Source organism: Schistocerca piceifrons, chromosome 3 (genome assembly GCF_021461385.2).
Source record: "Schistocerca piceifrons isolate TAMUIC-IGC-003096 chromosome 3, iqSchPice1.1, whole genome shotgun sequence".
In the NCBI taxonomy this organism is placed as follows: domain Eukaryota; kingdom Metazoa; phylum Arthropoda; class Insecta; order Orthoptera; family Acrididae; genus Schistocerca; species Schistocerca piceifrons.
Genome location: NC_060140.1, coordinates 847,823,145 through 847,967,323, shown reverse-complemented (window position 1 = coordinate 847,967,323; position 144,179 = coordinate 847,823,145). Strand labels below are relative to the sequence as shown.

Below are 144,179 nucleotides of genomic sequence, written 5' to 3'. Positions count from 1 at the left end.
TGAGATTGTACAGTATATGCATTGAGTGGTTGTGCCCATCGGGCCTGCAGTGACTGGGTGATGTGTAGCTGTGCTTGGATGAATAGACACTGATGAAAGACTGTTGTTCATAATATGTTGATTAAACGATGCTTAGTTGGTGTGATTTAATTATATGTTTTTTTGCTTTTTAGTCCTTCAGTGATGATGTGAATGTAAAAGTAATGCCTAATTTTTCATACTGAATGAGCTGAAACTTTAATAGATTCAGAAAGGCAGAACAAAGCTGCTAAGTGTACTAAAATGGTAGATTTCTAGACTGACCATAATATCATTTTGGCCAATAAAATATTGCTGCATATTTTTAATGCTTATGTATTTTTTTCTTTTAATAAAAATGTATTTGTTGACAGGGCCTTGAGAGGTTGGTGGTATCCAGAGCAGTGACAGGGAAAATAAGTGAACAAGTAACAAAATTAGCTGTGGAGAGGCTGCATCACTCCAATCCCAGCATTTCTCTGCCAGCTTTGCAGCTTCTACTGTCCTGCATGTATACATGTAAGAGAAATTATAAATTATTCCTTTGTAACACACTTATCAGCTACACAAATACTGTTAAAGTAAAAATATCATCATATAAAAATGGAAACTCCAGGTAAGAATATCAGCAGTGTAGAAAAAGCAGATTGCTACTACTCCTTGAAAGGGTAGATATATAAAAAAATCTACGACACAGATATGGACACCCGTGTGGCACCCTTGTGTGCCAACCTTTGTATGGATCATCTAAAGGAGACCTTCCTAGCCTACCAAAACGTGAAACCCCTAGTTTGGTTCAGGTTCATGATCTGGACTCATGACCAATACAACCTAGCTCCATTCCTTCACAGTCTCAACCCCTTCTCTCTCAGCTGCTTCGCATGGTCCCCCCCCCCCCCCCCCCCCCCCCATACAGCCAGGCCATCTAGAGATGATGTGACAAAAACTCCCTTGTGTAGTATACTGTGGGTCTTGCGAAGGCCTTCACAGACAGGCACTATCTCCCAGACCTCGTCCACAAACAGATCTCCCGTGTCATTTCTCCTCACACCCCTAATCCTCCCACCAAACCCAAGAATCAGCCACAAAGTAGTGTCCTGTTTGTCACTCAGTACCACCCTAGACTGGAACAACTGAACCACACAGAAAAAAATAATAAAGCAAATAATTAAATCTAATAACAATAGGCTGCTCCTTATGTTAGAACTTCAAGTTTAACACATATATTTCGGAACGACACAACAACACATATAAGTCACACAGTAAGTTGACAAGTAAGACATGTGTACACGTTAGCATTCGAATGAGCACTGAGTCCCAGTCTAGCGGACGCTGCTCGGCTGGCCGCTTAGGTGGCGCAGCTGCTGCATGGCTGGCAGACAGCGCCGCACGTAGAGGACGCGCGTAATTGCGCGGCAGCACTTTGAATGATCGGCGAGTCACAACACTTTTCCCCCCTTTGAAATTGTTGCACTGGTCTTGATGGAGGTGTCCTGGAGATGGCTAATGTCCATAGGCGTTGTTTGACCCTCCGTTAAGTCTCGAGGAGGAGGCTTCCCGTATGGACGGAAGTGTCCCCGATGATAATGGGTCGAGATGACAGGAGACGTAGGGGTCGAATCTGCTGGGGCCCCATGCACCAATCTGCCCATTGTGGCAAGTCCAGTTGATATGACAGGAGACATGGGCGATGTGTCGGCGTCCATTGGAGGAGGAGGCGAGTAGATTTGCTCTGACAGAGGATGGTCCTCCGGTTCCTGCATGGGCACGTCTCCTGGTGGCGTCCGTTCTGGTGCTGGCATCGCGATGACGGTGAGAGGGCTGTGTTGTGAGTATTGAGAGATGCCAAGATCCCGAGCGTCAGGTAGAGCCAAAGGTGGTGTGGCGGCATTCGGAACAGGCGTTGCTGGCACCCGAGGCCGAAGCTGGTCCGAATGACGCACTGCAACACCCGTGTCCGTCTGGATTTCATACAGGCGTCTGCCACGGTGTCTTAAGATGTGGCCCGGGCTCCATTTTGGCCACCTGCCATATCCCCGTACCCAGATGAGGTCGTCGGCGGTGAACCGGCCAAGTGAAGGCACCCGCGGACATGAGGTGGGAGGCCGCAGAAGATGAAGTAGCGTGCGGGGCTGTCGGCCGTGTAAGAGCTCAGCCGGGCTGTGGTCGCCCATTGGGGTGAAACGGTAAGACGCCAGAAACTGGAGAAGCGCATCATCAGCAGCAGAAGAAGTCAGAAGTTTCCACATCTGAGCCTTAAATGTGCGGACCAGTCGTTCAGCCTCACCGTAGGATTGTGGATGGAACAGCGGGGCCGTGACATGCATAACGCCGTGACGAGCACAAAAATCTGCAAATTCGGAAGAGGCAAATTGCGGACCATTATCAGTAACAAGAGTGGAGGGGAGGCCTTCCAAAGAAAAAATGCGGGCAAGAGCACTGGTGGTTACCGCGGTGGTAGGCGACGTGCAACGGACAATGAAAGGAAAGTTAGAGTAGCAGTCAATTATGAGGAGCCAATAAGTACCTAAAAAAAGTCCCGCAAAGTCAGCATGAATGCGCTCCCAGGGCTTCTCAGGCGAAGGCCACGGTGACAAAGATGACTTCGGGACAGCGGCCTGTGACACACAAGGGCTGCAGGCAGCGACCATGTGTGCTATTTCAGAGTCGATGCCAGGCCAGTACACATGACGGCACGCCAGAGATTTTGTGCGAGACACACCCCAGTGCCCTTGGTGAAGAAGGCGCAAGACCGAAGCACCCAAAGACGCAGGTACCACAACATGCGGCGAAGCATTGTCAGTGGAGAGGAGGATAACACCATCCCTAGCCGTGAGGCGATAGCGCAAAGTGTAGTAGTTCCGCAACGGATCAGAAGTCTTAGCGGACGGGCGATCTGGCCAACCCTTCTGAATACAGCGTAAAACCCGGGAGAGGGTAGGGTTAGAACCCGTAGCAGCTGCCAGCCTGTCCCCAGTGATGGGGAACCCATCCACAACCCGCTGCTCGGCAACATCCAGGTGGAAACACAAAAGTTCGTCCCTATCGAATGCCTGATCAGGACCCATGGGAAGGCGAGACAGAGCATCAGCATTCGCATTTTGAGCCGTTGGCCGGAAATGAATCTCATAATTGAAAAGAGACAAGTAAAGAGCCCAACGCTGGAGGCGGTGTGCAGCCTTGTCGGGAAGTGACGTTGATGGATGAAACAAGGAAACAAGTGGTTTGTGATCCGTAACAAGATGAAATTTTGAGCCATTGAGAAAAACATCGAACTTACGAAGAGCATAAATGATGGCCAAAGCGTCTTTCTCAGTTTGAGAATACTTTTGTTGGGCATCCATGAGCGTTTTGGAGGCATAAGCAATGGGTTGTTCCGAACCGTCAGAAAAACGGTGCGCAAGGACTGCACCAACCCCGTATTGAGAGGCGTCTGTGGCAAGAACAAGGTGTTGGCCAGGTCGATAAGTAGCCAGGCACGGGGCCTGTTTCAGCATAGTCTTCAGCTTCTGGAAAGCCGCTTCACATGACGCGGACCAGTGAAAAGGCACATGTAGGGCGAGGAAGGGCATCGATCACAGCGACAGTTTGCTGAAGCGGACGAATACCATCCCGAGAGAGTTGAAACCCCAAGCACGTGGTAGATGCCTGAAAAGATTGTGATTTCTGAAGATTACACTTAAGACCGGCAGTCTGTAAGACATGAAAAAGTGTGCGGAGATTTTGAAGATGTTCTTCAGTGGTGGAGCCAGTGACAACAATGTCGTCCATGTAATTGATACACCCAGGGACAGGGAGCAATATTTGTTCCAAGAATCGCTGAAAGAGAGCAGGGGCACTAGCAACCCCGAATGGCAAGCGTTGGTATTGATAGAGGCCGAAAGGCGTGTTAAGGACCAGAAACTGCCGGGAAGCAGTGTCGAGAGGAAGTTGATGATAAGCTTCTGACAGGTCAATTTTAGAAAAATACTGGCCTCCAGCGAGTTTAGTGAACAGTTCTTCAGGACGGGGCATAGGGTAAGTGTCGATGAGGCATTGAGCATTTACAGTGGCTTTGAAATCGCCACAGAGACGAATATCACCATTTGGCTTAGCAACTACAACGACAGGAGAGGACCACTCAGTGGAAGTGACAGGAAGCAAGACCCCTGAAGCAGTGAGACGATCCAACTCCCGTTTTACCCGATCAAGAAGGGCCACAGGAATGGGTCGATCCCGAAAAAAACTTAGGCCGAGCAGTGGGTTTGAGCGTGATACGAGCTTCAAAGTCGTTTGCACGGCCTAACCCAGGAGAAAAAAGGGACGAAAATGTCGTCGACAAGGAATCCAGTTGAGCATAAGGAATAGCATCAGAGACAATATTGACAGAGTCATCTATGGAGAACCCAAAAACGCGAAAGGCATCGAAACCAGAAAGATTTTCTGCGTTGCTCTGGTCGACCATAAATATGGGAACAGTGCGAACAACGGATTTGTAAGATACCTCAGCATTAAACTGTCCCAAGAGAGAAATCTTCTGTTTATTGTACGTCCGTAATTGCCGAGTGACAGGGGACAGGAGCGGAGAACCCAGCTGAAGATACGTCTGAGAATTGATAATAGTGGCAGCAGAACTGGTATCCACTTGCATGCGAACATCTCGACGAAGGATTTGGACAGTGAGGAATAACTTCCCTGAAAGGGAAGAAGTGCAATTGACAGACAACACAGAATCAGAATCAGCGTCATGTTCATGAACGTCATGTATGCGGTCGGATTTGCAAACGGAAGACACATGACCTTTCTTTTTGCAAGTGTGACACACAGCCCAACGTTGGGGACAATCCTCGCGTGAATGTTTCGTAAAACACCGCGGACATGAAGGAAGTTGCCGGGGGTTTTGCTGCAGTTTCTTAGCGGGTTGTTTACGGCTAGGCTGAGGCTGCGCGTGGGAGCGCACTGTGGCCACGTTGGTCGGCGGGGACGTGCCGCATGCATCGTCAACAGCGCACAGAGGTTGTATTTCCCCAACATCACCCCACGCCTCTATTTGTGCCCCAGCAGCGCGAGAAATTTCAAAAGACTGCGCAATGGAGAGAACTTCATCTAGAGTCGGATTCGCCAACTGAAGGGCACATTGCCAAACTTCTTTGTCGGGCGCCGACCGGATAATAGCATCCCGTACCATGGAATCGGCATAGGATTCTTTGTGAACGTCAGTAACAAATTTACACTTTCGACTGAGGCCGTGAAGTTCAGCAGCCCAAGCACGATAGGATTGATTTGGTTGTTTTTGACAATGATAAAAGGCAACACGAGAGGCTACCACATGCGTTTGCTTTTGAAAATAGACAGACAGAAGTGAGCACATTTCAGCAAAGGACAAAGATGCAGGATCCTTCAAAGGAGCCAATTGCGACAACAACCGATACATTTGAGGTGAAATCCAGGAAAGGAACAGAGACTTACATGGTTGTTCGTCCTTGACATGAAATGCCAAGAAGTGCTGTTGAAGACGTTTTTCATAATCAGACCAGTCTTCCGCCGTCTCGTCGTAAGGAGGAAAAGGAGGTATAGCCAATGACGAGAAACACCCCGCATTTGACGCCACGACGAAATCACGAATCGCCGCTGTTAGAAGCGTTTGCTGTTCAAGGAGATTTTGCAATAGTTGCTCGACAGTAGCCATGGAACCCTGTGAGTCAACGGTGAAAAGGATAAATCCCATCCTCATTGCCAATTGTTAGAACTTCAAGTTTAACACATATATATCGGAACGACACAACAACACATATAAGTCACAGAGTAAGTTGACAAGTAAGACATGTGTACACATTAGCATTCGAATGAGCACTGAGTCCCAGTCTAGCGGCCGCAGCTCGGCTGGCCGCTTAGGTGGCGCAGCTGCTGCATGGCTGGCAGACAGCGCCGCACGTAGAGGACGCGCATAATTGCGCGGTGGCACTTTGAATGATCGGCGAGTCACAACACCTTACAAATTAACTTAATATCATCTAAAAATGACCTTCATTGAACATATTACATAGGATAGAGTTAAACTACCTCCCTTAGTATCAAAAACTCGTGTGCATCATACACCTTAACGTAAAAAGGTAAGCTAAGCAAGCTAATGGGTTCATACCCCATTTATACAGATATCAATCCTCTCCTTTTTCAAGACCAACAACTCACAAAACTTCTCTTCGTATCAACATTAATGATAGGAACAATCCTGTCCATTTTGTCAAATTCCTGGTTTGGAGTTTGAATAGGACTAGAGATTAACTTACTTTCAGGTAAAATTTTTCAATTATCTACATCTAATAACCAGAACCCATCATTTTCTAGATCTTGTTCTGGGGTTGTGTAGGTGTCAAATTCTATATCTAACCAAATTCCCTCTTGATTTTGCTGAAGGTGAATCTGAATTAGTTTCAGGATTTAATATTGAGTATGGTGTAGACTGAAACTTCCTGGCAGATTAAAACTGTGTGCCCGACCGAGACTCAAACTCGGGACCTTTGCCTTCGCGGGCAAGTGCTCTACCAACTGAGCTACCGAAGCACGACTCACGCCCGGTACTCACAGCTTTACTTCTGCCAGTACCTCGTCTCCTACCTTCCAAACTTTACAGAAGCTCTCCTGCGAACCTTGCAGAACTAGCACTCCTGAAAGAAAGGATATTGCGGAGACATGGCTTAGCCACAGCCTGGGGGATGTTTCCAGAATGAGATTTTCACTCTGCAGCGGAGTGTGCGCTGATATGAAACTTCCTGGCAGATTAAAACTGTGTGCCCGACCTTGGTAGAGCACTTGCCCGCGTAAGGCAAAGGTCCCGAGTTCGAGTCTCGGTCGGGCACACAGTTTTAATCTGCCAGGAAGTTTCATATCAGCGCACACTCCGCTGCAGAGTGAAAATCTCATTCTGGAAACATCCCCCAGGCTGTGGCTAAGCCATGTCTCCGCAATATCCTTTCTTTCAGGAGTGCTAGTTCTGCAAGGTTCGCAGGAGAGCTTCTGTAAAGTTTGGAAGGTAGGAGACGAGGTACTGGCAGAAGTAAAGCTGTGAGTACCGGGCGTGAGTCGTACTTGGGTAGCTCAGTTGGTAGAGCACTTGCCCGCGAAAGGCAAAGGTCCCGAGTTCGAGTCTCGGTCGGGCACACAGTTTTAATCTGCCAGGAAGTTTCATATCAGCGCACACTCCGCTGCAGAGTGAAAATCTCATTATGGTGTAGACTGTTTTATGAAGGACCATGAAGGACCTGAACATAATGAAATGAAGATTGGATCTGGTTGTGAATATAGAAATATATATTGCTGATGCAACTATGACTTTTTTAGGTACATAAAACTTCCGTGTTACTTTGTACTTCAATACTTGAAATATAAACACAATGTATTCTGGTCTCTGATGCTCCGGTAGTGTCTTACATATTTTGTAATACAACAGCAGTAAACAAGATCAGCAACCATTGCCATTTGACTGATGCCCACTATGCTGAGACACCTATAAATACATCACATGTAATTTTTAATTAATATTAATATCATCAGTATAAAGAGCAACAACAGTATGTAATAATAAAACTATGTGGACTAGAACTGATTGTGCTGGTGCAGTCAAGCAGTATGAATGCCAAAGCCTTGTTTCAAAACAAATTTGTTACTTATTGTTCACTGTGAGGTGAAGGCACTTGGTATTGAGCAGTTTATACTGCTCTTATGATTGAGAAATTCATTTTTATGTGCTCCATGGTCTGACATTAGCTTTTTGATTGTCACTTTACTGTGAGAGGATTAAATTTTCTTAATTTAATCAAATGTGTAGATATAACAGTTTAAATACATTTAATAATTGTTATGTAATTTTTTTATATCTTTTCTACTTTACAAAAAATCTAGATAAGTATGATCGCCAGGAACTGGGAAAGGATACAACCTCAAACCAAACTAATAAGGACAGTGATCCAGAATTGTTAATTCAAGCAATGGAGAAAACATCAGCCCTCTTTGACAGGTGAGAGTCAAACAACAAACATTTAATGTTTTTTTGTATTTGTTAATCTCCACCAAAAATGACAACTAGAATGAGCAGCCATTTACCTACAGGTCAGAAATATGTTGTCCGTAGACCACACTCTCTCTCACATGCGTGCGCGCACACACACACACACACACACACACACACACACACACACACACACACACTTGAATAAATAGAGCAATCTCTGGCTTATGCAAAGCAAACATAATCTGGTGATGCAATGCCAAAGTAAATAAATAAATAAAAAGCTAGAATCTGAAGAACGGGGCAGGAAGGTACAGGTGTAGATAGGTAAAAGTAGGTAAATAAATAGATACAGCATATTTAGTTATCCATATTTTCATTTTTGTTCATTGTTTTTATATCGGAATTTTCATTATCATGATGTGGATATATGAGAGAGTTGGAATATACCTCAGACGTCAAGACCAAAGAAGGCAGTTGTTGACAGCAGTTAGTATCATTGAACCATCAGTTCACAAAGTCATGGCTGAAAGATAATAACATGAGTTATTTATAAAAGAATGGAGTGTCTAATAGGAGTCAAAGTGATGTGAAAGGCAACCAGAGCATCAAAATAAAAACTAAAAATTATTAGTAATTGCTTTTCAAGATGTTTCTTCCCCTTTCCAAATTTTCAAAATACTACAAAAACTGTGTAATATCCATTAAAATCCACCCTTATTCACCTTTTATTTTACCCTCAAATTGCTGCAGCTTCGTTTTTCAACATTTTCAGTATTAAAATCAACATGAATAGTTGTTTAGTGAATAATATATCAATGGATAATAAATCTACTCACCGAATGGCAGCAGGAGAAAACACATATAAAGGAATTCAAATCTGGAACCTTTCAAAACCGGTGATTCCTTCTTCTGACAGATTGTATTAAAGTTTGGGAAAGTCACCCAAAATCCCAATTCAGGGGAGACTTACTGTACAGGAAGAGAAGTAAGGACTGACCAATGTAATGAGATTTGAAAACCTGGGAGCTTAAAGATTCAAGGTAGGGTAATAGACAAGACAGAAATTATTGAGAAAACATCGGGTATGAATTAATAAGAATGGAAAGCTAAGTGCACATTGTATGTGGTAGTATGTGGTAGAGGTTGGGGGAGGAGGGGGGGGGGGGGGGGTGGTAAGCTGATCAAAAGCTAAAAGGGAGTGAAGAAAGGAATAGTTACTGAGAACGAGAATAAATGTTGACACAAAAGAAACTAAGTCACAAGAACCAAGGGAGCAGATGGGGAAGGCAAAGTTACATAAACTCTGTAGGGTTGTTCTCATTGGAACGTTGAGACATCTGCTAGAAAAAGGATCCAATGCTTATGAAAGAATGTAAATGTGTTTTCCCTTGTCGCTGCTTAATGGTATACCTTTTACCTATCCAGTCCAGTTTAGTGAATAAGATATTTCTTCTATTTCTGAATTTTGATAAACACCTGCTGTGACGTGGGGATTCCTGCTGTTGGACTCCATCTGCCGCATGTTGTCCAAGGAGCACCTCAGACAAATAACAAAAATACAAAAAAGATATTTGAACATCTATAGGATACCATCTACATATAAATGACCTCTAGTTATTATTAAAATTACAATAAAATTAGTTGTGCATACACTTGCTTATCTATACATTCCCCTAAAACTTGTGAGAAAATTACTGAATTTAATTCATCTTAATTCAGACCCTCTCAGGGGAAAAATAAGTTTTGGTCCAGAAAAATATAGGAACACACAGGGCAATACTGACCCTACAACTTATTGTAGAAACAGATAGAAAAACAAACATACAATTGTAGCATTTGTAGAATGAATGGGAAAAAAGTGTCAGTGTTGACTGGAACATATTATTTGAAATTCTGAAGTTATCATAGATAAAATACTGGGAGTGAAACATTATCTAAAACTTGTACACAAATCAGACTGTCTTTATAAGATTCAAAGAACTCAAAAGGGAGCCAGTGATTGAGAAGGGAGTGAGACAAGGTTATAGTCTAACCCCCCATGATATTCAATTTTCAATTGAGCAAAGGGAACCAAGAAAAAATATGGAATGGGAATTAAAGGTCAGAGAGAAGAAATCAAGTCTTTCAGTTTTGATGATGACATTGTAATTCTGTCAAAGATGACAAATCACTTGGAACAAGAGTTGAATGAAATGGAACTCTGATTGGTGTGTAAAGATTCCAGCTGAGTTGGTGATCCTTCGCTCACAGCTCTATGCTGTGTTGGCTTCCGTCACGCAGCTTGAGGCTGCTGCCAAGGGGCATCACTCTGGGAGGGGTCGGACATGGAGATGCAAGGGACATCGAGCACATCCCACGTGTACCCCGATTGGTCCACTGCTGTGGCCGCCCCGGGTACTGCCTGCACTGAGGTTGACCCCTCACGCGCGGTTGAGTGGAAGATCATCCCAAAGTTTGACATACAGCGAAAAACTTTCTGAGGGGCCTATCGTATGGCCTCCCTGATTCATTTGACGAACACGTTTCAGGCGTTATCTGTGGCTGACCATGTCTCTGAGCTGGATGCAGTCATCCACCCTATTCTACATCTACATCCATACTCCGCAAGCCGCCTGACAGTGTGTAGCGGAGGGCACCTTGAGTACCTCTATCAGTTCTTCCTTCTATTCCAGTCTCGTATTGTTCGTGGAAAGAAGGATTGTCGGTATGCCTCTGTGTGGGCTCTAATCTCTCTGATTTTATCCTCGGTCTCTTCGCGAGACATACATAGGAGGGAGCAATATACTGCTTGACTCCTCGGTGAAGGTATGTTCTCGAAACTTCAACAAAGCCCGTGCCGAGCTACTGAGCATCTCTCCTGCAGAGTCTTCCACTGGAGTTTATCTATCATCTCCGTAACGCTTTCGCGATTACTAAATGATGCTGTAACGAAGTGCGCTGCTCTCTGTTGGATTTTCTCTATCTCTTCTATCAACCCTATCTGGTACAGATCCCACACTGGTGAGCAGTATTCAAGCAGTGGGTGAACAAGTGTACTGTAACTTACTTCCTTTGTTTTCAGATTGCTTTGCCTTAGGATTCTTCCAATGAATCTCAGTCTGGCATCTGCTTTACCGACGATCAACTTTATATGATCATTCTATTTTAAATTACTCCTAATGCCTACTCCCAGATAATTTATGAAATTAACTGCTTCCAGTTGCTGACCTGCTATATTGTAACTAAATGATAAGGGATCTTTCTTTCTGTGCATTCGCAGCACATTTCACTTGTCTACATTGAGATTCAGTTACCATTCCCTGCACCATGCGTCAATTCGCTGCAGATCCTCCTGCATTTCGGTACAATTTTCCATTGTTACAACCTTTCAATATACCACAGCATCATCTGCAAAAAGCCTCAGTGAACTTCCGATGTTATCCACAAGGTCATTTATGTATATTGTGAATAGCAATGGTCCTACGACACTCCCCTGTGGCAGACCTGAAATCACTCTTACTTATTCCAGAGGAGGCTTCTTGGCCTGCAAGATTTTGGCATTCACAGAGGGTGAATTTGCTGGTAGTTGGGAGCACCAACGTTAGGCGCATATTGGAGCCCTTAGGAACATGGGTGCCAAGGAGGGGAAGGAAGCCATTGTGCACTCTATGTACATACCGGGGGGAGCCATTTCGGATGTGGAAAGGGTGCTTCTGATTGTCATGAAGAGTACATGGTGCAGCCAACTGCAGGATTTGGCTCATGTCGGTACCAATGACGTGTGTTGCTTTGGATCAAAGGAGATTCTCTCTGGTTTCAGGCGGCTAGTGGAAATGGTAAAGACTGCCAGTCTTGCTTGTGAGATTAAGGCAGAGCATCATCGATAGAACTGACTGTGGTCCTTTGGTGCAGAGCCAAGTGGAGGGTCTGAATCAGAGGCTCAGGCAGTTCTGTGACCATGTAGGCTGCAGATTCCTTGACTTGCCCCACCAGGTGGTGGGTTTCCGGGTTCTGATTAATAGGTCAGGAGTCCACTACACACAGGAAGTGGCTACACAGGTAGTGGGGGCTGTGTGCAAGAGACTGGTCAGTTTCTTTAGGTTAGAGGGTGTCAGGGAACCACAGAAAGGGCATCCATCTATAAGGGGACAGGACAACACAGTAAGCTAGTTGTAGAAGCAATTGGTATAAACCGTCGTAGCTGTGTTGGGAAAGAACCAGAGCTCCAAACCCTAATAGAAAACACTGAAACTTAAATAGTTATAAGTACAGAAAGCTGGCTAAAGTGGAAAATAAGTTCAACCAAAATTTTTTCAATCTATCTAACAGTATTCAGAAAGGATAGATTAAATACAGTCGAGTATTTATTGCTGTCAGAAGTAGTTTGCTTTGTAGTGAAATTGAAGTAATTATTTCCTGCGAAATAGTATGAGTAGAAGTTATACTGGACAACCAGACTAAACTATCAATTGGATCGTTTTACTGCCCCCGACTCAGAAGATATAGTTGCTGAACAGTTCAAAGAAAACTTGAGTCTTATTTCAAATAGGTACTCCACTCATTCAGTTATAGTTGATGGTGACTTCAATCTACCCTCGATATGCTGGAAAAATTATACGTTTAAAGCTGGCGGCAGGCATGAAACATCATCCGAAATAGTACTGAATGCTTTCTCAGAATATTATTTTGAACAATTAGTTCATGAGCCCACTCGAAGCGTAAATGGTTGCAAAATCATACTTGACCTCTTAGCAACAAATAATCCAGGACTAATAGTGGGTATCATGATGAATGCAGGGATTAGCAACCATAAGGCAGTTGCTACTGTAACACCTACAACCATCAAAACGAAACACAATGTTTATCTATTTAAAAAAATCTGATAAAAATGCTCTTAACACCATTTTAAGAGAGAGTCTTCACTCCTTTCAGTCTGATCATGTAAGCGTAGAAAAGTTGTGGAATGATTTCAAAGAGATACTATCGACAGCAATTGAGAGATATATATACCACATAAATTAATAAGTGATGATACTGATCCTCCATGGTACACAAAACGGGTCAGATTGCTCTTGCAGAAGCAGCGAAAAAAGATGCCAAATTTAAAATAACGCAAAATCACCAACACTGGCAAAGTTTTACAGAAGTCGTCCATATTCCACTTCTGTACACTCCACACAAATACTTTCAGAAAGGCTTTCCTGACACTTAAATCTATACCCCACGTTAAAAAATTTCTCTTCCTCAGAAACACTTTTGTTGCCATTGCCAGTCTACATTTTATATCCTCTCTACTTTGACCATCATCAGTTATTTTGCTTCCCAAATAGCAAAACTCATCTACTACATTAAGTGTCTCATTTCCTAATCTAATTCCCTCAGCATCATCTGATTTAATTTGTCTACATTCCATTATCCTTGTTTTGCTTTTGTCAATTTTCGTCTTATATTCCACTCTCAAGACACTGTCCATTCTGTTCAGCTGCTCTTCCATGTCCTTTGCTCTCTCTGACAGAATTACAATGTCATCGGCAAACCTCAAAGTTTTTATTTCTTCTCCCTGGATTTTAATTACTACTCCAAATTTTTATTTTGTTTCCTTTACTGCTTGCTCAATATACAGATTGAATAATATCGGGAATAGGCTACAACCTTGTCTCTCTTCCTTTTGAGCCACTGCTTCCCTTTCATGCCCCTCAACTCTTATAACCACTGTCTGGTTTCTGTACAAATTATAAATAGCCTTTCTCTCCCTGCGTTTTACCTGTGCCTTCTTTAGAATTTGAAAGACATATTCAGCAAAATGTGTCATTATTATGTCTCTTAACTTCAATAGTTGCTACTGCTGGATATACGTAAAACGGATTGGTTTTGAATGATACATGATTAATAATAATAATAATAATAATAGTAATAATAATAATACTTATTTGTTATGTAAATGCACCTATGAAGATTACTACTTGCATTTAAAGAAAGAGAACAGTGGAATAAATTAAGACTTCAAGTTTGTTTCCAGTAGGAGCAGCAAGCTCCACAACCATATTAATGAGATTCAAGATTAAAGATTGGTGGAAGGGCACCATCAGTCATAAAATTTTAACCTGTTTATTGCATACTGATTTCAGCTACTGTGTACTATCTTCAGTGCAATTATAGCCAAGTCATGATGACTCATTGTAAATATAATAGCACATAGCACCACTTGACAAAACAGATTACAACCATCAATAAAGTTTAACTGATGTTTGTTATCTGTAATACTAAGTGGTACCATGTGCTATTATATATACAACGAGTCATCATGACTTGGATATAGCTCCATGGAAGATAGGCACACAGCAACTGAAATCGCCCTTCAATAAACAAATTAAAAATTTATGACCAGTGCTGCCTTCCCTCCTACCTTGAAAAAAAGTAAGACTCTTGTAAACTGTACGTGTATTCAGCTGACATTGTATTTAATTGTTTAGAATCTTTTCTTCACAGAGGCTTAAGTTTGCAGTAGATGACTGGAGACACCTGTGATTTATTTAATTAGATTGGTGTTCCATTTTTACTCTAGAAAGTTCAATGATTATATTATGTTCTCTCTTGAGAATGTTGAATCTGGAATCTCCTCTTCACATATTTAAATAGCATTTTTGTTTATTAATATAGTTTCGTCATGATTATGTATTTCCCAGATAGACTTCTAATACATTCAACCTGTTTCCGCATTGCATGCCAAAGCACTTGCTCTAGGATATACACGTTTGTAATGGTTCTGTCACAGACCACCAATGTACTCATCTTGTTTTGAGTGAAAGCCCATGCATTGATTTGATGGCTTACATTAGACACCCTGCACATACCTTATTAATAGTAAGTTACATATAGTTAAATTTTTTACCTTGCTCAAAATGTTTCCACACTTCCGCCATTTTAACTGAATTGGCACTTTTTCATGATTTTTCTTCCTAGGAGATGGATTAATTAGAAGCAAAATAATGTTATCTTTCAGACTGTCTGTACAAAATTGGTGGTTTAATGACAGTACTATGTAATGGATACATTACTACTCGCCATGTAGTGACGATAATGAGTCGCAGAGACACACAACAAAAGAACTGCTAACAAGTAAACTTTTGGCCAAAAGGCCTTCTTCAGTATTAGGCAACACACACATGTTCACACAAGTGGAATTGAAAAACTCAAGAGCAGTACCTCTGGCTGCTGAGGCCAGACTGTGAGCAGCAGGTCATGATGGGAGAAGCAGCCAGATAGTGGGGATAATCATCCCCTGTTAACTTTCCAGAATTTCTTAAACTCGAATATTGCCTCACCATCATTCCCAAAATCCCTCAACAAGCAAACTACCCTTACATCTGCAGAAAGAACCACAGTCCACAATCTAAAAACTGATTCCAACCTTATAATCCTACCTGCAGGCAAAAGCTCCACAACTGTTGTTTTGAACCAGAAGGATTGCCTGACAGAAGGACTCTCCCAGCTTTCAGATACTTCCACCTACAAACCTTGCCACAGTGACCCCATTCCAGAAATCCAACAGAATCTCCATTCGCTCCTCAAATCCTTAAGCCCTTACCAGAACCTCTCCCCAGAGTCCATCTCTCTGCCCATGCCTAACACTCCCCGTACACCTACCTTCTACAGGCTTCCTAAAGTCCATAATCGCAACCACCCAGGATGCCCCAATGTGGTTAGTTACTGTGCCCCACTGAGAGAACCTCTGCTTTCATAGATCAACACCTTCAACCTATTACTCAGAGCCTACCCTCCTATATAAAAAATACCAACCATTTCCTCCACCGGATCTCCACAGTTCCTGTCCCTTTATCACACAGTACCCTGCTTGTCACTATTTATGCCACCTCCCTTTACACTAACGTCCCCAATGCCCATGGTCTTAACACTATTGAACACTACCTTTCCCAATGCCCAATCGATTCCAAACCAACAACGTCCTTCCTAGTCGCCACGACCAATTGTATCCTAACCCACAATTACTTGTCCTTTGAAGGCATTACGTACAAACAAATCTGGGCTATGGCTATGGGTATATGGCACCATCCTATGCCAACACATTCATGGGACATCTGGAGTAATCCTTCCTAAACACCAAGGATCCTAAACCCATCACCTGGTTCAGATTCATTGATGACCTTTCAAATCTGGACCAAGGGTGAGAACATCCTGTCCACATTCCTCCAGAACCTCAACAACTTCTCCCCCATTTGCTTCACTGGTCCTACTCAACCCAGCAAACTACCTTCCTAGATGTTGACCTCCACCTCAGAGATGGCTACATCAGTACCCCAATCCATATCAAACCTACTAACTACCAGCAATACCTCCATTTCGACAGCTGCCACCCATTCCATATCAAGAAGTCCCTTTCATACAGCCTACGCACCCATGACTGTCATATCTGCAGTAATCAGCAGTCCCTCTCGAAATATACTGAGGGTCTCACTGAAGCCTTCACAGACCGTAATTACCCTCCCAACTTGTACAAAAGCAAATCTCCTGTGCCTTATCTTTCCAGTTTGCCACCACCTCCCAAAGTCCCAATGTGCGGCCACAGAGGAGCATTCCCCTCATAACTCAGTACCACCCAGGGCTGGAGCAACTGAATTACATTCTCCGCCAGGGTTTCAACTACCTCTTGTTGTGCCCTGAAATGAGAAATTTCCTGCCCACTATCCTTCCCACCGCTCCCACACTGGTATTCTGCCATCCACCGAAAGTACCCAATATACTTGTCCATCCCTCTGCAACCCCTGCTCCCAACCCCTTACCTCATGGCTCATACTCCTGTAATAGATATAGATGCAAGGCTTGTCCCATACATCCTCCCACCATCTGCTCCAGTCCGGTCACAAACATCAGCTATCCCATCAAACCCGTGATGTGATCTACAAACTAAGCTGAAACACAGTGCTGCATTCTACGTGTGCATGACAACCAACAAGCTGTGTGTCCACATGAATGGCCACCGACAAATTGTGGCTAAGAAACAAGTGGAGCACCCTATTGCTGAGCACGCTGCCAAACATGATATCCTTCATTTCAATGACTGCTTCACAGCCTGTGCCATATGGATCCTTCCCATCAACACAAGCTTTTCTGACTTGCACAGATGGGCGGAACTTTCCCTTCAATATATCCAGCGTTCCTGTAACCCTCCTGGCGTCTACCTTGCCCTCACCCATCCAGCCCCTTCCCTGTTCCCATTCCAGCACCTCACAGCTGTCATTCCACCATTGCACAGAGTCACTTTACTTCTCTCCTTTTCCACTACTGCCCCCCACCTCTTGCCTGCTCTCTGTTAAGCCTGCAGCATTTCACTGTTCACCACCCCTACCCTACCATCCGTATCCCTCCTCCTCCCTGTCCCAGCCTCCTCCTTACCCCCACCCAGTCACCACTCTCATTATGCACTGGTGCTGCTGCTCGCAGTGTGGCCTCAGTTGCCTGAGACTGCGACTGCGGCTGCGACTGCGACTGCATTCATGTGTGGGTGAGTTGAATTTTCACGTGTGTGTGTGTGTGTGTTTTTTGTCCATTTTTGGGATAAGGCCTTACTGGCCAAAAGCTTTATTTGTGACAGTCTTTTTGTTGTGTCTATCTGCAACTCAGCATCTCCGCTATATGGTGAGTGGCAACTTTCCTTTGCATAAGACTGATACTGCTTGAGTTGTTTTGATGATGGCTAGTGATGGCCATAACCACTGTTTCTTGAGATGATGTCATTACATATATTCCAGCTCTGCGATTGTCAGTTGTACAGTTTTTCCAAACAAAAATTCTAGAATTGCAATTGTGAATTACGTAGTTCATCATAAATTCACTCTAGTTCTTATTCACCAGTATGATTAGGAAGTATACATATCAGCATGTATTTGTAAGAATCCCTAGGTCCCTGAAAGGGCTTTTGAGAAATTTTCAGTTATCAACTTTACTCAAATTTGTTTAGCCTAGCTGCACTACTACTGAAGATTATACCGTAAGACAATGTTCAGTCATGGTATGCAAAGTATGCTAGTAATCCCATCTGCAATTCAACAAAATGAGAGATATTTCTTAGAACAACTTTCCAATGTATGATCACTAAAGTACAAGTTGCAGCTCAAAAGGGATAAACATTCCACTATTTGTATAGGTAAGGAAGCTATGGAGCATTTGACATCATTATGGCATGAGCATTGACAGTCACTGGACATTTACCACTTCACAAATGTTTTTTGTCATCCTTTCCCTGCATTGCAATCTTCATCTATACACAGCGCTATTAATCGTCTCTTTTAGTAATGTCATTTACCCACCTTCCATTTGGCCATCATCTCAATCTTTTCTTATCTTTTCAAATCCAGCAACGGCCTCCTTGTTGCACCTGTCATCCATACCCAGCTAAACATATGCAACCCATGTAATGAATGTCATTTTTGCTTCTGGTATTGTAATTATGTACATCATTGTTCCTTTTAAGCTGTAGTGGATTATTTACATTATTTTCCTGTCTCTTCCAGTAGCTCCAGTAAGCATTCTTACATCAGTTACTGAGCAACCATCACTCATATTATTAATGATTTTTATGCCTACTTTAAAGTTATCCTGTAAAGCTCTTACTTACTTTTATTGTTGAAGCTTAACTGCATTTACTGAAAACTATACAGTATCTGATCTTCTGGCCATATGAATTGACAGAATCTTTTGGGTTTTCAGCTGTGTCAAGTGATGAAATTCCTGTGAGCTTTCAGATATGTTCAATTGCTAACTGACTGCAGTTCATTAATGGTCTTATACTTGTTTAGTCAAGATACTGACTGTAACATCAAATGTGCATAGTCCATCACCAATCAAAGCAGTATTTAGGTTCCACATCGCCTGTGTCCACTTTAACCTCATGATGGCCGAATCCTTGCTATATGGAGCTGCAAACCACATTTTCTATTGAGTAGTTTTCAATATTTTAATTTCATGTGTTTCTTTTATTTCACTCTCCCAGAAACCATAGATCCATGTAATGTCAGATGACACATCTGACACAACATCTGATACCAGTTGAGTTGCAGTGCTAAACAGTGTATTCAGTGAGGAAAGTGTAGCTTTGCATGTATATGTATGTTCTGTATTACTTAGCTCGAACACGGCTGTGTTTTTGGTCTTTTTTATATGCCTGTTGACTGCTGAGTGACTTATTTATACAGTGAAATGAGACAGTGGAAACTCCAGGTAGGTATATCAACAATGTAGGAAAAGATAGCCTGCTACTTACCATAAAGATGATACATTAAGTTGCAAACAGGCACATTTAAAAGACACTTACGCAAAGCTTTTGGCCACAGCCGTTTTCAGAAAAAGAGAAACACACACACACATGATCGTCAACTCAGCCAGTTCGGGCCAGAACACAGTTATCATGTGGGATGGACGCAGCATGTTTGCAATGAGTGGTTGTTTTTACTCCTCCAATTGATTGGCTGATGATACACTCCTGGAAATTGAAATAAGAACACCGTGAATTCATTGTCCCAGGAAGGGGAAACTTTATTGACACATTCCTGGGGTCAGATACATCACATGATCACACTGACAGAACCACAGGCACATAGACACAGGCAACAGAGCATGCACAATGTCGGCACTAGTACAGTGTATATCCACCTTTCGCAGCAATGCAGGCTGCTATTCTCCCATGGAGACGATCGTAGAGATGCTGGATGTAGTCCTGTGGAACGGCTTGCCATGCCATTTCCACCTGGCGCCTCAGTTGGACCAGCGTTCGTGCTGGACGTGCAGACCGCGTGAGACGACGCTTCATCCACTCCCAAACATGCTCAATGGGGGACAGATCCGGAGATCTTGCTGGCCAGGGTAGTTGACTTACACCTTCTAGAGCACGTTGGGTGGCACGGGATACATGCGGACGTGCATTGTCCTGTTGGAACAGCAAGTTCCCTTGCCGGTCTAGGAATGGTAGAACGATGGGTTCGATGACGGTTTGGATGTACCGTGCACTATTCAGTGTGCCCTCGACGATCACCAGTGGTGTACGGCCAGTGTAGGAGATCGCTCCCCACACCATGAAGCCGGGTGTTGGCCCTGTGTGCCTCGGTCGTATGCAGTCCTGATTGTGGCGCTCACCTGCACGGCGCCAAACACGCATACGACCATCATTGGCACCAAGGCAGAAGCGACTCTCATCGCTGAAGACGACACATCTCCATTCGTCCCTCCATTCACGCCTGTCGCGACACCACTGGAGGCGGGCTGCACGATGTTGGGGGCGTGAGCGGAAGACGGCCTAACGGTGTGCGGGACCGTAGCCCAGCTTCATGGAGACGGTTGCGAATGGTCCTCACCGATACCCCAGGAGCAACAGTGTACCTAATTTGCTGGGAAGTGGCGGTGCGGTCCCCTACGGCACTGCGTAGGATCCTACGGTCTTGGCGTGCATCCGTGCGTCGCTGCGGTCTGGTCCCAGGTCGACGGGCACGTGCACCTTCCGCCGACCACTGGCGACAACATCGATGTACTGTGGAGACTTCACGCCCCACGTGTTGAGCAATTCGGCGGTACGTCCACACGGCCTCCCGCATGCCCACTATACGCCCTCGCTCAAAGTCCGTCAACTGCACATACGGTTCACGTCCACGCTGTCGCGGCATGCTACCAGTGTTAAAGACTGCGATGGAGCTCCGTATGCCACGGCAAACTGGCTGACACTGACGGCGGCGGTGCACAAATGCTGCGCAGCTAGCGCCATTCGACGGCCTACACCGCGGTTCCTGGTGTGTCCGCTGTGCCGTGCGTGTGATCATTGCTTGTACAGCCCTCTTGCAGTGTCCGGAGCAAGTATGGTGGGTCTGACACACCGGTGTCAATGTGTTCTTTTTTCCATTTCCAGGAGTGTATTTTTTCCAGCTTTTCATCAAGTTTTACTTATCTACTGAAATCATCTTGTGGTGGGATTTACTATCATTCATCAGTTTCTGTATCTCTTTTAGAGGTTCTCTACCTATTTATCACTTGTGAACATGTTGATGTGTACACTTTAATGATTTCTGTGGAATATCTTTTGTCTATTTGTTAAAACAACTTTTGCTGTTTTGTCTTAGATCCCCTCTACGCATATAATATTGTTTTTAATTTTCTATTTTAAGGTAAGGCTATATCTGAATTTCTTCCCTGCCCTCTACTTGATTTTAATTGGGTATCTACTCTCTGTTTTTCATATTTATTTATTTGTTATGTATTTGATAGCCTTAATATATTCTGTTTGAAGTTATTTAAGTAATGTTTCAACTCTGAACTTTCTTTTTATTACATAGCAGTGCAGTTTCTAGTTTCAAAATAAAATATAGTATAAGAAGTTGGACTTCCAAAGTCCATATTACTTATAAGTAGCTGGACTTCAAAAGTCCATGTTACTTTTTGTTTATCTGTGTTTAACGTGTAAGGTGCTAATACTGCAAAAGCAGCTGGGCATACCACGTTGTCTGAATTTTCCAAGCAACTGATTTCAATATGTTTTCACCCAAGTTGGAATAAAAACATCCTGGAAATAGGGATGGCATAAACCTCACATGTCAGTCATCCTGCTAAGGCCAGAAGCGCTTGACGAGACATACAGACAGTGATAAACCTGAATTAACACCTACAATCTCAGGAAAATGTACTTACCAAATGTTAAGAAACTGTTTTCAGCGATATTCCGCTGCCTGTATAAAATATTCTCATGATCACAATTTTCTTATTCAGTTTATTATTTGTACAGAATTCACCTTTATCTCTCCCCATACATTTTTATTTTCACTTTATCCTCATGTTACACTTTCCACCTTCTAATACCATGTCACCCTCACAACATCCCCACAACGACCCCATTAAGCTTTATTTACATTCCCTCCGCAAGCATGCCTTCGCCCTAGCTAGATTACGCTCCCATATTTTATTTACTCAGGCTTGTCTGACATTTGGCATTACCCCCAAAGGCCTCACACTTAAAGTTCCCATCTCTGGCTGTAACCCTTCTTTTCATCAGTCCCTATACCAGTTCCAAACTGAACAATCCATTGTCCTCACCCACCTAATCCTTCACCTACCCATCAACTCCTATCCCTAATCAAAGACCTCAATCTTTCCTCTCCCACATCCACACCGGCTGTTCAGAGCATCCTCCTACAGGCCAACCACAAATTAGAACAGCATGCCACACTCCACCTCAAAAAACTGTCCAATCTCCTGGTTTCACACCTCCAGAATGGCAACTCACTCACCCTCCACAACCTTTCCAACAAACCTCAACCTCCTCTCATTGCACTCAGACCCAGTCTCTCCCATCTACTCAATCTCCCACTTCCAGCTCCACACTCCCCAAAACCTCAAAATTCTAGTCAACACAATCTGGAACCACAACACCCCAATTCAGTAGTTAACCTTTCCTCCAAACCTCTCTCCCAATCTGAAACCTCTGTCCTATTCAAAGGCCTCACCTTCAGCCCCACTCCCAAATTCAACCAAACAGCCCTCGTCAAAGATTTACTGTCCTACACTCGTAGTCTCTGCTGGAAATAACACTTTGTCACGAAGAAAAATATTCCTAATCCTACTCCTAATGATCCAACTCCCCAAGACACTATCCAAATTTAACCCTGCCTGGAACAGTACTGTCCTCCACCACAGCGGGACCCACCTCCTCTTCCTCAAAATCACCCTCTCCAAACTTTCCAGGAATTTCTCACTTCCAGCCTTGCCTCTCCATCTTTCTTGCAAAACCTTAATCCTACTCCCAACATCACCACAGCTGGAGCCCAGGCTATCTGTGATCTGAAGGCTAACTGATCCATTGTCATTCTTCTGGCTGACAAGGGTTCCACAAACGTGGTACTTGATCGTTGGGAGTATGTGGCTGATGGACTGCGTCAGCTTTCAGACAACACTACATACAAAGTTTGCCAAGGTAATCCTATTCCTGATGTCCAGGCGGAGCTTCAAGGAATCCTCAGAATCTTAGGCCCCCTGCAAAACCTTTCACCTGATTCCATCAACCTCCTGACCCCATCGACACCCCGCACCCCTACCTTCTACCTACTTCCTAAAATTCACAAACCCAAACATCCCAGCCGCCCCATTGTAGCTGGTTACCATGCCCCCACAGATCGTATCTCTGCCTACGTAGATCAACACCTTCAACCCATTACATGCAGTCTCCCATCCTTCATCAAAGACACCAACCACTTTCTCGAACGCCTGGAATCCTTACCCAGTCTGTTACCCCGGAAACCATCATTGTAACCATTGATGCCACTTCCTTATACACAAATATCTCACACGTCCAGGGCCTCGCTGCGATGGAGCACTTCCTTTCACGCCGATCACCTGCCACCCTACCTAAAACCTCCATTTCCTCATCCCCTCAAACCCAGAACCTCCCACAGAAGAACCCCAAAAGTGCCTCACTTGTGACAGGATACTTTCTGGGACTGGATCAGATTCTGAATGTAGCTCTCCAGCAGGGATATGACTTCCTCAAATCCTGCCCTGAAATCAGAACCATCCTTCATGAAATCCTCCCCACTCTGCCAAGAGTGTCTTTCCACCGTCCACCTAACCTTCGTAACCTCTTGGTTCATCCCTATGAAATCCCCAAACCACCTTCCCTACCCTCTGGCTCCTACCCTTGTAACTGCCCCTGGTGTAAAACCTGTCCCATGCACCCTCCCACTACCACCTACTCCAGTCCCGTAACCCGTAAGGTGTACACGATCAAAGGCAGAGCCACATGTGAAAGCACCCACATGATTTACCAACTGACCTGCCTACACTGTGAAGCCTTCTATGGGGGAATGACCAGCGACAAACTGTCCATTCGCATGAACGGGCACAGGCAGACAGTGTTTGTTGGTAATGAGGATCACCCTGTGGCTAAACATGCCTTGGTGCATGGCCAGCACATCTTGGCACAGTGTTTGACCGTCCAGGTTATCTGGATATTTCCCACTGACGCCAACCTATCAGAACTCCAGAGATGGGAACTTGCCCTTCAGTATGTCCTCTCTTCCCATTACCCACCAGGCCTCAACCTCCGCTAATTTCAATTTGCCACCCCTCGTACATCACTTGTCATTCAACAACATCTTTGCCTCTGTACTTCCGCCTCGACTGACATCTCTGCCCAACCTCTTTGCCTTTACATATGTCTGCCTGTGTCTGTGTATGTGTGGATGGATATGTGTGTGTGTGTGCGCGAGTGTATACCTGTCCTTTTTTCCCCCTAAGGTAAGTCTTTCCGCTCCCGTGATTGGAATGACTCCTTACCCTCTCCCTTAAAACTCACATCCTTTCATCTTTCCCTCTCCTTCACTCTTTCCAGATGAAGCAACCTTGGGTTGCGATAGCTTGAAATTTGTGTGTGTGTGTTTGTGTGTTTTTTATTGTGTCTATCTACCAGCACTTTCTCGTTTGGCAAATCACAGCATCTTTGTTTTTTAATATATTGAATCACATAAATAATTATTCTTGTGATGTGAGTGGAAAAGAAATGAATGAAATATAAGATACAGTGAAAATTACTCTCGGCCACACCATTTAAAATGACTCGTGTGTGTGTGTGTGTGTGTGTGTGTGTGTGTGTGTGTGTGTGTGTGTGTGTGTGTGTGTGGGGCGGGGGGGGGGGGGGGGGGGGGGGGGGGGAATGCTTAGCACTGGTTTTGTATCCACAGAAGTGACTGTCCCCAGATCCTCACAACAAATGCCCCCCCCCCCCCCCCCCATATCCTGGAGTCTTTTTAACCTTCTCAGATGTATCCATTTTTCCTGCCTAAGAAAGGAACCAGTTTTCCCAAAAGCTAGATACACCGTGTACTTCTATATACATTATTAAATATTTTGTTTCCCTGCATGTAAGTACTGGACAGAAAATCTGCCTCATAATTTTATGTTAACAATAATATAGATGTAACTGAAGCTCTCGAGCATTGCATTGGGTAGTGTCAAAATAATATGTCCTCGTATTTCAACCAATCTCCCACATGTTGTCATTACGTAGTGCAGGTGACTGTTGATGGATCGCCACAGCAATTAGAATATTACATAGGCACTGAATAAGGGTCCTGAGCACTGTTTTCAAATTGCTGTGAGTTGGATATTCAAGATTAAATGATTCTTAAAAGCAGTGGTGCTTTGCCATTATTCCAACTTATTTTCTATGACCTGACATCATGAAGTTGTTGGTAAACTAGTATGACTGAAGTATGATTGGTAATTAGAATAATAATGTAGGTGAATGACAAGATTTTTAGTAACTTAACCATATATTTTTCACTGCACTTTTTACAGTATAGAGAACCAATTATCGGGCATTACAGACCACATCTAGTTATTGGCTTACATGCACTAAATTATAGAGTAAACTGGACTACTCCCTGTCATTTATGAGGGTATGCTACATCCTATATACACTTGACATTATTCCATGATGTTACGGCAGACACCCTGATGACAGTGCAAGCTGTATAAAAGTAATTAAAGTAGGTCACAGCGTGGGCTGTCAAATCGCAAGGCACAAAGGAGAGGACTTTCGTGTCTCTCGTTGTGTTATTGTGGTTTGGGCACACCATTTATTGTGACTTAGATGATTGAAACAGTACTGGTGATTTATTTTCCAAGATTATGTTTTTGGAATTTGGTCTATATATCTGCATTATGTATTCACTGTAGACCCTGAAATGAGCAGAGATTCTGTTGTTTTCAAGCCTTTCTCTGTGTTTTTGAAGTGGAAGATCAGGATCAGTAACACAGAGAGGATGTTAAACAATGGTACTATTGTAGAGTTCTCACTAATGTTGTTCATATTCTGTTATGGATCTACAGAATATTTCACACTCTCTTCATGAGATACGTAAAAGTTGCGGGGGAAAAGTATATTTTATGGTACCATTCAGTGAATTAGATATGAGCACCAATAGCAAGCTATACCAAGAAATATTATGTTGCTTGTTGAAATATTATGTTGCTTGTTGAACATATTGTGAAACTTAATCTTTGCTTACTATTACAGAATTTGTTTTGTTATTTCAGGATTAAAAAGGGTTATCCATTTGAAGTTGAGCTTCTCTGTGGTGTTCTTCCAAATTTACTTACAGACTTCTTCCCACCATCAGAAATATTGACAAAAGTTGTTGGTGAATTTCTGTCACCTCAGCAACCTCATCCACAGCTTCTTGCTGCAGTTGTCTTCCAGGTAAGCAGTTAATATCGCAATAGAAGCACTTTTTTTTAATTCCTGCACTACCTTGAAATGTAAACAATCCTTTATTTGAGAAATATTGTATACTTCTATGCATATGTAATAAGATTGTGAAATAATATGGAAAGGATAGATTGCTATTCAAACAAAGGATAATCCAGGATGGAATGTAACAATATTAGAGAAGGAAAGTTGCTACTCACCATATAGTGGAGATGCTGAGTTGCGATAGGTACAACAAAAAGATTCACACAATTATTGCTTTCGGCCATTAAGGCCTTTGTCAGCAACAGGCACACACACACAAACGCAACTTGCACACACGTCTGCAGTCTCAGATAACTGAAACCACACTGTGAGCAGCAGCACCAGTGCATGATGGGAGTGGCGACTGGGTGGGGGTAAGGAAGAGGCTGGGGCGGGGAGGGGGAAGGATAGTATTGTGGGGGTGGTGGACAGTGAAGTGCTGCAGTCTAGGCGGAGGGCAGGAGAGAAGATGGGGTGGGGGGGGGGGGGGGGAGGAGTAGCGGGAAGGAGAGAAATAAAAATAAATTAAAAGACTGGGTGTGGAGGTGAAATGACGGCTGTGTAGTGCTGGAATGGGAACAGGTAGGGGCTGGATTGGTGAGGATAGTGACTTACAAAGGTTGAGACCAGGAGGGTTACGGGAACGTAGGATGTATTGCAGAGAAAGTTTCCACCTGCGCAATTCAGAAAAGCTGGTTTTGGTGGGAAGGATCCATATGGCACAGGCTGTGAGGCAGTCATTGAGATGAGGGACATCATGTTTAGCAGTGTGTTCAGCAACAGGGTGGTCCACTTGTTTTTTGGCCACAAACTGTGGCTGACAAAGGCCTTAATGGCTGAAAGCTATAATTGTGTGAATCTTTTTGTTGTGCCTATCGTGACTCAGCATCTCTTCTATATAGATTGCTATCTGCCATATAGGGATGTTGAACACAGACAGGCACAACAAAAAGACTGCAAAACATGTCAGTTTGTGGCCAAAAGGCCTTTTTCTAAAGTAGGCAACACACCCACCCACACACACACAATCACTGTGTCTTGCAACCAAGGCCAGACGGAGACAGTGTGTGTGTGTGTGTGTGTGTGGGTGTGTGTGTGTGTGCACCCGTGCATGTGTGTGCGTGTGTGTGTGTGTGTGTGTGTGTGTGTGTGTGTGTGTTTTGTCTACTTCATAGGAAAGTCATTTGGCCGAAAATACTTGTTTAACAGTCTTTTTTGTTGTGACTGTCTGCGACTCAACATCTCCTCTATATAATCAGTAGCAATCTATCTTTTTTTCTATTGTCATTATTACATTCTGGATTTTCCATTGTTTGTGGTAAGATTGTGCAAGGCATTAAATTATGTTTTCAGATTAGTTAAATTCACATGACCATTCAAAGATACAGTAAAGGGAAATTTACAGAGGAGGAGTTACAATGACTCACACACAGCCAGAGGATCAAATTTCAGTAATGTATCTTTCGTCACTTGCTGTGGCTTTTAGGCAGACATTTCAGGTGCCTAATACTGTACCAAGTAACAGATTTCCTGTGTCATCTTACAGGTGTCTAGCGTGTATATGCACTATTTCCCTTTCTTTATGTTTAGCAAGAGCTAAGAGCAGATTTAGTTCTGTCACGTAATGTGCGTCATGGTCTACGTGTCATTGTTATTTGCCCAGAGTGTTCAGAACAAGCACACAGTTTGTCAACTTCTTGCACTGTTGGTTATATTCGAAACACCACTGTTCAACCAAGAATTTGGGCCATCTCTAGCATGGGGTGATCTGGAAATATGCAATTTCTCACAGGCTGTGTAAACAAAAATCAGATATTTGTTTCAGAGTTTTCATTGAGAAATGGCTGTACATAGTTGTGTTTAGAAACTTCTGTACTATGCCTAACTCTGTTGCAATGAAATCCTCCAAAATTTCATGTAGAAATCTACTGTAGTAACACTTCAGATTGCATGACACCAGATACGGCACAGGATTTTATGACTGGTTGCTACTTGATACTGAGTATTTCTCAATGTGTGCTCTTGCAGCAATTTGGGTGACTGGTATTTCAAACATGTGTATCATTAAGCTGGAAAACTGGGGGAGGTGAAGGGAGAATGTGCAGTCACTTAATAGTGAATTATGGAATCAATCAGGTTTTCTTCCCCTGCATATAAGTGAGACATAACTTCCAAAAAATTGTTAATGGATTTCTTTTACTTTGGATATAATACTTATAAATAGGAATTAAATTTTAATTGTTGTGTAGTTCCATTAGAAAGTGAATTATTAATGGAAGATCTTAATTTTTACAGGTGTTTGAAAGTGCATGTCAGCAGTCACAACTGCCATTACTGCAAGAGTGGGTCGTGCTCAGTTTGTCTAATTTTACTCAGTGTTCACTAGTAGGTATGGCAACATGGTGCCTCACATGTTTCTTCATCAGCGCTTCAACAAATCCGTGGCTCCGAGCTCTGTATCCTTCTTATACTTACTCTCAGTGAAATTTGTTTTTAGTCCTACATCATTTCCATTAATAATTCAGCATCACCATTATAATTTTATTGTTGTGTGCGTGAGTTTTTGTAATTAGATGAGTATTGGACAACAATTGGAGAGAGGAATACAACAGAAATCGTTCATATTCTGGAAAATATAAAAATGTTCAAAGAGAGAAAAACATGTATCGTAAAACCCGGTTTTTATATTCCCACATTTTTATGTTGATTTTTGTCAGACCCAACGGAAGTCCTATTCTTTCAGTACAATGCTTTCATGTCAGTAACAAGTCCATGTTACAACATTTTCCACATTTCAAATTTTTTTAACATTATCATGACCGTTAACATTGATTTTTGACAGATTTCTGAAAAAAATGCATTGTTTTACTACTCTAACTCACTCCTGGAACAAAGCAGAAAATGCAGACTATATGCAAAGTTATTCATCATTTAACATAGCGTTAGCTCAGTAAGCAAGATTTTCATTGTCAATGTGTTGGATCATGGCCACCTATATTATAGGTTCACAGTGTTTGGAAGTGTGAGAAAGTATGGGAGTCACTGTCTTCATGTTAGTCACAATCTGATGATAGTGACTAAAGTGCGCGTCATTTATGACGGCGGCTGAGTTTAGGTTCGTTCTGCGCATGTGACGTCACAATACACAGTCAGCCAATGAACAGAGAACGACGTTGCCAGAGCTCGACTGCAGTGCAGAGCACGGACAAGTGTCTTCAGTTTTAGAAACGTTCAGTCATAAATAAAGTAATTGAACAAAAGCAATGTCTTGATAGCAGACTTTCTTTTATAGGAAGTTCGGAAAAAGCATTCTTTATACCAATTGCTTCATATTCTATTAATTAATGAAACCAAAAAATTAATAAGCCTCCTAATTCAGGCGATAGCAAGGAAAGGTGTTTGTATCATTCTCACTAACCGCTTTTTCGCAATTAAGAAGAGCGGTAATTGTTTATTTCCTATTGTACTTCTACGAAACGTGAGTAATTCATAATCATACCAACAGTGTTTGTCGGTATTTTGCGTGATATTTTACAGTCCTCCAGGAGACGTAAAGAATGATGAGCTGCATTAGCGTAATGGTTAAAGTGTATGGCTGCTACGCGAAAGTTTCTGAGTTCGAACCTTGATCGGTGCTTAAAATTTTCTTTATTTAAAAACAATATCGAAGTGTGTTACTTCATGAATTTTATTCGTTTCAACTATTCGTGACAACTAAAATTGACCATATGGAAAGAATATGCTATGGACTTTTACCTCTGCAAACTCTTCAAAATTTCGTGCAATGGCTTACTACATCTAATGCTGCACAATAACTGCGTTGAACATCGAAACAAAATTAAGTCATTTATTGGGGGAAGGTATCAGTCAAGAAGATGTGTAAAAATCAAATTTTTTGGCCAAATAGTTTTTGTGAAATCGAATGATAAAGTGTGTCAAAGCAGTCAAAACACCGTGTGTCTGCACAAGCGAGCAGTGCAATGATGACAAAATTGCGCACATCGCGAAATGTGGGGAGCACGTCTCTGTAGCAGTGAAAGGGTTAATGCGGCCGTGGTGGCTTTACTTCATAAACTGCGCGCTCCCCCCTAAACGTAAGTTTTCGAACTATACTATGGCGCTGCTTCTCTTGGCGCGTACAACTGGCAACGCAGCAATCTCCCGCATCTGGGCGGGCATGCGTGAACTGCCAAGATAAAAGAATTGAACTATAGTAGCAGCCTTCGTTCTGCTCATTCTGTTGTATTACAAGGGCTTTAATTTCGGAGTTATTTCTGCAAATAAGTACCACTTTGGAAGGTAGATGTCTCTATAACGGGTTTTCATGAATCACTGTTTCCTCCACATGAAATATGGTAATTTGTATTATGCGTTCAGTCTTAATTTGGTATGACGTGATGTCAGATGAAGCATTCCTCCTCAAGATGCTCCATAACATGATGATAATTTCTTCCCTCTTTTTCATCAGTGACGTCCCTGAACCGAGGGACCTCCTTGTTACCAACAAAAAATCTCATATTAAAACACGAATCTCTTTTAAATGTGGTTTCATAAAAGACTTTTGCTTCCATGTTTTATTTACACCATCAGACACAATCAGAATGAAGAGGGAAACCCCCATACACATTTGTGTGTCAGCACTTGGCGACAGCCTTTGAGGTTGTCGCTTTGTATACTGTGGAGAAATAAGTAGAGCTAATTGCTGTTAGGAAAAAAAAACAAAAACAATTATTTCAATTTTTTTAAATAACCAAAATTTACATTGTTTTAATTTCATATTTTGAACAACATAATTGGGAATGCCAGTAATATTAATTTAGCGGAGATGCTGAGTTGCAGATAGGCACAACAAAAAGATTTTCACACTTAAAGCTTTTGTCCAATGGCCTTTGTCAACAATAGACACAAATAAGAACACACCCTCACACAAACGCAACCCACACACATGACTGCAGTCTCGGACAATTGAAACCACACAGCGACAACATGAAATGGGAGATATGATATTGCATGAAGATGAACATCAACAAAAACAAACCAAAGATAATGGAATGTAGTCGAATTAAATCAGGTGATGCTGAGGGAATTAGATTAGGAAATGACACACTTAAAGTAGTAGATGAGTTTTGCTATTTGGGGAGCAAATTAACTGATGGTGGTTGAAATAGAAAGGATATAAAATGTAGACTGGGAATGACAAGGAAAACGTTTCTGAAGAAGAGAAATTTGTTAACATCGAGTATAGATTTAATTGTCAGGAAGTCGTTTAGTAAGCAGATTCAGAAGGATGTAGGTTGCAGTTGGTACTTCAAGATGAAGAAGCTTGCACAGGATAGAGTAGCATGGAGAGCTACATCAAACCAGCCCCTGCACTGAAGTCCACAACAACAACAAATAACTAATTTAAATTCTTTAGAACATAGTATGTGGCCTGTTTCATTTATTTTTATATTTTTAAACAATTCATTTCCTTAGCTATGTCTCAGGTTTCCACATGTTCAGTCACGCATTGGAAAATGTGAATACGAAGACAGGAAGTTACTGTGTGTAGCAGCTGTAGATTTTTATCGGCAGGTAAATGTTCTACTATTATCTCTCTCCCTCCCACCTTCCCCCCCCCCCCCCCCCCCCTCTCTCTCTCTCTCTCTCTCTCTCTCTCTCTCTCTCTCTCATTCATGTGTTAAGTTTTTGGTTGTGTTTATGTGTCTGTCGATGACTCAGTCCCTCTACTACTTGATAAGTTGTTACTTCTACTCCAAAATTATTTACATTCTACGATAACTTCCTATACCAAGTTGATATTAGTCATTTGCAAAAGTTATTTTAATGCTTTATTATATTCATTTGACTGGCAATCTATCATCCATTACCCCCTTTCTAAGTGGATTTGGCCAGCAAAACTTTAGTGCTCATTTCAGTTATTCCCCAAGCTTAAAACATTTTTAAGGGAAAAAGGTTTTCACCAGTTTTTAAGCTGCCAGGAAGTTTCAAATCAGTGGACACTTCACAGCAGGTAAGGGTTCATTCTTTAAAGAATCCCGTAAGCTATGACCAATCCATTTCTCTGCATTATCCTTTCTTCCAATAGTGCTAGCCCAGCAAGGTGTGTAGGAGAGCTTCTCTAAAGTTTGGGAAAGTAGGAGAGAGGTACCGGAAGAAGTGAAGTTGTGAGAGTGGTTCGTGAGTAGCTTTTCAACAGCTCTGATAATAGCATTGCTTGAAAGGCAAAATTCCAGGTTTGAGACCAGCTCCAGTACACAGTTTTAACCTGCCAGGAAGTTTCAGCTGATAACAAGTAAGCTGTATTAATGATGAAAATATAAAGTAAAAGTTTAACTTCAGTCAGAAATTGTGATTTTATTCAAAATTCCGGCTGTGTTAAGTTTGTACATTAATTTTTCACCAATGTTTTTGTGCATCAGTTTTCACAGATCTTGTTAAATGTGCACACTCTAACAATCACTAAATAGCTTTTTTAATATAGAAAAGCTACTTTCTGATAAAGTAGTGGTTGCACAGAATTGAGGCAGTTATGATTTAAATCACATAATAATATCTTCACCATTAATGCAATTTTGTTTTACAACTGTCAACATTATGCCCCGATGAACAGATCAAATATGCCGACGTGTAATATACTAAGAACTTGCATACTACAGGTGACAGCTTTCAATAGATGCCGAGGTGACCCACATGCCATATTTGGTTATAATTATGAGATTTTAGCTATTTTTAAATGGGGGGCGGGGGCAACAGGGATATAACTGTGGTGGACATATTTTCTTTGTTTGTTTGACATTTCTGGCAATTTTATTTTGGTAAAATATTTTGATTGTTCCTATATAAAGTTCTGTGAAGGTGTTGTGGATGCCATTCATTGTTTGCACCACATTTCTGGACAAGATATACTAGAGTTAGTAAGTGTCTCTTCCGGTTGTTTTATTATTAAAAACTTTTTATGGAGAATTATCATTACATTGTTTTGTAGCTAATCTATGTACATGTAATAAGGACCAACAAGAACTGCAATATTATTAAAAAAACTTAATGTTAGCACCTGAAATGAACAATCAGGGCTCTAAATACATTTGTGCATTTTGTATAAAATTATGATGTGTGAAGCAAAGTGCTTATCTTATACAAATAATAGATTTAACATCATTAGAGAAGGAAAGTTGCTACTCACCGTATAGTGGAGATGCTGAGTCGCAATAGGCACAACAAAAAGATTCACACAATTATAGCTTTCGGCCATTAAGGCCTTTGTCAGCAATAGACACACATACACACACGCCCACACACACACTCACACAAATGCAACTTGCACACACATCTGCAGTCTCAGACAACTGAAACCATACTGCAAGCAGAAGCACCAGTGCATGATGGGAGTGGCAACTGGGTGGGGGTAAGGAGGAGGCTGGGGCGGGGAGGAGAGGGGGAGGGATAGTATGGTGGGGATGGCGGACAGTGAAGTGCTGCTATTTAGGCGGAGGGCAGGAGAGAAGGGTGAGTAGCAACTTTCCTTCTCTAATATTGTTTCATTCCATCCTGGATTTTCCATTGATAGATTTAACATCAGCTTTTTGATGAAGTTTACTTGCAGTAAGTGGGGACACATCTTACTGTCCTCAGAACGACTGATACAGCTCTGTGATTTTCCACTGCAGTGTGTGCCTGCACAGTCTGTACTAGATCTGTATATATGGGAAAAGTGGATCCCATCTTGAATCGAACGTGCCATATAGCAGCTGGCTGTGTGAGGGCTACATCCCTATATAGAGCAGCTGGTTTCCCTGCAGCACATATTTGATGAGCCACAACAGAATACACAGAAAAATTCAAACAGACTTTTGATGAAAAACATGCAGTGTACCGTGCAGAAAGCAAATTTCCAGGAAGATAAAAATCCAGAAAAAGCTTCATGAACATTTTGGACGTAGAACCTCTCGAGTGGTACCCACCCCAAGAAACTGAGGCAACAGGTACCTAACTGCAGTGGAAAACTGGAAGACCCTCAGCAGCTTACATTTTGGTGTTGCTCCAATTATAAAAAACTATCTCAGTGGGAGCTGTAATATGATAGTGACAGTTTCTGCAGTTGTGGTGAGGTGCCAGTTATGACACACACATTAGATTGTCCTATTAATCCTATAAAATGCACCCCTGAAGATCTATGGCTGGGAAACAGTGCAGCTATTGACACTGACCAATACTGGGCTGAAAATTTTACAAGAAATGACAACAAACAGAGACTGTGGCTGAAAACTTGACTGGACATGAAGAGGTAAAATATGAGAATTGGTTTTATATATGATCTACATGCATTGTAACAGTACATTACAGTTAAATATCATCTCCATTGTGGTCAAGTAAGAGCTGGTTTGTATTTGTAACCTTTTATGAACCCTAAGAGCAGACTTTATTATGTCAACTACTGTATACTCTTTTATTACATTAAATCTGTACTCCGTTAGCCACCTTCAAGCATGTGGTGGAAGTTACTTGTATTACTATTATTGTTGCCCGCTTTCCTGAAGAGCAACTCCACATGTGATCTAATTTCCCTTGTTTTTCTCATAGTAGCCATTTAGTGTGATGTATGTGAAAGGAAGTAATATGTTGCATGATTGTTCTTGGATGAAATGTTCTTGAAAATTTAATAGTAATTCTCTCTTTATGTGCAATATGTCACTTGTAATGTTTATTGCTGGAACTTGATTGTCAGCTCTGTGATGCATTTGCCCGGACTAAACAAACCAGTGAGGGAATATGCTGCTCCTCTTTGGGTCTTTTGTATGTGCTCTATTAATGCTACATGGTAAAGATCCTAGACTGATGGTCAGTGTTCAACAATTGCATGAACGGGTGTTTCGTAAGCCATTTCTTTTGTGGGTGAATTAACTCCCTTAGGATTTCTGCAATAAATCTCAGCCTGGTATATGCTTTTCCTACAAGAAGTTTTATGTGGTTGCCTCACTTTAGATTGCTCTGAATCACTTACATGTTACGGAAGTAATTGTCATGGCTGTAATCGGGATTGCGAACATAATTTAATTTTTTGTAACTTCAGTAGTTAGCGGTAGTAGTCAATAAGTGATTTGCCTACAAAAGGTGTGAGTATGAATCACAGTTCTGGTATTGTGCACAGCTATAATCTAACAGTAAGCTTCAGTGATAAGTTTCATTGTGTTGCCATAATCACATTTGAAGATGCTACAGAACACAGGTGATAGTCTAGCTAATAGAATTGATTAGTGCTACCTCTCATGTTAGGCAAGCATTGTCAACTGTGTGTTGTTTTTCCATGACATTTGTCACCTCAGTGTGCATCTCGGAGCTTCGGCTCTGATGCACGATGCTTTCTCCTGTGTACAGTGCTTATAATTTTCTGCAAGCATGTATCTTTTAAGAATGAAAGTTAAACATTATTCCAGTTATTGAATGTTGTTCATGTCTTTGTATGTTTCAGCTTAAGGACGATAAACAGAAGGAGACATTTGTTTCGACATTCCAGGCTGCAGCGCCACAGTCCCAGGCACCATTTTCAGATATTATAGCATGTTTATAATCGGAATCCTGCTTAACAGTAGAGATGTATTTCATTTTATTGTGTTTCTCAAGAAAAACATGTGAGGTGCATTGCAGCTGCTTACTCCCTATGTAGTGCATTTAGTCAAATTCAAATGCAGTCAGTTGCATTACATTGGTATGTGCAATACTTGTCAATAATTTTTACTGTTACAAAAGTCATATGTGTACTAATGATCTCTGTTAGAATGGCTGTGTGTGTTTGTTCAGGTGGGCTTAAATATTTAGAGAAGGGTAATCTTTAGTACCTGTTACTTTTTTATTTTGTTTTTAATAATAATCAAACTCTGAGGGGAAATAAACAGATACCAATGTGCAGTTTAATACTGTTGAAGTTTGCCAGAGTCTCTTCAAAATGTATTGAGATAGCCTTCTCTAACTTTTATTTCTTTTGGACATGTTTGTAAAGAATTGTTAAATACAAATCAGGTGAACTCATTTAGAGACCACTTTATATTACTGAGAATTATGTGTATGTGTTACTTGAATAACAGAGTATGTGTATGTCTGTAAATAATGAGATTTATGAATTCAGGTCGTGAAATAATTTATGGTACAAATGCTGAATCCATACTTGTTATAAATTATACCAAACTGATTTGTTGATATTAAAAAAGATTTTTAAATAAATGTTGGTAGTAAGTCAACCTTGTACAGTTCACAATTATTTATTTATTGGAAACAATGTTCCTTGGATGATATTTGTGGTAAATCATAAAAATATTTTATTTAAGGTACTGGTACTGCTGCATGCCGTGTTAATGTAGTCTTATCCCATTATACAGTTACTGATGTAAATAAAATAAATTATGTATTAATGTTGGATCTTCTATCTTCAATTAATTAGAAGCCAACTGTTCACTTAAAATTCACTAAGCATACTTAAAATAAAGTAAATACAGTAAAAAGAATTATGTAAGTCTGTTTTACAATACATCAGTGCTTCTATTTACTTCATATTCAAAACTATGTGGCTTAATTTTTATTCAGGGAAACGAGTAATGTTCTTAACTGAATGAGATTTTCACTCTGCAGCGGAGTGTGCGCTGATATGAAACTTCCTGGCAGATTAAAACTGTGTGCCGGACCGAGACTCAAACTTGGGACCTTTGCCTTTCGCGGGCAAGTGCTCTAGCACTGAGCTACCGAAGCACGACTCACGCCCTGTCCTCACAGCTTTACTTCTGCCAGTACCACATCTCCTACCTTCCGAGCTTTACAGAAGCTCTCCTGCGAACCTTGCAGAACTAGGTCCCGAGTTCGAGTCTCGGTCAGGCACACAGTTTAAATCTGCCAGGAAGTTTCAATGTTCTGAACTGTTTGCATAGCTTCAGATAGTACAGTCCCAGTTTACTAATTGTGGTAAACATAATATATTTCAATATGACCACTGTGTTAAGTGCACTAGTCTCATTTGAATGTGAAAGTGTGTTATTTATCAATGAAAACAGCTTGATTTAATTGTATTTCATGTTGTACACACAATAATATCAGTTCTTGTTGAATTTTTTTTTTTGTACTTTCTGAAACTTTGTTGGAAATATCTCACAAAGCCTAAAACTATGATAGATACTATTTTAGGCCTAATGTTATGATGCTTCAACTCAGTAAATTCATGCTGCTGTGGCCTGCAGGCATAAACCCCTTAAAAATAAAATAGTAAGCAATTCAATTTTGCTGGAGATTTGGCTCTTAATTGATGAAGTAGTTGGTACAGTCAAATCTTGGAGATTTGAATATCAAAGAACCTCAGAAATTTGGTATATAATGTAACTGTATAGAAATTTAAAGTACTTACTAGGTGGCAGCCAGAGAACATACACATATAAAGGTTAAAGAAATTTGCAAGCTTTTGGAGCCAGTGACCTTCTTCCAGTAGCAGGATTGAAGGAGAAGGAAGAGAAATGAAGAAAAATGACAGGCAAAGTTTAGGAAATGGGGAGCATTCAGAAAAGTCACCCAGAACCCTGGGTACGGGAAGATTTACCGGCCAGGATGAGGAGGAAAGATTGATTTTTGGAATCCTGTTGAGATAACATTCTTCTGTACTTTTTAAATCACAGTTATGGCTTCCAAAACTGTTGGGTTTCTGGCCACCTGCAGTGCCATCTAACACCACTGTCAAAATTTCTTTGTGGTACACAGTTTTAAGACTCTGAATTATTCCCTGTTCAAGTGGATATAATTTCAAAGTTGGTGGGCTATTATGAACTGCGCATTTATGCAGAAAAACCAGGATGTTTTGCCTCTGGTGTTTTTTTTTTTTTTTGTCCAGGCTCAGCAGCCATTCATTGAAGTTTTCTGTTATAAACCACGCCATTTTGTTGTAGCAGTAGGACACAGGAAATTATATGATAACATTTAGACACCTAACATTAGCAGGTTTTGTTATCAAAGTAGGTTTCAGTTTCTGAGACCTGCCCATGTTCATAGCTAGCAACATCATTACTCTTTCTGCGCTCTGTTTTCTGCCAGACATTTTTTTATCTTTAAAGATCGGTGTGTGGTCAGAAAGACACTTGGGGAGCGAGGAGGGGGGACTCTAGCTCCTGCACTACTGAACATATGCATATATCATAATTTGCTAGCAGGCTATGTAGTTCCTTTTTTCACGTGGAAAAACTGTGTTATCAGTGCTCACACTGTCTCTAAAGATCTTCTAAATAATTTTTGAAGTTAGTGAGCTACGTGCCATTAGCAGCAAACACTTCAGTGCCAAGACTAACAGTGAGTGACTTGACCTTTTCTTTAATTATGTAATCTCCGGCAGGTCCATTTTGTTCTCTACTTTGATTGAGTCATTTCAATAAGCGTTCTTCAAGATATGAAATGAACTCACCTTGCCTGATTCTTTTCCTCCAACTATGATATATTTTCGGCAATCTAATCTTTCTACTTCAGGACTGTCAACAATGAGGATGGTGGAAAGTCAAAAACTGGTGCTTCTTTGAAGTTATTTTTCCAGCTGATTTGTAAATTTCTGTAGTACATTGTGCATCGTTGACTAGAAAATAGAGTTATCACAAAGAGTTGAATGGTGAAATAAGTGTGGTGTAGAGATGGAGTTTTGTACAACCACATGAGGTGTGACAAGCTAGTCTGAGAAATGTGTATGTTCAGCTTGCAAGCGCTGTTATCCTTAAATTCTGAATAACTGCATCTGGAATACATGTTCAGATGAACCATATAGATTGCATTAATTTGGAGGGTTGTGGAGCTGTTCTGCTGTTGTCTGGGTGGAACGGCTGCTCCCGAGCCAGGCATTCCACATTTGAATTGTGGTCGTGGAGGACAGGAATCAAAACAACAAGACGCCAACAGTTCAATAGCGCTCTCTCTTAACCAAAGGATTGCAGGTATATTGCCAGAGACAGGTAGGCATCCATACTCGGTGTGTTTGGTCAGGCATTTATCTCTGTTTACACACCATCCAAGCCAATAATTTGGCTTAAATTGGTATGTACACAAAAGCATGTTCTACCTAATATGTTCCAAAATGCCACGCATAAGAACAGGATTCTTCCATAAGGACAGGATTCGTCCAGGGCTCATACTTTAGGTTCGATTGGTGATAAAGAAATGTAGGGTCAAGGCTTTTGGATAACCTTGGGCTGGAGACCATTTGTATACTGAACAGAAGGATCGTCCTGTTGTCACTATCCCATAGTAAAGGGTTAAAGTGTGAGTATTACACACCTCCTTCTGCTTAGGGAAATGGAACAAATCGGTAGGTTCTTTTCTCATTTGATGTGAACTATGGTGGATCATAAGGGGCTTATGGAGGCACCACGAGCCCATAAACTATTTTCTTTACCATTTTTTTTGTACCAAAACTGAGCTGGGGATTTCATAATGGCTGTGCTCAGCAGACGGCTGAAATTTTAACGATATATATATAGCTCTATTTCGAACAACCTTGTAAATTTTCTTGTTATCTTTATGTGTTTCAAGAGATACAAGATGTTATCCTACTTCTACCCATAAAATACACACATAAAATCTGGTATGAGGCAAAATCTAACTGCACAAAATTGCTCAAGTTTAACAGTATAGTCTCTAGGCATTTATCTAGATGCACCATTGTCCCTTTTTCAGAAATCTTCATCTGTTATCAAGAATTGATCGATTGATTGCAAGACAGCTGTGCACAACAAATGGGGTTAATTTTTACAATATATTCCTAAGATTCTGGTCTCAAACAGTTTTGAAAATTTTCTTGATATATTTATCCATTTTTGAGAAACAGAGGTTCAAAGTTACCCTGCGTGCACACGTAAAATATGCATACAAAATCCAGTGTGAGGTGAAAACACAGCCTATAAAGTAATTTAGCATGAAGAAATATGCTGTAAAGTGCATTTTCAACTTCTCGTGGCGTAATGAATAGTCTTAAATTTCGGGCATGCAGCCATGCAAATAAAATTTCTTTCACTGATATTTCGGCCGCATATTGTCCGGACATCCTCAGAGTGAGTTTGCAAGGTATCAAGTGTGGCCTTATATGCACTACCATGGCAGTACTGTGCATGCGGGTCACAGATGCTGGTTGGCGGCAAAGAGATACACTTACAGTTTAATTACTGCAGAGATCACGTGACATGAGCAATGACTGGCTTACAAAAGCGCATCGCAATTTCTATTTCAGTGCTTCGTAAAGTAACATGCGGTGTTTGGTGGAGTTCGAATTTATACTTTCGTAATGCGAAAATATGCAGTGCATATGTTTCTGCACATCAAACATTTTCCCAAAACGTGTTTTTTTCCCCTGAGTTTCGTTTTCTAAAGTGCCAGGAAATTCTACACCAAACTATAACCACTCAGAGGATTGATAGTTTTACAGTTCCGAGGAAAAGTAAACTGTCACTTAACTAGGAAAAAGTGTATTTTCACCCTGAAAAAACCATATTTTTGACCGGGAAATCTGGGAACATTTCGGGAATTTTTTTCCTTGTCCACATATACACCCTGTATGTGCCAACTTTAGCATGATGTTTAATTAGAAAGTTCAGTCCAAGTATGACATTATAGGTGCTTCCAACTTGAAGCAGCACCTCTGACCAACACTGTAAATCTTTGTCTCCCAATCAGAAGTTCAGTAATACCGAATCGAGGAAGTGCACATAACTGACTATTCCTCTAAGTCTGCAATGAGATGCATCCAAATTTCTTACTCCAATTACATCTTGACTTGCTACAAATACCTGGGCCCTGTGTCCAACAGGAACTTATTTCATGTTTCCTTTTACAGAGCCGGTCATAGAATAGATTCTACACATGGGTTTACTGTGCTTACTTTTACAGAGAACATCGGACACTGGTCACATTTTCATTTAATGGCGGAGCGTGAAGTACACCTCATGTCCACCTGTCTTCCCCATGCATGGGCCTCCATGAGATTTCCTGTCTGACTGGCCAATTTGTCTAGAGTTAGAACACCAGAGTTCCTTGGGATCACACCAAACATGACCAGACTAACCACACCAATAACATGTTACCTCAGGCTAAACATCACTTTTCTCTCTTTAAGTCTAGTCTCTGCCTCTTTTTCTGATAAAGCCATTGCAAGTGCCGCAGCTTCCTTCAGTGCTTTCAAAATCTCTGCTTGTCCTTCGGGAAACATTAGCAGGAAAGCCCTGCAAGAATGCCTCAAACACAGTTTGTTCTGTTTCATGTAGAAGATCCATATTATCGCTGTCATGGTCCATTACTTCATAGGTATTGATATTCATTTTCCTGATACTGTCTACAAAATTTTCTCTGGACTTCTCTTGTCTTGTGCTATTTCACTGTTCCCAATAGTAACTATATGTACTAATGCTCCAGTGGTGAACCAATAATCCTCCCAGCAAATCCTGGAAGAGGAGAGCACCCGGCAACTTTCCTTCACACAGACCACACACAAGCCCTTGCATCCCCCATTAGTCTTAATAAGCCATGTGTGACAATTGATCACAGTTCCATCCTCTTTACTTTGTAGCTGTATGTATTGCTCGACAAATGCGAAAAGTCTTTCCATGACTTTCCAGAAAAAGAGTTACTAATGTGTCAGTGCTAGAATGTAGGATGAGTAGTGAAGCATTAGAAAAAGAGTGTTCCCTTCTCTCTTCCCACAACCTTTCTAACTCCTTGTGGAACTTGATATTGTCTGTTCACATTTGAGCAACTGGATTGCCTGCTGGGTAGTCTCCTTCTCACCTCCAATACCTGTCACCATTTAGCTTACATTCCACCAGCATTGGAAAAAAGGGAATATAAAAAGAGGGGCACAGTAAAAGTCGAAAAAAAATGACCTTAAAAGTCCATGTAACATTCGCGGTTGCCACCAGCTTGCATCCTCCTGATGGATACTACCATAGAACAGTCGCTGCTGGCACTGTCTTTGCTTTACCCAATTATTAGTGTTGCAGTACCTCCACACATATGCTGCACGATTCTGACACTGGATGTGGAGAAGCCTGTACATGGTCATTCCACTTAAGCCAGCAAGTGTAGGGGTTGGATTCACTTTGACCGCTACTGCAGTGGTGTGAAGCCATTCTTCTGTTCTCAGGATGGTGTGGGTGCTCCCTACCTGGATGTACCAGGTTTTTGGAGAACAGGGACCAGACATCAAGACTCTAACAGTTGAGCAGTAATCTATATTAACCACAGGATTTCTAATACATTGCCGGAGACAGATAAGCATCCATTGCTGGAAACAGGTAAGCATCCATAGACCAAGGGCACGGTCAGACATCGATCTGTAGCTCGTGTGAAGCAAAGCAGCACTGTGCCTTAGTGCTCAGTCAGGGTGACAGTGCAAGGCTTGCAATGCTACGGCCGATGCTGCATGTGCTGACTTTACGGAGACAGCTGGCACTCACAGTTATCACACGCTCTCACCAGTATGCTTTGCAGTTGGCAACTAGCATGGATGGCTCTGAATCCTGAATCCCAACATACGAGTGGCAGTTACTGACGAACAATGACTGTTCGGAGGGTGACGGAACAGTCTGAGGATACTGCTGCATTGCAGCCGCTCTGTTACAGTGACCATCAGCTGGACTGATGCTGCTGTAGGCAGCACGGCTGCCATCTGATTACAGTGGCCACTGGCTCACTGCCCTGGTGACTGTAGTGTAGTATATCACTTTAGTGAAGTGACGTGTTGCACAGGCATCTATCAAACAGACAAATATGATCACCACCAATAGGTAAGTAATGAATTAGTGTAGCCTGCTGTTTGGAAGTGTATTTTATTTATGCACATGTATTCTGGAGTGTATGGACGCAGCGTAACTACAAGCTGGGACAGTGATAGAGTCTTATTGTGTTTGCGGTGCGTGCAGGTTTGGTGCTTTATTCTGTGTCATCGTGTCATGCCTTGGAGATATGTTATTTTGATGTTCTGAATAATGAGCAAACTTTGTTACGCATGGTCACAGTAAATGACAGTACAATATATGACTTAGTGATTAAAATTCTTCTGAGTATTATGCCGCATCATTGCTAAAACACTAACAATGATAAACTAAAACTGACATTTCAGCCGAAGTGCAACGGCCTTCCTCGGGGCACGACTGGTTTTACATGAGGATAGGTGCTTCTATTTAGACTATCGATGTAAAACTTTTAATTGGCCCTCTAATATGATTGGCTAGTCATGACGTAAAGGAAGACGGAAGGAAAGAGGCTATTCGTGGATGTCCATGTTGTCAACGATTGGTAGCTGTCCGCCAATCAGCGTTCGGCTTCTGGTCGGCAAGTTTTCCTCGTGGTGTGCGCGGAAGTGGACTGACAGTTGCTCTACAGCTGTTTGTGCAGATACGTCTGTGTCCTGTGTAGCTTCTGCCCCACGACTGCTCGTGGCCCGTTGGACTGGTATGGCGGGCAGCCAGGACGCCGGGAGTTTGTAGCCATCTTCTCTGTTGATGTTGTCAGGCTGCTTAATAATTTTGATCACCTCCCGTATTTTGCATTCTCGCATCCACGATTCTTTCGCCAGTGCTAGGGCTACCTGTAACCTGATAGATTGTCCATTGTCACGGTGGTGTTCCGCTATTGCCGATTTATTATGTTGTAACCGTACAAAGCGTTCGTGTTCTGCTACTCGTAAGCTGACCGTTCTCCCTGTTTCTCCTTTGTAGGCAGCTCCGCACTCACACCGTAGTTCGTAAACACCTGCAGTGTTAAGATTGTTGACTACGTCCTTGGTGGAACCTATCATTTCGTGGATCCTGTGACTGCTTCGAAAAATCTGTTTGAAACCTCATCGGCGGAGGATGTTGCCTAACCGTTCACGGATGCCTTTTACATATGGTAAGTGTACCAGTGGAAGCTTCTCTTCTCTGCCTTCTTCTCGTGTTCTGCTCCCTTTGGTTTTAGCTACCTTTCTTATGATGTTGTCATCATGGCCGTTGCCACGAAACATGTGTTGCAGCTCCTTTAATTCTTCTTTGATATTATTTTCATTGCTTATCCTGTAGGCTCGGGCAGTTAACGTATGCAGAACAGAATACTTTTGAGATGGGTGGTGGTGGCTCTCCGCGTGCAGGTGCTGATTAGTGTGCGTTGTTTTCCGGTACACTCTGTGTCCCAGTTTACCTTCAACAGCTCTGTATACTTCCACATCCAGAAATGGCAAGGTACCATAGTTTTCAGTCTCATGTGTGAACTTTATATTTTTGTGCAGGCTATTTAAGTGCTGGAGGAAGTTTTCCAATTCTGCTTCACCGTGAGGCCAGGTAACGAATGTGTCATCCACATATCATAGCCAACAACTGGGACATAACGGAGCTGAAGCTAGGGCTGTTTGCTCAAAAGCTTCCATGAAGATATCTGCAGCTACAGGGGAGAGCAGGGAACCCATTGCCACTCCATCTAACTGTTCATAATATTTTCCCCGCCAGGTGAAGTATGTAGATGACAGGTATAAGCACACCAGATCGCAGATATCTGGTAGGATCTGATCCTGTAGAATGCGCATACCATATTTACTCGAATCTAAGCCGCACTCGAATCTAAGCCGCACCTGAAAAATGAGACTCGAAATCAAGGAAAAAAAAATTTCCCGAACCTGAGCCACACCTGAAATTTGAGACTCGAAATTCAAGGGGAGAGAAAAGTTTTAGGCCACACCTCCAAATCGAAACAAAGTTGGTCCATTGTAATATGAGACACAATTTAGGTCGAATGAATGACGATACAGCTACAGTAGTTTGGTTCGAGTCATAAGCTTAGCAGTTAAGCTTTACCAGCTAGTCATTGCTATGCGTCAGGCAGTCCATCCGTATTTATAGGGGTACCCTTCCTTTTTCACGTGCTTCGTCTGGTTTGAATCAATTGCTTCTTTTTCTTTGATCTGATAAGTGCCGTTCTCTTTGTTATAGGTGTTTACGTCACTATAAGCTGAAACTGTATTACTGTACTGTGTCATGCATTGTTTGTTGCATTCTGATAACGAGTGTTTACGGCCTGTCGCCACTCATGGCATGGCTTGCTTTTGTGCGCGCTACCGCCCCTTACAATAAAAAAAATGAGAGGAATTGTCTCATTAGTGAAACAATGGCAAGAGACTGCTATTTGTTGTTACTTACACTGCTGCTTTCTTTGACAATGACGAACAAGAACCAAATAATAGACTGCGTATGATAGAAGATGTTCTGAATGAGAGTTTAGCTAAAATTTTTCTCCGTTTAAAAATCTTTGCAGATGCCTCTTTTGTACATTACATTCTGCACAGAAATTAGAGCCATCTTAGATTTATAAATATAGTCAATTGCCGTGCTTCATTTCTGACTGTATCACTATTAGGCATAAGAATAATACGAATATAAACATGACATGATATGTATATTCTTCCGCGTTTGCTGTTGTCTAACACTAGTTTCGTAGTTTATTAGGCAGACAGGATTTAAATGAGATAGCAGCAAACACGAAAGAATACATGGCAAAATGTTTATATTCGTATTATTCTTATAGTGATTCACAATTCATAAAAATTCCCATTAGCAACCATCTCTTGTCACAGGTAGGAAAAAATTCAGAACGAAGAGTAGGCCAAATTGACAAACATCCCAAACAGTCCTGCCAGTCGAATTTTCGTAGTACATTGAAATGCTGCTACATTCGAAGATGAACAGTATGGAATTTGTACGAGGGCAGTTCAATAAGTAATGCAACACATTTTTTTTCTCGGCCAATTTTGGTTGAAAAAACCGGAAATTTCTTGTGCAATATTTTCAAACATTCCCGCTTCGTCTCGTATAGTTTCATTGACTTCCGACAGGTGGCAGCGCTGTACGGAGCTGTTAAAATGGCGTCTGTAACGGATGTGCGTTGCAAACAACGGGCAGTGATAGAGTTTCTTTTGGCGGAAAACCAGGGCATGTCAGATATTCATAGGGGCTTGCAGAATGTCTACGGTGATCTGGCAGTGGACAAAAGCACGGTGAGTCATTGGGCAAAGCGTGTGTCATCATCGCCGCAAGGTCAAGCAAGACTGTCTGATCTCCCGCGTGCGGGCCGGCCCTGCACAGCTGTGACTCTTGCAATGGCGGAGCGTGCGAACACACTCGTTCGAGATGATCGACGGATCACCATCAAACAACTCAGTGCTCAACTTGACACCTCTATTGGTAGTGCTGTCACAATTGTTCACCAGTTGGGATATTCAAGGTTTGTTCCCGCTGGGTCCCTCGTTGTCTAACCGAACACCATAAAGAGCAAAGGAGAACCATCTGTGCGGAATTGCTTGCTCGTCATGTGGCTGAGGGTGACAATTCCTTGTCAAAGATTGTTACAGGCGATGAAACATGGGTTCATCACTTCGAACCTGAAACAAAACGGCAATCCCCTACCAAGAAAAAGTTTAAAGCCATACCCTCAGCCGGTAAAGTCACGGTTATAGTCTTCTGGGATGCTGAAGGGGTTATTCTGTTCGATGTCCTTCCCCATGGTCAAACGATCAACTCTGAAGTGTATTGTGCTACTCTTCAGAAATTGAAGAAACGACTTCAGCGTGTTCGTAGGCACAAAAATCTGAACGAACTTCTCCTTCTTCATGACAACGCAAGACCTCACACAAGTCTTCGCACCCGAGAGGAGCTCACAAAACTTCAGTGGACTGTTCTTCCTCATGCACCCTACAGCCCCGATCTCGCACCGTCGGATTTCCATATGTTTGGCCCAATGAAGGACGCAATCCGTGGGAGGCACTACGCGGATGATGAAGAAGTTATTGATGCAGTACGACGTTGGCTCCGACACCGACCAGTGGAATGGTACCGTGCAGGCATACAGGCCCAGATTTCAAGGTGGTGTAAGGCCGTAGCATTGAATGGAGATTACGTTGAAAAATAGTGTAGTGTAGCTAAAAGATTGGGGAATAACCTGGTGTATATCAAAGCTGAATAAAACAACCCCTGTTTCAGAAAAAAAATGTGTTGCATTACTTATTGAACTGCCCTCGTATTTACTTCGTTGGATAATGTATGAAAATGCAGTGGGCGAAACTCGGGGTGGATAAAAAAGCTAGTCTTCCACCTTTTTTTTAAATTTATTTACTGGCGCAGAGGTTTTGGCGCCAGTATTTATCTTTGTGCCTGCAAAGCATGCCTGTGTAGCACTACAAACGGCTACATATATTCGCGGCTGAAGTTAGTCCTGGCGGCACCTACCAACATTTTTCAGAACTTCCGCTTACTTTGCACTCGATTCTAATCCGCAGGTGGTTTTTTGGATTACAAAAACCGGAAAAAAGTGTGGCTTAGATCCGAGTAAATACGGTAGTCTCCTCAGTAGGTACGTTAGCAGAACACCACTATGACTGTGGACAACCTATCAGGTTCCAGGAAGCCCGAGTACTGGCGAAAGAATCATGGATGTGACAATGCAAAATATGGGAGGTGATACTAAGGTCGAAGGAGATGATCGAAATTATTAAGCAGCGTGACAACATCAACAGAGAAGATGGCTACAAACTCCCAGTGTCCTGGCTGCCGGCCGTACCAGTCCAATGGGCCACGAGCGGTTGTGGGGCAGAAGCTACACAGGACACAGACGTATCTGCACAAACAGCTGTAGAGCAACTCTCAGTCCACTTCTGCGCACACCAGAAGGAAAACTTGCCAACCAGAAACCGAACGCTAATTGGCGGACAGCTACCAATTGTTAACGACATGGACATCCACGAATAGCCTCTTTCCTTCCATTTTTCCTTACGTCATGACTAGCCAATCATATTAGAGGGCAAATTAAAAGTTTTACATCGATAGTCTGTAATAAATAGAAGATAGAAGCCCTTATCCCCATGCAAAACCAGTCATGCCCTGAGAAAGGCTGTTGCAATTTGGCCGAAACATCGGTTTTAGTTTATTATTGTTGTTAGCTTTTTAGCAATGACGCGGCATAATACCCAGAAGAATTTTAATTACTATGACACCAGCCACGGAAGTCTACATTATTATAATATATGACTTGTTTCTGAGGAGCAGTGTATTTATTTTGAAAATTTGGATATTGGATTGTACTCTTAACTTCCAGTAGTAACTTCAGCACTTCGAGAAATGCAGTCCAATCGAGAGAGATATTGGTGAGTGTGAAGAAATAGCAAGGTGAGTAAATGAATAATAGGAAATTGTAGCTCCTGGGTAAATTTTATATTAAAAATCAATATTGTGATAACCAACCAAAGGAACATTGCATGATTGAATGAATGTATAGTGATAGTAGCTCGGTGACTGACTGATCACATAGTGAAGTCAACACAATGCTGACACAACATCCTGCATGTTGAGTTGATGCAAAGCTGTTGTAATACAGACTACAAATAGTACTCCAGTGATGAGTGTTAGATAAGAAGTAACTTCAAATTATTTGTGGGCAGTCTGTCATCTATCAAGTATACCAAAAGACATATGATTTCTTAGATTTATTGAGGTCAGTTCATTAGATATGTTGAGGTCATTTCATGGAGCTAGACAACTATTTCAGTTTGTTAAAAAAAATTGATTTGTGATGGTTCATATCACAGAGAGTTGACTGTATATCATTACTGTTTCCTTACATGCATTTGAGCATTCTCATGCTTGCATCCATAATGAATGTCATAATATAGTTTTGCATATTGACACAAGTAGCTCAGTAGTAGTACAAAGGTAAGAGACAAATGTTAAGAAAGAAGGTTAGAGTTTAAGATCTTGTTAATAGTGAGATCATTAGAAATTAGTTAAGGTGAGAAATTAATGCATAAATATACAGTTATGTTACATGGTTGTGTTTGGATCCCAACATACTGGCCTATATGCTTGGCTGCAGACATCCACTTTATGTTGTCTCTGATTAAGAATGAATATTGCAGTATGCATCTTCCTGAATCATTATATGGTTCGATTGGTTAATGAATTGCACTTTTGTGTGCCACAGTTACAGTCTCTCACTGTTATGGGAAACATGGCAACTGGCTTTCAAATGAAAAACATTTTCTTGGTGAAAAGCAACAGACCTGCACATGATAGGCTTTTTCATTACCTTTTTTTTTTTTAAAAAAAAAAAAATAATGCTTGATTCTGGAATATTCATCTGGGACTTCTACTGTAGGTTTTAAGGTAGTTTCCTTCATTATCTATTTTTTCACTTTATTTTACACTTGTTTCATTGATTTGCTCTGGATGTCATGAAATGGCAGTGCCCCACCAAATACCAGTTAGTTCACATCAGACTTAATCTCATTGGCATATCAGATTTCACTTAACTTACATGTAGTGCATTCTATGCAGAAGCCAATGTTAGGATATAAAGAACCCCCCTGTCTTAAAAAAAAAAAAAAAGACTATAATTCATGCATTAAAGAACTAGCAGTAGCTTACTTCTTAAAGATAAAACCTGCACTCATAATTGATGTTCCTAACAAAACTGCTATTGTGAATCCTACATGGTGCATGAGGTTGAGAAGAAGAAGAAGACCTTATAAACAACTTCTTTATTTACTCTACAAAATGTTATATCACAAATAGAGGAGCTTATAATAATAGAAGTGATATCACAGTATAATTTGCTTTATCTTCTGCCACTATTTTCCTTCTACCTGCTAGATTAGGCCTCCCTTTTCATTTTTGTCTACTCTTGTCCACACCACTGTTGGGTCTCTGTCACCCTAGGATCTGAGTGACCTGGCCTTCCCTTTTAATCTTCCCCATAACACCCTTTTCCCCTTCCCAGCTTTTATTTGTGGCTATCAATAGTACCACACATTTCACATGATGAAGGTAAGTATCTGCCAGCAATTCTCTTTCATAATTTATTAATTTTCTAGACCGATGTTTTCCTTTGATACTATAGATATGTTGAAATCATTAAGTTTATAACATTAGACATAAAAGATTTCTATTATCAATAAGTAGCAGTTTATTTCAAGAATTATATGGTTAACAACGTAACAGCTAAATGTCCTGAGCTCGTGCTTGTACACAAGTTGTGTGAGTTTTTAAATCTAAACTACAGCAAAGATAAAGATGCATTTTCCTCAGATTCTGTAGAACCATGTCAGTTGAAGGTGCTTATTCATGGATTTAGTCTCTACACAATTGCTGGAATTCTGATAAAAAAAACTTGGAAATTAAAATACATGGAAACAACTAATATGCTATAATGGATACAAGCAAGTAACACATTACAGGAAAAGGCTGTAAACTATTTGAGGACTCCTGCACAGGCTAAAAGAAATTCTGACATGGTGCCCCATGGCTGACTGTTGACAAATATCCAAGCATGTGGAATAGGTTATCGGATAAGTGAATAACTTGAAGACTTCTTAAGAAATAAAACCCAGTACATTTCCCTGGATGGCGAATGTTTATCAGAACGGCAATATCATGAGGAGTGCCCCAGGAAAGTATGGTAGGAAATGAATGATATGATGAATAGGATGAGCATGAATCTGCAATTGTTAGCTGGTGACTTAGTATAGGGGAAAGTATCATCACTGATTGGCTGTAGCAGGAAGGATGACTGACACAGAATTTATATATTTGGTACGATGTATGAGAGCTTGCTCTAAATATAGAAAAATTGTAAGTTAATGCAAATGAATAGTAATAATAATCCTTTAATGTTTGAATATGTACAATGTTATGTGCACATGCCAAAACTGCGTCACAGAATCATTCCAACATCAAATGAAAAAGATTATTATGGACAAGGACCAGCTAATAAAAGTGCTTCGAAATGACATGGTCATTTTATACAAGAAGTACAACACCCTAAGTGAAAAATACTCATTTAGAAAAGAAACTACCTCCACTAGATCACCTCCATTTCACTGATTGGAATGTAAACAATGATGATACTTGTCGTTGACCTACAAACAGTGTCTCACTAAATGCTGTACATAATACATGTGCAAAATCAGTAAATGTGACAAATAAATTCACTGCTCTAGAAGCTCAAGAACAGTGCTACAAAATTAGGAGCGATGAAAGTATTGTTTCCCCTACATTCCAGTATGTGAACAGGCTAAAGAAAACGCAGCAAACAAACATCATCACTTCAGATTCCTTTCTGAAAACTGGCTCAGTTTGGCAAACAAAAAACAGTGAAGGTGCAAATAAACAAAAAATGGTCTGTATCACAAACAAGAAAGAAAAAAAAAAAGGTCGACATTTTTGCAGACAGTCACGCCAAGGGAATTTCTCAAGAATTGTAATTCAACAGTAAACCATCACCAGTTGCAGGTACGGTTAGGTCCTGGTTTCAAAGACGTGACAAAAAACATAGTAAAGTATAACTATGACAAGCAGGATAGTGCTGCTGTTTGTACTGGAGCAAAAGACACATACGGAAATGATGCTACGAAAACATATCATCAGCTCTTGAGTCTTTTGCTGGTACTAACAAATGCAAATATTATATTTGTAAACTTTACCCACAGGAATGATTTACATGAATGGTCATGTGTAAATAAGGAATGCACAGAATTAAAGCAAAACTTAAAAGTTGTTGTAGGCTATTCAGTAATGTGAAATGACTCAAGCACACTTGATATAGAATGTTTTACTAATCATGGGCTTCACTTAAACACTGATGGGAAAACCAAGTTAGGAAACTGACTAAAGAAAGCAATTACATGCAATTCCAATATGACAATCAATGAACTGGGGTGGTATGAATCTCCAATAGCACGCTATTGTCACCAGCACAAATAACAGTAGCACCATGACCAGCTATCTAAATGACAGCAACAGCAACAGAGAAACATGCTACAGAACCAACACCAGTAGCAGTAACTACAACATCAACAACAAACCAACCAAATCAAAATCATCGGGACTCACAGCAACAGTACATAGCAGCAGTTGTCGCACCGGAAGCAGACAGCCAGCCTTGCGAAGCCAGGAGTTTTTCTGGGGCCAAACAGTGAACAGCACAACAAAATTGGGAAACAGTTAAATGTTTGCAAGCAGAGGACTTTAAATGGGCTGAGAGAGAGAGAGAGAGAGAGAGAGAGAGAGAGAGAGAGAGAGAGAGAGAGAGAATGAACTGAATATGAAGACATTGGACAGTCAGTTTGTTCAAATCATTTAAGTGTTATGAGTTTATGTATTCAGTGTCTTAAAAATAAATAAGTACCCTGAACTTGAGACAGTAGCTAATAGTGACGATATTGATTGTTTATGTGTTGTGGAACACTGGTGTAGGGACAGTAAATTAAACAGGATAAATTAAAGCAATTTAAACTTGCCAGTCAATACTGTAGGCAGAATGCCAAAGATGGTGGTGTATGCATTTATCTAAATTCCAAACTTAAATTCAAATTAAGAACAGAGTCCAAATCATTAAACACTGTAAAGGTTTTTGAAGCAGTAGCTGTTCAGTTGTTTAGTTTAAAGAAGAAAATAATTGTTGCAGCAGTTTACACATCACCATCTGGGGACACTCAGGTCTTCATTAAAAAATTGGAGTATTGCTCAACACTATTTCTAATGAGAACTCTACCACAATTCTTTGTGGTGACTTTAATATTAATCTCTTGGTGCAAAGTTTAGTAAAAAACAAGTTTCTTGACATATTGAAAAGCTTCAACATGTTTCCCCATGTATCAGATCCCACTAGAACAACACTCCAGTGAAAGTTTAATAGATAACATCTTTTTCAGAGAGTTCATAAATGAAGTGACCGTAACAAATGCAAATATAGGATTATCAGATTGTAACTCACTAACCCTTTATCTCACTGCAACTCCTAAGAAGGAAAATATAGTACAAAATGAGTACAAATGATTTTTCTCTACGAAAATAGTAACCAGATCAAAATTGTCTTAAAAATTATGTCTAGTTAGAACACTTGGCACAAGCAAATGCAAAAGATTTTTGCAGTACATTTGCTTCCAATTTTATGGCAAACTTTGAAATGTGTTTCCCAAAAGTGCTTGTAAGCTACAGATCATCTGGATCCAAAGTGTCAAATTCCTGGATTACACCAGGAATTAAAAAGCCAAGTGAAATGATGAAAATACTAAGTTTAAACCTTAAAATATGTCATAATGTGCAGTTTGTTGAGTATGTGAAGACCTAAAAAAAGACTTACTGCAAAGTAACAGCAAAAGCAAAATTGTTATTCAATGATAGAGTAATAAGGGAGGCTAGTAACAAGACCAAAATGATGTAGGAAATTATAAAAGAAGAAGCTGGGCCACAAACTAAAGACCAGGATATGAATCTTAAAAAATAAGGCAAATATCTCTATAGGAATAAGTCATGGCAGACTATGTAAACAATTGTTTTGCAAATATTCCCCATACTTTAATTAGCAACTTTAAGCAACAACCAACAGTGACAGCTACAGTGGTATATATCAACATGATGGCAATCCCAACAGTTGTACATGAAGTACTGAAAGGTATTAAAAACATGAAATCCAAAATGTCATCTGGGGTGAACGAAATATCTGTATTAATAGTTAAGAAAACTGCATCATGTATTGTTAAACCTCTAGTGCACACAGCAAATTTGTCTTTTAGTGAAGGAATATTTCCTGATAAGCTTTAAATCTCTATGTTAAGTTAAAAATGGTGATAGACACAAAACAGAAAATTACAAACCTATATTACTCATCATGGCTTTTTTAAAAATACTTTAGGCATTAATGAAGATCAGGGTCACAAAATATCTTGAAAAAACATAAAGTAATAAATAACAGTCAACATAGTTTTTGAGCAGGGTACTATAGTAAGAAATTTGGGATTAAAGAAACATGTTGTTGGAATTAATTTAGATTTGTTCAAAGCTTTCGATACTGTGAACCATGAAATACTACTAGGGGAACTTGAAACAATAGGCTTTAGGGTACTGTCAAAAGGTGGTTTGAGTTCTATCTGCAAAACAGGTCACAAGTAGTTGAGCTGAGATCGTGTCACAATTTTCATAATTTTAAACTCATATCAGAACCACCACAAACTGAAATAGGTATTCCACAGGACAGAATCCTGAGTCCATTGTTGTTTCTAATTTATATCAATGATAGTGCAGGTTCCAGACAGCTCAGCCAAACTACAGTTACTTGTAGATCACAAAAGTGCTATAATTAGCAATATAAAAGGATCATTGTGTAATACAACAGTGTTGTTTCCATTATTCTCTGGAATGTTGTCGTAATGTTGGTCATGTCAGCCTGCGAGTTATTGGTCGTGTTAGCGGCCGCTTGTTCCTGTGTTGGCGTCTGGTGAGGGCTGGCCTGAGTGTCGGCTGTTCGTGTGGCAGTTGTGGGCATCTGTGTATACCACAGAGAATACACAGGTGCCCACAACTGCCACACGAACAGCCGACACTCAGGCCAGCCCTCATCAGACGCCAACACAGGAACAAGCGGCCCTAACACGACCAATAACTCGCAGGCCGATATGACCAACATTACGACAACATTCCAGAGAATAATGGAAACATTATTCCCCAGACGCACGACCACCGAAATAGTCACGAAGATTATGGGGTGTTTCTCACAACTCTTCATGCAGTTCATGTCGAGCACGCTCAACTGGACTAGCTTCCAAACCACTATCACACCACTTTTTACACTACTGCATGGATAATACACCACACCAGCCCTGAAACGCAGACTTAAACACAATCTCACAGATCCTGTTTTGGAATGCCAATGGGATCGCAAGCAAAAAAGCCAAAATGGCCGCGTTCATGGAGTGAAAGGGTATCCGAATCGCTCTTGTGAACGAAACACTGCTTACGCCTCGCAAACAACTAAACATCTCAGGGTATTGTGTCTATCGTACCGACCGAGTGGATGGCAGGAGGGGAGGCGGCACGGCAATCATCATACACAGAGACATAGAACACACGAACATCGAGCTCCCAGCATTTGAAAGACTAGATGCTACGGCCGTCAGGGTCAAGTTCAACGGAGCCAACACCACACTGGTATTGATATACAATCCTCCTAAAAACATAATAACAAGCGATATCAGCACAGTACTCAACATAGCACCGCAGGTAATTGCCGCTGGAGACCTCAACGCAAAACACCCTGATTGGAACTCACGAATACGAACCTCCAACGCCAAGAAACTGTACGAACATGCACTAGGCCGAAACTACATTATACTTGGGCCGGACGTTCCCATGTTCATGCCTACACAGGCTCGACATAGGCCAGACATGTCAGACATAGCCCTCATAAAGGGTATCACATGCACACTCAACCTTACGGTTGAAAACGATCTGGACTCAGACCACATGCCTGTAATACTGCACATGGAAGAGACACTGCAGGACATCTAACCAAGCAGGATGCTTAGCTACAAGCGTGCAAATTGGACACTGTTCAAGGAAACGCTTGATAGTCGCATTCCTGACACCCACGAAATTAACAACACACCGCAAATCGATGAGGCTGTGGAGGCTCTCACAACTGCCGTCCAAGACGCAATGACTGACACCATTCCATTTACAACACCAAGACAACACTCGACGGCCTTGCCCCAGGAAATCCTGGGCCTTATCTCAATGAGGAACTGCCTCAAGAGATACTGGCAGCGTACCAGGCGCCTGTTCTATAAACTGCACGTCAACAGACTCCAGGGCATAATATGGAATAAAATACAAACATTCAGAAACGAGCAATGGGGACAGAAACTCACTGGGCTGGATACCACATGTCCTGGCATGTGGCAGCTGGCCAGACACTTCACCAGGGAGAAACATTACATTCCCACGTTTCAAGGACCAGACGGCCCAGCCTAATCCGTGACGGAAAAGGCAGAGCTTATGGCCACAACACTTGCAGCGTCCTTCATGCCGAATCTGGTTCCTTCAGACCCAGCATTCACACCTGAAACGGACCAGGAGGTTACACGACTTGTAGCCCAGCCCTCACGCAACAAAATAAGACGTACTAGCACAAATGAAATCACATGGGCTATCAAGCACACCAACGCTAGAAAAGCCCCTGGGCCTGATGGCATTCAAAACCGTGTCCTCCAGGAGTTCACGGATAAAGCCGTAGAATACCTCACACACTTAATGAATGCCATCCTGACACACCAACACTTCCCTGACTTTTGGAAGGCGGCCAAGGTCCTGATGTTCAGGAAGCCAGGGAAAGACCACTCCCTCCCACAAAATTACCGACCCATCAGTTTGCTGTGTTTGCTCAGCAAGATTGTTGAGAAGGTAATACTAAAATGTATCACTAGGCATTGCATCGCCAACGACACCCTAAGACCGGAGCAATTCGGCTTTAGGAATCACCACTCGACAACACAACTACTCCTCCGCGTAGTCGAACATATAACACACGGCTACGACATGAACAAAGCCACAGGGGCCGTGTTCCTAGACATCGAAAAGGCTTTCGATTGTCTCTGGCACAACGGACTCATACGCAAACTTAGCAAAGCTGGTTTCCTGGACGGACTCGTACGTCTCATACACTCATATCTCACAAACAGATCTTTCAACACTAACGTGAAGGATAAACAATCAACACAACACGGTATCCAAGATGGAGTACCCCAAGGGAGCATCCTAGGGCCCATCTTGTTTAACCTGTACATTAATGACTTCCCAGCGACACAAAACACGACGTTAGCCGTCTACACGGATGACACAGCCATCCTCGCGCAAGACTGGAAACCATCGGACATCAATTCACGAATACAGACAGCACTCAGAACAGCTGAGCCTTGGTTGGAGCGATGGCATATTAAAGTAAACGTCAACAAGTGCGAAGCAGTTCTGTTCACACGCAGACTGAAACTACTGTGCAAACACCAACACTGTAGACCAATAACACTACATACACGCCCAATACGCTTCCGAGAGAAAGTCAGATACCTTGGTGTCTGGCTGGACCGGAAACTTACATGGGGGGACCACATCGAATACGTTGCCAACTGAGCGCACATGGGGCTCAAACAGCTCTACTCAGTGCTCAACACGGAAAGCACACTGAATAGGAGGGTGTCGGGGGCCATATACATGACACTGATTAAACCTCTGATGACGTACGCAACTCCCGTCTGGGGATATGCAGCTCCTACATGACTGCGCCGCCTGCAGATCATACAGAACAAGGTGCTACGAATCATTAGCAATGCTCCATGCTACACACGCATCGTGGATCTTCACCATGAATACCGCCTTGATACCCTCAAGGAAGTATTCAAAAAACATGCCACACGACTATACAGGAACTCGAGACACTCGAACAATCCTTTCATCCTCACTCTGGGAAACTACGATCACAACCACAGGTGGAAGCACAAGCGGCCAAAGACACTGCTAGCTAGGGTTTAGCCACCTGTGGTAAACTAACATATGCAAACAGTGACAAATGTCGGTAAGCCCCTGCATATCAGCAACACTGACTGGTAACTACCAGCTGCTATTAGAGCCGACCAACAGGCCACAGCAGGGACACCGGCGAGCTCGCCCACAGACGCACAAACAATCCGCCAACATTCCCTCACACTGTGCCTCCGGTATATGACCTATCGGACACAAGATCGATAACAAACCTAACTGTTGCAGGTTGCTGATGCTGAACGAGGACTCTGTACCAGCACCCAGCGCCAGCCGCCGAGCAGCTCAAATGCACAACGTCGAGGTATCGACATGCATGATACCCACTACTAACAAAGCCTATCCTTGCACAACCTATTGCAGGCAGCAAGACAACTGCTACTGCTCTTACCACCCGACCTAACTTTCGCAGAGGTTTTTTTTCCTTGGCTCTTGCCTTGGCACTTTTTTTCCTCTGCCCTTCAAACCGCTACCCTTCGTCAGATTTTGACCAATCTATCTCCGGATGAGTGCATATTAATGGTTAATCCTAACCAGACGTACGCAAACATCGCAGTACCCACATCCTGCGACACCTCACTTTAGTGAATATTAACCCTTATGCAGAGATGGCAGTAGACCTTTTCTGTTGGCCATCATGTCGGTGTGCGCATGGAGGGGCTCCACCTCTATTTTAAAAAAAAAAAAAATACAGAGCAGTGTTGTGACTTGCCGATCTTTCAAAGTGCCGCCGCGCAGTTACGCACATCCTCTACATGCGGTGCTGTCTGCCAGCCATGCAACAGCAGCACCACCTAAGCGGCCAGCCAACCAGCGGCCGCTAGACTAGGACTCAGTTATGATTTGACTGTTACCGTTTACACATGTCTTACTCTGTTTACTTGCGTTTTCCTTGAAATATATTTGTTCAACTTGAAGTTATTAAAATTGGCGACGAGGTAGTGAGTTTTCTTTTCCATTGTTGACCCACATGTTTCCATGGCTACTTTAGAGCAACTATTGCAAGGTCACATAGAACAGCAAATGCTTCTCACAAATGCGATTCGTGATTACGTTGCGGCATCAAATGTGGGGTATCTTTCGTCGTTGTCTCTACCTACTTTTCCTGCTTACGACAAGACGGCGGAAGACTGGTCTGATTATGAAAAATGTCTTTGACAGCACTTCTTGGCATTTCATGTCACGGACGAACAAAGATGTAAGTCTCTGTTCCTTTCATGGATTTCACCTCAAATGTATCGGTTCTTGTTGCAATTGGCTCCTTTGAAAGATCCTGTGTTTTTGTCCTTTGCTGAAATGGACTCACTTCTGTCCGTCTATTTTCAAAAGCAAACACATGTGGTAGCCTCTCGTGTTGTCCTTTATCGTTATCAAAATGAACCAAATCAATCCAATCGCACTTGGGCTGCTGAACTTCACAGCCTCAGTAGAAAGTGTCAATTTGTTACTGAAGTTCACAAATAATCCTACGCCGATTCCATGGTATTGGTTGCTATTATCCGATTGGCGTCCGACAAAGAAGTTAGGCAACGTGCCGTTCAGTTGGCAAATCCAACTCTAGATGAAGTCCTATCCATCGCTCAGTCTTTTGAAATTTCTCGCGCCGCTGGAGCACAAATAGAGGCATGGGGCGACGTTTGGGATGTACAACCTCTATGCGCTGTTGACGAAGCGTGCGGCATTTCCCCACCGGCCGACGTAGCCGCAGTACGTCCCCAAGCGCAGCCTCAGCCTAACCGTAAACAAACCTCTAAGAAACTGCAGCAAAACCCACGGCAACTTCCTTCATGTCCGCGGTGTTTTATGATACATTCACGAGAAGATTGTCCACAACGTTGGGCCGTGTGTTCAAATGCAAAAAAAAGGGTCATGTGTCATCCGTTCGCAAATCCGACTGCATACATGATGTTCATGAACATGATGCTGATTCTGATTCTGTGTTGTCTGTCAAGTTTACTTCTTCCCTTTCAGGGAAGTTATCCCTCACTGTCCAAATACTTGGTCGAGATGTTCGCATGCAGGTGGATACTGGTTCTGCTGCCACTATCATCAATTCTCAGACGTATCTTCAGTTGGGTTCTCCAATCCTGTCACCCGTCACTAGGCAATTACAGACTTACAATAAACAGAAGATTTCTCTCTTGGGACAATTTGATGCTGAGGTATCTTTCAAATCTGTCGTTCACACTGTTCCCATATTTGTAGTCAACCACAGTAATGTGGATAATCTTTTTGGTTTCGATGCCTTTCACGTTTTTGGGTTCTTCATAGATGACTCTGTCAATATCATCTCTGATGCTATTTCTTATGCTCAATTGGATTCCTTGTCGACAACATTTTCATCCCTTGTTTCTCCTGGGTTAGGCCGTGCAAACGACTTTGAAGCTCATATCATGCTCAAACCCACCGCTCGGCCTAAGTTTTTTCGGGTTCGGCCCATTCCTGTGACCCTTTGTGATCAGGTCAAACAGGAGCTGGATCGTCTCACTGCTTCAGGGGTCTTGCTTCCTGTCACTTCCAGCGAGTGGTCCTCTTCTGTTGTTGTCGTTGCTAAGCCAAATGGTGATATTCTCCTCTGTGGCGATTTCAAAGCCACTGTAAATGCTCAATGCCTTATCGACACTTACCCTATGCCTCGACCTGAAGAATTGTTCACTAGACTTGCTGGAGACAAGTATTTTTCTAAACTTGACCTGTCAGAAGCTTATCATCAACTTCCTCTCAACGATGCTTCCCAGCAGTTTCTGGTCCTTAACATGCCTTTCGACCTCTATCAATAACAACGATTGCCATTCGGGGTTGCCAGCGCCCCTGCTCTCTTTCAGTGATTCTTGGAACAATTATTGTTCACTGCCCGTGGGTGTATAAATTACCAGGATGACATTGTTGTCACTGGCTCCACCACTGCTGAACATCTTCAAAATCTCCGCACCCTTTTTCATGTCTTACAGACTGCCGGTCTTAAGTGTAATCTTCAGAAATATCAAAATTTTTTCAGGCATCTATCACGTACTTGGGGTTTCAACTCTCTCGGGATGGTACTCGTCCGCTTCAGCAAACTGTCGCTGCAATCGATGCCCTTCCTCGCCCTACATCTGTTAAGGAACTGCAGGCCTTCTTGGGGAAAATAGCATACTATCACAAGTTTTTACCGTCTGCTGCTTCGGTGGCTCAGTCGTTGCATCGCCTGTTGCATAAAAACGTGCCTTTGCACTGGTCCGCATCATGTGATGCGGCTTTCCAGAAATTGATGACTATGCTGAAACAGGCCCCGTGCCTGGCTACTTATTGACCTGGCCAACATCTTGTTCTTGCCACGAATGCCTCTCAATACGGGGTCGGTGCAGTCCTTGTGCACCGTTTTTCTGATGGTTCTGAACAACCCATTGCTTATGCCTCCAAAACGCTCATGGATGCCCAAAAGAAGTATTCTCAAATTGAAAAAGAAGCTTTGGCCATTATTTATGCTCTTCATAAGTTTGGTGTTTTTCTCTGTGGATCCAAATTTCAACTTGTTATGGATCACAAACCACTTGTTTCCTTGTTTCATCCATCAACATAACTTCCCGACAAGGCTGCACACCGCCTCCAGCATTGGGCTCTTTACTTGTCTCGTTTCAATTATGAGATTCATTTCCGGCCGACGGTGCAACATGCGAATGCTGATGCACTGTCTCGCCTTCCCATGGGTCCTGATACAGCATTTTATAGGGACAAACTTTTGTGTTTCCACTTGGATGTTGCCAAGCAGCGGGTTGTGGACGGGTTCCCCACCACCGGGGACCGGCTGGCAGCTGCTACGGGTTCTGACTCTACCCTCTCCCGGGTTTTATGCTGTATTCAGAAGGGTTGGCCAGATCGTCCGTCCACTAAGACTTCTGATCCATTGTGGAACTACTATGCTTTGCGTTACAGCTTCACGGCTAGGGATGGTGTTATCCTCCTTTCCACCGAAAATGCTTCGCCGCGTGTTGTGGTACCTGCGTCATTGCGTGCTTCGGTCTTGCGCCTCCTTCATGAAGGGCACTGGGCTGTCTCTCGCACAAAATCTCTGACGTGCCATCATGTGTACGGGCCTGGCATCGACTCTGAAATCGCACACACGGTCGCTGCCTGCGGCCCTTGTGCGTCACAGGCTGCCGCCCCGAAGTCATCTTTGTCACCTTAGCCTTTGCCTGAGTAGCCCTGGGAGTGTATTCATGCTGACTTCGTGGGACTTTTTTTAGGTACTTATTGGCTTCTCATTATTGACGCCTACTCTAACTTTCCTTTCATTGTCAGTTGCATGTCACCTACCACCACGGCAACCACCAATGCTCTAGATCGCATTTTCTCTTTGGAAGGCCTTCCCTCTACTCTTGTTACTGATAATGGTCCACAATTTGCCTCTTCTGATTTTGCAGATTTTTGTGCCCGTCACGGCGTTATGCATGTCGCGGCCCATCCGTTCCATCCACAGTCAAACGGTGAGGCTGAACGACTGGTCCGCACATTTAAGGCTCAGATGAGGAAACTCCTGACTTCTTCTGCTGATGATGCACTCCTCCAATTTCTGGCTTCTTACCGTTTCACCCCCAAGGGCAACCACAGCCCAGCTGAGCTCTTACATGGCCAACAGCCCTGCACGCTACTTCATCTTCTGCGGCCTTCCACCTCACGGCCGCGGGTGCCTTCGCTTGGCCGGTTCACCAGCGATGACCTTGTATGGGTACGGGGATATGGCAGGCGGCCAAAATGGAGTCCTGGCCGCATCTTACAACACCATGGCGGACGCCTGTATGAAATCCAGATGGACACGGGTGTTGCAGTGCATCATTCAAATCAGCTTTGGCCTCGTGTGCCAGCAACGCCTGTTCCGGATGCCGCTACACCACCTTCGGCTCTACCTGATCCTCGAGATACTGCAATCTCTCATTACTCACAACGCAGTCCTCTCACCATCATATCGGTGCCAGCCCAAGAACTGACACCACCAGGAGACATGCCCATGCAGAAACCAGATGACCATCATCTGTCGGAGCAACCCTACTCACCTCCTTCTCCTACGGATGCGAACACATCGCCCATGTCTCCTGTTATAACAACCGGACTTGCCGCAACGGGCAGATTGGTGCAAGGGGCCCCAGCAGATTTGACCCCCATGTCTCCTGTCATCTCGACCCATTATCATCGGGGACACTTCCATCTGTACGGGAAGCCTCCTCCTCGAGACTTTACGGCCAGTCAAACAACACCTATGGACGTTAGCAATCTACTGGCCACCTCCATCAAGACCTGTGCAAAAAATTCAAAGGGGGGAAAAAGTGTTTTGATTCGCCGATCTCTCAAAGTGCCGCCGCGCAGTTACGCACATCCTCTACATGTGGCGCTGTCTGCCAGCCATGCAGCAGTAGTGCCACCTAAGCGGCCAGCCAGCCAGCGGCCGCCAGACTTGGACTCAGTTATGATTTGACTGTTAAAGTGTACACACGTCTTACTCTGTTTGCTTGATCTGTGACTTTCATGTATTCCTTCTTCCTTGAAATATATTTGTTGAACTTGAAGTTATTACAAGCAGAAAAAGTGCTCTCATACTTTAAGTTGTGGTTTTACTCAAATAAGCTGTCCTTTAAAAAAAAAAAAAAAAATAAATAAAAAATAAAAAAAAAATAAAAAAAAACTAACTTTGTATGGTGTGGATGTAAGTGTCAAGAGGAAAATATAGGCATGATGCTGGAAAACAAACAAACATAAAAGGTGTATGCTATGAAGTTTCTGGGAATACAGACTGATCAACATTTAAACTGGAACGAAAATATTGTCTATCTAACTCAGTTCAGTGTGTTTTGCTTTAAGAATAACATCCTATGTGTGTAACTCAGAATGCACAAGAACTGTGTACTTTGGTTATTTCGTCATTTGCAAGCTATGGCATAAGTTTTTGGGGCAAAACCAAGTTACGATTAGAAGAAATTTTTATTATTAAAAAAAAAGAGCTATCCATATCACAACTCACAGCACTCAACAGACATACTGTAGACCCTTTTTTAAACATCAAAAGATACTAACAGCATCATCCATATATATTTTAAAATGCCTGGAAACTATCAGTAAAAATAACTGTTATCTTCAAACCAACTCTAGCTATCATAATGACAATACAAGGTATTGTAAAGACTTCCACATTCCCTATGTAGCAAAAACTAGAAGTCAGAATCATGTGACCCACTTAGAAATAAAGCATTTAAATGCACTTCCATCACAAATTAAAGAGTTGGAAAACAAAAGTAAATTCAGCATGAATTAAAAAGAATATCTGTCTCAGACAATAAGGTGACACTTGCTTTTAATAATTTAAATGATTTTAAACTTATTTTCAAATTATGTAATAGCTATAAAAATTCTGTTTAATGTCCCCAATGCATCATGTGTATAAGGCACAGCTTTATTTGTCATGAGCATGTGTTTTTCGTGTACTAAGTGTTTGTTCTCTATTGATGTATTATGGGTAAGTAATTTGCTTTGCTTGTTTATTATGTTATGCAGTTATCATGTTTTACATGTAAACTTTCTAATGACAAATCCTATATTACATGCGTGATATTTTGGATGATGAATAAAATAAAATAAATAAATACAGTATTGGTAGTGTGCTGCTCAAAGCAGTCATGTTGATTAAACATTTAGATACAACATTGCAAAGAAATATTAAATTGAATGACGACCTAAGGTCAGTAGCAGGGAAGGTGAATGGGTGAATTTGGCTTATTGGAAGAATTTTACGAAACTGTAGCTCATGTATAAAGGAAATCACGTACAGAACACTAATGTGACCCATTCTTGAGTGCTGGTCATGTGTTTGGGATCCCTATCAGCTCCGATTAAAGGAAGACATTGAAGTAATTCAGATGCATACTGTTAGATTTGTTACTGGTAGATTTGATCAATATCCAAGTATTCCAGAAATGCTTCATTAACTGAAATTGAAATACACTGAGGGTGAAAGACATTCTATTTATGAAACATTATTGAAAAAATGTAGAGAACCGGTATTTGCAGCTGACTGTTGAACAATTCTACTGCTGACAAGAAACATTTTGTGTAAATACTGCAAAGACAAGATAAATTACTGCTCACTTGGAGGTTATAGACAGTTGTTTTTCTCTCACCCCATTTGTGAGTAGAACAGGAAAGGAAATGATTAGTAGTGGTAGAAGGTACCCTCTGCCATGGACCAAATGGTGGTTTGCAGGGTATGTGTGTAGATGCAGATGTGTGTGACAAGGAGACCATTCAGTTTAGATATGAAAGTTTGGGGTTTCTTTCATTAAATTATCAGTTCTACTGGAAGGCTACTGAAAATGGAACTTGCAGAATAGTGCACATCTCTCTGTTCAGTATGTAGCTGGTCAAGGTGCAATGACTGCAACCGGGTGGCATACACTAGTGGCACAGAGCTGGGTGGTTTTCGATTCATGCCTCAGACTGTTAGGTGCCAGCAGTTGCTCGACAGGTGGTGACTGATGTGAGGCAGGGCCAATAACAAAGCCCTGCAATGCCGAAGACCCACTCTGCTGTGCCCGACACAGACTGTTTGTCAAAACACAACCAGCTGTAGGGAACAGTGACTGGCTGCTCCTGAGGGCTTTAATACAGCCATCTGGCACTGACCAAGTGGAAGACATAGCGCTGTCATGTTCCTCTGTGTTGATGGACTGTCTGGTTAGCACATAATCTTTCCAAAAGGTGGTCAGTGTCTCAGATCCAACTGTAACCTCGTGAAAGGGGATGAGACAGAAGCAGCTGACTTTTGTCAAATTGCTGTGTCAGCAAGTCACTTACAGTGGCTATCCGTTCTCCAGATACAACTCTCGGCCTTGGTTGTGGCCTGTGCTGTTACAAGTGGCTAAAGAAGTGTTGCGTACTAGCAAATCATTTTCTCTGTCTAGTGTTCACCGAGTGAATTTTGCAGTTCCTTTTAAATGAGTCAATATTATTAGATAAAATACCCAAGATGGACTATACAAACAGGAATGGCACAGTTAGATTATAAAAAAGGTCAAACAGTGGCCTACATGAAGTTAAAGACCTGACAGCACAGATTGTTCTGACTGGCCTATGAATGTTCTTCATTAATGCACAGATTTGTCCCAAAATTTCATAATATAGAAGTGTGCATCTTGGTGACACATTGAAGAGAAGGTTAAAGAGCAAAATTTGTGTCTAAAAATGTTCTTGAAAAACTACACAGAGTTTGCAGCAAAGACAGTCGTGAAAAAGGCATCCTGGGTGACATTTTCATCCTCACCAGTTGTGTTTTGTTCCAGCCCTTTCCTCTCTTTTGCTAATTATCATATTTTGATTGTGGTCTTTTGTTTTATAATGCATAGAATACAACACATTATTGAGACATAATCAATCCCAGTGGTTAACACACAGAGTACCACACATATAGTGATGAATGTATCACAGCATCAGGCATTAGGCCAGGGCTTAACAACTGGCCGGTTTTGAGCGCGAGTACTCGCGTCTGCTCAGGCCCGTGCTCGCGAGCAGGTGCAAGGTCGTGGAGTAGGGAAGGAGGGGAGGGAGGGGAAATGCGCGCGCACGTTTGAATAGGGCCGCAGCATGCCTATTGAATTCGCACCAACTGTGTAACGTTTAAAGTACTACGATCAGCTCTAACAGTCACTTCACTGGTTAAGAATCATGTCAAGTCGCCGTTGTGTAACCCCAACCATGCTTTCACAGTTCAACCCCCATTGGGAGGAATTGTATCTGTTTACAGAAAAAGATGGAGTTGCAAAATGTTTAGTATGTCACAAAAGGCTGAATTCTTTTAGGAAATTTAATTTGCAGTGACATTATATGTCGTACCACGTGAAAGACTATGGAAGTGGAAAATGTGATGGACCAGATCGTGCACAGGAAGTTATTAAACTTAAAAGGAAGCTATCCGAAGAAGATTGGACGACGAAGAAACATCACCTGAGGCAGCTCTCAGAGTGAGTTGTAAATTGCTTTGCTTTTAGCAAAATCCCTGCGCCCCTTCACTGATGGCGATTTAATAAAAGAATGTTTGGTAGCTGCAGCGGAATGTTTGTGTCCATCTCAAGTTGAACAGTTTCTGATTCGATTTAATAAAAGAATGTTTGGTAGCTGCAGCGGAACATTTGTGTCCATCTCAAGTTGAACAGTTTCTGATTGTGCCATTATCTAACACGACCATTATGCGTCGCATACAGGACATGGCAGACGACGTCCAGAGCCAGCTTGCAAATATCTGTAAAGATTTTATGGCATATTCTCTAGCTCTGGACGAAAGTGTTGATATCACTGGAACAGACAGCTTGCCATATTTATTAGAGGTGTTAATAGAGATCTTCAGGTGATGGAGGAGCTCCTCGATGTAGTATTCATGAAGAACACTGCAACTGGAGGTGATATTTTAAGTAGTGTTGAAGAAAGTGTTGAAATTATAGGATTGTCATGGAATTCTTTAGTTTCAGCGTCTACAGACGGTGCACAAGCGATGACAGGGAAAAAATCAGGTTTCATTGCGCTGTTGAAGGAGAAAATGCAAAAACTGACCGTGCCGAATGAAATAAGCGGCGTTCACTGTGTGATCCACCAGGAAAACTTATGTGCAAAGAGTATCACTCTAAAAAATGTGATGAGTGTTGTTGTTCGTACAACCAATTATATAAGGAAGCATGGGCTACAACACAGACAATTTAAAAGCTTTCTTGAGGATGTAGAAAACCAGTATGGTAGCCTGCCTTATTACAGCGAGGTTCGTTGGCTTAGTCGTGGCGAATTATTAAATCGATTTTTTTGCCTATTAGATGAGATAAATATGTTCATGGAAATAAATAACATGTGTGTTCCTGAATTGAAACAGCCTTCATGGAAATGTGATCTCGCGTTCTTAGCATATTTAACTAGCCATCTGAATGCTTTGAACATTTCACTACAACGTAAAGATCTGCTAATTACTCATTTCATAGATCGAATATGAGCTTTTAAAATGAAATTGACACTTTGGGTGAGTCAGCTGGAAACAGGAAATCTAGCTCATTTTCCTAAATTACCATCCCTGCAAGATGTTCACAAAAACTGTGAACATTATTCACATAGTTTAGTTGCCCTTAAGGAAGAATTTGATCAACGCTTTCAAGAACTGACAGCACTAGACAGTGATTTTGATCTGTTCTCCTCTCCATATTCAGCGAATATTGAAGAGATTCGTCCTGAGCTGCAACTAGAAATTATTGACCTGCAGTGTGACAGAGAATACAGAGACAAATTTCAGAACAAGAAAAACATTTTGGAATTCTACAGACACTTCCCTCAGCATAGATTTCCTCGTTTGCACAAACTGGCGGCTACAATAATATCAGTGTTCGGTTCCACGTATGACTGTGAACAACTGTTCTCTGCAATGAAATGTAACAAGACGCGCCTGAGAAACGCATTTTCTGATCGAAATTTAAACTGCACACTGTGCCTGCAATGCACAAGAACAATTACTCCGAACATAAACACAATTGTAAAGAGCAAAAAGTATAAGATAACCGAGAATCCCACACTTCAGTGGCACCTTTTATTGTGTAACAGTTCACAAATTAATACAAATGTAGAGGCATACACTAAGCTAATAAAATTATCTGGCACGTGTACATTCTCCTTTATTTGTTGCATTTGTCGCAGTATAATTCGTGAGTGATATCCCTGCAGGTGGCCGCGGATTTACATTTGACTGGCGGCAACTGTTGTGTGTCTCACATGACTCTCCCCACTCTCCGCTCTGGTCCGGTAGTGGGGGGTAGCGTGCTCGCGCTGCTCACAGCTTGCTCCGCGAGCATGTATGTTTTGAAGCCCTGCATTAGGCTCTGATATGGCCACATCATGCCATGTGTTAAAACATCTTGATTTCTTGAACTTGAGATTTAGTGTCAAATTCTTCATACCACATGATTTTCAATTTTGTGAATTCAGCTTCAATTTTTTCTGGATTTCATAATTTTAAACATTGTAAAAATTTGTATGTATACATAAAAATATTTTCTGAGTAGTATCTACTTTCTTTTTACAGTTTTCTGCTGTAATTACTGAAATTTTATTGCTTCTTTATTAATACTTATACTGATGAAAATTACATACATGCCACAGTCATCAGCTCAAATAAAGTAATCTGTGAGAAATTGAAACTAGAGATTTTCATTTTTTATTTGTATATACAGAGAGAGTGTTACATTATCATTATTTGTGCTGTGCAGTACTCTGCTGAAGGTCCCTGCTGCTATTGGGATTTTTAAATATTACAGTAACCACCAAATAAAGCAAGAGATATTTGAAAAGGAATATTCTGTCAAGTAAGAAGAGAGATTCTTTTGAATGACGGACAAAAAATAAAAACAAATAAATAAATAATTTGTTTTATTGAAGAAGACACTGTGTGTTGGTCAGCTATAAATTTATCTTTAAAGACTATTTTTCTGAAGTTTATATGTATTTACAAGTAAAACATTTTAAAAATACATGTACATAATGTTCTTAAATATAAATATCTTTAAATACAAACATTTCACAATCCCCCTCCAAGCCTTCTTTACTATTTATTGTGTTCTTTAATATGAAGAAATTGATAACAGTCCTCATGCTGTACTTAGCTTCGCACCATTGCTTACTAGTTAATAAATTGTCATTGCAAATTTTGATCTGGCAGTAACTAATACTGAAATATTTGCAACTGCAAGAAACCTCACTTTTAACTTATGAAATAGAAGATAACTTCTACTGCAATTTGCAGCTGAAAATATTTTAGCTTCCAGACTTGCAAAGTAAAAATACCATCCATTCTCATTCACAGCATGAAAAGTTATGTCTCGTTTCCACCCGGAAAAGATCTATGTGCTACTCTGCACAGCACATATTAATACAGAAATATAGCACCATCTGTGTTTTGATCATCTGGATTAATTGTTGGAGGTGGAGGCTCAATGCGTAGCAAGTACTCTCGGAAGCCCAGCACAGCTATGCTAGAAATGCTTATGAACATGGCCACAAGCACCAGCCTGAAATTTGAATTAAAGGAATTTAATATGCTTAGATAAATTAACAGATTCATTTAGAATAACAAAAATATGAAAAGAATCAATTTTTGAAAATATAATGTAACTGGATAGATAAAAAGTCTACTCACTAAGCAGCAGCAGGAGAGCACACATATAAAGATATTTAAAGTTGCAAGCTTTCAGAGCCATTGGTTCCTTCTTTTGACTGAAGGGATGAAGAGGAAGGAAAATGGGTGAAGGAAGAGGACTAGTGAGATTTAGAAAGTGGGAAGAGTTCATAAAAGTCGCCCAGAGTAAGGGAAGACTTACCAGACGGGAAGAAATTAATGTAAATTAAAGCCAGGTGGGTAGTGAGAAGCAAGGACATGTCATAATGCCAGTAGTGTTCTGAGAAACGTTTGTCTGGGGGAAGAAGCCAGATGACATGTGGTGAAACTGAGGTCATGACTGTCATGTTGCAAAGAATGCTCCACAACAGGATGTTGCATATTATGACTATCAGCCTCTGCCTATCTCATTCATCCTAAATGATAATTTGGTGGTAGTCACACCGATGTAAAAGCCAAATGGTGTTTTCGTAACAGCTGGTGTATGACACGTGCTGTTTCGTAGGTGTCTCTCCCTTTGATAGTATGTGTTTTGGCAGTTAGAGGGGTCATACAGATGGTGGTAGGAGGGCACACAGGGCAAGTCTACCAGTGGGGATGGTCAGAGGGGTAGGAGCCGTAGGGTAGGGAAATGTGTCCAGAAGGAGCATAGGGCCTGACAAGGACATCGCAGAGATTGGGTGGACAATGAAAAGCTATTTTCGGTGTTGTGGGCAAAATGTTGGACATAATGGACTTCCTAAAATGATGCCCTGAACTGTTCCCAATCTCTGCAATATTCTGGTACAGATGGACTCTCCACATTCAGTAGATATTGTAACATAAAGACAGTCTGGTGCACCTTAAGTGCACTAAAATGGTCCATTACCTTACTAAATACTGTTTATGTCTATTACTAACACTCAAAGGTTTTTGAATACTGAAGTTCTAAAAATATCTTCACTCTAGCTCTGGCTCATTTCAAAACTGCCCAATGATGCCAAGTTTTCATTTTTGCTCCTGATCACTTGAGCCTACTCAATGCACCAAGTTTCATGGAATTTTCTCCTAAAAGTTTGTATCCTTCATCAGCCTTCAACACCAGGTTTTGTTCAATATTTGGCACCAGGCACAACTCAGATTAGAACAGTAATGTTATGAAGTAGTATGCATAAACAGTGGTTCTCTTTACACTAGAAAGTGTCTCCAAAATCTACTGTCTTATGGAGGAAATCTGGTCCTAATGTACCAAAGTTTCCAGTCATGTGATGGTCACCAGGTGTACATGTATTACAGAAATTGGAGCTGCTTTTGGCTGTGATTGCTCTTAGCAAATTCCACTTGCTTTGAAACTTCCTGGAAGATTAAAACTGTATGCCAGACTGAGACTTGAACTCAGGACCTTTGCCTTACACAGGCAAGTGCTCTGCGAACTGAGCTACCCAAGCACAACTCACGTCCCATCCTCACAGCTTGACTTCTGCCAGTACCTTGTCTCCTACCTTCCAAACTTCACAGAAGCTCTCCTGCGAAACTTGCAGAACTAGCACTTCTGGAAGAAAGGATAGTTCGTTCTACCTCACTATCACTGGACAGCTTAAGTGGTTAATCAGTTAAGGTTAGTGAAAGTCCTCTTGGCAATAAGAATGTCCTATCTCTAGTTGCAGTGCTGAAGACTGACATCTAGGATGAGTGAGCTTCAATCCCCTCTCCCTCCTCCTCTCTCTCTCTCTCTCTCTCTCTCTCTCTCTCTCTCTCTTTCTCTTTCTCTCCCTCTCTCAGATGCAGATTTTCCTTCATTGCCCTAAAGATCTTCCCTGTAATAGGCTATGTACAGTTGATTTTCTTTTCAGTCTTATCCATATTTGCTTGTGTTCCATTAAATCTTTAATAACCATTACATCTAATATTGTTGTGTGTGTGTGCGTGTGTGTGTGTGTGTGTGTGTGCGTGTGTGTGTGTGTGAGAGGGAGAGAGAGAGAGAGAGAGAGAGAGAGAGAGAGAGAGAGAGAGAGAGAGAGAGAGATGGTGGGCATATCAAACATGTCATAATGTAAATCCAAGTATCTGTAGCGGCATTTACATGTTAAATAAACTGTGTGCATGCTATGATTTGTAAATAATTCACTTTTTTTTCATGTCGCTCACTAATTGTCACCATGTACCAACAACTCAACACACTGATGAACAAGTAGGGAAATACTATAAAAAGATTGAAGACATTATGGGTAAAGGAAAAAGAAATGCCTGCATCATCATAATGGGGGATTGTAGTACAGTGGCAGGAGGGGAAAAAGAAGATGGAATCTTTGGAAGATTTGGATTTAGAAATAAGAATGAGAGCAGTGAAAGGTTGGTTAATTTCTGCAGAGAAAATTGTCTTATGACTGGAAACACATTGTTTGAACATCAGAGAAGACGAAAATATACATGGATCTCTAGGTTGAATGACAACAGATACCAAAATGATTACATCATAATTCGCAAAAAGTACAAAAACTGCGTAAAGAATGGCATAGCATGTGACCTAGAAAGACTAAAGGAGGAAGATAATGATGCCGAGTTGGAAAACACATTTATGTCAAAATGGGATAGAGGGCCCAATGAAGAGAGTGTGGATGAAAAATGGAAGAGGATGAGCCAAAACCTTAAGGAATCTGCAGAATAAGTTATAGGGGTGAGGAAGTTCGAAAGAATGAGGGAAGAATGGGTAACAAAGACAATGCTGGATAATACGGAAGAAAGAAGGAAATGGAAGAAGTAGGACTGAGGAAGGGAAAATACTGTACAGAGTGTTGAATAATGAATAAAGGAGAAAAACAGAACAGGCAAGGAAGACATAGATGAAAGGGAGATGTAACAAAATAAAGAAATGAAGAGAAAGAAAATACTAAATGATGTATAGATTAGGTTCCGGCCTAGTCTTTGAAGCAAAGAAAAACAGGACAAGTATGGGAACAGAAAAAAGTAATGGTACAGTGGTTAATAAACCAAAGGAAGTGTTGTGAAGGTGGCAAGAATGTGTAGAGTGCCTACATCAGGCTGATCAAAACCCAAACAATATTGTATTAGAAGAGGAGATGAGAGCTATAGAAGACGACAAATGATGCTGAGTCATGGAAGGAGAAGCAGAAATGGCTCTAAGAGAGATGAAGAATCACAAAGCAAGTGGAATTGATGGATTACCAGACAAGTTCTTTAAGAGCCCTAGGAGTAGTGGTGCAAAATGACTCACTTATCTATGTAATGCGACATATGAAAAAGGTGAATAGTCATTGACTTTCTGTTGGCAATAATGATACCAACTGAGAAGAAAAGCAATGCCAAGAAATTAGAGGATTTTAGAACCATAAGTTTTATTTCTCATGTAGCAAAAGTTCTACTTTGGGTGATAAATACCATATTTACTCGAATCTAAGCCGCACCTGAAAAATGAGACTCAAAATCAAGGAAAAAAAAATTTCCCAAATCTAAGCCGCACCTGAAATTTGAGACTCGAAATTCAAGGGGAGAGAAAAGTTTTAGGCCGCAACCCCAAATCGAAACAAAGTTGGTCCATTGTAATATGAGACACAATTTAGGTCGAATGAATGACGATACAGCTACAGTAGTTTGGTTCGAGATGTAAGCTTAGCAGGTAGCCATTGCTGTGTGTCAGGCACTCCGTCCGTATTTATATGGGTGCCCTTCCTTTTTCACGTGCTTCGTCTGGTTTGAATTGATTGCTTATTTTTCTTTGATCTGATACGTGCCATTCTCTTTGTTATAAGTGTTTACTTCACTCTAAGCAGAAAATGCATTACTGTACTGTGTAATGCATTGTTTGTCACATTCTGATAATGAGTGTTTACAGCCTGTCGCCGCTCGCGGCATGGCTTGCTTTTTGTGCATGCTACCGCCGCTTACAAAAAAAAGAGAGAGAGAGAGAGGAATCGTCTCATTAGCGAAACAGTGGCAAGAGACTGCTATTTGTTGTTACTTACACTGCTGCTTTCTTTGACAATGACGAACAAGAACCAAATAATAGACTGCGTATGATAGAAGATGTTCTGAATGAGAGTTTAGCTAAAATTTTTCTCCGTTTGAAAATCTTTGCAGATGCCTCTTTCGTACATTACATTCTGCACAGAAATTAGAGTCATCTTAGATTTAAAAATCTAGTCAATTGCTGTGCTTCATTTCTGACTGTATCACCATTACGCATAAGAATAATACGAATATAAGCATGACATGATATGTATATACTTCTGCGTTTGCTGTTGTCTCACTCTCGTTTCTTAGTTTATTAGGCAGACAGAATTTAAATGAGATAGCAGCAAAAATGAAAGAATATGTGACAAAATGTTTATATTCGTATTATTCTTATGGTGAAGAGAATACTGCATGTGATTCACAATTCATAAAAGTTCCTATTAGCAAACATCTCTTCTCACAGGTAGGAAAAAATTCAGAACGCAGAGTTGGCCATATTGACAAACATCCCTAACAGTCTTGCCAGTCGGATTTTTGTAGTACATGAAATGCTGCAACATTAAAAGATGAACAACACGGAATTTGTATTTACTTTGACGGATAGTGTATGAAAACGCAGTGATCGAAGCTCGGGGCGGAGGAAAAAAAGCTCTTCTTCCACCTTTTTTTTAAATTTATTTACTGACACAGAGGTTTTGACGCCAGTATTTATCTTTGTGCCTGCAAAGCATGCCTGTGTAGCGTTACATATATTCGATGGCAGAAGTTAGTTGTGGTGGCACCTACCAACATTTTTCAGAACTTCCGCGTACTTTGCACTCGATTCTAAGCCGCAGGTGGTTTTTTGGATTACAAAAACCGGAAAAAAAGTGCGGCTTAGATTCGAGTAAACACGGTAGAAGACCTCACAGAAGACTTGAAAAAAAGTATTGCAGAGGAACAGTATGGACTTAGAAGAGGGAAAGACATAAGAGATGCAAATGGACTGCTGAGAATTCTAGATGTGAGGTACACTGAAAGAGGAAGAGAAGGTTATACTGTTGTCATAGACTTGGAGAAAGCCTTTAATAATTTACAGTGGAATAAATTAATGGATAGCTGTTGACTGATGGGATAGAATGCTGATTAGTAATCTATATCTGTTGTTGTTGTTGTTGTGGTCTTCAGTCCTGAGACTGGTTTGATGCAGCTCTCCATGCTGCTCTATCCTGTGCAAGCTTCTTCATCTCACAGTACCTCCTGCAACCTACATCCTTCTGAAACTGCTTAGTGTATTCATCTCTCGGTCTCCCTCTACGATTTTTACCCTCCACGCTGCCCTCCAATACTAAATTGGTGATCCCTTGATGCCCCAACACATGTCCTACCAACCGATCCCTTCTTCTAGTCAAGTTGTGCCACAAACTTCTCTTCTCCCCAATCCTATTCAGTACTTCCTCATTAGTTATGTGATCTACCCATCTAATCTTCAGCATTCTTCTGTAGCACCACATTTCAAAAGCTTCTATTCTCTTCTTGTCCAAACTATTTATTGTCCATGTTTCACTTCCATACATGGCTACACTCCATACAAGTACTTTCAGAAATGACTTCCTGACACTTAAATCTATACTCAACGTCAACAAATTTCTCTTCTTCAGAAACGCTTTCCTTGCCATTGCCAGTCTACATTTTATATCCTCTCTACTTCGACCATCATCAGTTATTTTGCTCCCCAAATAGCAAAATTCCTTTACTACTTTAAGTGTCTCATTTCCTAATCTAATTCCCTCAGCATCACCCAACTTAATGCGACTACATTCCATTATCCTCGTTTTGCTTTTGTTGATGTTCATATTATACCCTGCTTTCAAGACACTATCCATTCCATTCAACTGCTCTTCCAAGTCCTTTGCTGTCTTTGACAGAATTACAATGTCATCGGCGAACCTCAAAGTTTTTATTTCTTCTCTATGGATTTTAATACCTACTCTGAATTTTTCTTTTGTTTCCTTCACTGCTTGCTCAATATACAGATTGAATAACATCGGGGAGAGACTACAACCCTGTCTCACTCCCTTCCCAACCGACTCTTATAACTGCCATCTGGTTTCTGTACAAATTGTAAATAGGCTTTCTCTCCCTGTATTTTACCCCTGCCACCTTCAGAATTTGAAAGAGCGTATTCCAGCCAACATTGTCAAAAGCTTTTTCTAAGTCTACAAATGCTCGAAACGTAGGTTTGCCTTTCCTTAATCTAGCTTCTAAGATGAGTCGTAGGGACAGTATTGCCTCACGTGTTCCAACATTTATACGGAATCCAAACTGATCTTCCTCGAGGTTGGCTTCTACTAGTTTTTCCATTCATCTGTAAAGAATCTGTGTTAGTATTTTGCGGCCGTGACTTATTAAACTGATAGTTCAGTAATTTTCATGTCTGTCAACACCTGCTTTCTTTGGGATTGGAATTATTATATTCTTCTTGAAGTCTGAGAGTATTTCACCTGTTTCATACATCTTGCTCATCAGAACGTAGAGATTTGTCAGGACTGGCTTTCCCAAGGCTGTCAGTAGTTCTAATGGAATGTTGTCTACTCCCAGGGCCTTGTTTCGACTCAGGTCTTTCAGTGCTCTGTCAAACTCTTCATGCAGTATTATATTTCCCATTTCATCTTCATCAAGATCCTCTTCCATTTCCATAATATTGTCCTCAAGTACATCGCCCTTGTATAGACCCTCTATATACTCCTTCCACCTTTCTGCTTTCCCTTCTTTGCTTAGAACTGGGTTTCCATCTGAGCTTTTGATATTCATACAAGTAGTTCTCTTTCTCTGGAGGTCTCTTTAATTTTCCTGTTGGCTGTATCTATCTTACCCCTAGTGAGATAAGCCTCTACATCCTTACATTTGTCCTCTAGCCATGCCTGCTTAGCCATTTTGCACTTCTGTCAATCTCATTTTTGAGACGTTTGTATTCCTTTTTGCCTGCTTCATTTACTGCATTTTTATATTTTCTCCTTTCATCAATTAAATTCAGTATTTCTTCTGTCACCCAAGGATTTCTACTGGCCCTCGTCTTTTTACCTACTTGATCCTCTGCTGCCTCCACTACTTCATTCCTCAAAGCTACCCATTCTTCTTCTACTGTATTTCTTTCCCCCATTCCTGTCAATTGTTCCCTTATGCTCTCCCTGAAACTCTGTACAACCTCTGGTTTAGTCAGTTTATCCGGGTCCCATCTCCTTAAATTCCCACCTTTTTGCAGTTTCTTCAGCTTTAATCTACAGGTCATAACCAATAGATTGTGGTCAGAGTCCACATCTGCCCCTGGAAATGTCTTACAATTTAAAACCTGGTTCCTAAATCTCTGTCTTACCATTATATAATCTATCTGATACCTTTTAGTATCTCCAGGGTTCTTCCATGTATACAACCTTCTTTCATGATTCTTGAACCAAGTGTTAGCTATGATTAAGTTGTGCTCTGTGCAAAATTCTACCAGGCGGCTTCCTCTTTCATTTCTTACCCTCAATTCATATTCACCCACTACCTTTCCTTCTCTCCCTTTTCCTACTGCCGAATTCCAGTCACCCATGACTATTAAATTTTCGTCTCCCTTCACAATCTGAATAATTTCTTTTATTTCATCATACATTTCTTCAATTTCTTCATCATCTGCAGAGCTAGTTGGCATATAAACTTGTACTACTGTGGTAGACATTGGCTTCGTATCTATCTTGGACACAATAATGCATTCACTATGCTGTTTGTAGTAGCTTACCCGCATTCCTATTTTCCTATTCATTATTAAACCTACTCCTCCATTACCCCTATTTGATTATATCTACAGCAGAAAATATGAAGACAGATTGTGAACAAGATGATGGAGGAAAGCACAACTGGAAGGGGAGTGAGGCAAGGCTGCTGTGTCTTCCCAATACTGTTTAACATATATTTAGAGCATATTATTCAGAAATGTTTGAAATGCAAAAGAGGAGTGCAGGTTGGTGGTAGGAGGACAGAATGTATTTGACTTGCAGATTATATGGTGTTATTGGCAGAGAGTGAAGAAACTGACTGGAATGTTAAAAGAATTAAATAAGACTTGTGAGGAATTTGGAATGAGAATTAATAAGAAAAAGACAAAACATATGGTATATGGTGATAAGTGCAAGAAAAGTGAGAACAGCTATAAAGTTAGAATAGGAAGATAATAGAACAATTTATTGCTTTCAAAATCTGGGAAGCATAATTATGGATGGGACTGATGACCTTGCTGTTTGGTCCCCTTCTCCAAATCAACCAACCAATTACGGATAACATGAGATGTAATTACAAGGTGACAAAACAGATAGCAATTGCCAAGAAGGCACTTAATAAGAAGAGGAGGCTTTTCTGTGAGTCCATGGACAGAGACCTGAGGAAGAGACTGGCTAAGTGCTTTATATGGAACATGGTATTAAATGGAGCTGAGAGATGTACACTGGGGAAAGAGGAAGAAAGAAGAATATAAACATCTGAGGTGTGGGTTTGGAAGAGGATGAAAGAATAGACAAAGTAAGAAATAAGGAGGAGCTGAGAAGAGTGGGGGAAGAGAGAGAAATTTTAAAAGTAATCAGGGCACTGGATGAGAAGAGATTGATTACTAATGTATGCAATGGAGGGAATAGTGAATGGCAAAAGAAGAAGAGGATGCAAAAGATACCAGATGGTGGCTTGTATGAGGATAAGAAACAATTATCAGAAAATGAAGAGGGTAGCAAATGACAGGAGTCCATGGGGAACTATATGCTACATGCCATAGGGCAGAATACTGATGATGATGATGATGATGATGATGATGATGATTCAAGATTCAAGATTCAAGATTCTTTATTAGCCATTGATCATGCAAGATGAAATAGGCTTCGTCAGTACATAAAATAATATTAATATTCCAGACACTATTTATAAGGCATAGATATAATTAGCATATGAGTAACTTACAAATAACATAAACCTTAAGCAGGTGACTACAATGCTTAATACATATTCTTGTTTCAGATACATACAAAGGTACCAAAAATGAGTTACATTGTAGTAGCAAACACAGTAGTTACGTAACACATCATAACACTGGCAAATAAAGTAGTTACCTAACACAGTTGAAATACAAAGGTATTAGATATGAAATATTTTGTAACAGTATATATAGTAGTTAATTAAGTTAATTATGCAATTACAGGTTTATCTCTGTGCTACTCAGATCATAATATTCTTGCATAGAATAAAATGGATTGTCAGATAACCAATTGTACAAATTTTGTTTAAGAATTTTTGTGGGCATGTCCCGAGCAGATTGCGGTAGTTTGTTGAATATTTTTAAGGTATTCACTTTGTGTGAGTTACTACTTTTTGTTAGTCTGTGTCTTGGTATATCATAATCTGCCTTCCTTCTAGTGTTGTAGTTATGAATTTCTTCCCTGACAACACCTTCCATACCATTGTTTTTAATGTGTAACACACAGATATAAATATACAAGTTTACAATGGTCAACAGTCTTAGCCTTATAAAGAGAGGACGACAGTGCTCCGTGGGACCGACTTTACACATTATGCGCAGCATTCTTTTCTGCATCAACAAAATTTTGTTACTGTGAGAGCTGTGCCCCCATATGAGAAGGCCATATGTAATATGTGACTGGAAGAGTCCACAGTACATTGTTCTCAGAAAGTTCATGCTAATCATGTCCCTAAGTTTCCAAAGGAGATAGGAGACTCTTGAAAGCTTTTTGCAAACCTGATTTACGTGTTCTTCCCAATTAAGTTTGGAATCAATATGCATTCCTAATAGTTTTACAGTTTTGTTTTCTATGGTTTTGGGTAACCCTAAGAGAAGCTGTTGTGTTTTCTCTGAGTTACACAGTAATTTATTGGATGTGAACCAGTGGATGGCTGATTTGAGTGATTCCTGTGTGTTATTGTCCAAAGCTGAGATGTTCTGATGTGAGGTGAGGAGGGTTGTGTCATCTGCATAGCATATGGTAGTACTATTTATGTGATGAGGTAGGTCATTGATGGCTATGATGAAGAAGAAGGGTCCCAGAACCGAGCCCTGTGGTACACCAGTACTAACTGCTGCTACAGGGGAGTAATTATTTTTAACTGAGACAAACTGTCTTCTATTATGAAGATATGACTCTATTACTGCTAATGCTGGGTTACATACACCATAAAATTCTAGTTTTGCAACCAGGGTGCCAAAGGGAATGCAGTCAAAAGCTTTGCTCAGATCACACAAGACAAGTGACACCATATTCCGGTCTTCAAAGGCTGTTAATGTCTGGTCAACAATTTCCAGGATGGCCGCAGTGGTATTTCTGCCCTGTCGGAATCCGAACTGACTATTGCTCAAAAGGTTGTGTGTCTCAAAATAGCTACTTAATTGAGTGTACATAAGTGACTCAAATACTTTAGAAAATATTGGCACAATTGAGATTGGGCGATAACTTTTAGGAAGATGTTTGTCACCCTTTTTAAACACTGGAATAACTTTGGAAATTGTGAGGGAGTCGGGAAACACTCCTGACTGTAAACATTTATTAAATATGAATGCCAATGGTTTAGCGATCGAGTCTACAGTTTTTTTTACTATGTAATTGGAGAGCCAGTAGCAGTCCATACTTTTAGAATTTGAAAATTTTGTGACTGTTCTTTTAATCTGAGCAGGTGTGATACTATACCAGTTAAAGACATGATCTACTGGCGGAAGGGCATTAAGTAAATCGCTTGCAGATGTATCTGTTTTTTCTATCTTACTTTCAATTTCTTTAATTGAGCTAATGAAGTAGTCATTTAGTTCCCTTGGAGTGAGCTGAGTTTCATGTGTGTGACGTGTGGGATTTTCTTGTGCTACAATCTGCCATGCTGCCTTGCACTTGTTTGTTGCACCTTCTATGTACCCTTCATAAGCAGCCTTTTTTGTCTGTATCAGCTTAAGTTTGTAGAATTTTTTACATTTTTGGTATGCTGCATAAAAGGTGCCCTCCTGCTCTGATCTTTGTTTACATGCATTTTTATATGCTGTGTATAGTACGAGCATGTTTTTTCTTATCTGGACCAGTTCGTCTGTGTACCATTCCAGCTTTTTATTTTTATATGTTCCAGAAGAGTTGGTTTTAATTAGTGGTGAGCATGAATACCATAATTCTGTATAATTTTTAAGGAAGTTTTCAAAGGTAGTTTCAACATCAGACTTCTCAGATGAACACTTATAGACAAAGTCCCAACTTGCATCCTCTAGTATACGAATAAATGACATAATGTATTCTTCTTTTTGTCTTCTTACCCATGTCATATTGTGCACACTAGTGGAATTTGGTTGCTTACTAAAGAGATTGAGAAGCAATGGGTCGTGGTCTGCAAAGCACCCATTTGCAAGGCTAACAGTGTAGCTGCCACGGGGAAAATTCACAATAATATTGTCTATGCATGAATTTTTACGTGTTGGACACTGGATGGTACAGTACAGATTAAGGGACCTTAATAAATTAAGAAAAGTTCTTGAGGGCTCATTACTTGTGTTTACCATTTCTATATTAAGATCACCACATATGGCAATCTTTGTTTTATGCATTAGTATTTTTCTAACCAGTAGTTCAAATCTTTCAAAAAATGTTTCAATGTTGCCATTGGGAGATCTGTATAGGCTTACAATTATTAGATTTTCATCAGTCATTTTTATACAACTAAATTCTGCATCTAACTCTGTACAGTAAGATGATACATCTATTTTTGTAAAGTTGAAATTATCTCTGATAAAGATCCCAGCCCCACCATTTCGCCTCTGCTTTCTGCACATTATGTCTGCAGTGACGTATCCTTGAGGTACAAACATATCTACCTCATTTGCAACTAACCAATGCTCACATACACATATTACATCAACATTCTTAATCTTACAGAAATGTTCCAATTCTAACATCTTATTTCTAATACAACAAATATTAACTTGAAGTAATGTCAGCATATTATCTCCCTTTTTGTTTATCTGGATACAGTTTGACTTTGAATCACAGTTTATATTTTTTACATTACCTACGAGTGGTGTGCTTGTCAGATTGTTGATCCCCATGTCTGTTATGGTGTGCTGTTGCTGATCTGGGGCCAACAAAAATCCTGACTTCTCGCAGGTGGTTGCCTCTTGTGAATTGGTCGGCTGCTGCTGGCTTCATTGTATACAAAATCCTGGTCCTTTAGCTGTTTCTTTCTTCTCTCTCCTCTCCCATATCTTGGCTGCAGGATCTCTGAAGGTGGTGCTTCTTCTTCAGCTGGTGGTGTCACAACTTCTTCTTCTGGAGGTGACAACACTGGTTCTTCTGCTGGTAATAACACAGATTTTTCCTTTATAGGGCAAAGTGGTGACTCTTCCTTTTCTTCCTTCACTGGCAGTGTTATGGGTGGATGTATCTGTTCTTGTGGTTTGTCAATTTTTTCTAATATTTCTTTGCACAGAATTGTTTTACCAAAATTGTTTCTGTGCAACCCATGCTTTGTAAAATGATCTCTCTGAGAGCTTGTTGCATCAATAAATGTTACATTGGCGAAACTGCTACAGATCTTTCTAAATTTTCTATTTGTTCGAATAATTTCTTTATTTACGCATGAAGCTTCCATCAAGTCGTGTCTTTGTGGAATGCTTACAACATATACATCTGAATGTGTAATTTTCCCTAAGGTTTCACGTAGAGCCCTTGTTGCATTGACACTTTCGTTTCTATAAACGTCGTTACCTCCTCCAATAATGACACATTTCGGACCTTTTGTTACTGATGTTTCACAGTTTTTTAGCACTTCTCGTAGAGGAGCCCCAGGCTTGGTGGTTCCACTTACTTTTCGTTTATTTTGCATAGTGGCCATTTTACCTGCTAAGCCTCTTCCGTGGCTAGCTGAAAAAATGTAAACATCGCCCTTACTCTCACTTCGTGAACCATTTTGCGAAAATTTAGTGTTTTCTTCACTCTTCAGAGTATGCCCTAGAGACGTGTATTCATTTCTCTTATGTCCCTGGTTGTTCGTCTCTTCATACGTGTCTAGCAGCTCATATTTATTCCTTGTTTTTAGTTCGAAACGATTTCCACTTTGTTTCACACGCCTGTTTATTTTAGGCCTAAGAAAAGGCTCGTTTTCCACTTTTTGTTTTTGTTTGAGATCACTAATCACTGTTTCCAAATTATGTATATACTCTTTAGCGTACAATAAATCCTGTTCTAATGTGGAAACAACGTTTTCTTCTCGCACAGTATCTTGTTTTGATAAGCACATCGATCGCAAACAACAGCCAATTACACCACAGTCACATTTTGCGCTTACCGCGGCAGAACTCGAGATGCATTTTGAATGAATCCATTTTTGACTTGCTGAACATAGTCTGAAACCATTAAAAAGTCTTTCACTGCATAAGATGCACTTTATATCGGCAGTATACATGTTTTTCACGGAGCCAATTACTAAAACTTCTATACGAGCCGCCATGATGATGATGTCACATCCACTCTTAATTGTGTTCCAAACTTTTACTCACTCACATCACTTGTTGGCCAGGGATCTGTTAATTTATGTACTGCCTGAATTATGGTTGGTGCTTATTGCTGATGACATCCAGCTTTGGTCTCAGTAATGATAGGCACATTGACAGTCTTGGTAGCTATTGTGTCACTGACAACCTTACTCGGTCTGGTTATCGAGCATAATATATGTAGTTATTTGGACTAACCCAAACTGATGATGAGTTTGCTCACTTCATTTTGTGTCCACTTTGCTGCCGCAGCATTGGAACAGTGAATTTCAGAAGAACTTTCCATTCAGTGTGGAGGCATCAGTCATCCAGTTCCTTTGGGCAGCAAGAAGAATGTCACCAATAGCAAAGGGAGCAACATAAGCAAACAGAATTTTTCTTATTGCTGTTGTTTGACTTGATGGGCCACAGTAAGCTGCCATTCACTTCACTGCCCATTATGTCTCCATTATTTGATAAGGAAATTAAAGAGTGTGACATCTGCCAACTTCACGTACAAAGACATTTCCAGAAATATGAAGTCAAAGATTAAAATGTGCAATTTGCATCACTCTTGTCTTCAGGTTTTAATCTAAATGTGGTCTTTCATAAGCTGAAGGCTCTTTTGAGTGGTTTCATTTTGGTGCACTTTCTTAGTTGATAAAATGTAAATCAAATAATTCTCTGTATTTGCCTGTTTCCTGCAAGCCTTACTTCAGTTAATCAGTGATATTGGCAGAATTACAAACCATTCTGCAAGTTGAGTGTTCCACATACATCTGAACCTCAATTTTCAGTGCTGTGCAACATAGGTTTTCAGCACATTGTCAGTCATGACGGAATGATAGCACATATCAACACAACACTTATTCTTTCATTCACATAATTTCTGTTTTCTAGGTTCCTCTAAGAATGTGTCTCAGTCCTCAGTCTTCCATGTGCAGCAAAAACATACAATCATTAAGAAATATTGCATCTGTCAGTTTTTTCAGGGATTGAAGCTTCACTTAATATGTTCATCATGCAGCATTTTTTGCCATTCTGATATGTAATATGTAACAATACATATTTAGCTTTTGGATTTAGAATTTTTTTCTTCTGGGTGTTAAAATAAAATTTAAAAAGAATAACAGAATATTAAAAATAAGTAAAAGCAACAAAATCTAACCAAGAATTAGAATTTTAAAATCAGCTCTTCATAATTTTTAATGGCTGGCTGCTTTCACTGTCTTTTCTAATTCCATGTCCACTAAAAGCATATGTTTGTTTTAACTGATTTTTTTTCTTTCCTTCCATATTTCCCAGTGATAAATTTATTACTAATAACTATGTGTTTTAACAATGTTGTATTATGCTGCAAGGAATTGTTCAGGTGCTAAGGAGATGGTGCTGGGGCTTACTAAAGTAAATTACAATACTAGTAGTTACTATGGATGATTTCATACTGACCAATAGGAGTATCCAAGTGCTGCATGCCCATCTGATAAATATTGGCCAGCAATGACCTGTGCAAATGCTACATTGTCTGCCAGTGTAGCTGCGTACTGAACACCCCAGAGAATCAGGATGAGAAGATCAGCAACAGCTGTAAATAGAAGGTAACAGTCAGGTGAGCTGTAGACAGCATGTGTCTAGAATTCTAAATCTAATCTCTGTGGTTGAGGTCCATGCACTATTATATAAATAGATTTCTTTTTTTTTAATGACAGATAATTCTTTCCAATTTTTATAATAACTACCATTATCACTTAAAATGAACAGAGATGCTGAGTCACAGATAGGCACTGTCAGAAAGTGACCTTTCGGCCAACAAGGCTTTTGTTGAAAATAAGCAACACACACACTCACACAAACACAACTCACACACATGACCACAGTCTCTAGTAGCTGAAGCCAGACTGTGAGCAGCAGCACATGATGGAAGAGACAGCTAGGTGGTGGGCATAAGGAGAAGGCTGGGGCAGGGAGGGGGAGGGGAAGAGATAGCAGGGTAGAGATGGAGGACAGTAAAATGCTAATTGTAGGAGCATACCAGGATGAGGTGGAGAGAGGATAGGGCAGCTAGGTGCAGTCAGGAGGTTAGATGGAGTACAGAAGGGGGAGGGGGCAGGGGAGGATTGTGGGAAAGGAGAGAAGTAGAAAGAATGAGGGTGTGTTGGTGGAATAGAGGGCAGTGAAGAATTGGAACAGGGAAGAGGCTAGATGGTAAAGACAATGACTAACAATGGCTGAGGCCATGAGGGTTACGAGAACATAGGATATATTGCATGGAGAGTTACCACTTGTGCAATGCTGAAAAGCTGGTGTTGGTGAAAAGGATCCACATGGCATAGGCTGTGAAGCAGTCATTGAAGTGAAGAATGTCATGTTGGATGGTGTGCTCAGCAATGGGGTGGTGCATCTCTTTCTTGGCCCCAGTTTGTTGGTGGCTATTCATGCAGATAGACAGCTTGTTGGTTGTCATGTCCATGTAGACTGCAGCACAGTGGTTGCAACTTAGCTTGTAGATCACATGACTAGTTTCACAGGTAGCTCTGCCTTTGATGAAATAGGTGATGCATGTGACCGAACTGGAGTAAGTGGTGGTGGAAGGTTGTATGGGACAGGTCTTGCATCTAAGTCTGTTACATGGATTAGAGTCATGAGGCAAGAGGTGGAGAGCAGAGGCTGTGTAGGGATGGACATAGATATTGTGTAGGTTTGGCAGGCAGCAGAATGCCACTGTGGGAGGGTTGGGAAGGATAGTGGGTGAGATATTCCTCATTTCAGGGCACAATGAGAGGTAGTCAAAACTCTGGCGAAGAATGTGATTCAGTTGCTCCAGTCCTGGGGGGTACTAAGTCACAAGGGGACTGCTCCTCTGAGGCAGGATGGTAGGACTTTGGAAGGTGTTGTGTGACTGGAAAGATAAGGCATGGAAGATCTGTTTCTGTACAATGTTTGGAGGGTAATTATGATCTGTGAAGGCCTCAGTGAGACCCTCAGTATATTTCAAGAGAGACTGCTTTGTCTCTACAGATGCAACAACGGTGGTTGGCTAGGCTGTATGGAAGGGACTTCTTGGTATGGAATGAGTAGCAGTTGTCAAAGTGGACGTATTTCTGGTTTCTGGTAGGTTTGATAGGGACAGAGGCACTGATCTAGCCATCTTTGAGGTGGAGGTCAACATCTAGGAGGGTGGCTTGTTGGGTTATGTGTGACCAGGTGAAGTGAATGGGGGAGAAGGTGTTGTGATTCTGGAGGAATGTGGATAGGCTGGCCTCATCCTCGATCCAGATCATGAAGATGTCATCAGTGAATCTGAACCAGGTGAGGCATTTGGATTCTGAGTGCTTAAGAAGGATTCCTCTAGATGGCTCCTGAATAGGTTGGCATAGGATGGTGCCTTGCGGGTCCCACAGCTGTACCTCGGATTTCTTTGTAAGTAGTGCCTTCAAAGGAGAAGAAATTGTGGGTGAGGATATAGTTGGTCATAGTGACTAGGAAGGAGGTTGTTGGTTTGTAATTCATTGGGTTTTGGGAATGCCTATGGCCTTATCACTATTGAACACTGCCTTGTTGGCCAACAGCTCACTTTCTGACAGTCTTCGTTGTGCCTATCTGTGACTCAGTATCTCTGCTATATGGTGAGTGGCAACTACCCTTTTCATAATGTTGTTACATTCCATCCTGGATTTTTCCTTTGTCTAAAATGAACAGAAATGGATAGTAAATGCATACTAAGTAGAAAGAGAATTTTGAAAGTACAACTTGTACAAATGTTCTACATTATGTATAAGAATGCATTTTCCAACAGTGTGTTCACAATTAGGTCAGTATGATCCTGTCCTGTACTTCTGAGAGAAACAGATATAATTCTACATTTACTCAGAACACACTAAATATCAAACACTAAAAACATAATGTATGATAACCTATATTATTCTTTCAGTCGCCTGGTGCCTCTTAGGTCTGTGGGGCAGCATCTTATGGCACTCCCAAAAGTGGACCTTTTCCCACTTCCATGCCACTCCTCCAGCACATTGTATACATCTGTCGGGAGCATGGACAGGCACTTTATGGAGTGCTGTCAACTGTGGTCTGCATTGCTTCGGTCTCACACTGGCGGACCTGGAAATCTTTCCACAGACTGGCACAAGAACACAACATGCTGTGGGTACTCACACAATTATAAGTCAGCCATTATTCAGCTGATTGCAGTTTTCTAAAGACTACCTTCCAACTTGGCAGTCGCTATTTATGAATTATTTGGTCTATCAAATGTGTCTGCATGTTACTATCAGTTATTGTGACAACACTGTAGACTGCTAAGAGACAGCAAAACTTATGTAGATTTCATTGTATTAGGTTTAGGACATCAAGTGCCATGCATCAAATTGTACTGAAGCTACATGTCATTTTGTGACATACTCTTAATAAATGTTACTTGTTATTCCATGTTATGTTGCTACATTTCTGTTATAGTGTGCCCAGCATGTGCAAGTGTTTAATTATCAAGCATGTAATTGACCACCTTTAAGAAACTACAGCAAGTAAATATTCTTCTGCTATTGTGGATCTACAGGCTGAATTAATAGTAGCATTCAGTTACTACATTCAGAACAATTTCATCATATGAGGCACAGAATGTCTATCCAAAAGACAGATTAGCTACCACAAAAATGTTGTATCTACTGAGGTTGAAATTGAGTCTGAATTTACTGGACATGAGTAGCAGGCCTCGGTGAACTCAATTATCAGATATTTTTACCAACCACTTGATTCCACTGTAACAGTTTTAGAATTATTTAAAAAAATGTCTATGCTTAATAGTGCAGAAATACCCAGATCATACAGTATTAGTTGTATGAGACTTTAATCTGTTGAGTATAGACAGAAACATCTGTGGATTCAATGCAAGTGGTACAGACAGACAGTCTTCTGAAGTACTTTTGGTAACATTTTTTCTAAAACTGCCTTGAACAACTGGTAAGACAAACCAAATGCAACATAAGTATTTTAGACCTTGTAACTACAAACGGGCCTGACCTTATCAACAGTGTTAGTATAGAGACAGGGATTATTGTTCATGGTATCACCATAGCGACAATGGTTACTGAAGTCAAAGCAGTTGTTAGCATCCCACTTAGACAATGAATGTACATCATTTAGTTTCAATGTGACAGAGGTAGAGGAATTACGGGCAGAATTTAAACTGATTGTAAATCACACTCTGCAGATGTATGTGCCACATAAGTGGATTAAGGATGGAAAAGACCTTCCATGGTTTAATAATCAAATTCATGAAATGCTGAGGAAACAGATATTGATGCTGAGGAAACAGATATTGTTGCACTCACAGTTCAAGAAAGAAAGAGCAAAGGTTGACAGTCAAAAGTTAATAGAAAGTCATGCCTCTGGAAGAAGATCAATGTGTGAAGCATATAACTTCCACTGTAGTACCTTAGCAAAAGCTCATGCTGAGATCCCAAGAAAATTTTGTTTATACATAAAATCACTAAGTGGGTGAAGACTTCTCTCTTTCTATCTACTCACTCATCGACCAGGTAGAAGATGGCATAAGGAAAGCTGAAATTTTAAATTTCACATTTATGAAATCATTCATCAAGAGGATCATACAAATATACCATTGTTTGACTGTCACACAGACTCCATGTGGGAAACATAGAAATAGGCATCCCTGGCATAGAGAAGCAACTGAAAGAGTTGGAAACAAGTCACCAGGTCCAGATGGAAACCCAATTTGGTTTTACAGAGAGTATTCTGTGGCTTTGGCCCCTCCATTAGCTTAGCATTTATTGCGAATCTCTCTTCCTACGGAAAATACCAAGTGACTAGAAAAAAGTGCACATGACTTCCGTATATAAGCAAGGTGAAAGAATGGACCCTCTTAATTACAGACCAATGTCCTTAACACTGGTCTGCTGCAGAATTCTTGAACACATTCTGAGCTCAAATATAATAAATTTACTTAAGACAGAAAAGCTTCTGTTCACAAATCAGCACAGATTTAGAAAGCATCGCTTGTGCGAAACTCAGCTAGCCCTTTTTCACATGGTGTCCTGTTAACCATGGATGGAGGGCAGCAGACAGAGTCCATATTCCTAGATTTCCAGAAAGTGATTGACATGGTGCCCCACTGCAGGCTGTTGATGAATGTCCAAGCAGATGGATTAAGTTATCAGATATGTGAGTGGCTCAAAGAATTTTTAAGTAATAGAACCCAGTTTTTTTATCCTCAATGGTGAGTATTCATCAGTGAACAGGGAATCATCAGAGTCTGCCAGGGAAATGCAATAGGTAACAACACTATTATTTTCTGTATACATAAATTAACTGGTGGACAGGGTGGGCAGCAATCTGCAACTGTTTCATGATGATGCTGTGGGGTACAGGAAGATGTTATTCTTGAGTGACTGTATTAGGATATGAGGTGACTTAGACAGAGTTTCTAGGTGGTGTGATGAGCTGGCTCTAAATGTAAGAAAATGTAAGTTAATGTGGCTGATTAGGAAAAACAATCCAGTATGTTTGAGTACAGCATTAGTAATGTGCTGATTGACACAGTCACATTGTTTAAATATCTAGGCATAATGTTGCAAAGTGATACAAAATGGAATGAGTGTGTCAGATTGGTAGTAGGAAAGGTGAATGCTCAACTTCATTTTATTTAGGTAATTTGGAGAAGTGCAACATACCTATAAAGGAGATGGCATATAGAACATTAGTGGGACCTGTTTTTGTATACTGCTTGAGTGTCTGGTATCCCCTCCGGGTCAGATTAAAGGAGGATATCAAAGCAATTCAGAGATGTGGTGCTAGATTTGTTACTGGTATTACAGGAATGCTTCATTAACTCACATGAGAATCCCTGGAGGAAAGACAATGTTCTTTTCAAGAGGCACTATTGTGGAATTTAGTGAACTTTCTTTTGAGGACAACTGTAGATCTATTCTGCTAGTACCCATGTACATTTTGAGTAAGGACCACAAAGATAAGACGAGAGAAATTAGGGCTCATATGAAGGTGTATAGCAGTTATTTTTCCCCTGTGAATGAAATAGGAAAGGAAGTGACTAGTAGTGGTACAAGGTACTGTCTGCCATGTACCACATGGTGGCTTCCACAGTATGTATATAGATTAGATGCAGATAATGTTTTGTAGATCTCATCAGGAGGAGAGCCTTCAGGCATGTAGAATGAATCAGGTTGTATAGTAACAAAGTGAAGCACCTGTTAGAAACTACATTAATTATTAGTTATCCTTAAACTGCTATAAACATATACTTCTACACCCATACTCAGAAAATTACTGTGAAGACTGTGGCAGATAGTACATTTATTGTACAAGATACTGTATTAAGGTTTCTTCTTGTCCCACTCATGGACAGTGTGTGGGAAGGACAACTGCTTGTACAACTCCGTGCCAGCTGTTGTACATTTAATTCTGTTTGTACAATCCCTATTATAGAGATAGAGAGCTGATGAATATGTGTAGCTCATGTCATGAAATGTGGTTCTTGAATTTTTATAAGCAGGTTGTTGCAACATGCATGACATCTTCCTTTGAGTCTATGCTAGATTTTTTTTCCAACATTTCTGTCACACTCTCTCTGTCAGGCCATTATCATTTCCAGCAACTTTCTTCGTATATTTTTAATGCCCACTGTTCATCTGACCTGATATGGATTCAATAAATTTCAGCAATATAGAAATATGGGCTGTAGAAGTGTTTTGTATGTCATGTCTACCGTTGGTAGTTTCTCAGTATCCTACACATGATTAGATTAGATTTCATATTATATATATTTTTCCTTTCATAGATCCATTGTGAGAAGATACTGTAGGATGTACAACATGCCAGAAAACAAGAATACGTAGTAAATATTTACAGAGGAAAAGAATGACATGCTAGTGCACCTTCCACAGGTCCAAATGAAATGGATGTGGAATAAAGAAAAAAATTTCAAACGTATTTTCATTTAAAAGACTATAGCAAATTGTCTCAAAACACATAAATGTTCAATACACTGAGGAAGCTATGAAATTATTAGTCTACTGTAGCCACACATTGTTATATAGAAAAATTAGAAAAATCATTTTAAAACACTAATTTACATTGATCATGTTACAGCACTGAAGTTGTGCAGAAGTCAGATTTTGTGTAATACTGACGTTATTTCATATTATCAGTTATACACTGAATTACAAAAAAATGAAGCACTCAGAAGGAGAGGAGGAAGCAAAATGAAACTTAATGGTTTGAGAGGGTTTTAAATGTTGTTTCAGTAATTACAATATCGAGCCAAATTTGTAAAGACACTAGCAACGCGAGCCCACTTGGTATGACATTGTGCCTCCTCTGATCTGATTGCATCCACTGATTCAGTTTGGAAGAATCTCATGAAGCCATTGTATCCTCTACTGAAGCAAGCTATCCCACAGCTGTTGTAGCTGCTCCTCAGTATCCCATATACTGGCACTGCGATAAAGCCAATCTCTGAGCTGTTTACATATATGTTCAGTTGGTGACAGATGTGAGATTTTAATGGCCACATAAGTACCTCAGCATCATGCAGACAGTAAAAATAGACATGTACCATTTGTGTACAAGCATTTTCCTGTCGAAGAATGGCAGCATGATATTGTTGCATTAGAGGTACACTATGTGGTCAAAAGTATCCAGACACCCCCAAAAACATAGGTTTTTCATACTATGTGCATTGTGCTGCCACCTACTGCCAGGTAATCCATATCAGCTACTTCAGTAGTCATTAGACATTGTGAGACAGCAGAATGGGGCGCTCTGCCAAACTCACGGACTTCGAATGTGATCAGGTGATTTGGTGTCACTTGTGTCATACATCTGTACGCGAGATTTCCACACTCCTAAACATCCCTAGGTGTACTATTTCTGATGTGATAGTGAAGTGGAAACATGAAGGGACACGTCCATCACAAAAGTGTACACGCCGACCTCGTCCGTTGACTGAGACTGTCGATGGTTCAAGAGGGTCGTAATGTGTAATAGACAGACATCTATCCAGACCATCACACAGCAATTCCATACTGCATCAGGATCCACTGCAAGTACTATGACAGTTAGGCGGGAGGTGAGAAAACTTGGATTTCATGGTCGAGCGGCTGCTGGTAAGCCACACATCATGCCGGTAAATGCCAAATGACACCTCGCTTGGTGTAAGGACCATAAATATTGGATGACTGAACAGTGGAAAAACGTTGTGTGGAGTGACTAATCACAGTACACAACGTGGTGATCTGATGGCAGGGTGTGGGTATGGCGAATGCCTGGTGAATGTCGTCTGTCAGTGTGTGTAGTGCCACCAGTAAAGTTCGGAGGCGGTGGTGTTATGGTTTGATCATATTTTTCATGGAGGGGGCTTGCACCCCTTGTTGTTTTCCATGGTACTATCACAACACAGGCCTACATTGATGTTTTAAGCCCCTTCTTGCTTCCCACTGTTGAAGAGCAATGCGGGGATGGAGATTGCATCTTTTAACACGATCAAGCACCTGTTCATAATGCACGTCCTGTGGCGCAGTGGTTACATGACAATAACATACCTGTAATGGACTGGCATGCACAGAGTGCTGATCTGAATCCTATTGAACATCTTTGCGATGTTTTGGAACGTTGACTTCGTCCGGGCCTCACTGACAGACATCGATACCTCTCCTCAGTGCAGCACTCCATGGAGAATGGACTGCCATTCCCCAAGAAACCCAGCACCTGAGTGAACGTATGCCTGCGAGAGTGTAAGCTGTCATCAAGGCTAAGGGTGGGCCAACACCGTATTGAATTCCAGCATTAACGATGGAGGGCACCATGAACTTTTAAGTCATCTTCAGCCAGGATGTCCATGATGTACTGTTCTGCTGTCAGAATTCTCTTAACTACTACCAACCATAATATGAAGTCATTCCTGATGGTTCCTCACACCAATACACTAGGAGTAACACCACTGTACCTATCCAAAACAATGGAGAAGCAGGAGATTAGTGTTTAATGTCCCATTGACAATGAAGTCATTAGAGACTGGGTACTAGATCGGATCAGGAAACGATTGAGGAGGAAATCAGCTGTGTCCTTTGGAAGGAACCATCCTGGAATTTGCCTTAAGCAATTTAAGGACATTACAGAAAACCTAAATCAGGATGACTGAATGTGGGTGTGAACCGCCGTCATCCTGAATGTGGGTCCAGTGTGCTAATCACTGCACTACTCTGCTTGATCCAAAACAGCAGAAACACAGGACCTCTCCCAACATTGCTGCTGTACTCACCAACAACATTCATCCCGGTGGTGTAGTGCATTACCGCATTCATCACTGAACACATTATGGCACTATTCATCAAAATTCCCCGCTTTCTAGTCACGTCACCACTCTAAATGCAGCTGTTTGTGTTCTGGTGTTAACAGACAGCTACGTGGGGGGACTGTAATTGCCTAGTCGGTCTGCTGCAAAATTACACAGAATCCTGCAGTTAGTCTATTACGTGACCCTGGACGGCATGTGCAGATGTAAAGGGACTATGATGTGCTCGGTGCATAATACAGCAATCTTCCATTGTGGTGGTCAGACATGGTCAACCGGAACCTTGATGACAAGAATGCCAGCCCTTGTTTGTAGGTACAAACAAAACATTTAGGCTACAGAAAAAGATTGTTAGAATAATAGACCATGCTAAGTACAGAGACTCCTGTAGACCAATATTTAAAAATCTCAATATACTGCCTCTTCCTTGCTTATATATGTATGAAATATTAAATTTCACAAAATGAACTATTTTAAAAGATGGAAATATCTTCAAGTGTAACTGTGATTATCACCCTCATGATACTAGGCAGAAGCATTACTTGCATGTCAATACAGTAATACAAACATTTGTAAGAGAGGAGTGTATCATACTGGTATAACGCTGTACAATCACATGCCATCCTATTTGAAACAGATGCAAAATTTACGAAAGTTTAAAGTGAAACTGAAAGAGTACTTGCTTGACCACTGCTTCTATTCTGTTTCTGAGTTTTAAGAGTACCACAAAAGTGTAGTGTAACTGCTCAAATAGTCTTAATAAGTCTATCATTTTATTTAATTATATTAAATTTGTCATCAATATTCAACATGTATTGAATAATTTTTAATTATTTACCCTTTCAAAATAACAATGTGTATGATGTTGTATATACTGTTCCAACCTGACTTGTCCTACATCGTTTGTGTAAAATATGTACGTAAACATGATTTACGAGACCAATAAAGAAATAAAAATACAAATATGTTCCCATGCACTTAATAGTCAGGCTACTGTCACATAAGAATGCATTAAACATCTGGATATTGCATGATTTGAACAGGTGACGTGATGGAGGCCTCTTTCAAACTCTGTCAGGAGCTGATAAATCAGTACTCTTCATCTCCAAGTCCCAGCGTGATAACAACACTAATGCTTTCTTGTGACCATTCTGTCTGTCGCAGAGAATTCCAACTATGATCACTTATATACCTGCTCATTTGTTATTCAATATACCAATGTAACTTTCAGCATTTTTCTATAGTACTAAATTTCAAAATCTTTTATTCTCATCTCGTCTTAACTGCTTATCACCCACATTTCACTCCCATACAAGACTTCACTGATGACAAATACCTTCAGAAAAGACTGTCTAACACTTAAATTTATATCAGATGTTAACAAATTCCTCTTTTTCATAAATACTTTTCTTGCTACTGTCATGCACATTTTGTAGCCCCCCATTTTGGCCATCATCAGCTATTTTGCTGTCCAAATATCAAAACTCATCTGCTACATTAATGTCTCATTTTCTAAACTAATTAGCTCATTATCAAGTGATTTATTTCAACTACATTCCATTTTCCTTGTTTTACTGTCATTCATATTCATCTTGTTGTGGTCTTCAGTCCTGAGACTGGTTTGATGCAGCTCTCCATGCTACTCTATCCTGTGCAAGCTTCTTCATCTCCCAGTACCTACTGCAGCCTACATCCTTCTGAATCTGCTTAATGTATTCATCTCTTGGTCTCCTTCTATGATTTTTACCCTCCACGCTGCCCTCCAATACTAAATTGGTGATCCCTTGATGTCTCAGAACATGTCCGATCCCTTCTTCTAGTCAAGTTGTGCCACAAATTTCTCTTCTCCCCAATTCTATTCAATACCTCCTCATTAGTTATGTGATCTACCCATCTAATCTTCAACATTCTTCTGTTGCACCACATTTCGAAAGCTTCTATTCTCTTCTTGTCTAAACTATTTATCATCCACGTTTCACTTCCATACATGGCTACACTCCATACAAATACTTTCAGAAATGACTTCCTGACATTTAAATCCATATTCATCTTATAATCTCTTATAAAGATAATATCCATTCCTCCAACTGCTCTTTCAAGTCATTTGCCATCTGTGGCAGAACTACAATGTAATCAGCAAACCTCAAAGGTTTTACTTCTTTTCTGTGAACTTTAATTGCCTTTCCAAGTTTCTCCTTGATTTTATTTGTAGCATAATCAATGTAGAAAGGATTAACACTGGGGACAGCCTATAACCCTGTCTCACTCCCTCCTCAACAACAGCTTCCCTTTCATGTTCTTCAGCTCTAACTCCACTTCAGTTGTAAATAACCTTTTGTTCTCTCAGTCATCATTGTCAAAGGCTCTCTCTAAACCTACCAATGCTATAAATGTAGGTTTGCCTGTCTTCAACCTATCTTCTAGGACAAACCATCAGGATTAGTATTGCCACATGTGTTCCTAAATTTCTCCAGAACCCTAACTAATCTTCCCCAAGATCAGCTTCTATCAGTTTTTCCATTCTCCTTCAAATAATTAATGTCAATATGGTTTGGTAGTATTCATGTCAATATGGTTTGGTAGTATTCACATCTGTCTGCAACTTCTTCCTTTGGAACTGGAATTATGACATTCTTTCTGAAGTCTGGTGGTATTTCACTTATCTCATGTATCCTGAACACCAAGGAGAATAAATAATTTTATGATAGCTGGCTCTCCCAAATATCTAAGTAATTCTGAGAGAATGTCATCTATTCCAGAAGCCTTGTTTCCATTTGGTCTTTCAGTGATCTGTCATATTATTCTTGGAGTATCATGTTACCCATCTCATCTTGATCTGCTTCCTCTTCTCTTTTTATAATGTTGTACTGAAGTTTGTCAAAGGCTCTCTCTAAACCTACCAATGCTATAAATGTAGGTTTGCCTGTCTTCAACCTATCTTCTAGGACAAACCATCAGGATTAGTATTGCCACATGTGTTCCTAAATTTCTCCAGAACCCTAACTAATCTTCCCCAAGATCAGCTTCTATCAGTTTTTCCATTCTCCTTCAAATAATTAATGTCAATATGGTTTGGTAGTATTCATGTCAATATGGTTTGGTAGTATTCACATCTGTCTGCAACTTCTTCCTTTGGAACTGGAATTATGACATTCTTTCTGAAGTCTGGTGGTATTTCACTTATCTCATGTATCCTGAACACCAAGGAGAATAAATAATTTTATGATAGCTGGCTCTCCCAAATATCTAAGTAATTCTGAGAGAATGTCATCTATTCCAGAAGCCTTGTTTCCATTTGGTCTTTCAGTGATCTGTCATATTATTCTTGGAGTATCATGTTACCCATCTCATCTTGATCTGCTTCCTCTTCTCTTTTTATAATGTTGTACTGAAGTTTGTTTCCCTTATATGGACCCTCTATATATTCCTTGCACTTTCAGCTTTCCCTGTGGATCTCACAGATGAACAGGACAAGCAGAATTTTGCAAGATATTTTTTTGTAGAATCTATGCTGGTTTATGTAGGAGCTTTTTGTTCTCCAAAAACTCATACTCTACAAGCATAAAACATGTCCTACAACAGACTGACATCAATTATATATACCTGTAATAATGTGCACCGCTCTTGAAAACAAAATGATTTATGCTTTTTCCCAGTTGCTAGTAACAATTCATTGCTCCAGTGAGCTATGGCAAACTACTGTTAGAAGGGGAGTAGGTTCTTCCTCATAATCTCTAGAATCTCTCATGTATCTCATCCAGCCCAGTGCTTTTCCACTACTGAGTAGTTTTAGTTGAGTTTCCATTGAATGATCACGTATCTCAATATTTGCCATTTCAACATTCATGTGTTAACTGAAAGGAGGAACCTCATTACAAACTTCCTCAGTGAAACAGTTTCAGAAGATCAAATTTAGTATTTTCATCATCTCCCCATTTTCATATTTGATGCCAGAATAGTCACTGAGAGGCTGAACAAATGATTTCAGTCCCCTTACTGTTTCAGGTAAGGATTTGTAGTAAGAGCAGTTGGCTGAATTTTACTTTCAACATTGCTGTATGCTTCTTGCATTGCTCATCTTATGCTCTTTTTGGCGTTTTTCAGCTTTTGTTTGTGAATCACGTTTTGACTATGCTCTGATCTGCAACTAAACTCTCTCTCCTTTGGAGCAACTTTCTAATATAGCTATTTAACAGTGATAGGTTTTTCCACCCTCAAAATGCTGCTCAATGCTTACTGGTCTATGGCAAATTGTAAATGTTTGAATGCTGCATATTTCTGTTCTACATGTTCACCCTCAGAGCACTATATACTCAAAAATTAGGTGTACAAACACAGGAGCCAGAGACCTGTAAGTGAACAGTTGCTCAACACTTTCCATCTCAAATAGCCTTTCTCATGACCTATTTCTCCAAGATGAGCAATGATCAAGGGCTCGTGAAACACACACTGCATTTTTGTGCCCAGATGCGTGTATACTCATGTTCAGAAAAAACAGAACTCCTTGAATGACTAGAGAGAGTATGCTCGTATTCACAGGACATATACATTAGTATGTTCTGCAGAAATTATTAGCATTTGAACCATGTTGGCCCACAGGTTTGATGTCAACATCGTAACAAGGCACAAAACCACCTACCAGTAAAATGTGCCTGCGGCTCTTGTTGTCTCTATAAATTGATGTGTGACTTGACAGGACGTGCAGTATGCCTCGCAGATGTATGCATGAACCGCAACATCAAATCAGTGAGTTTGAAAGAGGGTGCATTATTGACATGAGAGAATGTGATGAATATATCCAGGAAATTGCTGCTTGTGTGGGATGAAGTGTTTTGGCAGTGCAACAGGTGTGTGCAGAATGGTTCATGGAAGACTGTAGAACACACAAGATGGGTCAGCTTGCACAACCAAGATCATCCTCCAAGAAGACTGACACCTCATCTGAATGGCATTGCAGGACAGATCTGCATACTCATCAGCTCTGGAACAACAGTGGAACAGTATAACACATTGTACACTAGAAGGGATGAAAGACCGTCACCATTTATTACAGCCTGGATTATGTGCACATCATACATTTCTCTGCCTACCTTTAACAAATCTGCAGAAACATGCTACACAGCAATGGTGTATGGAGTGACATCACTGGGAACAGGAATGACATCAGATAGTGTTTTTGGATGAATCCAAAAAGTTTGAAAATGATGGCCGCATTTTGGTTCACCACATACATGGCGAGTGGTATCACAGTGACTGCATTCACACAAGACATACAGCACTAACTCACGGCTTTATGGTGTGGAGCGCTTTTGGGTACAACCAAAAATCACAGTTGGTGCATGTCCATGGCACTATGACCAGTGTGACCTACATGAATGACATCCTGCAACCCAAAGCCATACCCTTTCTGCACAACACTCCAGATGCTATGTTTCAGCAAGGCAATGCATAATCACATGTTTTTGGACGAACACATGCCTTCGTGGCATCACAGGATGTCAGTCTTGTGCCTTGGCCTGCCAGATCATCAGACTTGTCACCAATCGAAAATGTGTGTAATTTGGAGAAACAATGGGTGCAGCACTGTGAACCAATACCAACCATCACAGATGAACTTTGGAATGAACTGAATGCATCATGGGTGGCTATATCACAGGACACCATTAAAGCCTAACATGCAATGATGCCATAAAACATGGAACAAGGTGTCAGGGCCCATGGTGGACCCTGTGCCCATTAGGGGACAGGGCACTTGCTGAACTGAGATGACTGAAATGCTAATCATTTCTGCAGAATATACTAATGTACATGTTCTGTGAATATAAACGTCATATCTCAAGTCGTTCAAGGTGTTCTGTCTTTTCTGATCATGAGTGTATTTGTTTAAGCAAATAGGTATGGCAACTAAGCCTTGCAGTACATTTATTCACCGATAACATTTATTATCAACAATCTATTATAGTTGTTAAGAGTAAAAGAGATATTCACAATGACAATACTAAAAGGGAAAATTATCTGCACATCTTTCTGCTGAATCTAACTTAGGAACAGAAGGTAGTGAAATATACAGTCACAAAAATCTTTAATAATCTTCCCGTGGAAATAAACTGTCTGACAGACAGCAGAAATGTTTTTACATGTACATCGTGATTGATTCTCATTAACAGCTCCTCCTAAACTAACACAAAATTCTTAAAGTGAAATGCATAGTCAACTGCAAACCTATAAATAGCCAGCCCATAGTCACATAATATATTTTTTAAATTGGCTGTGTAATCCTTTTTTCAGTTGACATATTCCACATTGTTGTGAATATGATTTATGGAATGCGAAACAACTGGCAAATGTCTTATTTGTTCATAAGTCATGAACTGTCAACTGCAACAATAAATGATCAGTGAATACATAAGCCTTAGAGAAAGGTTTTACGATGTTGACTGGAATACTGTCTTTGAAATTCTGAAGGTAGCAGGGGTAAAATACAGAGAGCAAAAGGCTATTTACAGCTTGTACAGAACCCAGGTGGCACTTTATAGGAGTTGAGAGGCATGAAAGGGAAACATTGGTTGAAAAGGGAGTGAGAAAGTTTTGTAGCCTATCACCAATGTTATTCAGTCTGTACTGTGAGTAAGCAGTATAGGAACACACAGAAAAATTTGGAGTAGAAGTTAAAGCCCAGGGGGAAGAAATAAAAACTTTGAGGTTGGCCAATGACACTGTAATTCTCTCAGAGGAAGCAAATTCTGCAAAAGAGAAGATTGTTAAGATCAAGTATAAATTTAAGCATCAGTAAGTCTTTTCTGAAAGTATTTGTAAGAAGTGTAGCTGTGCACGGAAGTGAAACATGGATGCTAAACAGTTTAGACAAGAAGAGGACAGAAGCTTTTCAGATATGGTGCTACAGAAGAATATTGAAGATTAGATGGGTCGATCACATAACTACTGAGGAGATACTGAATAGAATTGGGGAGACAAGGATTTTATAGCACAACCTGACTAGAAGAAGGGATCCTTTGATAGAACACATTCTGAGACATCTAGGAATCGCCAGTTTATTGCTGGAGGGAAGTGTGGAGGGTAAATGTTGTTCAGGGATACCAAGAGATGAATACAGTAAGTAGATTCAGAAGGATGTAGGTTGCAGTAGTTATTTGGAGATGAAGAGGATTGCACAGAATAGAGTAACATAGAGAGCTGCATCAATCGAGTCTTCTAACTAATGACCACAACAAAAATAAGATGTAATAGTGTCCTGCTGGAATAGGTACTGAAACATAGAAAGTTAGAATATGTGTGACTAATATAATACCCACTCTAACAGTGATCCGTCCTCCATGTACATATAAAATCTCCAGCTCATTTCTAAAGTGTATTTTTCTGAATATTATTATTCAGTGTATAATTTACACACAGCTGATGTTAATAACATAAATAGTTCAAGTAAAAACATTTTATTTACAGAAATAGTCAAACTTACAGTTGACAAAAACCAAATGAACTTCAAAACTTAGTTCTGCCAATAACTGTTGATGATAGACATACTTCATTTGATAGCTTTCATTTTCTTCTTTCTACCAAATATCACATATTTTCTTAAAAAGTTATTTCAAAGCTATCTCTATACACAATTATTATTATCTCCATAATTTCAGAATGTTCCAGTTTTAAAATCTAATCTTCTTGTAGCACTAATTTTTCTGTTTCCAAAAATGTGAATTTTAATAGAACAACATGATAGAGTATGAAATGTTTCAATTAGAAAATATAAGTTTCCAGCTAATTCTTGGTGGGCTTTACCGGACCTTGTGTTTTTTCCATTGGAAGAATACATAGCTCACAGTTATACAAAATAAATAAGTTCCCTAATGTGTGTCTGCATTCCTTACGTTTCCTGTGTTTTATGTTGTTGAGAATGTAATGAACTGATTTGATCAATGTGTGAGTGTTATGGAAATGCTTTGTGAAATCAAATGGGAATACTCGAAGGCAAGACATTCTTTTCACAAAACGCTAATGAGAAAATTTAGAGAACTTGCATCTGCAGTTGACTGCAGCATGATTCTACTTCTGCCGATGTAAATTTTGCTTAACGATTGTGAAGAGAAGACAATAAAAACTAAAGCCAGCACAGAGACATACAGTCATTTTTCCTTCACTCCATTTGTGAGTGGTACACAAAAGGGAATGATTAATAGAGGTATGAGGTTCCATCCACCACTATACAGTTGCTTGTAGAATATGAATGTAGATTTAGAACTTTCTGTTTTATCATTTTGTGATAACTGTCCTAAGTAAATCTAGAAAAGCCATTGTGGAAAATGTCCATGTACAGCTCTCACTAAGTAATGTTCATAGGCAGTAATACACAGTGTCTGTACTGTTTTAAGTCTGAGTTTAGCATTCATTAAGAAGAAGTCTGTGAAACTTATCAGCCTGTATATCCTTGTATCCAGAAAGTAACAGACATTTTAGTGTAAAAAATTATCAATATGGAAGAACCAAATTTTATTATACACATATTAAAGGTACCCTTTGAAGCTATTTTTCTACATAACTGCCTTTCAAATTGAGGCACATATCATGCTGTGGCACAAGTTTTTCAATGCTGTGTCTGAAAAAATCTGCTGTGTGCAGTTGTAACCATTGGCTCATACCAGCATGCAGTTCAGAGTCAGTGTCAAAGCATTATGTAGTGAGTCATGTCTACATTGCTGGAAAGGGGTGGTAGATGCTCAGTTCCAAATCTGGGCTGTATGGTGGGCGATCAGGCACCTCCTATACAAAAACCCCATAGGAGCTCTTGGGTACAATTGGAGTGTGTCGATGTGCATTGTCGTCAAAAATAAAACTTTTGCACTAAGGTTTCCCCGGCACTTGTTTTGTATCACTCGCCTTAACTTTGTCAATGAGGATCTTTCTTGCTGTCAGTGTTTGCAAATACTTCCTTCATTTATTGGCATAATGTGCATGTCCCAATTCCATCAACTGCCTTTTTATTTCACTACTGACATGATTGACCCAAGTCTCGTTCTCAGTTACAATACATTTGATAACTTTGTAACTCCTCTTTGAGGAAGGTCAGTGCTGCAGTCTTAGACAGTAAGAGCCCTACACCATTCCTATGCATCACATCCTCACCTGTCTGACCTGCATACAGCAGCACTCCACCATTTTGTGTTTGGAATTCCTCAGATTCTGGCCACTTTATTTCACTCAGTTCCAATATATCTAGTTGATAGTTCTCCATCTCTTTTTTAACCTGTCTTAGCCTCCCTACCTCTCTCAATGTCCTTGCATTCCAAAAACCAATACGGGTTTTCCTTTTCAGGCCAAAGGTTATATCCTTAAGATCCGTCTGGCTGTTTATCCTTTTAGTTTCTGTGATATGTGTTTTTTTTTTTTTTTGTGGTGCCGGTTATCAGCCCACATCGCTCGAGTGTCCTAGTGGGGCTGCCACCTCATGGCCTTAATGGATGACTTGAACGCAAAAGTTGGTTCAGAAAAGGAAGGGATTGAACATATCATGGGTGTGCATGGTGTGAGGGTCAGGAATGTAAATGGTGAACTGTTGATAGATATGTGCACTGAACATAACATAGGCTTCGGAGGCACATTGTTTCCACATTGTAACTGCCATAAGATAATGTGGGTTTCCCCAGACCATGTCACCGAAAATCAAATAGTCATAAGCCGCAAGGTCTGACATTGTCCGTTAGATGTCAGCAACAGAAGAGGAACAGACATTGGAAGCGACCACCACCTAGTTTTGGCAGAAATACAGACTGAAGATAGTGGCAAATAGAACCAAGCTCAGTCACAGGTGCAAGAAAATAGATGTGGCAAGGTTAAAAGGCCAACAGATCAAAGAAACATTTGCCCTTGAACTACAAAACAGATTCCAGGTCCTCTCTGAAGAAAACTTTATGGAAGAGGGAACTGAAATATGTTGGCAAAAAATCAAAGACAGTTACTTAGATGTGGGAGAAAAATCTTAGGATTTAAGGCACATGAAAGGAAGGAATGGATCTCTGATGCTACATGGAATGAAATCAGCCACAGGAAAGAACTAAAACTTAAGTTAAATCTTTGTAAGACAAGAGTGCAGAAGAGCAAAGTAAGGAAATGGGTAGATGAGCAAGCAAAATTAGCAGAAGAGACAGCAAGACAAGGAAATATGAAAGTTCCCTACAAAATAACTAGACAGTTGTCAATGAAGAACTTCAGAAGTGAAGGACCAGTTAAGAACAAGGATGGGGTGATGCTTACAACTCAACAGGCACAGCTACGGAGGTGGGAGGAGCACTTCAAGGAACTGTTAAATTGTGAAGACAACCAGGAGGAACAGGTGAGAGATGTTCCAGAAGAAGTCGAAGAAGATCAAGATATAAATTTGCAGTGCCCCACAATGGACAAAATTAGGATTGCTTTGAAAACACTAAAGAATACAAAGGCTCCAGGCCAAGACAACATAGCACTGGAGCTCTTAAAAGCCGATATTGAAAGTACTGTTAAAATGCTCCATCCCTTGCTGAAATATATTTGGCTTTAAGAGAAATCTCCAAAGGAGTGGAAAAATGATTTGGTGGTAAAGCTTCCAAAACAGGGGAATTTGTCAGACTGTAACAACTGGTGTGGTGTTACATTGTTGTCAGTGCCCAGTAAGGTCCCCACCAGAATTATTTTAAACAGAATTAAAGTGTCTCTTGAAAAGCGACTGCATAAAGAACAGGCCAGTTTTAGGGCACAATGCATTTGTGTTGATCTTATTAAAACTCTTAGGATCATTTTAGAGCAAAGCAAAGAATTCCAAGCAACCATGTACCCTGCATTCATTGAGTTTCAAAAGGCCTTCAATTCTGTGAAACACAAAGTGCTCTGGCAGGTGTTGTGGAAGTATGGCATACCACAGAAGATCTTAAACATCATAAAAGATCTATATGATGGCTACAAATGTTGCGTACTCCACAAGGGAAAGATGACAGAGCCCATAAATGTAACAACCTGAGTCCAGCAGGATTGCATTTCATCACCAACACTTTTTCTACTTGTTCTAGACTCAGTTATAGAAGAGTCACAGCAGGAAGGAGATGAGGAATCCAGTGGGGGATCCATGAATGTCTGGAGGATTTGGATTTTGCAGATGACATAGTTTTATTAGCTCAAAGGCTGACTGATATGCAAGCAAAATTAAACTTGCTGAAAGAAGAAGCAGAGACTGCTGGCCTCAAGATAAATACAGGAAAAACAAAGGAAATGAGAGTAAATTCAGGGAACAAGGAGGTGCCACTGTTAATAGGGGAGCAGCGAGTGGAGACTGTCAACTGTATCTGGGTAGTATAGGGACGGAAGATGGTGGAGCTGGAGATGATATGAAAAACCGCATTAAAAAGGCAAATGCTGCCTTCATACAATTGTATCCAATATGGAAAAATAGAAATATCACATACAAAACAAAAATCTGTATTTTTAATACAAATGTGAAGGCTGTCCTTCTGTACATCAGTGAAAGCTGGAAAACGGATAAAAAGATAGCATCCCAGTTACAAAGCTTCATAAATAGATGTCTTCAAGGCATCATGAATATCTGATGGCCAGAAAAAAATATGTAATGAGGAGCTCTGCTGAATAACAAACCAGATACCTATAGAAGACCAGATATAAGAGAGAAAGTGGGGTTGGTTGGCGGACACCTTGAGAAAACCAGATGGAGCCATCGAGAAAGAAGCATTGGAATGGAATCCCCAGGGAACAAGGAAGAGAGGAAGACCTACGGGCACATGGAAGAGGGCAGTGGAAGGGGAAGCAAAAAGAGTTGGCAAGACTTGGGTAGAATTGAGGCAAATGTCCAAAGACAGAGATGGATGGCAAGTTCTCCTGGATGCCCTATGCCCCCATAGGGGCCAAAGGAATTAAGTCAAGTTAAGTCAAAGTGCTGCAGTCAATTGCTATTCTTGGTGGTCATCTGTGAGGATTTTGGGAACCCACCTAGCACAAAATTTGTGGTAATCATGCTCCTCTGCCACAATTTCATACACCAAGCTCTGTGAAATAAATTTGGGAAAAATGCTGCAGAAGTTCCATGATCATGAAATGATTTTCACAAATTTCATCACTGATTTTCGTCACCAGTTCATCAGTCACAAGGCTAGGCTTACCACTGCAGTCCTCATTGTGAACAATGGTAGGGACGTTTTTAAAATCAGTGCACCATTGCCTCACTCAGCTTTCACTTATTATTCCTTTTCTGAACACATCACAAAGGTTGCAATAAATTTCAATTGGTTTGCAGTTTTTTTGCCAACAAAAACTTAATCATAGAAAACACCTCGAAAGTGGTGGGATTTTATATTGTAGCACACATTTTATCACATCATATGAAGCAAAGTAGCAGAGAAATAGACCACATGCTACCACTACTGGATGCATACTGAATGTAGGAACATTAAGCACTCTGGGTTTCTATTGATGCTGACAAATTACATGGATAAAAATGACAAACATTTACTGCCAAATACACTTTAAACACACACAGTCACATGAAACAGCTCACAGCATTTGAAAACAACAAAAGTCACAACATTTCCCAAAGTTCACTGAATCTGAAGATAGAGCACTCCTCATCCCAGAGTCATTGGCAATTGATGATCATCACAGAGACCCCCCACCCCCTTTCCCCACACCTTCCCCCCAGGAGTGTGGAGTACTGGGGAGAGGAGATGAATGGATGTTGTCAGATATGGTGGTGTTGTAGGCTACTCAACAGGTATTGGTTGATCGTGCAGTGTAGCTTGACCACCCATGCCATGGCTGATCAGAATGCAAGGATTGGGAGGACCATTTCTTGTGGAATCTGGGAGATCCATGCAGGATACACTGGAGAAGGTATAGTTTACCATCCAGTAAGGAGGACTAACCGTTGACTTGCATGTGTGAATTGGACAGGCACAACAGGTGATGGTGTTGGAGGAGCGACGAAGAGGGGGATGCATACCTTGAGCATTCTGTTGGTGCCGAGTGACACTGTTTTTCCAGCTGCATCCAACTCATCTGGAACAGGGACTGTGCACTGGTTACATGTGATGCGGGTGTGGCCTCGTGTTAAGTGTCTCTCACATAGAGGATGAAGAATGATCCATCTTGGAGCTGTAAGGAAAGCTCAGCACATGGGCACCAAGAAGTGTTGATAGAAAGGCAAATCTCATCCATTGTTGACGTAGGAGGCACTGTAGGAAAAGGGGGTGAAAGATATTGTAGCTTGGGAGAAACACTAGAACAGACTGGGGGAACAGCAGGTGACAGCACTTGCAATGATGTAATGTCACACACAGTGTGTGGTTGAACCTGAGGCAGTGGATCATCACATGTAGTCTGGGTGAGACAAGGGAGGAGGACTGTGACACACAATGACTGAGCGATTGATGGACATAGGCTCAACGCACACAAGATATGGTTGGTGCACAGGCAGAGAGGTGGTATGTGCAGGTTCAGGGCCATCGCAAGGTGGTGGAGAACTCGATTCAAGAGGTTGTGGGATGGATTTCTCGATCACCCAAGCTGGTTTAGCCCATTGAAATGAAACTGTCTGACACCAGCCATTGGTGAGGATGTCCATAGTATGAGCCATGTGTGCCAATAAATGATGCGGATGGGGGCAAGGTGGCTGTGCCATCCTGTAACACAATAAACTCGCATGAGTCTAGGGCCGAATGCAAGGAAACTGGGGGACAGATATTCAGTTATGGAGGAGGCATATGGCTAACAGCTATGTGTGACTGGACATGCTCAACAAGAGGAGAGAGGTCAGATAGGCCAACAGTTGCAGCACTGTCAATGATCTCAGCTGGGAGGACTAATGTCGCACCATACAGGACTTCTGCTAGTGACAGCTGGAGGTCTGCAGATTCCTAACATGACCCAGGAAAATGTGTCAAATCACTCACCACCGTGGCACATGAGGATCACTTTCAGAATCCTGTGCCAATGCTCAATGAGCCCATTGCTCTGAGGGTGGTACACTGTAGTGCAAAATTTTGCCCACACCACAGAGTGTGCAGAGTTTTTTAAATAACAGTGATTTGAACTATCTACCCTGAACAGTGTTGATGGATGTTGATCACTCGAATCTAGCTATCAAGGAAAATACAAATGCTCATGCTACAGAATCCACCATAATGTCCACAAGAAGGATTGCCTCCACCCACTATGTAACATGGTTTATGATGAACAAAATATTTCTGAAACCATCAACGTGGATAATGGGCTGATGAGGTCTAGAGGTCTAGGTGCACATGTCATACACGGCCTCTAGGGATGTCAAATTTGCCTGGGGGGGGGGGGGGGGGGGGGGGGGGAGGGGGAGTGTGGCTGCTACATATGTCTGTCAACTTTTCTGCACTGACACAGCATCCAGGCAGGAGCCCACACATGGCTGTCCTTCTTCATGCCTGTCTGCACAAAGCATTTCATGATGAGCGGTGTAATAGCCTTAACACCAGTGTGTGGAAGATTATGCAAAACAGCAAAAACTTGGTGATGTAAAGCAGGACAATAAGCTGACTGATGACTATGGACGTATCACACCATAAAGGCTTGACCAAACCCAAGAAACTATCTGTAGGGAAGTGGAAGAGGCCTAACACAGATTCTGAAGTTTGATACCATGTCCTGTAAGTGCACCAGTTCATCAGAATTGATAGGAGCTGAGATAGCATTGACACATGATAGATAATCAGGCATAAAATTTTCTGACGCATGGATATACTAGATGTCTGTCGTGTACTGACAGATCAGATCAGTCTACCAAAACCTGCATGGGGTAGGGTCAATTGTAGGATTGCAAATAGTGTCTACAAGGGGGGGATGATCTGTGAAAATTGTTATGTTCCTTCCTTCAATGTATGTGTGGAAATATTTGACAACCTTGTGCATCACAAGAAGTTCGCTGTTGAAAGCCGACCACTTAAGTTGATCCATAGGTACTTTATTGGAAAAAAAAAAAAAAAAAAAAACGGAGTGGCTGAGTTGTGTTACCAATGTGCTGTTGGAGAACTGCGGCGGCAATCTGTCATGATAATTTTGTGTGTCATCCTGTTTGTAATAGCATTCATCTGGACCAATGAATATGAGAAGGGGACATCTCAAGTAAGAATTAGTAGCACATAGGAGTCACAACCTGAGGTTCCATTGGCTCAGGCGAAGGCATGCACATTAGAGTTGTAAGAGGCACGCTGCTGGTGTCAAGATACGGAGGTATAGACAGTCAGTGTATGAGGTGTCGCGTATCAGCAAGAGCCTGCTTAGCCATCAAGATGGTGCAGTCCAGTTCTGCATTGTGAGTGTGAAGGTCATCGACCACAGAGTGCTCAGATTGGAACCAATTGATGGAAATGGTGAGGCAGTTCATCAGAAAAGAGTACTCAATGAGAGCTGTGTTAGTGTTGTTGGAGGGCTGATGGAGAGCTGAGGGAGCAACTGAACATGCATTATATGTGCCCGAAGCGTGGTGCACTGAAGTAGACAACAGGAGTTCAAGCAACAGGCTGAAGTGAAGCAGAAAATCAGTTCCAAGTACTGGGTCTTTGATGTCAGCCATGTGGAAGGGCCACATGAATGGTTTGCCAGGGATGAGTTTCATAGGTAACTTGACCATGATATTGACACAAAGTGTCAATTTATTTGCTGCTTGAAGGGAAAGCGTGGTTGGTATCACAATTGCTACAGTGAATGAGAGCATGACAACAATAACACCAGCTCCAATGTCAACAAGGAAATGACGACATGAGCATAAATCTGAGGTGTGCAGACAGCCTCGTGGAGCAAAGGATCGAATAGAGTGCATGTCTGTAGGTGACCTTTGTTGTCCTCATGAGCTGTGGCACCTACTGTGCCCCAATGAAGCATTTGGGAATGTGCAGGGAGGTTGGAAATCATGGGTGGCATCCCTGATAGTTGTGTGTAATCAGCATAGTGGATGTGCTGGGTGGGGGGGGGGGGGGGGGGCTGCATGTGGTTCAGCTGGGACTGCTATGCCTCCTACAGTGATGGGAGAGGGTAGCGAATGGATGGCCCTTGCTAGTTCAACTGTAGTCAGGGAAGTTCCGCAAGAAGTGGCTGGTGGTTCCCAGTGCTGGCCACAAGATCACTGCAGTTCATTGCACTGCCCGAGGCAGATCTGTGCCCAGCCTCTACCAGCCAATGGAAAAATTATAGGCACTGCCAATACCAACCTCAGTAGTAGACACTGTACTGCACATGGTAAGTAAGTGGCGGTGTTGAATAATGGCATACGCCTGGTATGCCAACAGTATTTTATCTTCCTGTGATGATGAGGTATGAGGAAACAAATGTAACTGTAGTTCTTGTGACAGTTTAACTAATCACAATGCACAGAGTGCAAAGTCTGGCGTGAACTCTGCCGTAACCTGAGCACATAGGTGTTGCCATAGCTGGGAAGGGGTTCTGTCACTTAAACTCTCATTGTAAATGGTACTTTGGATTGCATAGTTTGGCATACATGAAAAATGCTTGATGAGGAGTGCACAAGCAGAAGCATATTTGTTATGCTCACGTGGGTTTAACAAGTCACTAATGGGTGGTCATGCAGATGGTTCACCAATCAAACAAAATAGGTGCCACCATCTGTAATACCATTTTTGTTCAACAAGTTGTCCACCAAGGTACATCACATCACAGCATTGTCCATTTGTATCATTGGCAGCTTCAGAAGATGACCTGTAGGCAGAGATTGTGGTGGAATGTGTAGGGAGCAGACCATCTGAGGTTTCAGAGAAGTTGCATCCACTGGCATCGACTGTGCAATGGTGTTGGGTGCAATTTTCTGATGTAGGTGTGACCCATGTGTTGGTGTGGTATGATGCTCAACAGTCACAGGTCATGTGGAGAAGAAGGCTGTATGACCATGTGATGAACACAGCACGGCTGGAGCAGTAGAATTGTGATGCGAAACAGGTGAAATGAAAGCAACAGTGCCAAGGTGGGCCGCCGGTGATCTGTCATCTGTGGTCTGTGTAGGAGGAAGCAGTACATGACCACAAGAGAAACCCATTGTGGCAGCTGTGGAAGTATTGCCAACCAACGCGGATGTGTTTCCGAAGTAAGGTGTGTAATCGTGCCGAGTGTCGAGTGGTGGGGTGGAACATAGCTTGTATGTCACCTGAGGTCTGCAGAGTGCGGTAGGTCAGGTAGACACAGGTGTATCCCACCCTGGTTGACTCAAGTGTCCCATTGGCCAGTACGGAAGGGGGCACATTAAATGGCAGAGCGTGGTTGATGAGAAAGCCAGCATCAAAGGTACACGATGCGTGTAATGGTTGACCACACTTGGGAGAGGGGAGCCGTGCATGTGGGCCAAAAACTATACAGCTGAGTGGTCCACAGTTGAGTGAGGTAGAAACTCTGGACAGACGAAACCAGAATCTTGAGTAGAAGAAACTTCCTGGTGAACAGAGAATCCAGTAGCAGGCATCAGTGCAGGTGTGTGCTGCACACAATGTGGTATGACAAAGGAGGTCAGAGTTGTTTGTTTCGGAGGAGTAGACACTGGAGAATGAGCATTCTCATTGTATTGATAGCACGCACTGAAAAAGGTTGTGCTTCACAATCAAAAGTTGGTTCTACTATAGTGATGTCCTGAACTGTTGGGAAGGTTGTAGTTTGACACTTTGCTTGAGCTAGTGTGAAACTGATAATGAGTAATGCACAAACTGAAGCATATTCATGCAACTCGCAGTCATAAGTGTAGCTTTCCTATCAATTCTGACGAATTCCTTGGATAGAAATAACCAACATTTACAGTCAAACACACTTTGCTCATGCATGAAAAAACCATAGCATTAAAAAACAACCAAAGTAAAACGTTTCCCAAAGCTCACTGAATCACAAGATAGAACATGCCTTTTTCCACAGTCATTGGCGACCGATAATCGCCACAGCACCAAGATTGTGGATGTAGCCCCATCTACTGCTGTGAAAGACCAAAATGTCTGTTACTTTCCTGATAGCCCTTGTATAAAATACACAGTTAGCCGTTATCAAATAATAGATCTCAATCTGGGTAGATTTTTGAATAAATAAATTGTGTATAGATCTTGTATTACAGCCAGTTGTTTAATTTAGACTTCTCAGAGTTTATGTAGTTAATAGACCTGTTTGTTACAAGTACGAAGTTCATTGTATTGACATATGTTAATATATGTTAACAATGTTAAATGATATTTTCCGACATCTGCAACACACTGTGTACCATCAGATCACATGGAATGAGTAAATAAATAAATAAACTGATCAACAGTTTGGTCAGTGACAGTAAAGACGCATAAATATGAAATCCTACTTTGATGGTATTGATAAATGTTATTTAAAATTTACTCATAGCTCATTGCAATCACCAACTGCACATTGTAAGAAGAAGAAGATGGCTGAGACATCCATCCAACTGGTCAGTAAATAAACAGTACAAAGATCTAAAGAAGATCAGTGATTGTTGAAACTAGTCTGTACTGAAAAGATGAAAGTGACTCTGCTATAAACATGTTGAAACATTGTGTTTATCATAGAACTCTACTTTGGCAGTGTGTGTTTCCAGTATTATAGCATTCAGTGTGAGTCATGAGAAGAGACTGTAAAGGTTTTAGAGGTACGAGAGTTGTTTTGTTTGTTACTGGTTTCTTCATTTGTTATTGGTTCCCTTCTGAAATAAAAATTGTGTAAATAACAATTGTGCATATGTTTCAGTCACATCCAAATTAGTAATGTAATAAACTTTAGTCAATCTGTGGGAAAAAATAATCTAAAAAATATTTCATTTTAAAAAATTATTTTCTGTAAATTCAAATTATTGTAACAATATACAAAAAACTTAAAAAGTTGTTGACTGTTTTCTGTCAGTTCATTTATATGCCAGTGTTTTACTGTCTTTCTATGTTAGTTACATCTTTGAAGAACATCATGTTGAAATTATTTGCAATTATATCAATGCAAGTTTAAGTATAGAATTGTATGAGACCAGATTTAAAAGTTAATTAACAAATATGACTATAATTAATAAACTGAGGTATTTAATAAAATTATCAGAATTATATTTCTGCTTGCAGCATGTAACAATTGAAATGAATCCAGGATAAAAGAGAAGGCCTGCACTGAAGTTTCGTCAAGATCAAAACACAGAAAGTAAGTGAAAATATGTTGTACTTTCTATTTTTGAATATCTTTTAAAATATTGCAATATATACTCTATTTTCATGTAATAAGGAACTCAAAATCAACGTTGAACATATTTAGTTGTCAAGAACAGTAGACAAAGCATTTCGAGACGCACCTGCACCAGCGTTCCAGTAGAAGAGCCCCGAGACGGCGAGGGCGGGCAGCGTGGGGTTGGCCGTCGTATTGATGAGTCCCAGCACTGCAGACGCAGCAGACAGCAGTAGTGAGATACTCAAGAAGAGCTGCGTGCTCACCCACAGGCCCATGTTGATGAAAGGGAAGTCACTAGTAGATGAAGAAGATGTGGTTGTATTTGTAGAGTCATCTTCTTCTAGCCGTGGTGGATCCTCTTCTGTGGCTCTGACTGGAGACAAAACCAATGAGTGTGTGCAAATAATATCAAAATCTGCACATTCCACATCTTACAGAAACAGATTCAGATATCTGCAACTGCTTATCCACTAATTTGGAAGCAGCTGATGGTAAACAGCAAACAGAAAGTATAACGTATTTCTCCTTTCTTGATACACTTTTCCCTCTCCAGCAAAAATGGGCTGTTCCAGTAACAACCCATGTCAAGTTAGGGATTTTTTCAGGCAAATAGTGGGTGGGCTATTAGTGGGGCAGAAGGAGCCACAATTGGGGATGTCATTTGTCTTACAATATGGGGAATCTTCTGAATACCTTCATCAGAAATGGAACAGTAGTATGAGAAGGAAAGTTGCTACTCACCACATAGTGGAGATGCTGAGTCGCAGATAGACACAATAAAAAAGACTGTCATGAATATTTCATTCTCTATTTCATTGTGCCTCTGCTTGCATTTTCACAAGTGTGTTCATGTGCATGCCCACAGTGGTTAGACAGAGGGCATGGGAGAGGTAGAGAGAGGGGGGGGGGCAGAAAAGGCGAGAACTAAAAAGACTGAATGTGATGACAGATTGAGGGCTGTGTAGTGCTGGAATGGGTACAGGGTAGGGACTGGACAATGACTAATGAAGGTTGAGGCCAGGAGGGTTATGAGAATGTAGGATGTATTGCAGGGAAAGTTCCCACCCGCATAATTCAGAAAAGCTGGTGTTGGTGGGAGGGATCCAGATGGCACAGGCTGTGAAGGAGTGACTGAAGTGAAGGATATCATGTTTGGCATTGTCTTCAGCAACCAGGTGGTCCACTTGTTCCTTGGCTTTTGTTTGTCGGTAGCCATTCATGCGGACAGACAGCTTGTTGGTGTCATGTCTACACAGAATGCAGCACAGTGGTTGCAGCTTAGCTTGTAGATCACACAATTGGTTTCACAGGTAGCCCTGCCTTTGATGAGATAGGTGATGTTTGTGACTGGACTGGAGATGGTGGAGGTGATAGGATGTATGAGACAGGTCTTGCATCTAGGTCTATTACAGGGGTATGAACCATGAGGTAAAGGGTGGGAACAGGGGTTGTGTAGGGATGGATGAGTATATTATGTAGGTTCGGTGGATGGCAGAATACCACTTTGGGAAGGGTGGGAAGGATAGTGGGCAGGACATTTCTCATTTCAAGGCACAATGAAAAATAGTAGAAACCCTGGCAGAGAATGTAATTCAGTTGCTCCAGTCTTGGGCAGCACTGAAATACGAGGGGAATGCTCCTCTGTGGCTGGATGGCGGCACTTTGGGAGGTGAAGGGAAACTGGAAAGATAAGGCAATGGAGATTTGTTTTTGTACAAGGTTGGGAGGATATTTACGGTCTGTGAAGGCTTCCATGAGACCCTCAGTATATTTTGAGAGGGACTGCTTGTCACTGCAGATGTGATGACCACAGGTGGCTAGGCTGTATGAAAGGGACTTCTTGGTATGAAATGGGTGGAAGCTGCCAGAGTGGAGGTATTGCTGGTGGTTAGTAGGTTTGATATGGATGGAGGTATTGATGTAACCATCTTATTTATTTATTTATTTTATTTACACATCAAGTTCTGTAGGACCAAATTGAGGAGCTAATCTCCAAGGTCATGGAACGTGTCAGTACATGAAATTACAACATAAAAGCAATAACAGCTAAAACTAAAATGTTTATAAATCCAAAAAAAGTCAGTCCATAAGTTTAACTAAACACAGTCAAAAATACAACAAGAATCAGCTTAATTTTTCAAGGAACTCCTTGACAGAATAGAAGGAGTGACCCATGAGGAAACTCTTCAGTTTCGATTTGAATGCACGTGGATTACTGCTGAGATTTTTGAATTCGAGTGGTAGCTTATTGAAAATGGATGCAGCAGTATACTGCACAACTTTCTGCACAATAGTTAAGGAAGTCTAATCCAAATGCAGGTTTGATTTATGCCGAGTATTAACTGAGTGAAAACTGCTTATTTTTGAGAATAAGCTAATGTTGTTAACAAGAAATGACAGTAAGGAATATATAGGGTGAGTCAGGAGGAAATGTAGGTGCTTTGAGGGGTGATAGTATTAGTGATTCTGAACAAAAACGTCATATGGACATACGCCCTATTCCAAATGGTTTCTGAGATACAACACATTTATTATCACTTTTGTACACTTTTCTTGAGTAACTTGAAAACCTCACCCTCCAGTGAAAACGTGTCACAATAAAAAATTAAATGATATTAAATTTCCTACAAAAAAGGTCCTATTCATTTTTTTCTCTAGAACTAATGGTTTGTGTGAAGAGAGTGCAAAAATATTGAAAAACTCACTTGACGTGCATGCACTGTAGCTAACGTGGATTTTGTAGGCCAATTTAAGATAGCATATTGAGGTAGCAAGTTGACATGAGCAGTTTGATATGGGACACTTGTGGTCCATCAAGTCAGGAAACTACCTCAAATTGGCCTACAAAAATTACGGAAGCGACAGTGCAAGCACGTTGAGTGAGTTTTTCAACATTCTCATACTCTCTTCACAAGAACCATTAGTTCTAGTAAAAAAAATGAATAGGATCTTTTTTGTAGGAAATTTAATATAGTTTAATTTTGTACTGTGACGCATTTTCACTGGAGGGTGCAGTTTTTGAGTTGTTCAAGAAAAACATACAAAAGTGATATTAAATGTGTTCTATCTTGGAAACAATTCAGAATAGGGCATATGTCCATATGAAGTTCCTTTTTGTTCAGAATCACTAATACTATCACCCCTCAAAGCATGTACCTTTCCTCCTGACTCCCCCTGTATATATTGAAAAGCCAATGTCAAAATATTCAGACTTGTGAACAGGGGTCGACTTACACCACAGGGGTGAACTTACATCACTTATTACCCGAACTGATCATTTCTGAGCCAAAAATATCCTTTTAGAATGTGAAGAGTTAACCCAAAATATAATACGATACGACATAAGTGAATGAAAATAAGCAAAGCAGATTCATTTTCATGCTGAATGATCACTCACTTCAGATACCTTTCGCATAGTAAAAATGGCAGCATTAAGTCTTTGAACAAGATCCTGAATGTGGTCTCTCCATGACAGTTTACTATCTATCTGAACACCTAGAAATTAGAAATTTGAACTGTTCAGTTTCACTAATCATTTGCCCATTCTTTGAAATTAAAATGTCTGGTTTTGTTGAATTGTGTGTTTGATACTGTAAAAACTGAGTCTTACTGTGATTTGGCATTAGTTTGTTTTCTACAAGCCATGAACTTAGGTCATGAACTGCACTATTTGAAACTGAGCCAATGTTGCACACAACATCCTTTGAGATAGGGGTCATCATCTAGGAAGGTGGCTTGTTGGGTTGGGTTGAGTAGGACCAGATGAAGCAAATGGGGGAGAAATTGTAGAGGTTCTGGAGGAATGTCGACAAGGTGTCTTCACCCTCGATCCAGATTGCAAAGGTGTCATCAATGAATCTGAACCAGGTGAGGGTTTTAGGATCCTGGGTATTTAGAAAGGATTCCTCTAGAAGGCCCATGAATAGGTTGCCATCAGATGGTGCCATGAAGATGCCCCATTTGTTTGTAGGTAATGCCTTCAAAGGAGAAGTAATTGTGGGTGAGGATATAGTTGGTCATGGTGACTAGGAAGGAGATTGTTGGTTTGGCATTGTGAAAGGTAGTGTTCGATAGCAGTAAGGCCATGGGCATTAGGGATGTTAGTGTAAAGGGAGGTGGCATCAATAGTGATGAGCAGAGCACTGTGTGGCAAAGAGGCAGTAACTGTGTAGAGCCAGTGGAGGAAATGGTTGGTATCTTTTATATCGGAAGGTGGGTTCCTGGTAAAGGTTGAAGGTGTTGGTCTATGAGAGCAGAGAGTCTCTCAGTGAGGGCACAGTAACAAGCCACAATGGGATGTCCTGGGTGGTTGGGTTTATGGGCTTAGGAAGCATGTAGAATTTAGGGGTGTGGGGAGTGGTAGGGGTGAGCAGAGAGATGGACTCTGTGAAAAGGTTCTGGGATGGGCCTAAGTATTTGAGGAGTGACTGGAATTCTGGAATGGTATCACTATGGCAAGGCTTGTAGGTGGAAGTATCTGACAGCTGGTGGAGTCCTTCTGCCAGGTAATCCTTGCGATTCAAAACAACAGTGGTAGAGCCTTTGTCCACAGGTAGGATTTAAGATTGGGATCAGTTTTGAAATGGTGGACTGTGGTTCTTTTTGCAGATGTAAGGTTAGTTTGCATGTTGAGGGATTTGGGGAATGAAGATGAGGCAAAGTGTGAGGTTAAAAAATTCTGGAAAGTTAACAGGTGGTGATCTGGGGTCAGTGGAAGTGGATCACAGTTGGATGGAGGAGTGAACTGAGTTAAGCAGGGTTCAACATTGGTCTTTGGTTGTGTCTGATTGGTAGGGTTGGTGGTGAAAAAGTATTTCCACTGTAGCAACTGGGAGAATGAAAGGAGGTCTTTAACAAGTCCTGAATGATTGAATCTGGGAGTGGGGCAATAGGTGAGGCCTTTGGAAAGGATTGATATTTCTGTGGGGCTAAGATTTCTGGAGGAAAGGTTTATGATTGTGTTGTGGGTCTGTTTAGGTTCTGGATTTTGTATGGTGGCGGGAGGGAGTTTTATGGTGGGGTAAGTGTAGTAGGTCTACAAGACAGGGTTTGCCAGCTATGAGGGGACATGGCAGAGGTTTGGAGGATGTTGTAAAGGTGGTGGACAGAGGTACACCGAGGCGGCAAGGATATGAGCAGGGTGGAGAGCTTCTTGAGGTGGTGTTGTCCATGTTGCCCTAGTTCCTTGAGGGCAAGAGTTTCAGTGTGTGTTATGGGTTCCAAGAATTTTTGATTGCATAGCAGGAGAATTTTGTGGATGGAGAGAATCTACTGCAATGAGGTTTGGGCTTGGTTCATCAGAAAAGGGAGATTTGAACAGTTTATTATTTAATTCTGATACAATTCATCACATACAAAAATCTGTGAAAGTTTAGTGTGTATGAAAGCATATTTGTTTAAATGTTGTTGTTGCAGTCTTTGGTCTAGAGACTACGTGATACAGATCTCCAAGCTAGGCTGTCCTGTACAAGTATCTTCTTCTCTGCATAACAATTGCAACTTACAAACCATTTGTATACACTTATTTATTCAAAACTTGCTCTTTCTCTAGAATTTTTACCTCTACACTTCCTTCCATTGCCAAACTGACTATTCCTTGATGACTTAGGATGTGCCCTATAAACTGATCCTGATGTTCATCAAGTTGTGGATGAACTTCTTTTATCCACAACTCAATTCAGTACATTCTCAATAGTTATTTGAACTACCTACTTTCACTGTTCACAAGCCCAAAAATTACACAATTATATGACCAGTTCACTATTGATAAATTTGATAAGCCTCATTAATAGGTTGCAGGCAAACATCAGCATACTGCTACAATAGTTTGCTGTTGAACGTCTATGAGCAGTAAAAACCTAACCACAAAGTTCACAGTTCTTGCAGAATAATAAGGTACATGTGACACTATTTCTCAAATAAATTGAACAGACTATTGTCATTACTTGATCTAACACATGGCCTATTTGTGTTACACTTATTCCACTGTTAAGCTGATGCATTGTTGTTAATTTAAGCAATACATCATTCCTGTCTGAAAATCGGCTGAGGACTGACGGTCTCAGACCAAAAATCCATCCTTCATATATCCTCACAATAATACTTACTGAAACTATACACTGTTTGATGTTTAAGTTACAGAAATTACAATTACAACATGACTCATTCAATGAACTGAATATGTCAAACAATTCCTCCTTTTTTAATAGTTCCTTCTACCACAAAGGTTAGGCTAAATTATTTGTTTAAATAAAAAAAATTAACAGATATAGTTATACAAACAAAACTTTTGGCAAACTTTTTACTTATTTTGGAATTAGTTAAGGGCTGGCTTTGCTAATATGTTTTCAACTAGAGCCAAATAAATACTTTTAGAATACTATTAGTTCTTCTTCCAAATGTTTATAATCAGTACAGAATTTATGTGTGTTTATAAGTCAACAACAGAATCTAAGTCACGAAACAATTACTGATTTTACCCTATGATGATCTGTAGCAAAAGATATTATCTAGAAATGGTCAAAATAAATTAGGGAATTAAATATACACACAAAACTAAGCACAAAATTAGACCTGGTGCTATATTCCTTAAGACCGAGGGCCAACCTCTCTCTTTTATGGAATGCAGATTATACTCATGCATGTTAATAGTAATTAGGCAAAAGTGAAAATAGAATGAATTTAAGGAGTCAAATGGCAAAACAAAAGATGAAGTAAAGAGATCCCAGCTTGCTTCATCACAATGTGTTAACAAATCCTCTTTTTCATAAATGCTTTCCTCAGTATTGGCAGTCTGCAGTTTGTATCCTCTCTACTTTGCCCATCCTTGGCTATTTTTCAGCCCAAATAAAACTCATCTACTACTTTTAGTGTCTCATATCCTAATTTAATTCCTGAAGTATCACTTGATTTACTTTGACCACATTCCATCACTCTTTTTTTCTTTTATTGACTTTCATTTTATAATCTCTTTTCCAGACACTGTCCACTCCATTCCACTGCTCTTCCAAAGCCTTAGCTGACTCTGACAGAATTTCTCCCTGGAGTTTAACCCCCTTTCCAATTTCTCCATGATTTCCTTCACAGCTTGCTCAATGTACAGACTGAGTAACATAGAGGATAGGCTAGAAACCTGTCTCACTCTCTTCTCAGCTATAGCTTGCCTTTCATGCCCCCTGACCCTTATAACTGTGGTCTAGCTTCCTTACAAGTTTAACATAACTTTTTTCTCCCTGCATTTTATCCCTGCTATTTTCAGAATTTCAAAGAGTGTAGTTCAACCGACATTGTCAAAAGCTTCCTGCAAATCTACAAATTCTATAAATGTAGGTTTGCCTTAAATGTGAATGTAGTTTCTTCTTGCATATATTGCTGATGGAATCTTCTTGGGCTCCCATCGAGGTAGCTATATTGAACTTCTGCAATGTTTCAATGGGTGTCACTCTCATTATCTTCTGGCAAAGTGTCGAGATTGTGTGGACATCTCATATATATACCTGAACAGCAACCATCTCTCCCCCACCTTTCCCCAGGCTCGAGATTCGATGACCTGTGGTGGGTGCACGGACTGCCATTTGACTCTCAGTACATTCAGTCTTGCCCAGACTTGCAAAGTGTCAACTACCGGGTGCATTCTCAGCATATTGATGCTAGTGCAGTGTTCCACGATGTGCTTAGTTGGTAGCTCACGTTCCTATCAATGAGACTGTAGTAGAGTCTACCAAAAGCCACTAGCTTGGCACAACATTTTTCCTCTTAAATTCAAATGTATATCCCTCATTCTGCCACTGTTGATTTATCTTTATGCCCCCAACTTTCACTTCTAATGTGTTATATGCAGTGTTTTTGAGATGCAGTTCTGTGTTTGCCTGATGTAATGGTGACCACACTCACAAGGAATGCTATATATACCAAGTATTTGTGGTTCTAATTTGTCCTTCACTAAAAGAAGCAGATATTTTGTCTTTCATGTTGGTCAAAAGATGGCCTCAGTGGTGTTTTCTCTGAGAATTGCTGCAACTGTGACTGAGTACAGGAGATGACAGTCCAAAGAGATCATAGTCAAAGATAGGGCACTCTATGCCAGAGGTGCCACAAGTATGTTCTGATAGCTTGTTCCATGCATGATGGCATCAACATGTATAATGCATGAATGGCGTCCTGTGGTATAGCCATCCATGCTGCATTCACTTCCTTCCGATGGTCATGTGTGGTGGTTGGCACTGGGTCACAGTGTTGCACCATATTCCACACATTTTCAATTGGTGACAAGTCTTGTGATGTGGTGGGCCAGGGCCAAATGCTGACATTCTGTGATACCAAGAAGGCATGTGTTCATGCAGCAACATGTGGCCGTACATGGCCTTGCTGAAAAATGGCATCAGGGGTATTGTACACAAAGGGCATGGCTGTAGGTTGCAGGACATCATTCACGTGGCCACACTGTCACAATACTTTGGACACCCACCAACTATGATTTGTGGCTGTACCCAATAGCATCCAACACAATAAAGCCTTGAGTTTGCACTGTATATTGTGTGCAAATACAGTCTCTGTGATGCTGCTCTCCTGTCTGTAGCAAACCAAAATGCAGCCATCATTTTCAAACAAACAGAACCTGAATTTGTCCAAAAAACTGTCTGATGCCATTCCTGTTCTCAGTGAGTCATTCTATACACAATTGTTTTCTAGCATATTTCTGCACATTCATCAAAGGTAGGTGCCATGATAAACAGTGACTTATTGTCATCCCTGATAATGTACGGTGTGTTACACTTTTACTGTGTTGCACCAGAACCAAGAAGGACACAGATCTGTCCTGCAATGCCATTCAGATGAGGTGTAAATCTTATCACGGGATGGTCTGGGTGGTGCGACCTGACACATCTCATCGTGTTCTACGGCAGTCAGTGAACCATTCTGCACACATCTGTTGCACTGCCAAAACACTTCCTTCCACATGAACAACAATTTTCTGGATGGATGTATCAATTTCTCTCTTGCCAATAATGCAACCTCCTCGAACTCAATGATTTGATGGTATAGTTCGTGCATACATCTACAAGACATCTTGCAATTCTGCTCAAGTCACACTAATCCATTACCTACAGTTTATAGTGACAACAAGAGCCACATGCACATTTTACTGGTAGGTGGTGTTTTGCTGAAATATTGATGCTGGTGTGGTTCAAATGCTAATCATTTCTACAGAACATGTTAATTAACATGTTTTGTGAATATGAACATCCTATCTCTAGTGGTCCAAGATGTTCTGTTTTTTCTGAGCATGTGTGCAATTTGTAAACTGTTATAAACTAACAAAGTTTGGTTATATCCTGGAGTGAGTCTCTATAAGGCCAATACTCAGGCCATTTTCAGTCAGTCTACTTTTAGCTGAGAGTGCTTTCATTGTGCTCTTAGTCTTTGTGTCCTCTAGCTTTAGTTTAGCTAGTTTGTATTTTAGACCAACATCGAGAACTGTCTGTGTTACTTCTCCATGTGTTTAAATCAAGCTGAGGAAACATTTTTACAATTATGAGCAACAGATATCAGAATGTGTGATTTGGATCATTTAAATAATTTTTGTGATTGTGGTAAGAGTTCTGTGCTTTCTTCTGCTTAACTGTGTGTGAAAGAAAGTGTGATCACTTCATCTGTACTGTGTGAAATTTTACTTTTGAAGAAATAAGTATTATTATGCTCCTCATATGTATGTCTTTCCTACTTACTTGTGTGTAAACATTATAGAGACTGTAAGAGTCTTGGTCATCACCAGTAAGATCTTAGAAACATGATTAAAGATTGCTAAACCTCCAATTTTGAACATTTTAAGGATAAGACTTACAATAACACTTTCAGGTAGCGATCCAATGAAACTGCGCAGCCAGTGAGGCTTATTCCATTACAGGTAAGGCTAGTTTAAGTGACAGCAGCAAGCCCCATGAGGAGCTGGCTACAAGAGGCAGTGTGGTACTCACTGGTGCGGCTCCTTTCAGTGATGGTGGGGCACCAACTGGAGATGAGGGACCGGTTGGCCAGCAGCCACAGTATCTCCTCCTGGCGCTCCTCTTCCGTCTCCTTGCAGCTCCAGGCACACGCATTCTGCTCCACCACGCACGTGACTGCAGAACAACAGCAGAGGGCACCAGTGTCTAGCTCAGCATGCACAGCAATACGGCAAAGAGTCCTGTGAATTCATCATCACTAGGCAGCTACTGAGTCAAAGAGGGAAGCGACCATTATGTTGAGACAGGGAGTGATCGCCACCTGACACGGTGAATGGGAACAGTACATCACCAGGAATCCGTGCCTCACCACAGAATGCAGAGGTCTGAGGCTTGCCCACTCTGCAAAGCAGGATAGGCAATGATCTGTGGGAGATCTGGTGACAGAGTACAATACTGTTGGAGGTACAAGTGTTTTTCATGTTGCTCAGTGAAAGATCTGTACCCAAAGACTGGAAAGTTGCACAGGTCACACCAATATTCGAGAAAGGTTGCAGGAGTAATCCACTAAATTACAGGCCCATATCATTAACATTGATATGCAGCAGGATTTTGGAACATATATTGTGTTTAAACATTATGAATTACCTCAAAGAAAATGGTCTATTGACAGACAGTCAACATGGCTCTAGAAAACATCGTTCTTCTGAAACACAACTAGCTCTTTACTCGCATGACATGCTGAGTGGTATAGACAAGGGATTCCAAATTGATTTCATATTTCTGGATTTCTGGAAGGTTTCTACACTGTACCACACAAGCGGCTTGTAGTGAAATTGCATGCTTATGGAATATCGCTCAGTTATGTTTTTTTTCTACCATGTTACAATGCATTTTTGTAAAGTTTTCATAAATTCTTTAATATTTAACCCATCAATGCTCCTTTACTCGTTCTTCCTTGCAGAATGTCACATTGTCGGATTTCCAGCTTCCGTCACCAATGACAATGTAGGTCAAGTTTTTCCAACTGTTGTGTCATGACATTTTACTGTGTGACATGTCATGAAACTTGGTTCTGTCCGTAAATCTACCCTTCACATGATTTTAATGTGGGTCATTTCAGTTTCTAACATGAACTGTAATAATTTATAATAAATATAGAGACAATATGTGCAAGCCAACACCTTCAATGGCAGGGAGTTAACATTTTTTAATAGCAATGAGAAATACCTGCAGAAATTCCAGACACTCAAAGGCACGAAAAAAGGCATTGGTCCAATGTCTGCGAAAGGTCTGTAGAAGATGGTTATGTAATTCGAAAAGACAGGTTCTTTTGAAGTGTAGTGTGGCAGAGGGATGAAAGTAATTAATCCGACGTCTGTTGAAGATGTGACCACAGCACAACAGGAGGGGTCAAGCAGTGGTGTGCAAACACGCAGTGCACGGGGAATTGCCTGAACGCTGGACGTGCCTGCGATGAAGTTACATAAAATCCTAAAAAACACATTCCGCATTGCTATCCATACAAAATCATCCATGTTCAGCAGTTGCCGGCCTGCTACGAAGACAAACGATCACACTGGAATTTCTTTCTCATGTGCAAGTGGACAATGAGTGACCAAGGAACATTCTGTGGACAGACAAAACTCATTTCCATCTCCAAGAACATCTCAATATGCAGGATGACAGAATATGGGCAATAGAAAATCCGCACGCACATCAACCGGTGCCACTTCATTCTGCAAAAGTGACTGTATGGTGCGAGTTGACGGCATAGTTTATGACGGAGACACATTTTTTCAAGGAGACAGGTCGTGCGAGTTCTGTTACATGCACCGTCACCGGTAAACAGTATGAGAGTCATCTGCGCCCCAGCGTCGTTCCGATGTTTCGATAGCGCCGATGTCTGGACACACACGATGGCGCTCCTCTGCACTTGGCACAGCTAGTGGAAGGGGCTGCTGCACAGGCGTTTCGGAAATGCTAGAATTATCAGACATCATTTCCCTACAGCCTGGCCATGAAGATCAACTGTCCTCAAGCAGTACGACTTGTGGCTGTGGGGTTATCAGAAAGACGTTGTGTTCAGTACTCCAATTACACATGTAGCTGCATCAAAGGCACACATTGCACAGTGCATTCTGAATGTGACCTCCGAGACACTCTGATCTGTCATGGAACATACTGTTTCTCGATTTCAACCTGTGGCAGTAACGCTGGACAGCATATTATCCACGTCATTCGCCAGTCTCACGACAACTGGAAGCTGTTATCATTTTGCTTTTTACACAGTTTTTGGTCTCAGGACAATTGAAAATCAGTTTTTTCCATTCAATGTAGTACAGTCTTTCCATGGCAGATGGGCTTACATAAAGTACTGCAATTAATCTTTCATTTGTAGCCGGCCCCATTTACCTTAAGACACTTACAGAGCCATCTATTGGTGTAATTTCGTTAATTCTTTTTGTTGCATGACGTTTCCCACTGTGTCAATTATAAAGTGCTTCAATTGTGCACAACGGTTCTCTTTCTATAGCATTTTGAAATTGAAACTTTAATTATGGAGACCATAAAACTTATGGGCGAGCTGGATACAGTAAAATACGTGTGTCGTTCAATACGTAATGCCCCACATTTTTTTCTTAGAAAGTATTTATTTTTAAGAGTCAGAATATGGTAACAATTATACATGTCCTGTTTTTCTATGTAGTCTCCATCACGTTCTGTGGTCGTACACCAACTTTGTGGAAGAGCATTTACTTCCTGCTGGTAAAAGCTCTTGTCCTGTAGATGCAGCCATGTTTTCACTGCACAACTGACACTCTCGTCATCTTCAAAGTGTGTTCCCTGTAGAGAATCATTAAGCGGCCCAAAGAGATGGAAGTCCGAGGGTGCAAGGCCTGGACTGTATGGTGGATGATGAATTGATGTCCAGTCCAATTTGGCGATGTGTTCCCGGTCCTCAAACTTATGTGTAGGCGTGCATTATCGTGTTGGAGCAAGATTTCTGGTGGATTCTTGTCTGATGGAACACGTTGGAAACGGTTCTTGAGTTTATTCAGAGTCTTCACGTATGCCTCTGACTTGATGGTTGACCCTCTTGGCATCACACCCACGAGAATGACGCCATCTAAATCCCAGAAGACTGTCACCATGAGTTTTCCAGCTCAGGGGGTTGTCTTGAATTTCGTCTTTTGTGGTGAATGAGGATGATGCCACTCCTTTATGTTTCCAGCGAAAAGTGGTGCAGCCAGCTTCCTCCACCGTGAAGATCCATGACAGAAAATTTGGAAATTTGTGGTAACTTCCTATGGGACCAAACTGCTGAGGTCATCAGTCTCTAGGTTTGCACGCTATTTAATCTAAGTTAAACAAAATTATACTAAGGACAACACATACATCCATGCCCGAGGGAGGACTTGAACCTCCGACGAGGGGAGAAACGAGATCCATGGCAAGGCGCCTTAGACCATGCGGCTACCCTGCACGGCTCTGTGACAGAAAGGCCTCTCTGTCGGTCTGAAAACGCTCCAACAATTCAGATGAAATGGCCTTTCTTTGAATCTTGTTGTCCGCTGTGAGCATTCGTGGAACCCATTGTGAGCACCTCTTGGAATATCCAAGAGCTTAGATCATTGCAGACGCGTTTAGAGTGCTGACCGACAACTGTAGAGCCAATTGTCGAGTTGTGATGCACCGGTCGGCACGAATAATGGCATACGCACGATTCAGCATGTCTAGAGCAGTGGCTGTGACAGGACGACCTGAGCGTGGCTGATCATAGACTTCTGTTTCCGCATTTCCTCAGGCTGTAAATTTCTTTACCCATCGCCCAGCTGTATTCCCATTAACTGCAGGATCGCCATACCCTGTACACAAACGTCTATGGATGTTCACCACGATTTCTATTTCTGCACACAATAATTCAGTAACAGCAACCTGCTTGTAACGTGAGTCGTATGTAGACGCCATTTTGACGTCGTACTACGGCTCTGCCATCTGCCAGAACGGTTCGAAACTTCACCAGCGTACAGAACGAACATCAAATGTGAAGCACCAACAACAACGTTTGTCTACGTATGTCAATGGCTTTTTTTTAAAAAAAAAAATGTGGGGCGTTACTTATTGAACGACCCTTGTAAGACATTAACAACTTGGTGTAAATGAATGAAAGTGCAGCAGTATGTTGCCAGATGCCTCCAGTCGTGCACTGCAAGTCGGACGTCACACGGCGTGAGACTAGCAAGACTACCGGGGCAATGGGGTCCGGCCCCACAACGCGAGACAGTTGAAGGAAGAGGAAAAGACAGTTGAAGGAACGGGAAAAGACAGTGTGTGTGAATCAGTGAGCTGTTACAGTGCACTCTGGTGGTGGTGTTCTTTATTACAACACGGTCCGGAGGCAACATCTGGGTAACTTCCAATGTGGAAGAATCATCGAGAAACTGGGATGAGGATGAAATGTGACCATTGTAGCCCAGGAGTGTCATATTGATCACAACATTGTTTCAAGTGCACAGAGAATGTTCTGAACCGCATGCATCACACCCCAATGGAGAGTACGTAGTCGACTACAGCAGCAGGTGACCGCTACATTGTGCAACAGGGGTGCAATTGGAACCACATTTAACAAGGCTGAAATGCACTCAACCACACGCTTCACAGTGGCATGGCGAGTGCGTAGGGAAGGGCTCTTCACCCGATGACCAGTACATTACGTTCTGCTGGCACCCACATGTAGGCAGCACCATTTGCAATGGTGTTTAGAGCGTAGAGACTAGACAACAGACGGCTGGGGTTGCATGCTCTCCTCAGTTAAGAGCAGATTCAGTCTGAGTAGTGACTCCGGACACACGCTCATACAGTGAGAGGTGGAAACACTCAACACACGCAGGGATATTACCGGGCATGATCGTTTGGTGGTCCAGGTGATACCTTGTGAGCAGGCAAACTGTTCCACAGGCGTACAAGGTACACTAACCAGTCATCTTCCTTGTGACACTGTACTCCTCCCCCATGCGCGTCTTTGAGGGGCCCATTCAGCGCTAAATTCATTTTTAAGGATGACAGTGTGTGACAATACTGATCCCTGCGGGTGGAGGAGCTCTCAGAACAAGAGGATATTCGGCGCACGGACTGGCCTGCCATTTCCTTGACTTAAATCAATTCTAGCACATGTGGATGCGTTGGGAAGATGTGTTACACTGATGACCATCCAGCAGTAGTCAGTGCACCACAAGAACTCCTTTATACTGTGACCGGCATGGGAGCTTGATGCAGAGCGTGAATCGCCGTCCTTGGTGGTCACACACCATATTAAGAACCATGTACCGACTTTTGTAATGTCCAGGGCCCATCACAAATCACAGTGACTCCAGTGTAATTATTGTCATCTATGTTCGTCTCTCTGCGTATTTCTTTCAGTTAACTTATACAGTATACTAAACAAAAAAACTACAAAGAACGAGACTCGTCTAGCTTAAGGGGGAAACCAGATGGCGCTATGGTGTGCCCGCTAGATGGCACTACCATAGGTCAAACGGATATCAACTGCGTTTTTAACCCCATTTTTTTATTACATATTCGTGTAGTACGTAAAGAAATATGAATGTTTTAGTTGGATCACTTTTTTCGCTTTGTGAAAGATGGCGCTGTAATAGTCGCAAACAGATGGCTCACAATTTCAGACGAACAGTTGGTAACAGGTAGGTTTTTTTCAATTAAAATACGAAACGTAGGTACGTTTGAACATTTTATTTCGGTTGTCCCAATGTGACACATGTGCCTTTGTGAAATTATCATTTTTGAGAATGCATGCTGTTACAGCGTGATTGCCTGTAAATACCACATTAATGCAATAAATGCTCAAAATGATGTTCGTCAACCTCAATGCATTTGGCAATACGAGTAACGACATTCCTCTCAACAGCGAGTAGTTCGCCTTCCGTAATGTTCGCACATGCATTGACAATGTGATGACGCATGTTATCAGGTGTTGTCGGTGGACCACGATAGCAAATATCTTTCAACTTTCCCCACAGAAAGAAATCCGGGGACGTCAGATCCGGTGAATGTGCGGGCCATGGTATAGTGCTTCAAAGACCAATCCACCTGTCATGAAATACGCTATTCAATACCGCTTCAACTGCACGCGATCTATGTGCCGGACGTCCATCATGTTGGAGGTACATCGCCATTCTGTTATGCAATGAAACATCTTGTAGTAACATCGGCAGAACATTACGTAGGAAATCAGCATACATTGCACCATTTAGATTGCCATCGATAAAATGGGGCCGATTATCCTTCCTCCCATAATGCCGCACCATACATTAAACCGCCAAGATCGCTGATGTTCCACTTTCACAGCCATCGTGGATTTTCCGTTGCCCAATAGTGCATATTACGCCAGTTTACGTTACCGCAGTTGGTGAATTACGCTTCGTTGCTAAATAGAACGCGTGCAAAAAGTCCGTCCCGTAATTTCTCTTGTGCCCAGTGGCAGAACTGTACACGACGTTCAAAGTCGTCGCCATGCAATTCCTGATGCATACAAATATGGTACGGGTGCAATCGATGTTGATGTAGCATTCTCAACACCGACGTTTTTGAGATTCCCGATTCTCGCGCAATTTGTCTGCTACTGAAGTGCGGATTAGCCGCCACAGCAGCTAGAACACCTACTTGGGCATCATCATTTGTTGCAGGTCGTGGTTGACGTTTCACACATGGCTGAACACTTCCTGTTTCCTTAAATAATGTAACTATCCAGCGAACGGTCCGGAAACTTGGATGATATCGTCCAGGATACCGAGCAGCACACATAGCACGCGCCCGTAGGGCATTTTGATCACAATAGCCATACATCAACACGATATCGACCTTTTCCGCAATTGGTAAACGGTCCATTTTAACACGAGTAATGTATCACGAAGCAAATACCGTCCGCACTGATGGAATGTTACGTGATACCATGTACTTATACGTTTATGACTATTACAGCGCCATCTATCGCAAAGCGAAAAAAGTGGTCCAACTAAAACATTCACATTTCTTTACGTACTACACGAATATGTAATAAAAAATGGGGGTTCCTATTTAAAAGAACGCAGTTGATATCCGTTTGACCTATGGCAACGCCATCTAGCGGGCCAACCATAGCGCCATCTGGTTTCCCCCTTCAAGCTAGACGTGTTTCGTGCTTTGTAGTTTTTTCGTTAGATGCTTATTTCGTGAGATATTTGGCCTGGTCACTATCAATGGACCACCCTATCAAAAAAAGTTTTGCATTGCCAGAACTCCTGTAGGTAGACGTTGACTGTGGATATTGTATCACAGACACAGTCCCTTTGACTGTTCAGAGATGTCACTAAGCCCGCCAAAAGATGCAAACAACCGTACATGAGCAGTGCCTGTTAGACGGAGGGGGTCCGACAGCCGATCAGTTCCAGTCATTCCACCAGGACGGTTGTACACTGCTCTTGTTGTCTGTAGTTTAACCATGCCTAGATGGTCAATACCGCGGTTCGATCGCGTCCGCATTTTTACTTTGTGCCAGGAAGGGCTCTCAACAAGGGAAGTGTGCAGCCGTCTCGGAGTGACCAAAGCGATGTTGTTCAGACATGGAGGAGATACAGAGAGACAGCAACTGTCGAGGACATGCCTCGCTCAGGCTGCCCGAGGGCTACTACTGTAGTGGATGATCTCTACCTACAGGTTACGACTCGGAGGTACACTGACAGCGACATCACCATGATGAATAATGCTTTTCGTGCAGCCGCAGGACGTCGTGTTACGACTCAAACTGTTCGCAATGGGCTGCATGATGCGCAACTTCACTTCCGACGTCCATGACGAGGTCCATCTTTGCAACCATGACACCATGCAGCGCGGTATTGATGGGCCCAACAACATGCTGAATGGTCCGTTCAGGCACCGATGAGTGTCGCATATGCCTTCAACCAGACAATCGTCGGAGACATGTTTGGAGGCAATGCGGTCAGGCTGAACGTCTTAGACACACTGTCCAGCGAGTGCAGCGAGGTGGAGGTTCCCTGCCGTTTTGGATTGGTATTATGTGGGGCCGGCGTACGCTGCTGGTGGTCATGGAAGGCGCTGTAATGGCTGTTCGATACTTGAATGCCATCCTCCGACCGACAGTGCAATCATATCGGTAGCAGCATATTGGCGAGGCGTTCGTCTTCATGGACGACAATTTGCGCCCCTATCGTGTACATCTTGTGAATGACTTCCTTCAGGATAACGACATTGCTCGACTAGAGTGGCTAGCATGTTCTTCAGACATGAACCCTGTCAAACTTGCATGGGATAGATTGAAAAGGGCTGTTTATGGACGACGTGATCCACCAAACAACCTGAGGGATCTACGCCGAATCGCCATTGAGGAGTGGAACAATCTGGATCAACAGTGCTTTGATGAACTTGTGGATAGTATACCACGACGAATACAGGCATGCATCAATGCAAGAGGACATGCTATTGTGTATTAGGGGTGCCGGAGTGTACTGCAGTCTGGACCACCACCTCTGAAGTTCTCGTTGTATGATGATACAACATGCAATGTGTAGGAAATGATGTTTATGTTGATCTGTATTGCAATTTTCTGTACAGGTTCCAGAACTCTCGGAACCGAGGTGATGCAAAACTTTTTCGATGTGTGTATATGCAAACTGCCAGAAGAAATAGCAACACCAAAAAATATTTAAGGGGATACGGAATCACCTATCCCCGCAATGTTAATATATGCCTACTATAGGGAACATTTTCTCACAAACTACTGGAGACAGAGAGGTAAAAATTTTACTGTATGTGCATTCATATGTTACAACAATACTGAAACAACAGTTTATTGTCAAAGTATTTTCTTACAGAGATATTGTACATTTATTTTTAAGTAAATTTTTTCCATCGCTTTTTACTAGACTATCACCCCTAAGTCTTTTGTAAATCAAGTAATTAAAAAATCGTTGTTTCAGTATGTAATAGGGACCTATGTCACTACGTCATAAAAATTTCAGACTTCTAGGTTGACCAGTACCTGAGATAATGTTCCTAGATGAAGTAAAATGTAAACTTACGGGAAACGGAGAAAGAAGATTAAAACATTCCTGATCCGTAGCTAATACCCCCTTCACAGTCTTCATAATCATCTTCAAGTCTTCTTTTGGCACCCCTCTGCACCTGTCTTGCTTTTTTCACTAATGTCTTGATTATATTATCAGCATGCCTTAGTCTGTGCTGATCTAAAAAGAACATAGCACGTACCGTACGGGAACCAACACACATACCCAACTTTTGAAGGACCTGGCATTTAGTTATATTTCCAAGATTGAAGGTTGCCACAGCATCATACACACCAAAATGTAGTGTATTAATTCCGACAAACACTGTTTTTGGGAGACGATGCCATATCACACTATTCAAGCACTCGTTGGGGTTCTGCGTTTTTCCGTGAAGACATTTCATCAGAAGACTTCTGTCAGCCAGATCTCTGAAAATGGGCTTTATTTCTGCCATGATGGCTGATGGTAGACTGTGGTGGTGAATGTATTTCTCTCCTGTTGTTAGTCCCCTATTGCATTTACACCAGCTGTTTTCACCTTTGGGGCACAAACCATGCTGTGGATGCTCATCCGTGGATGCGGTGTGGAAATATAAAGCCCATATAGCTCTCCTCATTTCTTCAAGATTGCCTGTATTTTGCCTGATTGCAAGGCCATAGCAGTTCTGAATGTGGTCTATTATGGAATCAGTCAATCTTCCTCTGCCATCCAAGGTTTTCCCATCATCTAGTTTTTTCCCTTTCATAATTGATTTTAACCTTCTCAGCCTGGCACCCATTCTCTTCTGCACATGTCCTATACATTCAAGTTTGCTTATATTTACACTGTTCCCATATGGTTTGCTTTCCAAAACTTCTTTGAATGCTTTAGAGTCACCATCTCCCAGATATTTGACATAGCGAACATTATACCACTGTGAAGAGCGATGAAAAATTTTCTTCACCCCAGCAACCTCCATGCCACCACTACTACCATAATAATTAGCAATACAGTCATCACTGTGTTCATTTTTCAGCCTGCCTGTGCACCTACAGTATTTAGACATTATTGCAACATCAATAACCTTGCCAGTATCAACACTAGTTGCTGTTACAACACCATTGTTGGAGGTGTGGCCCCTTTTCTGCCACGTGCCATCAAACGCCACTGTGAGGTCACGACTGCCGTCATTTTCTTCCACTGCTTCTTCCACATCAACCTGCATTGACTTCTGTGCTACATCTTCAACTGCAGATCCTAGTACATAATTGTAAGCTTCAAACTTTGAAGGTGCACTTGGAAGATTTAGAACACCACATAGCATATCACCAGCTGCTTTGCCCTTACCAATTGCTCGCAATCCATAAACTAACCTAATATTTACACTATTAAGTTCAGTTTTCTTGTATCCATTATTTACAGTTACTGAAACCGAACTTGGAAACTTACAGCTGTATTTACAAACACTGCATATTAAATTAAACTGGGCAGCCAGGCCAACATGGGATTCTACTTTCAGAGAAACGTTTCCATGACATTTTTTGCAGCACAAACTGTTTTCAAGAGCTTCACACAATATATTCGTATCAATGAGTTCAAAAACTTCATTCCCTCTATCAAGTAAATTATATTTCTCTTCCAAATCTCTTAGTTTTTTATGAGAAGCACTGTTTTCATTTGGTGTAAGTTCGTTCGGCAAATCAGTAATAAGTGGATTCACATTTTCCAACAGTGATGATGATGAACTGCTTTGCTTTGCTAATGAATCATTATTTCTTTTCTTTTGCCAGTTCACACGCTTTTTAAATACTTTTGCTTTAGCTCTAGGCATTTTCACTGCGAAAAATGAAGCACTAAATACGAAATAACTCAACAACAACTACTTTCTTATATCACACTGTTTACAAAACAGTCCCGCCACAAAGTCAAAGAGTAACTTGAGGAAACCAGAGAGAAACATTTTCGGGCAACTAGTGTATAAATAGTCGCTGGAAACCGGGATATTTGAATTCATGTCACTTTAAAGGTACTGCCAAAAAGTTCATGGTCAGCCACGAGAGACGTGTATAACTAAAGCGCAATACCCGATCTCACAAATATATAAAAATAAAATAGTTATAATTGTAGTAGAGCTATGTATGATACGTCATTTTAAAGAGGAAACATGGCAGAATATAATACGCCAATAAAAAAAAATTCGATTTTTTAACCCAAAATCCGATTCCGTATCCCCTTAATGTGGAGTAATGGAATTTCGGGAATACATTTGTCTAGCTAAAATATTTACGTCATTCACACTGCAAGATCGCAGGTTAACGTATGCGCGAAGTAACTCATTGCAAATGTGAAATGCTGGTACATTAATAACTACTGTATCCTCCAGAAGGTTGAATGAAAGCATGCAAACGTGCATGCATTGTGTTATACACGTGCCAGATGTCAGTTTGTAGGATGGAGTTCCATGCCTGTTGCACTTGGCCTGTCAATATAGGGACGGTTAATGCTGGTTGTGGATGGAGCTGGAGCTGTCGTCCGATGATGTCCGATATGCGCTCGATCAGAGATGGATCTGGTGATCGAGTAGGCCAAGGCAACATGTTGACACTCTGTAGAGCACGACAACAGCGGTATCTTAGTGAGCCTTATCCTGTTGGAAAACACCCCCTGGGAGTCTGTTCGTGAATGGCAACACAAAAGGTCGAATCACCACACTGACGTACAAATTTGCAGTCAGCATTTGTGGGACGACCACAAGAGTGCTCCTGGTCTCTTACAAAATCGCACCCCTTATCATAAACCCAGGTGTAGGCCCAGTGTGTTGGAGGCAGGTCCTCAACTGACCTCCTCCTAACCGAGGCACAGTCATCACTGTCACTGGGGCAGAACCAGCTTTCATTAGAACACACAACGGCTCTCAACTCTGGCCTCCAATGGGCTCTCGCTTGACACCACAGAAATGGCAAATGGCGACGGTTTGGTGTCAGTAGAATGCACGCTACAGGACGTTTGGGTCTGGGCTGTCCTTGAAATAACCGGTTTCCTAACAGTATCGTATGCTGATGACATGACAATACTAAATAGTGAACAAAATATGGAACAGCTTGAGAGAAGAGCATACATATCTGCAAATATCACAGCTCAATGGCTGTTGGAAAATGAACTGGTTATAAATCTAAAAAAGACTATGTATGCAGTGTTTAAAAACAAGGAGAAGGCTGTAGACATGGATTTAGAGGTTGATGGAACAAGGCTGGAAGAAGTAGAATCTGCTAGATTCTTAGGTATTCTTGTGGATAATGAATTGAAATGAAAAAAAAAACATATTAGTAATGTCTGTAAGAAACTGAGCTCTGTCATATTCTTAATGATGCAGCTATCACACTATTCAGACAAGAACCTTCTGTGTACAGTGTATCATGGTCTTTTCGAACCTTACTTACAGTATGGAGTGACTGTGTGGGGAAACTCAAACAAAAAACAGACAAAACGAGTGTTCACATTACAAAAAAAGCAATTAGGACCATTTTAAGAAGAAAGACCTCTGAAACGTGCAGAAGCTCTTTCAAAAAGTTAGGTCTCTTAACTTTTTCATCGTTGTATATATACAAAACAATAATGTACATCACAAAAGGTAGTGAGGACTGGATTACAAATGCTAGTGTACACACCCACAATACAAGAGGGAAGAATGAAGTACGGAGCATACTTCACCGACTGGCAACGCTAGAAAAAGGACCCCAGTACTCTGGTATCAGACTACTAAGAAGTCTGCCTAAAAACCTGCAAGATAGTGTACTTGGCAATGACTTTACAAAGAAATTTAAAGACTATCTCATTGAAATTATATAATGGTAAGACAGAGATTTAGGACCAGGTTTTAAATTGTAAGACATTTCCAGGGGCAGATGTGGACTCTGACCACAATCTATTGGCTATGACCTGTAGATTAAAACTGAAGAAACTGCAAAAAGGTGGGAATTTAAGGAGATGGGACCTGGATAAACTGAAAGAACCGGAGGTTGTACAGAGTTTCAGGGAGAGCATAAGGGAACAATTGACAGGAATGGGGGAAATAAATACAGTAGAAGAAGAATGGGTAGCTTTGAGGGATGAAGTAGTGAAGGCAGCAGAGGATATAGTAGGTAAAAAGACGAGGGCTAGTAGAAATCCTTGGGTAACAGAAGAAATATTGAATTTAATTGATGAAAGGAGAAAATATAAAAATGCAGTAATTGAAGCAGGCAAAAAGGAATACAAACGTCTCAAAAATGAGATCGACAGGAAGTGCAAAATGGCTAAGCAGGGATGGCTAGAGGACAAATGTAAGGATGTAGAGGCTTATCTCACTAGGGGTAAGATAGATACTGCCTACAGGAGAATTAAAGAGACCTATGGAGATAAGAGAACCACTTGTATGAACATCAAGAGCTCAGATGGAAACCCAGTTCTAAGCAAAGAAGGGAAAGCAGAAAGGTGGAAGGAGTATATAGAGGGTCTATACAAGGGCGATGTACTTGAGAACAATATTATGGAAATGGAAGAGGATGTAGATGAAGATGAAATGGGAGATATGATACTGTGTGAAGAGTTTGACAGAGCACTGAAAGACCTGAGTCGAAACAAGGCCCCCGGAGTAGACAACATTCCATTGGAACTACTGACGGCCTTGGGAGAGCCAGTCCTGACAAAACTCTACCATCTGGTGAGCAAGATGTATGAAACAGGCGAAATACCCTCAGACTTCAAGAAGAATATAATAATTCCAATCCCAAAGAAAGCAGGTGTTGACAGATGTGAGAATTACCGAACAATCAGTTTAATAAGCCACAGCTGCAAAATACTAACACGAATTCTTTACAGACGAATGGAAAAACTAGTAGAAGCCGACCTCGGGGAAGATCAGTTTGGATTCCGTAGAAATACTGGAACACGTGAGGCAATACTGGCCTTACGACTTATCTTAGAAGAAAGACTAAGGAAAGGGAAACCTACGTTTCTAGCATTTGTTGACTTAGAGAAAGCTTTTGACAATGTTGACTGGAATACTCTCTTTCAAATTCTGAAGGTGGCTGGGGTAAAATACAGGGAGCGAAAGGCTATTTACAATTTGTACAGAAACCAGATGGCAGTTATAAGAGTCGAGGGACATGAAAGGGAAGCAGTGGTTGGGAAGGGAGTAAGACAGGGTTGTAGCCTCTCCCCGATGTTATTCAATCTGTATATTGAGCAAGCAGTAAAGGAAACAAAAGAAAAATTTGGAGTAGGTATTAAAATCCATGGAGAAGAAATAAAAACTTTGAGGTTCGCCGATGACATTGTAATTCTGTCAGAGACAGCAAAGGACTTGGAAGAGCAGTTGAACGGAATGGATGGTGTCTTGAAGGAAGGATATAAGATGAACATCAACAAAAGCAAAACAAGGATAATGGAATGTAGTCGAATTAAGTCGGGTGATGTTGAGGGTATTAGATTAGGAAATGAGACACTTAAAGTAGTAAAGGAGTTTTGCTATTTGGGGAGCAAAATAACTGATGATGGTCGAAGTAGAGAGGATATAAAATGTAGACTGGCAATGGCAAGGAAAGCGTTTCTGAAGAAGAGAAATTTGTTAACATCGAGTATAGATTTAAGTGTCAGGAAGTCATTTCTGAAAGTATTTGTATGGAGTGTAGCCATGTATGGAAGTGAAACATGGACGGTAAATAGTTTGGACAAGAAGAGAATAGAAGCTTTCGAAATGTGGTGCTACAGAAGAATGCTGAAGATTAGATGGGTAGATCACATAACTAATGAGGAGGTACTGAATAGGATTGGGGAGAAGAGGAGTTTGTGGCACAACTTGACCAGAAGAAGGGATCGGTTGGTAGGACATGTTCTGAGGCATCAAGGGCTCACCAATTTAGTATTGGAGGGCAGCGTGGAGGGTAAAAATCGTAGGGGGAGACCAAGAGATGAATACACTAAGCAGATTCAGAAGGATGTAGGTTGCAGTAGGTACTGGGAGATGAAGAAGCTTGCACAGGATAGAGTAGCATGGAGAGCTGCATCAAACCAGTCTCAGGACTGAAGACCACGACAACAACAACATCTCATTGAAAAAGAATTTTACAGTGTTGCAGAATACTTATGCCATTAAATTTGTATATATTGTTATTCATTATCAGTGATGTAAAAATGTAAGCTAAAGGGGTAGAAAAATAAGTGATAATGAATTTTACTACTTTGACATGGCCTATATTACACGTACATTTACTGTACATAAGGTAATCTTCCAGGATCAAATAAAATTCAATTCAATTCAGTTCGTTGTGTCTCTGTGAGCTCGTGGTCTTGCGGTAGCGTTCCCAGGTTAGATTCCCGACGGGGTTAGGGATTTTTCCTACCTCGAGATGACTGGGTGTTGTAGTGTCGTCTTCATCATCATCATTCATCCCCATTACGGTTGGAGGAAGGCAATGGCAAACCACCTCCACTAGGACCTTGCCTAATACAGCGGTGCAGGTCTCCCACATCGTCCCCTACGCTCCTCGGAGTATGGGACCTCATCATCATCATCATCATCATCATCATCATCATCATCGTGTCTCTGTGGTGCCAAGTGCTCCTAAATTGCTGCTGTAGCTGCAACACGATGCGCCCGAGCCATACACTGAACACAATGGTCTTCCCTTTCGGTAGTGCCATGCGGCTGGCTGGAGTCCGGTCTTCTTGCGACCATACATTCTCGTGGCCACCGCTGCCAGAAGGCATGTACAGTAGCTACATTCCTGACAAGTCTTCTTCGCAGTATCACAGAAGGAACATCCAGCTTCTCGTAGCCGTATTAAACGACTTCGTTCAAGCTCAGTGAGGTGTTAATAGTGGCGTCTTTCTAGCCTTAAAGGCGTTGTTGACCAACATTAACTCACCAGGTCCTGTCTCAAAGATAACTAACGCTCAGCCGCGCGGGATTAGCCGAGCGGTCTAGGGCACTGCAGTCATGGACTGTGCGGCTGATCCCGGCGGAGGTTCGAGTCCTCGCTCGGGCATGGGTGTATGTGTTTGTCCTTAGGGTAATTTAGGTTAAGTACTGTGTAAACTTAGGGACTGATGACCTTAGCACTTAAGTCCCGTAAGATTTAACACACTTTTGAACATTTTTGAACTAACGCTCACGACTCTTACGGCGTGTATTTGAAGCAAATCTGATCCACACTGGCGCTACTAGCGTCATTCTTATGCGAAGTGTAAGTAGACATCATCTTCCAGATACAGAAACTCGCCCACCAACTTCCATTTGTGTCGCAGAACTCCTTCTTGTTGTTGGGATGTACATAAAGATTGTTTAAACTAAACAATATTCATTGATAACTGACCAGTCACTGCTCTTACCAAAGGTTTCGTGCATAGTGGCCATGCCGTAATTTCCCAGTTACACTTGCGAATCTGTGTAGTTGCTCACCTTCTTGCGATGGTGTAGTACATTTGTGCCAACGACCTTGCTGCAGTGGTAACACCGGTTCTCGTCAGATCACCAACCTTAAGCACTGTCGGGCTGGGCTAGAACTCGGATGGGTGACCATCCGGTCTGCCGAGCACTGTCGGCAAGCGGGGTGTACTCAGCCATTGTGAGGCAAACTGAGGAGCTACTTTATTGAGAAGTAGCGGCTCCACTCTTGTAAACTGACATACTGACAGAAGAGCGGTGTGCTGACCACATGCCCCTCCGTATTCGCATCCAGTGAAGCCTGTGGGCTAAGGATGACATGGCGGCTGGTGATGACATGGCGATCCAAGGCCTATTCGGACCGAGTTAAGTTTAGTTTAATAGTACACTTATAACTGGCAACAAACTCAACTGATGATTTTTCAGTTAAATGGGTAGTGCAGTGAAGGCAAATGAATAGAGTCTGTGAGATGGTAAGATTGGAGATGACGTCATAGGATCCGCTGACAAGTTCAAACCGAGTATACGGAGATCACTTCTTATCTGTAGTAGCTAGTTACGATGAACTTTCCTCACACCTCTGGTGCGCGGCATTGGTCGGCTAGTCGATTCAGGGAGGGGACCAAATGGCGAGGTCGTCGGTCCCACTGGATTAGGGAAGGATGGGAAAGCAAGTCAGCCGTACCCTTTCAAAGAAACCATCCCGGCATTTGGCACTAAGAACCTAGATCGGGATGTCGGGGCACGTGTTCGAGCCGTCATCCTTCCGAATGGAGTCCAGTGTATGTGTGAAGCCTGTGGTGCTACACTGTGCAGTACAGAGATAGCGACTAGAAGGCGAAGTGTGTAGGTCGGCAGGTGATTGTCGGCCGAAGTGGCTGCCCCTTAACTACACTACTGGCCATTAAAATTGCTACACCAAGAAGAAATGCAGATGATAAACGGGTATTCATTGGACAAATATATTATAATAGAACTGACATGTGATTACATTTTCACGCAATTTGGGTGCATAGATCCTGAGAAATCAGTACCCACAACAACCACCTCAGGCCGTAATAACGGCCTTGATACGCCTGGGCATTGAGTCAAACAGAGCTTGGATGGCGTGTTCAGGTACAGGTGCCCATGCAGCTTCAACACGATACTACAGTTCATCAAGAGTAGTGACTGGCGTATTGTGACGAGACAGTTGCTCGGCCACCATTGACCAGACGTTTTTAATTGGTGAGAGATCTGGAGAATGTGCTGGCCAGAGCAGCAGTAGAACATTTTCTGTATCCAGAAATGCCCGTACAGGACCTGCAACATGCGGCCGTGCTGTAATGTACGGTTTCGCAGGTATCGAATGAAGGGTAGAGCCGCGGGTCGTAACACATTTGAAATGTAACGTCCACTGTTCATACAGTGCCCTCAATGCGAAGAAGAGGTGACCGAGACGTGTAACCAATAGCACCCCATACCATCACGCCAGGTGATACGCCAGTATGGCGATGACAAATACACGCTTCCAATGTGCATTCACCGCGACGTCACCAAACACGGATGCGACCATCATGATGCTGTAAACAGAACCCGGATTCATCCGAAAAAATGACGTTTTGCCATTCGTGCACCCAGGTTCGTCGTCGAGTACACCATCGCAGGCACTCCTGTCAGTGGTGCAGCGTCAAGGGTAACCGCAGCCGTGGTCTCCAAGCTGATAGTCCAAACTGTTGCAAACGTCGACTAACTGAACGTGCAGATGGTTGTTGTCTTGCAAATGTCCCCATCTGTTGACTCAGGGATCGAGACGTGGCTGCACGATCAGTTACAGCCGTGCGGATGCCTGTCATCTCGACTGCTAGTGATACGGGGCCGCTGGGATCCAGTACGGCGTTCCGTATTACCCTCCTGAACCCACCGATTCCTTATTCTGCTAACATTGGATCTCGACCAACGCGAGCAGCAATGTCGCGATACAATAAACGGCAATCGCGATAGGCTACAATCCGACCTTTATCAAAATCGGAAACGTGATGGTACGCATGTCTCCTCCTTACACGAGGCATCACAGCGTTTCACCAGGCAACGCCGGTCAACTGCTGTTTGTGTTTGAGAAATCGGTTGGAAACTTTCCCCATGTCAGCACGTTGTAGGTGTCGCCACCGCGGCCAACCCTATGTGAATGCTCTGATAAGCTAATCATTTGCATATCACAGCATCTTCTTCCTGTCGGTTAAATTTCGCGTCTATAGCGCGTCATCTTCGTGGTGTAGCAATTTTAATGGCCAGTAGTGTAGCCGTGGGGATGCAACCGCGCAGCGCTCACAGGGGCGCGGCGTTATCTGGCGCAAGCCGCGTCTACTCACTGTATATGGTGGACTGGGCGGTGGTGCCGCCGAGGTCGCCCTGGGCGCGCCTGCGGAAGGAGCCGGTGTAGAGGCCGTAGTTGATGTCTCCCTGCAGGCCGAACTGTGCGTCCGGCGGCAGCAGCTCCGCCGTGAGCCATGCGCCTGTGGAGAAGGCGGCCACCACCAGCGCCGTGGCGGCGCACGCCAGCCAGAACGTCGCGAACACGTACAGCCGCTTCGTCGTCGCCATGCCCGCCGATGCTCTGCTGCTGCTGCTCCCGTGTGGCGCTGCTAGCGGGCCGGGCGCTCTGCGCGGGAAACAGGACACTGCAGTGTTGTTGTTGTTGTTGTGGTCGTCAGCCCAGAGACTGGTTTGATGCAGCTCTCCGTGCTACTCTATCCTGTGCAAGCCTCTTCATCTCCCAGTACCTACTGCAACCTATATCCTTCTCAATCTGCTTAGTGTACTCATCTCTTGGTCTCCCTCTACGATTTTTACTCTCCACGCTGCCCTCCAATACTAAATTGATCATCCCTTGATGACTCAGAACATGTCCTACCAACCGATCCCTTCTTCTAGTCAAGTTGTGCCACAAACTCCTCTTCTCCCCAATCCTATTCAGTACCTCCTCATTAGTTATGTGATCTACCCATCTAATCTTCAGCGTCCTTCTGTAGCACCACATTTCGAAAGCTTCTAAACTATTTATCGTCCATGTTTTGGCTACACTCCATACAAATACTTTCAGAAACGACTTCCTGCCACTTAAATCTATACTCGATGTTAACAAATTTCTCTTCTTCAGAAACGCTTTCCTTGCCATTGCCAGTCTACATTTTATATCCTCTCTACTTCGACCATCATCAGTTATTTTGCTCCCCAAATAGCAAACCTCCTTTACTACTTTAAGCGTCTCATTTCCTAATCTAATACCCTCAGCATCACCCGATTCAATTCGACTACATTCCATTATCCTCATTTTGTTTTTGTTGATGTTCATCTAATATCCTCCTTTCAAGACACTGTCCATTCCGTTCAGCTGCTCTTCCAGGTCCTGTGTTGTCTCTGACAGAATTACAATGTCATCGGCGAACCTCAAAGTTTTTAAATTCTTCTCCATGGATTTTAATTCCAACTCCGAATTTTTCTTTTGTCTCCTTTACTGCTTGCTCCATATACAGATTGAATAACATCGGGGATAGGCTACAACCCTGTCTCACTCCCTTCCCAACCACTGCTTGTCTTTCATGCCCCTCGACTCTTATAACTGCCATCTGGTTTCTGTACAAATTGTAAATAGCCTTTCGCTCCCTGTATTTTACCCCTGCCACCTTCAGAATTTGAAAATGAGTATTCCAGTCAACACTGTCAGAAGCTTTCTGTAAATCTACAAATGCTAGAAAGGTAGGTTTGCCTTTCCTTAATCTATTTTCTAAGATACGTCGTAGGGTCAGTATTGCCTCACGTGTTCCAACATTTCTACGGAATGCAAACTGATGTTCCCCGAGGTCGGCTTCTACCAGTTTTTCCATTCGTCTGTAAAGAATTCGTGTTAGTATTTTGAAGCCATGGCTTATTAAACTGATAGTTCGGTAATTTTCACATCTGTCAACACCTGATTTCTTTGGGATTGGAATTATTATATTCTTTTTGAACACTGAGGGTGTTTCGCCTGTCTCATACATCTTGCTCACTAGATGGTAGAGTTTTGTCAGGGCTGGCTCTCACACAGCTGTCAGTAGTTCTAATGGAATGTTGTCTAGTCCCGGGGCCTTGTTTCGACTTAGGTCTTTCAGTGCTCTGTCAAACTCTTCACGCAGTACCATATCACCCATTTCATCCTCAGCTACGTCCTCTTCCATTTCCATGATATTGTCCTCAAGAACATCGCCCCTGTATAGACCCTCTACATACTCATTCAACCTTTCTGCTTTCCCATCTTTGCCTAGAACTGGGTTTCCATCTGAGCTCTTGATATTCATGCGAGTGGTTCTCTTTTCTCCAAAGGTCTCTTTAATTTTCCTGTAGGCATTATCTATCTTACCCCTAGAGATATACACCTCTACACTGGAGTATTTCACACAAAAAGCTCCCCAGCTCTGTAACGAGAGAGCTACACAATTTTACTTTAAACTACATTTACCAGTTGCTTCACTTCCTGTCAACAAGAGAATAGTATGCTGTCACTGACTCATTTGGTGACGCACACAGTTATATCTGGCGTACTAAAATTTAGTGTGTTTTTCGTTCTTGACCTACCGAACTGGCCACTAAAATAGCGACACCGAGAAGGCAGCATGAAACTAATGTCAGATTAGGATGAAATGCATATGCAACTCATTCACAAGATTAACTCTATCTGCATCGCACATACAATCTAGGAAAAAGAAAAGATGCACCACAAAGGATTTATCTGAATGAAAAGGAAATTGGTAGACGACATTTTCATGTACAGGCAAACAAATGACTAAAATTTTAGAAAAAATTGGATGATTTTTTCGAGAAAAACAGCTTCACAAATTGAGCACCTCAGTAACTTTTTGGTGCATCTCTGACCCCCTTGAAAGCAGTTATTTGGCTTGGCATTG

At 41.4% G+C, this 144,179-nt stretch overlaps 1 protein-coding gene across 1 annotated transcript; it reads right to left on the bottom strand.

Moving 5' to 3' along the window:
- Positions 1–69,563: 69,563 nt before the first annotated feature.
- Positions 69,564–141,840, bottom strand: LOC124789115. The gene is made up of 5 exons (XM_047256403.1): positions 141,609–141,840; positions 122,803–122,946; positions 112,950–113,198; positions 84,727–84,862; positions 69,564–69,705 (listed from the first exon to the last, which is right to left on the bottom strand). Exons 1-5 carry the CDS (start codon positions 141,838–141,840, stop codon positions 69,564–69,566), a joined length of 903 nt encoding a protein of 300 aa, XP_047112359.1.
- Positions 141,841–144,179: the final 2,339 nt, after the last annotated feature.

Bases quoted from the DNA above. Each gene is read 5' to 3' on its own strand.
- LOC124789115 (XM_047256403.1), bottom strand. From the start codon at position 141,840: ATGGCGACGACGAAGCGGCTGTACGTGTTCGCGACGTTCTGGCTGGCG. The intron at 113,199-122,802 runs GTGAGTACCACA...TTTTGTCTCCAG, and splicing joins CACTGAAAGGAGCCGCACCA to TCAGAGCCACAGAAGAGGAT. The intron at 84,863-112,949 runs GTGCGTCTCGAA...TTCTATTTACAG, and splicing joins CTACTGGAACGCTGGTGCAG to CTGTTGCTGATCTTCTCATC.